We start from the raw sequence: 115,245 nt of genomic DNA, 5'->3' as shown, positions 1-115,245 counted from the left end.
CTCCATACTGTTTTCCATAGTGGCTGTACTAGTTTACATTCATACCAACAGAATGTAAGGGTTCCTTTTTCCTTGCATCTTTGCCAGAACTTATTTGTTTTGTTTGTTTTCTTGATAATAGCCATTCTGATTCAAGTGAGATGAGATCTCAGTGAAGTTTTGATTTGTATTTCCCATAACATCTACAGATGTTACGCATTTTTCATATAATTATTGGCCATTTGTACTTCTTCTTTTCAGAATTATCTATTCAGATCATTTCCAATTCATTGATTGAATTATTAGTTTCTTTTGCTGTTAAATTTTTTGAGTTCTTTATATATTCTAGCACATGAAGAGCTAGATAGCTAGCAAAGGTTTTCTCTCATTCTGTAGTTTCTCTCCTCCCTCTGTTGTTTCCTCTGCTGTGCAGAAACTTTTTAATTTGATGTAATCTAACCCTTTTTTCAATTCTTACCTGAGTTATGTAAGTCCTGTTCAGGAAATCACTGCTTAAACCAAATCTTGAATGCGTTTCCCCTATATTTTCCTCTAGTATATTCAGACAGTCAAGTCTTATTTTAAGGTCCTTGGTCCCTTTTGGGGTTTTCTGTACAGGTTAATAGATAGAAATCTAGTTTCAATCTTCTACATTCAGTTCTCCCAGTGCCATTTGCTAAAAAGTTGTCTCTTTTCCAACATGTTTCTGGCTTCTTTGCCAAGAGAATTATCATCAGATTGCTATAGGTGTCTGGTTTTATTCCTGGGTCCTCTGTTCTATTCCATTGATGCATATGTTTTTTAATGACAATACTATGCTGTTTTTGTTAGAGTGACTATTACATGTTTTGAAATCAGGTATTGTCATATCTCCAGCATTGTTCTTTGTGCTCAGGATTGCTCTGGGTCTTTAGGGTCTTTTGTGCTTACATATGAGTTTTTTTTTTTTTTAATTCTGTGAAGAATGTCATTGGTATTTTTATGGAGATTTCACTGAATCTGTTCATCACTTTTGGTAGAATGGACATTTTAACAATATCAGTTCTCCCAGTTCATAAACATGGGATTCCCCCCCCATCTTCTAGCATCTTAGGAGAAAAAAGATTTTGAAAGCTTCCACCATAAAGAAATTGCTAAATGATTGAGAAAATAGGTATGTTTAACTTGATTTAAGCATTACACCCTGTATACATGTATTGAAATACCACGTGGTACACCATTAATAATTTGTTTTTATATATGTCAAAAATAAATTTGATTTTGAAAGTAATAACTTCATATAAGACAGTCACAAAATATTCAAAAGATAATCAGAATGAACTCAAAACACCACCAAAAGCATTCAAATATGTACATAAAGATCTTCAGACAATCTTTGCAGATATAGTCTATCAAGTTCTAATATATTTATTTAAAAATTAGAATTGCAGCTGGGAAGGATAGCACATGCCTGTAATCCCACCAGCTCAGGAGGCTGAGGCAGGAGGATCACAAGTTCAAAGCCAACCTCAGCAACTTAGTGAGACCCTGTCTCAAAATAAAAAATAAAGAAAGGTTGGGGATGTGATGTAGTGGTTAAGCAACCCTAGGTTCAATCCCTAGTGCCCCACCAAAAAAGTCAGAATTGAAAAAAGTCAATCAATTCAATATGAATTGTTATAGTTTAGATCTGAAATATCCCATAAAGGTCTGTATGTTCCTCAGTGTAAACATGTTTAGTCACATGACTTCTGGGAAATGTTTGGATCTGAGGGCTCTGACCTCATCAATGGGCTAATATATTCGTAGATTCACAGCTGAATGGACCTTTGGGAACTGATGGAAACTGGAAGAGGTGGCATCTAGTGGAAGGAAGTAGGTCCTTGGGGATATCCTTTTGAGGACAATATCATCCCTGGCCCCTTTCTCTCACTCTCTGCTTACTAGCTGCCATGAGGTGAGCGATCTGCTTTGCCATGTCCTCCACGCCATGATTTTCTTTCTCATCACAAGCCTACAGTGATGGGATCAAGCAACTATGGACGAAAACCTCAGAAACTGAGCCAAAAGAAATCTTTCCTCCTTTATCCTAGTTTTTCTCATGTATTTTGTCACAGCAAAGAAAAGTTAATATGAGTGAAGCAAAACCAAGAACTCACCTCCCTTTGAGCAGAGTATAAAACATTACTTGTGCATGGGGAAAAAATGTGTTAAAGATACCTTTCCCCCAATACTTTTGGGTTAATGATTCTATTTTCAAAACAAACACATGCATTAAATCAGTGGTTTCAAATAGAGATGATGTTGGGGATGCAGCTCAGTGCTTGCCTAGCATGTACAAGACCCTGGGTTTGATCTCCAACATCACACACACACATACACAAAAGTCAAATGGGGGTGATTTCTGTCCCCACCCTCTACCCCCAAAATATTTGACAGTCTAGGGACATTTTGGTTGTCACATGGGGGAGAGTGCTACCACCCAAAGCTACAAATATTTTGTAATGCACAAGAGGCCACGACACAGTATCCAGGCCAAAATAAATCATTTTGATGAAAATCAGATGTTCCAAGAAATCCAGCACACTTTGTACAGTAATGGGGAGATGGTAAAATGTTATTATTCTCAAGCAGATTATTATGTTAGATTTTGATACATCTCCTCTGCAGCACTGTCTTACCAAGGCCTCCAATGCTTCTTGCTCATGAAATTCATGATGTCCTCAGCAGAGCAGATGACCGTCATATTCTAAAATATCCAGTTGATCCAAGTCTCTTTGGAATATAATGACAAAGGGTAGAAAACTTTAATATAACTTTAGGACAAGAATTAAATGTATACTTTTCTTATGAAATTAATGCAAATGTTTGATTCTTTTTCTGCTTGGAATGGAAAATAAATCATTTCCAAATCAGTGTTCCATGTGACAGAAGCTCTTGGAAAAACACAGAACACCTATAAGCTGCTCAACTAGAGCTACTAGTTGAGTTTACTGATTAAGGTCATCCTCCAAAATCTGATTTTTAGAGGGATAAGAAGAGTATATTAAAATGGAAGTATGATAAAGACACCCTGCCCCGACCTCATTGGGTCTTTAAGGGCAGCCCTAATTTCTTTCCACTTTTCCTACTCCCTCCCCAAATGAAAACTTTTCATTTTCTGTCTTTATTGGAGGGAACCCAGTTTTCCCTCTGTACTGGGTTGAATACTGTGTGCTCAAAATAGTTACCATCCCTTTAGTCAGTTCAAACTAGGACGGACTGATTGGAGTATAGCTCTCGTATTCTAATCATTTCACCTCTGAACATTCCTGCATTAGGAAGAGCTTTGCAGCACATCTCACGTCTAAACCACAGCACACACCCACCATGAGAGTTCCTGCCCCACAAACCAAAGAAACCATGTGGGGGCTGTGCCAATCCCCAGGAATCCCAATTACAAATTCAGGGAACAGAGATGTGAATATTAGATGAGTCTAGAGATCAGTAGATTTACTAGTGTCAATGCTAGGATTTTAGTTACCTGGCCCTCAAACATCCCCTATCTGCGGTTACCTGAGTTGATGCCACAAATTCCTTTGGCGGAGGTCTGAGGGAATAATGCTATATATACTTGCCGAGACGCCACAGGGTTCCTTTCCTTAGGGACACAACTCCTTTTTCTTTGAATGCGTTGTAGGCACATAAAATTGACTCAGATCCAGAGACTACACAGGAAACGTGACCTTTTTTATTGAGACAATTAGAGGCAACTACCTCCTGATCATCCATCATGGCTTTGAATGCAAAGCCTAGGTACTGCCCTGTTGATGACAGTCATCTGGGCCCCAGGGTGCAGTCTTCTATTCACTATCCTAATGATTCTACAAGTCACCATCTCCACCCCTCCAACCTAGTTGTCAAAGATAAACACGGCCTGACATTAAAGCCGTCAAAACAGACTTTGTAACTACTGACATTAGGGAAAAAGCTAAATTCCCTTCCAGTTTGTGTAGAGGTTGATTTAGGTGCTTTAAATGGAAAACAAGGTATGGGGGGAAGTGGAGGCACAGCAATCAGGGAAGAGAAAAAGTACCAAAGATAGTCATTGTACATGTGACAAGGACAGCAGTGTGTTGGCTGGCAGTTGTTGAAGTCAGGGTTCTATCCTTCTGAGCCTGGGAGACTGAGGCTTCATCCTTTTTGATAATTACATTTAAAAGGAATGGACAGAGAAGCTTCAGAGCTGCAGAAGATATATTTTCCTGGCAGCACTGAGCTTTCGGACAGCGTCTTGCTGCTAGCAGCCACACTGTTTGGTCAAGTCTCCGAGCAGGGGTTTGAACAGAGCTGTTATGTGCCTCAAGTTCTGCATTTCTCCATGTTCATTACGAGAATCAAGTCCATATGGTTTCTGGTCACCTAGCCTGTTCAGGGTTTTATTGTCCCTGTTGCCATCTGAGCCCAGAACAGATAGCATTACTTTGCATCAGCTCATAGGACAGCTGCCGCCACATGTAGAGATGTTGGTGTGCTCTGACTAGTTTGCTCCTTATTGTTTTGGATTTAGTCATCTACTTTGCCTTCCAGTCTCATACGGTACACCCACCAAAGCAAGCTCAGTTTTCCAAGTCTCTTCATCCTTTCTTACCTCACAAACCAGTTTTCAGCATTTATTTGTGGCACTTTATAGTCACACATGGGCCATTGCTTTTTCTCTGCTTGTACCAGTGTGTTCACACTATCTCCTGAGGTTCTTGCCGAGGTATTAAAAGATCCTGCATGCCAGAAGAGTGCTTCTTAATAAACCAACTCTTGTCCAACCTCATGTTCTGCACCACCTTATCAAATGCCTCCAGTCCTGTGCACGTTCTCCAAACTACCCTGGGTAGATGTAGCTAGGTCCTGCAGCTGCTGAGGGGCACGTTATTCCTAATGGTCAGAAAAGAAGGTAGAAGCAGATTCCAGAATAGATCTTAGATTCTTAAGACTACCCTGGAGAATTGAAGGAAGAAGTCTATTTTCTGAGAGCACCCTCAGTAGCTGAAGAAGAATGTTCTTTATTCATGAGAAAAATATTCTTTATTCATGAAGGGGAATACAGATGATTCTTTACAGCACCCACTAGAGTCAGAAACAGGCTATTCTATGGACCTGGTACAGGAAGCAGAGGGTTTGAAGCAGTTTTGAAGTGGTTTTCAAACTAGAGCTCTCTTCTGTTGGTACAGTGAAATAAAAGTTCTTTAGCGAACAGTTTCGTGGGAGAACGTGATGGTCCATCTTCTGACTCTGTGGCACCGTTGAACTTTTGGTTGCCTGCTTTATTTCTGTAGGTCACCAAGCCTTCAGGGAAGGCTCTCTTCAAAGCTGTCTTTTTATTTCTCATCAGGACTTCAAGGAAATCAACTGGTCCAGTGAACTTCACAACTTCCTTATGTTCAGTCCCTCAGTAGCTAGTGCTCTGGTCCACTGGATCTCAGCTTGGAGAACGTGCACAGGACTGGAGGCATTTGATAAGGTGGTGCAGACTTCCTTATTTTGGCTCAGGACCCTTACCTTTTGGCAGTGTCCCTCACTGTTAGCTGTGTCTTGCTGTCAGAACCTTGCTGCATTTTACTCCACTGCTCAATACCTGTTGACACTCAGCTTTGGAGTGAACTCAGAGCTACCACTGCTTCTGAGGTTTCTTTCCTTTGCCTACTAGACACCAGCACTTGGGTCAACTCTCAGACAAGTCCTAAACCGGATTCCTGATCCTTTCCCCACATCCTCAAACTGCACATCTTTGTCTTCTTTATCTACTTGATAATACTATTAGAAGATGGGTTCTGAGAAAATAATCACTGATAGTTCTACTCTTTTAGTAGCTCGGGGGATAAAAAACTCAAAACGTTGGAGTCCTTGCTCCTTCTCCCATACCTCATTCCCTTAAAATCTCTGCCTTCAAAACAACCAGAATTGCACTTCTTACCACAACCCTGACTCAAGGTAGCACCTCTTACCAAATCGAATGCAGTAGCCTCCTAATGAACCCCCCTTACTCCACCCTCTCAAATCCTGTTTATTTTCCACACAGCAGTTCAGTCATTCCTGTTCGGATGTGGCGAATGATTTCACACCTCTATGCGGCCTCCGATCTCACTCGTAGTTTATAACATGTCCATAGGCAGTTGCGGTATCTCTCTGACCCTCTTCTACTCGATTCCCCCTTCATTTTGCTCATCTCACTAGTCCCATTTTGTTCTCAAATATGCACATGCTTTGCCTCAGGGTCTTTGTACTTGTTGTTCCCTCTGCTTGTAATTCTGTTTTCCTGTGTGCTCTCGCATGGGACCAGGGTGCTTTCACCTGCAACACTGACTCCAAGAGTCTTGATGTGCCATTTTATTTCACCATCTAACACAAGATAGATTTTATCTAGGTAAGCAGCTTGTCTCACTCTACTATAATAAAAGCTCGGTGAGAGCAGAAATTTTTGTACATCATTTTTGAATAATGTAGACTCCCTAGTGCTTAGAACAATGCTTGATTTATATTAGGCACAGAATAAAACATCTGTGAACACATGAATGACAGTAAGAAGACTGTGGGTCTGAACATTAAAGGCTGTCGGGAATGGCCCTCTTAACATGAAGAAGAATTCTAAAGCCAGCGTACTCAGTGCCTACAGTCACACATTTTAGGTTGCATTTCTTTAACCAGCTAAATAAAATTTGCATTTTCATATTTGAAGACCAGAAGTCCCATTTGGGCTTTGCAGGAAGTTTACTCTCATCCTAGGAAGTAGGTCAGGATGACTTAGCTTTTATTCTTGAGTACTTTCAAATTTTCAACCATGCTGCATGTATTACCTACCTATTAAAGAATTAAAGCATAAAAATAGTATCTTTAAAAATTAACAGTATTATGCTAGAATTCAGGGTTTCCCACCAATTATAAAGCTTGACTAAGAATAACTCTAATCTTATTCAATTACAAACAATTTCACATATATTTATGTGAGTTTATAAATTAAGTCAGCAGAAAATGACTAAAAAAATCAACCATAAAATAATTACATAAAAATATAAATAGTATAATTGGACCAAAGAAATTACTAATCATTACATAAGCAAGAGAACTTGCACTCAATATCTTTTCCTCCAACTATGTGACAAAAATATATTAATAAATAGCAATTAGATAAGATGATCCAAAACAATGGTATCATTCTTAACAGTAAAATGATCATAGTACTGTGGTTAAAGACACTTAAAAGCATACAGTTCAGTGGGAGGGTGTGTGTTTGCACAAGGCCCCAGGTTGAATCTCAGTTACCACAAAAAAGAATGAATTACAAAACAATTTTCACACTGTATCCCATAAATAGGTGCAAATGTTGTATGTGCTAATGAAAAGTAAATTTAAAAGAAAGAATTATAAAATAGAAAAGGAAATATAATTGCAACCCAGGTGAGGGATTCATTTAGCTAGTATTTTAGAAGATTATACTGTGGTCAGAACAAAGAACTCAGAAAGTCCTATTACCATGAGTTTTGATGAAATATAACAATGAAATGAAGTGATACCCTGTTTTAAGGGAAAATAGTGTTTTACAAAAATCTGAAACTATCCTGGATTGAGTTATAGCAGCAATCTCAAAAATCAAAGTCTGAACCTAAAAGTAGCACTACCTCAACAATTACCAGGTCATTCCTGGAATGGGACCCAGGCTCTACACCTATGAGAGCACTGAGTTTACAGACAGGCCTTGATCAGTGCCATACATGATTTAAGCTACCTAATTAGCATTCATATTTTGGTTTCCAGTTATTGCAGGAGAAAACTGTGGTGCCTGATAGACATTTTACTAGCAAGTGTACCATGGAAAGATACACTGTAGGTGAAAGAATATATTATGATATTTTATTAATGCAAGAATTTGTTATGCAACTGCCATAGCAAGTCTCGCAATCAAGTAGTTTTGTATATGTTTTCTAGTTTTAAGATGCTTAAAACTTGATTTGCTTAATTTTTTTTTATTGTATACAAATGGGATACATGTTGTTTCTCTATTTGTACATAGAGTCAAGGCATACCATTTGTGTAATCATAAATTTACATAGGATAATGTTGTTTATTTTTTTTTCCTTCCCCCCACCCCTCCCACCCCTCTTTTCCCTCTATACAGTCCTTCTTTCCTTCATCCCTAACCCTAAACCTAACCCTAAACCTAATGCTAACCCCTCCCACCCCCCATTATATGTCCTCATCCGCTTATCAGGGAGATCATTCGTCCTTTAGTTTTTTGAGATTGGCTTATCTCACTTAGCATGATATTCTCCAATTTCATCCATTTGCCTACAAATGCCATAATTTTATCATTCTTCATTGTGGAGTAATATTCCATTGTATATATATATGCCACAGTTTCTTTATCCATTCATCAACTGAAGGGCATCTAGGTTGGCAAATTTTTTGATTTGCAAGAGTTGTTTAGGTGCCTGAGAAGAAAATCTATTCATTAAATTTAAAATATTGCCTAAATGTTTATAACAAATTTATTTTTAAAAATTCTAAGGAAGGCTGGGCATGGTGGTGCTCACCTATAATTCCAGGGGCTCAGGAGGCTGAAACAGGAGGATCTCCAGTTCAAAGCCGGCCTCAGCAAAAGTGAGGTACTAAGCAACTCAGTGACACCGTCTCCAAATAAAATATAAAACAGGGCTGGGGATGTGGCCCTGTGGTCTAGTGCCATGAGTTCAATCCCCAGTAACCACCCAACCCCAAAAAAAGATTCCTCTATATTTATACAAAATAGCTGAGATAAAACTATCAACAAATAAACTAGTTTATGTTTAAAGTCTAAATGTGAATTAAAACCAGCCCAGGTACCCATCAACAAAATTGATAAAGAAAATGTGGTACATAAACACATAGAGTTTTACTCAGTCATAAAGAAGAATGAAATTATGTCATTTGCTGGTGAATGGATGGAACTGAGAACATTATACTAAGTGACCAAATTATGCTATGTACATATATGAATATAAGCACAGTGAATTTTACCTTTATGTAAATCTATAAAGCACCAATTTAAAAATATACATATATACAGAAAGAAGACCAGTAAAATAAAGAAAGGAAAACAAGGGGAAGGAAGGGAGGGAAAGAGAAAGTACTGAGGACTGAAGTGGAGTAAATTATATTCCATGCATGTCAAAATAAACCTCAAAATTATGTGTAACTATAGTGCACTAATAAAAAAAAAAATTCCAACTTTTAAAAAAACACAACTACTGTCAATGTTCCTTCTATACTTGAACACTCCCCTTAATACTTAAAAAATAACAATTTTAGTGCCAGATTTTTTGCTTCAATTTTAATATGAGCCACTCATTCAGTTATCAACACTAAATAACAAAGAATTCATTTCAATACACAAAACAAAGTGTGTCTTAAATTTTCAGCTTCTCAAAGCTTATTATTAATAATATAAGCATATTCACTTTTCTTAAAGGGCAGCATTGAGAAATACATATAACACATAATGAATAAAAAAATAAGTAAACTTTTACTTTATAAGAATAGTTGATATAAAAATAATTCACCTGAGAATAAACTCTCATTTTATGTGATATGCTACTTCAAAACAAAATGAAAAATCCATGTTAGCGATATTAAAAATACATTAAGAATAAGCATTTCTAGTTCTAAAAAACTTAATGCCTATTTATATGTTACACGAAAATACAGGATGGTATTTTAACAAATTGGAAGCACAATCGGAATAAAATGTTGAGTGACCAACAAAACAGCAATAAAAAGAATGACCTCACTTACCCTAAGAATTGTGCCCCTAGGAAACACTGCTAGTACTACAAGCAAAGCATCTGACATATCACTGCTAGTTACAGAAGGATTGGTTTCCTACTAGATTATCACAACACCTCAGAGGGTCAAAACTGGTAGTCACCCTTCTATCGGAAGAACCTACTGCTGGCAACACTGCTGCTAAAATGTTCACTGAATTAAATTACCCTCAAAATGTTTTAATGATTAAAAAACAAAATATTAATTTAAGATAATTTTTCCTCATTTTAAAAGTAAAAAATGCTATTTGAGAAAACCCACAGCTTTTTGCTAAAAATGAACTGGGGAAAAAAACAAACAAAAAAAAAAACAAAGAGCCTGCAAAGTGAAATGTAAATTATACTCAAGAGTGCTTCTCACTGCTACCAAGTGATGGGCTCCTTAGTGCTCAGGCAGAGATCTGCCTTCTCAGTGATCACGAAAAGCTCAGCCTTTCCTCTACTTTAAAAAAAAATTTTTACATGTTGACAGACCTTTATTTTATTCATTTATATATATGTGGTGCTGAGAATCGAGCCCAGGGCCCTACATATACTAGGTACAACCTCAGCCCCCTTTCCTCTACTTTCAGAAGCTGATCATGGATGGAAAATATAAAGTAGGCAGGTGATACTATTTTTCCATCTTCTATTTAACAAATGTATTTACTGACTTACTGGTATTAATATGGAAAAATTTAGAGATTAGTAATTTAAAGACATTTTAAAATACGAATATGTGCAAAACCATGAACTGTGTACACTGTAAATAATGATAAACTTGTTATTTGACTTTGTCTCCTTTTCAAATTTCCAGTTCACTTACCCTTGCTTTTCAAAGAATTAGTTTAAATATCTCCCAAATCAGAGATTTTGTTACTATGAACAAAGGAACAGGACATTGCTACAAATAACTTAATTTCTGACCAAAATATATTCTCTCTAGGTACATAAAAACTAAAATAATAATAATAATAATATTAATATTAATAATAACAAGTTAATTCTAATGTCTCAGGAGCATTTATTCATATACAATAACAGTAACCGAACACAACAGAGAAGACTATGGGTAGCGTAATTTCAATTTTCATTTGCCAAGAAAAAAAGCTTTTACTTTGCATTGATCACATATTCACAAATGAGAAGTCAAAGTGACCAACTCTGTGGAGAAGCAGGTAATGCTCTGTTAGTCATGCTCTATTTTAAAATAACACATTTCTTTTTTAGGGTGGTCAGGTTTTTAAACCAAAACTACCTTTTCTAGCAACTACCTTAGAAAATGATATGTAATTTTGCTTCTTATATTGAATGTAAAAGTTCAACGCTACACAGTTACAAAATCACATTCCATAAGAAAGGCCTCTGGGTACTTATATGAGTATTAAATACTAGAAGGTTTCTCTTGAAATTTATGGCACCATTTAGCAATGACTTATTTAGAAAATACAATGTGCTATTAATTAATCTACAAATGTAAAGATTTTCTTTGAATTGTGTCTTGAATGTATGCATCGTGCAAGAGTCATTAGCCAGATGCAAAAGTGAGATTCTCAGGCAAATAATCCAAAATTATAGTTTGGTATCATGAGGCAGGCTACTGCCAACTAAATCTTACAAGAACAATTTAGCTGTGGGTTATAAAATCTAAGCAGGGGCTTGTAATATGGCTCAGTTAGATTAGTTAAAGGATCTCTGAGATAGCTGGTCAAGCTGATATTTGTAGGATTGTGTACAGCAACTGCCAAAGCAATAGAAGAAAGTATTGATCATGTACCTTATACTGAAAAAGGAACACTATTTTAAATCAGCTGCTAGAGCCTAAAATCACAGATATCTTATTACATAAAAGAGATAAAAGTTCACTAAGTCTTACCTACATTAAAGAATTAATAATCATTTCATTATAGGATCTGGCTATTTAAAGTAAATCAGTACCAAATCCTCTGTTATTGTTCTTTAATTCTCTGTAAGGCATTAATCACACTCCAAATATTATTTTTGCAAAGCTCATATTTTCACGCATATAGTTGGAATTTAATATCAACTATTATTATTTAAATTATTTTATACCTATGATACCTATAGTCATACGTGGGTTACGTAAGTATTTTAAGATTACATTACCCATACTTTACTTTAACACTGTCATATAAGACAGAGAACTCTGGTTCTTATTTAAAAAATTTACACACATTCCACCTCTAATCCTTAATTTAACCTCTAAGAGTTTATTTATATTCTACCATGTTTCAAACTGATTACTGTGAGTTATGAAATAAAGCTACATAATGTTCTACTTAAAACTCTGTAAAGAAGAGAGAGAAGTTCAAAAAGTAAAACTTACCAATAGAAATGGTTATCCAACAAATAGTGATACCCAAGAATAAAATTAGGGACCGGGGATGTAGCTCAGTGATAGAATATTTGCCTAGTATGTGAGAGGCCCTATGTTCAATCCCCAGCACCACAAAGTAACAACAACAAATGTGCTTTTTGCAAGGAAGACAATAAAAATTCTATCTTCCACTGGAGGTTGGGGAGAAGGTATGGATAATTTTTTCACCTCAGGGGTGTCTGTCATTCTAGCCACAATGAGTTAAAAAATCAGATTATTATATAGTAAGACTCTAGAAATGGTCTTCCTTTAATTATAATTAAAACAGCTCTGAAAGAGCAAAATAATAATAATAATAATAATAATAATTTAAATACCAACTTTTTTCTATTACCTGTGTCTAAAATTGCCAGTAGGAACAAGGTCTCCTTTCTTTGTTATGACTCATGACTGCCACCTAGTGGATGTTACTTCCCTCCATTTCTACAGGGAGGCTTTCTAGGGTTTACATCAGCTTTTATGGATGCCCACCTCCTCAGCTTCTTTTAGAAACTGAAAAGTAGAAGCAAGAAGCTTTCACACTGCCTTATGTCACTTTTCCATGTATTAGTTATTATTAGTTTTTTGAAATTTAGATTGGGACATTACACAGTTACGTAGTAAGATGGTATAAACTTTAAAACTGAAGATCCCTAGTCAAAATACAGTTATTTATCACATTTCTTTATAATCTATTTTTGGAAATGAAAAATATGACATACAAACTACAATTCAATATACTTCAGATACAAACATGCAAGCTGACTTAATTACACATGAATTTTATTTAAGGTAAAGCAAAACAACCAACACAGCAGTTCAACGGAGGAGCTTAGGAAAACCCCAATGCTTTCACATTTCTCTAGTTGCCATTCAAATAATAAACTTTCTAAACCAGAGTTAAAATGAAGTGAAGAAGAAATAAGCAAACAGACTGAGCAATACAAATTCAAAATACTACTCTGTCTTCCTGTGTTCTTTCCCACCAAAGTGTGCTGTTTAAAGTTCCACAGCTATTATCTTCTTCCTCTTGCTCTTTGGTGAGTTCTACAAAAACCTGAATGAAAGGAAATAAGTGAATGAAGTATCACACAGCTCTAAGACCTTTTAACAAAATGAGAAATGAGATAAGGTCACATCTAATTATATTAACCAGTATCAAAAGAGATTTATTGATATTAATATATTTAAACAAAATAAGTTATCTACATCAATTATGTGAAAAGACAAATGCTTGTTCAGAGGATTAATAAACTGTTGATAATATGTTAAGTAGCACAGTCATAAAAATAATGATAAATATTTAAATAATTTAAGATTTTCTAATATGAAATGCCTTTATCAAAGAGAAAAAACTGAACTATTCAAAATAAGCAAATGGAAATTAGCTTGACTTAACTATTCCATATTATATACATGTATCAAAACATCACATGGTTCCCCATAAAGGTATACAAATATGATCTGTCAATTAAAATTTTGAAAAAACTGAAAACAATAAGCAAATGAAGAACCTACAGTTACTTAAAATTATACGAAGTTTAAGATTATTCTACAATTTTCTAATATCAGAATTTTTCTTTCTTCAATCTAAACCTAAATAATTGCTATTAGATACTTTATACTTTAAAATATTTTTTAAAAAATTAACTTTAAAGTACCTGTTCCAATGTTGCTTGAGAAAAGCTGTATTCCTCAATGGCAAAAGTATGTTTAGCTTTTAAAATATAAAAATAGGATTTTAATTATTTATTTTTTAAAAGATAAAATAGAAATCACTACTAACATAGCTAAAGATCCATTTTAAAAACTCATGTAAACAACTCATTTAAAATTGAAGATCCCAAAATTTGCTATTTTCCTTTCAGTCTTACTTCCTTTCTCTTCCCCATGCCAATTCCTCTATAATCCTAAGCACTTCATGTTTATTATTTGTCTTATTTCACCTTTTCTAGTCTCCTGCTTCCCTCCCATATCCCCTTCTTCTTTATTCCTTTCTTTGATTATTTCCCATTCCCTGACTCCAGTACAGCTCTTTTTAAAAATATTTTATTTTGAGACAGGGTCTTACTCAGTTGCTTAGACCGGCTTTGAACTTAGGATCCTTCTGCCGCAGCCTCCCAAGCTGCTGGGATTATAGGTGCACCATCATGCCTGGCTCCATAAGCTTTTCTATATTTATTTCACATCCTTTTGCAATTTAATCTAATGCCATGAGAGCTATTATATTTGTTTCTTTAATTCTCCCAAAGTAGTTCAGGTGCTATTTTTTTTAATCATAAAGAAATCACCAGAAAAACAAAAACTTTACTTTTATACTCCAAGTCTAAAAAACGTTAATCCATAGATGTTACATGGGGTTATGTGGGGTATAAGGAAATCTTTTCTTTACTGAGCAGTCACATAAGAATAACCACAAAAATTCTATATTTATCATAAAAGATATTAATAATAACCCTTATTCACAGGTTATTTCACAGCTTGTAAATGCTATAAACTAACCTATATATGAACATTTGCCCAATCCAGGACATTGAACCTCTCTCTACTGCCACCAGCACATATTTATTATATTTACTGTACTTTCACTTATTTTTTAAATGCAAAATTTGACCCCCAGTATCACAAATAGAAAAAAAAAAAGATTTAAAAATAAAGATACCTAGTCAAAATACAGTTGTTTTTTAAAAAGAGTCCAAATTCTTTCAATAAGCTTCTTTAAAACTTTGGGGAATGCCCATTCTCCTGCACCATGAATTCTTCTGTTATCTCATCTCCTGCTGCTGCTACAGTACTAATGCCATTGCTACTTCCATGGCCCAGTAGGAAGTAAAGATTCAAGAAATACAATACCACTGGATGCTGGACAAAACCATGAGTGATAAGCTAGCTGATCATTTATACAGATGTGATAAATTATGCGGGTTGGTGTACACTGAAGATTCTAAAAGGTTTCCACCATGATATAGTTGTTCTACAAAATCCTTAAAGCATTTATGTGTATCGTATCTTTCCAGATAAGAATAAAAGACTATGCCCTTATTTGCCATAGTTTCAACAATAAACTGTCTCCAGTTCTAAACTTTTTAAATAAAATTCTTTCATAATTTGAAAGCTACCTTATAAAATTTTTAAAATACTACTTACCTTCTTCCAGCTTAGAAAAAGACTGTGAAAGAGACTGAACATCTTCCTTGGGAATTTTATAAGCCAGAATAGAAGAAAAACTGAAAACAAAGATGAAATATTAAAAAATTCTTAAATTACAACAACTGTGCTCTAATGTTCAAGTTTAAAATTTTTTTAAATTCAGAATTAAACTCTAATAATTTTCTTTGAAATTTATTTGATAAAAATTGTTTGAAATGATAAAATAACTCCATGCATAGTAAAATAATTATCATTACTACTAAATAACTTTAAAAAAGTTTAAATACTATTAAATATTGAAAGACATTACTCTAAATAAACATAAAACTCCATCAGACTTTATTAGTCCAGGATTGGTGATAATACAGACGTGTTAATGTAAGATACACAGAGAGATACAGATATAACCAATGACTAAAGATTTTTTTTGCTAATCCTTAATATAACCTTTTATGATTATTACACTATAAGGAAATATAACTACATTTAAAAAATTTTTTACCTTTCCTGACGGATTGCATTTGGGAAAATATACTGAATTTCTCTGTGAAGGCGGTCTATTTCTAGATTTTCTATCCAGTCCTTTAACTTAATTTCCAAAAAGTAGCCTTTTCCAAATTTACTCTTTAAATGTTGTACTGTCCCAATACATCTAAAGTAATTAAAAAAAAAAAAAAAGAAATAAAATGACTTGACAATTTCAAAGAATAATTGCTCACTTAAATCTTTATCATTTTTTGAATAAAATTATGCTGGAGTACTTTTACATTTACAGAAAATGAAAATTGCAAAGATAATAAATATAGCATCCCCTTATAGTCCTTATTCAGTTTCAGCTCCCCTAACAGTTTCATCTTATTTCCCATGGTACGTTTGTCAAAATCAAGAAATCAACATTATTACACTAGCATAAACTGAACTGCAGACTTCATTTGGATTTTACCAGTTTTCCACTAATGTCTGTTTTAGTTATGGGATTCTATTCCACAAGGCGCTTAGCTGTCATGTCTCCTTAGTCTTAGTGACAATTTCTTATTCTTGCCTTCTTTTTCATAACTGGGATGGTTTTGACAAATACTGGTCAGATGTTTTTTGTTAGAAAGTCCTTCAGTTTGGATTGCCTGATAATTTTCTCATAATTAGATTAGAATTTTGGGTTTGGGACATAATACCATACAGCTGAAGGATGCTTCACATCATATCATATCATATCAGGGGGTACATGATAACTGTACAAGATTGCTTAGTTAAGGAATATGTCAGGTTTCTCAACTGCAAAGTTATTATTTCCCCCTTTCCATATTTTATTTTTTAGAAGAGACTAGCTAAATCCAGCCTAAACTTGGGTGTGGGGTTAGGGGAATATTAGGCTTCCCTTTTTCAAGGGGTTAATATCTACACATATTGTATGGAATCATTCCATAAGTAAAATTTTCTTCTTTATTCACATTTATTTATTCAATTATTTATTTATGTAAGTATTAAATCAGATATTTTATACTGTGTTGTAATCCAATATAATGCCTAACAATTTGTTAAAGTAACAAATATCATACCTGAAAATAACATTTAAAGCTACTGAATAATTAAGCCAATTCCAAATGCAAGTAGCCAATCATTTTTTTTGGGGGGTGGGTGGGTAACATTTCCAAGTAATTCTATAGAAAACTGATTCAAGAATTCAAACAAACATTTTATATCATTTGAACTAATGCATCTGACTATAAGTTCTTGAAAGAATGACATTCAAAATCCACCGCCCAACTCTCTTTCCCCAAAAGGCATACTGTGTAAACATGTACCTTAACTGCCCAGACACCATAATAGCCACTCGGTCACAGACAGCTTCTGCCTCCTCCATATAATGAGTGGTCAGAATTGCAGCCCGCTTTTTGTTTTTAAATGCAGTTCGGATTGCTCGCCTATGAAACATAAATAAAATGCAAACAGGAATATCTGTTAATGAAAACAATGGGTGTTTTAATCTATCTGGTTACTTTGGTTACTTAAAACTTATCAAATATCAACTGCTGTTGCTATTATTTCCTGCCCAACTATGATCTATTCTAATTTATTTTCTCTTGGTTTTGAAAGCTTATCAGATGAAGAGAAGTCTCATGATTTCAAATGTTTATGTGGGATAAAAGTTTAATAAACAATTATAAAAACTGATGCCTTTTCATGTTTTAAGAAAAGTAACCATAGAACTCAAACTTATATTTTATAAACATGGAAATCAAGGTTCAGAGAAATATCCAGCTATTAGTTCTTTAAATTACCAGGCAGAGTTACAACATAAATTGAAGACAATCTATTATTAGAGCGATAACTCACATGTTAAGTGCTTAGGAAAAACCCTTCTACAAACTATTTATATAGCAGAACAGTTTAATAATTACTCATATACTAATTTCTGCCCTGGAATATATAAAGTATTTATCTTCATGAAAAATTATGTAGAATTTGAAAAGAATAAGGTGATCTCTGGAACTCTAAATATTTAATTTTAACCATTTTATTGTTTCCGAGGGTTTTAAATCAAGATGTACATGTAATGACTATAACTAAAAATTACAGTAAAAGAAACCACTTTTTCCCTTAACATCACGCAGTGCAGTGTCTCAAGCGTTGTGTGCCTCATACTCACCACATGTGCTGTTTGGCTTTAGGATCCATACCTGTGGATGGTTCATCTAGCAGAGTAATCAGAGGGTTCCCCAGCATACTCAGAGCAAAACATAACTAGATGGAAAGACAGGGAGAGGAGGGGGACTGCTAAGGCTTCACGGCGAGGAATTCTGTCAAGATAGCAATAGGCACTAAACTATCAATAAAACAGAAATATCTGTTGTTTCACTGAAGTACCTTTCGCTTAATTCCAGCAGGTAGTTTCTTTATAGTTTTCTGAAGATGTTCTTTTAAATCAAGGGCATTTGTTATTCTGAAAAATGGACAATATCAAATGAGTGTATCAAGATATGAACAAGTAAGTATAAAGTGTGTGTGATCACAGACACTGTTTTCTCTAAAACAGTTAACTCAGTTGAAGCTTGGTATAATGAAGAACAAAAATCTTCAATCTACATCATTTTAAACAAATTACTGTCTTGATAAAATGATTCACTTTAAATGAAAATGTTTTATGGCAGTTATAGGTACATTCATTCTATTAGAAAACAGGCCCTTTATTTTCATAGCTATAACAATTTTGTAAAGAAAACAAAACCAAGTAATTATAATTTTCTGTGGAAACAATGATCCACAGAAATGCTTGTTAAGGAATTTTAAAAATGTGAAATATAAATCTCCCCTAATGACAAAAGAAACCTAAGGTCATTTTACCGACTTATTATTTCTTTCATGTCACTTGCACTCATTCCTTTCACAGCTCCATAAATTTCAAAATGTTCTTGTAATGTAATATCTGGCCACAGGGGGTTTATCTGAGGACAGTAGCCCATACACTTAATGGAGTCATCATCTTCAGTTGCGTCTGAAGTATAATCTCCTAGAAATACCTACAGAAATACAAACCAATTTTTAGTAAGTATTCTTTGGTTGATATCTATTATGAAGAAAGTGGAAAGTAGAATATTTCAAATCCCTGCCTATGATCAAGAGTGATATAAGGTTAGATTTTTACTGATTTTTGATGACAGAAGGACATACATAACTAAGACAAAGGTTAGGTGACATGGCCAGAAAGGTTACTACACTGCACAGCCACGTAGGAAAGCAAGCCACAATCTTAACTAGGATGATCAGGGGGCCTCAATGGAAGGTGATATTTGTGCTAAGTGAATTTAGCTGTTTGAATTTATGGGAGATAAGGTATAGCCGAGATAGGAAATAGTTCAGGTAAAACCCCAAAGAAAAGAGTGTACCTGGTATTTTTCCAGGGCAACAATGAATTAGTGTAGCTGACGTAAAGTGAGCAAATGGGGGAGAACTAGGGACTGCGAGCAGGATAGTATTGTGAAGTTACTACTAAGTGGTGAGTGACTTGCTTATAATCAAAGACTAATCAATGGCAGAGTCAAGACTAGCTCCCTATCTCCTAAAATTAATAAAACTATCTTCCATTAATTAGGTAAATTATTCATGCATGAAATAATTATAAAAGCAAAATACCATATATGCATGTCTGCATCTATGTATGGAAATGTTCAGTAATTTCATCAAAATCCTAATTTGTCATTAATTAACTTATCTTAATTAAAAATTAAAATCCTACTTGACAAATTCCACACCCTTGATATCATACCTGGCCTGAAGTTGGTTCAATATCACCAACCAGAATATTAATAATTGTGCTTTTTCCTGCACCGTTTGGACCCAACAGTCCCAAGATCTCTCCTATAGGAATTGAAAAAGGAAAAAAAAATCATCACAGTCGAATGAAACTGAAAATGGAAATTACTCTTCTGGAAGAGATATTTAAGGAAAAATAATTAAATACCAACCTTTTTTCACAGAGAAAGAAATGTATTTAGCTGCCACTTTCTTTACTCTTCTTGAATGAAGAAAATCTTTCTTGTCATCATATTCTTTATGTAAATTGCTGACCATAATGGCTGGTTTCTAATAAAAAAGGATTCAAAAAGCAAGTTATAAAACAGGTATGTGTCATTCATTTCATTTCATGACAGGCCACACTCTCCCTTATACCCATAAAGAATAATTTGCTAATAAGTATGAATTATGTAGTGCACAAGTAAACTTCTATACATGACTAAAATCGTGGCTTATTCAAGTTAGTTGACAGAGCCAGGTATGGTGGCGCACACCTGTAATCCCAGTGTCTTGAAAGGCTAAAGCAGGAGGATGGCTGGTTCAAAGCCAGCCTCAGCAATAGCGAGGCACTAGGCAACTTGGTGAGACCCTAGTTCTAAGTAAAATACAAAACAGGGCTAGGGATGTGGTTCAGTGGTTGAGTGCCCCTGAGTTCAATCCCTCCATCCCCCCAAAAAATGTTAGTTGACAAAAATACCTTTTCCAAGAAAAACTTCTTTCAGACTGATTCATAGTCAAAGAAAAATATTTTTCAGATTAAATTCCATACACTGGTAACTTACATTTTGCATTTAATATGACTTAGGCATAAAGTCTAAATTACCTCCTCGCAACACTGGCAACTCATCAGCTCTTTGACCTTTAGCCTCTCAGCTTTGACATCTTCATCTTCATCCTCATTGCTTGGTGGTTCTGGAAACTTCCTATGTTTAGACTTTTTTGAAAGGTTCCTAAGAATAAAAATATAGTAAATTTTCAAATAAGATACTAAAAAATTTGGCACTACATTGAGAAAAGATTTTTTAAAAAAGCACACCAACATGAAATCTAGAATTATCTCTGAAAGTTGGAATTACAAGTGCATTTTTCATTGATGGCTAGCATTTAAATAATATTATCTAGATCAATTCATTATCCATTCAACATTATTATTTATGACTAGTACGTGTCAAGTATTCTTTACCAGGAGATGAAAAAACAGGGACCCTTCCCCTCAAAGAACTTAAGAGTTTAGGTATAAGTGTAATTGTCCAGAAAGGGTAGACAGAGAGGGCAGAAGTCAGAACCCACAGGAACACCACTCTTGCAGGTAGACAGAGAAAGAAGTGCTTACAAAGGAAATTTTGAGCAGGGAGAGAGGTAAAAAAAGGCAAACAGGTGATGCCAATATAAAAAACAAAGGAAAACAGAAAAATATGAGGGGGGGCGCGATGTCAATAATGTTAAAGGCTACAGACGAATATGTTGGGCCAACCAGAGAAGACAATGATAAAACCATTAGTTATCTTACTGGAAATTTAAAAAAAAGAAAAAGAAAATCAATGGAAAGGCAAGGGAGAAATCAGACTGTAGGAAGTTAGGAATGAATGAGAGGTCAATAACTGAAGATGGAAGGTTTCTGGCTATGTAAGGAAAGAGAGATAATAGTAAAGAGGTAGAGATGGATTCGTATTCAAATGAGATTTACAGGTTCTTTTATATGGGAGAAAGGTGACACGCACTCCCCAAATAAAGACTCAGAAGTAAAAGATACAGAAAGAGAAAAGAAAACTGATGGAATGACATTCATTAAATGTTTGGACTAAATGAAAACTTGAATAATAGGAGGGGTATTTCTTCTTCTGGGATAGAAAAGGCAAAAATGAGAGCAAATGGGCAATTTTATAATTTATAAATTTAAAGGATTTTATAACTAAGTGCTGTTTTCTGAGATAAATGGCAAGACTTCACCTGGGAAACAGGAAGTGAGGTTAGGTGATTGTGAAGAATACAAAGAAAGAAAGCCTGGGGTAACTGAAATGAGAGCGATTAGAAGGTATTAACTAGGAAAATGTGACTCATTACCAAACTCAGAATGGAGTTAAGCTGATGTGGAATAAGGATGGAGTACTACAAAGCTGTTCTTTTATTTTTCTTGAGCATATAATCGATTCACCAGCAATTATGATTTTTGTGGACAGATCAAACAGACACAGATGATGGGGGTGCTGAAAGGGGACTAAAGTGATGAACCAAGTGAGCAACACAGGAGAGGAGGAAGAGTGAAAACCAGGCTAGCTATACAGTGGGGAGAAGAGGAAAAACTCAAGGGCACAACGCCACTGGAGGCAACATCCAACAGGACTAATAAGATGAGAGGGGTGGGAAGATGAAAAGTGACTGGTAGTTGGACACTGAAGCTTAGGCTTTCACAGTGCAGTTACGAGCAATGACAGTCTGGCTGTGATGGAATTGAAGCAACAGTGACAGTGGCTGGTTTGAAGAAAATCAGAAACTGAGTGGGTAGGGTGTTAGAAAGTGTATCTAAGTGGATGCTGAACTCCTACTGAAGAGTTAGCAGGAGTAAGGGAGAAGAGGAAGGAGAGCCAGATACCACAGTCCTCAATGGATGGGAAACCATCCAATGATTAATAACCATTACACGGAATCAACACTGTCTAGTTTTTATGTACAATACTCGGCAAATAAATATGTGAGAACTGTAAAAAAGAAATTCAGAACTAATTTAGTACTAATAGATATATTTCAATAAATAATTCTTTAAATTTAAAATAACCTCTGGAAAGAAAATGTATGGACTTGGGTAAAATATTTACAAATGATAAGTTGGATAAGGAACTTGTATCTAGATAGACAGACGGAACTCAATAATAACTCAGTTTTTAAGATGTGCAAAGGATCTGAATAGACATTTCTCAGAAGATTTGTAAATGACAATAAACACATGAAAAGGTTCTCAACATCAAGAATCATAAGGGAGATGCAAATCAAAACCATAACGAGACAGTCTGGAGTAGACACTTACTAGAATGACTAAAATAAAAAAGACAATAAGTATTGGCAAGGATGTGGAGAAAACAGAACCTTCAAACATTCCTAGCAGTAACATACAAAGGCACTACCACATTGGAACAATCTAGCAATTCCTCAAAACACTAAACATTGAGTTACCACATGACCCAGCAATTTCATCCTATCCATCTAAGAGAAATGGAAATACATGTTCACACCATCACTTGTACACAAACATTCACCGCAACATTATTTACAAGAGCCAAAACAATGGAATTAACTCACTTGAAAACATAAAGTATGGTATAAACAAAATGCAATGTTACTCAACAAAAATAGGTAATAAAGTAAAGCTAAATGCTACATGACTAACTCTCCAAACACTATGCTAAGTGTAAAACTATATGCTTAATACTAACTTATTATCCAAATCCTAACAGTTTTATAAAGGTGCTTTCTGGAGAATCAGGACTTCTCAACATTAAAATAATGTGCCTACTATGATGAGAAGTAAGTAAATATGAAAGTTAATATATTTAATATACTTAAGAGAACCATTTGTCTTTTTTGGCTTAAGTTTTTCAAAATATATTTCATTATATTTCTTCTTAAAAATGTTTTAAAATGTAGTAGGCACAATGGGAAGGACATACACATCAATGCTAACTGTATACATTAAGGTCAATTTTGCAAAAATAAGTATAGAAAAGTTAAAAAAAAAACATGCTGAGTGAAAGAAGCAAGACCAAAAGAGACTAAATATATATATATTTATAGTATATAATTCCAGTTATATAAAATGTTTACATCAAGCAGACCTCACAGAGACAGAAAATAGCTTAGTGATAACCTAGGGCTAGAGGCATGGGAGGGGACTCAGGAAAGTAATCATTAATCTCTTAATTGGTATTAAGATTGTTTTTAGACTGCTGGAACTGTTTCAAAATTATCTTATGGTGATGTTTGCATAATTTAATAAACATACTCGAAATGTGAAAAACTTAAATACAAAAATTAACTGACCTGAAAAAGGGATCCTTTCTTACTGATCTGCCTCCATGCTTTTTCTCATAGTACTGTAAGAGGAAAATCCATAGTACACACTGCAGGTAAGGCTAAAAGAAGAACATGGAACAGCTGAGGACTGAATCTGATGGGAGTCATTTTTTTTTCCCTTGGCCAACAGAACCAAGACCACATGCACCAGGTTCCTTAACAACAACAACAACAACAACAACAACAACAACAAATCAATCACCTTATTGTGCTTCCCATGATCAAAATAATTAAAAAATAAGTTTTTTTTTTTTTTTAATTTGTTGGTTGGTGTTAGGGATTGAACCCAAGGACTTGCATATACTAGACACATAGCACTGAGTACACCCCAATCCTAAATTTTAACAAAGTAAAGCAGAATCGTTTTCAGTAAAATAATTCTTCACATATTTTTCTACCTCTGTAATGTTCATTTACTGTTGGTTTCACAAAATATAATCAAACACAAGCTTTGTTTTTGCTTCTAAGGGAGCCATTATTATAATTAAAGAGAATTAATAATGTGGAAAAGCTAAGTATATTAAAGTGGACACAGTAAATGAAGGCTATTACCATTTAAGTGCAGATTAGCTAGCATTAGCACACTTGACTTCCTATGCACCTTGTTTTTTATGCAAGAGGATAAAAAACTAAACATAGTTAATTTACAGAGATGGAAAGTAATACTTAGAAAATGGATTTCTAAATTTGGCGTTTATGTCAGGCATGATGGCATATGCCTGTAACCCCATATACCTGTAAACCAGGGGCTCAGGAGGCAGAGACAGGAGGATCGCAGTTCAAAGCCAGCCTCAGCAACTTAGCAAGGCCCTGAGTAACTGAGTGAGGCCCTGTCTCAAAATAAAAACCCAAAAGGGCTGGGAAGGTAGCTGAGTGGTAAAGGGCCCCTGGGTTAAAATCTCCAGTACAAAACAAAACAAAAAACAAAAGAAAAAACAGTTAAAACCAGACAACCAAGCCATTGTTAAGGTAACCGGCTGACACACAGAAACACTTTTGTTATTTCTTACCATTATAACAGCTACTAATAGTCTGTCCCATGGATTGTAAGTATTCTCATTTTTTTGTAAATTCTTCCAAGAAACCTAAGACACAATGTTTTTAAAAATGTATATTCTGCACATGTAATAATATTTGGACTAAAATTTAAAAAAACATATTTTGTTCAGCAAATCTTTAGTCTCTATAAACAAGTTAGCTATTCAAATTCATAGGCTATGCTCTGTACTTAAAAGCTTCCTTGACCCAAAATATTTCTGAGAGTAGGTATAAAGAAAATAAATTAAGCTGAAAAGAGGGGTAGTACTGTATAGAATTAACAGTAATTCTAAATCAAGAATTCATAATGTTTTTTCCTAATAAATGGAAAATTCTTTCAATTATTCAGACTTAATAAAACGAATTTGCTTTTGGAAAGAAAATCTCTTAACATTTATCTTCTCTCATCCCTCTATAATATACTACTTGATCCTTAAAAAACTCCTAAAAACAAATGCTGACTGAAACCAGGTCTTACTGGTCAAATTATGTACATAATTTTGAGCAGCAAAGAACATGTAAGAGCACAGTCCTCCTCCTCTGACAATTTACAGTTAGACATCTTTAAAGATTTCATACTTCATTTCAATTTGCTGCCTTAATAGCATTTAATCAAATAGTAGCAGTTAACCTGATGTATTTTACTATTTTCAGTAGAAGAGCTAAGATCTCAAAGATCAGGCAATATATATTTATATTTTTAAAGTATTAAAATATCTAACAGGCTTACCTTTATGAAAGATATCAGGCAACCTAGAAGCGGATAGATTGGAACGGCTATGCAAAAGGCATAATGAAAAATAGCTGTAACTGTGTATCCCATAAAGAAAGTTATCTCAGTGACTGCAATACAAGCTAATGCTGTCTGAAGAAAAAAAATGAGAAAACAAGTGACAAGGTGTTTAAATCTTTCATACAAACTTACTTGTAGATGGGTGCCTTAGTACATTAACTATGTTCTCAATCCTCTAATAAGTCATGGAGCCAGAGAAAGCATCAGTGTGCTGATACCAGTTGCTTGTAGCTGGTATCTTGGCCACACTAGTTGTCAAATGCTTTTAGTATCATCCTTTTGCGGAATGGATGATATGAAAGAAAAAGAAAAGTATACATACAGGCAAAAAGAAGCATCCAGTTCTCTACCTATAAATTCTGATCTTAAAACAGATGGGATTTTTTTAGTATTAATCATGAAAGAATTTATGACTTTTAAATAACTGCTATAAAAAATTGAAAAATATAAAATGTGACTTACCACTGAATAGATAAATGACCAAAATTCTTTGGTATTTATAATTTTCTTATAGGTGAAAGAAGCAACATAGGTAAACAGAATAACTGATGGAACATAACCAATGAGGCAAAAAACCTGCAAAGCAGAAATGTTTATGTTTATGTAAAACTATGAACAGCAAGTAATACATACGATGTAAAATACCATAATCATACTAAAATATTAAGTAATAATTACTCCTCAAATTTTCTTCAATCCCCAGAACTTAAAGTGTATAGCTTATATGAAGAGTTACCATCCATAATTTCTACTAAATCAATAAAAAACATGCTTTTAATTCATTGCTAACACATTCCTGAACAATCATTTAAACTGAATACCACTTATAGTTTTTTATACCAATTAAAATGCTGTCTCTTATTATTTTATTGAGGGAGCAAATATAGCTGGTTACAACTTTACCTCTCTCAATCAATTACTAGTTACTATTTAATACCACACTTAATAAATTAACATATTTTAAGAAAAACATTATTTTATATGGAAGAAATTCATATATAAGGCCAGCATCTTTGTTAAAAAAAAAAACTTTACTTCTAGTATCAAACTCACCTCACTGTTTCCCCTTTTTCCTAATAAAAACTGTTCAATAAAAAGGTCCATTATCAGTTATTTACATGTGAATGTGAATGGGAATTAGAGCTGTCCTTTGTATTTTAAGTCATATTCTAGATTATAGAATAAAAGAGCCTTCTCCTTGTAAAATTATGCTCTGGCATAAGAACAAACAAGGAAGACACTTTACAGAAGGAACACATTTAAATATTCCAGATTACACAAAGTATGTGGTCTGTGTTAAAGGCCACCACAATTTCAAGAAATCATTTTAAAATAGTAGTAATCATATGTTTTTAAAAATCACCTGCAGTAGTACAAATTAAACTGATTAAATGTATCATATACAATAATTAAACTGGATCCATTTTCTTTTTAAAAAACTGATTTCCACATTACCAACCAGATAACTGTCATGTGTTTAATTTTTTAAAATAACATTCTGTCTATAAGTAGCAAGAGAACAACTGATGTTAACTTACCACAGCAAGGAACTTTACAGCATAAAAATATAATTCATAATGAAATGCAAATAAGCTTCCTAGCATCAAAAAAAGAACAACAAAAAATAAGGGAATATCAACAACAGCTTGTCCGATCCAATATGCAGATGGCAAAAGACCTGAAAGTTTAAGTTGAGTATAAGCTTTGATCTAAAAGGAAAAAAAAAGGTTTAATTGTAATTTCATTTTACAAACAAAAACTAGCAAATTATTATAGAACTCCTAAATTTATATCAAGACAGAAAAGTCATATTCCACGCCTACAGGTAAGAAAAGTACCCCTGACATTAAATAGAGTCCATTTGGCCCTTAATTTGACTCATTATTTATGAAATATAATAATTTCAATGCATGAGATTTTTAAGAATAAGAATACTATAAAACAAAGCAAAAGAGGTCACATCATGGTACTTATGTCTGTGCAAACAGTAAGGAGCCAAAACAGCTGCTTCTGAAAATCTGTGGAAATGGCTGCAAATATTATGTGTAAACAGGCAAAGGATTCTCATTTTTAAAAACTAACCTTTAATAAAAACACTAACAAACTTGACAAATACCCTCTGGATTCACACAGAGGTTCAGATTAAGTGTTTAACTTAGTACACAGAAAATTTATTTGAGAATCTTACATTAAAATGGTGGAGTATGTAATTGTAACATACTATTACTAACACAAGTAAATGGCATTTTTAGGTATGAGAATAGTTTTCCTCTTACGCCCTTATTACTTACTTTGATTTTTTTAGGTCTTTCACAAATTCAAATACCTAACAATCTTATTCATTTGATTTCTATCATCTATAAAAATATCTATTCCTAATAATTAATATATCATATGAACAGGACAAAGAGCAAGACAGAGGAACCAAGAAATAAAACGATCAGTTAAAGAGGAAAAGGGGATGTAGCTGAGTGGTAGAGTGATTGCTTAGCATGTGTGAATCCATGGGTTCAAACCCCAGTGCACATATACACAAAAAGAGGAAAAAGGGGACGGGTAAAAGGACAAATTTAATGTTCAATAAATCATAGGAGCATCAGATATATGTAAATTACAATATGAGTATAAAAACAAGAAATATCAAATACAATTATTTTGTACAATTCTAACTTTTGTCATTCATATTCGTTGGTTGGAATATAAAAAGGTAAATTCACTTTGGAAAACAGTTTGGAAATTTCTAATGAAATTAAACATCAGAATACAACCTTATGGGCATTTATTTTAGAGAAATGAAAAACATGTTCACACGAAAACCTGCATGTAAATGTTCAAAGGAACTTTACTCATAAGAGTGAAAACTGGAACATTTCAGATGTGGAACACTAAGTAATATGAAAGCATGGACTATTGATGCATATGCATTTGGTAAACTTCAGAAAGCACTAGGGAGTTATGCTGAGTGAAAAATGCCAGTTCAAAATAAAAAACATACTTTGATTCCATTTATACATTCTTGAAATATCAAAATTATAAACATGGAGAAGAGACAAATGGTTGCCAGAGGGCACAAGGGTAATGCAGGGAGGTGGTCACATGTGACTAGAAAAGAGCAACAGGAGTAATCTCTGCACCTTGACTTAAACAATGTCATACTTGTGAAATTTTACTATAGATTTTCAGAATGTTATCACTGGAATAAAATGAATAAAGAGTACACAAGATCTCAGTGTATCATTTCTTACAAGTGAAAATGAATCTATAATTACTAAAAAATAGAAAATTTTAAAAACATTTAAATTGAGCTGAGTACACTGGTTCATGCCTATAATTCCAGCTATTCAGGAGGATGAGGATCCTAAGTTTCAGGAAGGCCTGGGTGAGACCGTCTCAAAATAAAATAAAAAGGGGTGGTGATAGGGTCATGGTAGAGTGTTTACCCTGCACATGCAAGGTCCTGGTTTCAATCCCCAGAATGAAATCATTGAAAAGAAAAAAAAAAAGTCAAGGATCAACTGTTCTCTTTCATATGTGAAAACCTAGAGAGGAAAAAGGAATAATAAAAGGGGGATCCGGTAAAACAGAAGGGAGAACAGTAGAGTAAAAGCAGGGAACCAAGGGAGAGGGAAGAGGGGAGGCAAAAGGGAAGAACTGGGGAATAACTTTGATCAAATTATGCCATGTGCATGTATGAATACATTACAATGCATTCCAATCTGACATCTAACCACAATGCACCAACTAAGTAATAGATGGAAGACCAACAGAGAAGAGGCAGGGAATCAAGGGGAAAGAGGAGAGGAGAAAAGAGGGGAGGGAAAAGTGATGATACTGGGGATTAAAATGGAGAAAACTATGTTATATGCACTTATGAATATGTCAAAATGAACTCCACACAATAGTGGTGTTATTATAACTACAATGTACTAAATAAAAATTCTTAAGAAATGCAACTGTCTGATAAATTTTAGCTTTGAGTAGACATGTTATAGATTTTATCTTTGTTAACTTTTCCATATTTTCTAAATAACAAACGTACATATCATAATATAACACTTGAATATTTTTTAAATTGCCTAAAGAATGTTATATTTATACTAAAGAAATTTATTTTTAATACAATTTTTATTAAAATGTACTAGAATACATTATTATTAAATTTTAAAGATGAGTCTAAACTTATTGGTCATCATAGTCTGCAAATTAATTTATATAAACTTGTTTTCAAATTAAGATCATCCATCAAGAGAATAAGAATTTTTATTAGAGAAGATACAATTTCAGCAAAAAGAGTAGAAAACTTCAAACAGCCAAAAAACTACACAAGATAGGTAGTTGCCTGGTGGACAAGAGAGAAAGGTGCAGAGAAGAAAGTGAAAGAATTCCAAAGAATTTCTGTATACTTAGCAGTTTTTCCTGGGTCACAGTGATGACAATCAATTTTCGCTTTTTTTCATTTAACAAGAATGAAATGCCTTGTGCATTCAACATATGCCACTAAAGGTATGAAGGGAAATCAGGGAGGTGTTCGAGTTAGGATCATGAAGATCAAAATCTGTTCTCATATTCACCATGTAAACAAGCTGAGTGAATCTGAGCAACTTCCATGAACATCCTGACCTTGATTTACTGACTTGTAAGTAAAATAAAACTTAGCTCAAAACATATAGAGGATGCAATTTTTAAAGCACATAGTGAGTACTTAAATAACAACTATTATCACAATTATTACCATAATAAATGTATTTATTCTTCATTTATTTATTCCTGAAATAATAATTCTACTTAAGATTTACAACCATACAAAAAGATTATTTTTGACAATTCTTATTGGAATACCATACCTGTAAATTTTTAAAAACTGAATCATTCATTACCTTATGATTCTCTGAATTTTCCATGGCAAAATAAGGTGGCATTGCAGTAACAATGATTCCAAGCAAAGCTGCTTGGAAATATAGCTCAATTTTAAAAACTATGTCAGTAATTTCCTGAAAGACACCCACAGAATAAAAAATGGCACTCAGAATCACGTTATACCACTTTAGAACATTCTAAAAGAATATAACAGAATAGCAAAACCTCTGAGAGACTGGATATCTATCCCAGGCTTAGGCTATGTAAGAACTGGGTAGTAAGTTTATTAACAGGTGGTGGACTAGTACTAACTCTGCCACTAATTAATTAATTAAATAGCTGTATGATTGTACACCCATTTTTTTTTTTATCTACAGCACAGAAAAATCTGGCATACAAATAAACTTTCACCATTTAATAAAAATAATAGGTGTGAAAAGAAATTAGCATGTCCACCGATAATCCTATGTGATGATTCTACATTGCGTCACAACCATAGAAACAAAAAGTATAATGAATTAAAATGCAGTCTGTAAAAAGAAAAAAGAAAAATATATAAGGATGATCTTTGGTGCTCTTCACTGGTTATGTGGAATATATGCTAACTGGGATCTTAAGTGCTCCTTTCCCCTTTGGGAAAAACTGAATCTAAACTCAGCTTTCTATAGAACTAGGAACTTCCCCCAAGCAGAGGAGACTCTATCTCCTACAGACCCCAATGCCCAAGTAGAGTTAACTAACTTTCCCAGACAGTTCAGTAAATAAAGTACAGATCACCCAGGACCAAAGGTGCTACATCATCCCCCAACCCCAACAAGGTCACTTTCCTGTCCTCGCTGTTTAAGAACATACCCTCATGAGGCAGAGAGGCAGCTTGCACCAGCGCAGGACCCACACTATGTCTAGCAGATACTGTGGCCCTGGCACACAATTCCTTGGATGATGGAGGTACAGGGCATAACTGTCTTATTGACCTGGCCTTCTGAATTTTGTCTTGTAGCAATAAAGCCACTTTCTTAATTCATGTCACGGGACACTGTAGAATTTGCCTCAAACTCATATATATGACAGTGGAAGGCCCGAACAGAACCCACAAACATGTGAACTAAGTAGTACAAGAAGGGGAAATTAGTAATACTACAGTTGGATTCAGTCACACAGAACCTGAGTAAAAGAAGAAAAGAATTTAGAACATTAGTAAGACATCTATGAAGAGTAACCTTTAAAAAGTTCTATTTCTTTCCCTCTGGTTTCAAAAATGGTATGGTTATATGACCATGTTTGATGAAAAAGGTGCAAGATCCTTTGTAATAGTTCTGAATACATATGTATGCAGTAACATCATAGAAACATATGGGAATTACAACTTCTGAATTGTGGTTGCTTCTATGGAGGGGAGAAGGAAATGAGATTGGGGTGGGAAAACATGGAATCTTAACTGTATATTCGAAGTTGTATTAATTAAAAACAAGCATGACAAGATATTAACATTTGAAACATGTGGGGTGTAGATACATGGCTATTCTTGTTTTGCAGGTTTGAAATATTTCACAATTAAAAAAAAAAAAAAAAACCCACAGGTGAGATTTACAACTTGGGAAATTCCATATCATGTAGGTGCTTGTGATTTACAAATATTTACTTCCTATTCAGAAATCTCTCCAGATTCAGATATTCAAAATGCTTACTAAAATCCTCCCAGGAAAATGTCAACAACAACAAGGAATTCAGTAGGTAAAAATGTGTTTATCCATTCCAACAAAACCAAAATTCTCTTCTTCCTGTATTCTCCAAATCACTAAATATTACTACCAAGTACCACATTACTAAAAACTGTACAAATGCAAGACTCTCCTTCTCACCTTTCAAATCCAACAATAAGCAACAGTGTTAGAAAGTTATGCCACTTGTTTGTAACATCCCTCTAGGACTAAACTCTAGAATCTGATGTCTTTAGCTTTCTTCTTCTACACCCCAACCTCCCTCATAGAAATCCCTCTTCACCCTGGTGTCAGTGATCTTTCTATAAATGCAAATTTGATATTTCTTTGTCTATATGTCTAAATATAACTATAACAAGAAAAGTAGCCAACGGCACAAGCCTGTAATCTCAGCAACTTTGGAGGCTGAGACAGGAGGACTCCAAGTTCAAGGCCAGCAACTTGGGAAGACCCTCAGCAACTTAGTGAGCTCTTGCCTCAAAATGAAAAATAAAAAGGGCTGGGGATGTTGCTCAGGGGTAAAGCATCCTGGGTTCAATCCCTGATACAAAAAGAAAAAACAAAAGAGTACCAAGTTAATCTTCAATATAATTTCCAATTTAAGATATCTAAGGATCACAGCAAATTAAAAGAAGTTTGGGGTGCAGATTACCTAGTCATGATCATCTACATAAGTGGATGTGTTATTTCAGACAAAGAATCTCCACCTTTACAAAAAAAAAAACAGAATGATCATACTTAAAAATGTGTCTTCTTCCACAATCCATGTTTTGCTTCCCTCTTGCCACAGTGTTAAGAGGTGCCTTGCCTCTGTCCACTCTTGCCTTCTTAGATCTAATTTTCCATTGTTTCAACCTTACTCTGTATTTTCCATCAGGATACAAATGAACACAAAGAAATGGAGGAGAGAAGGAAGAAAGAAAGAATTCCCTGATCCTCCACCTATTGTTTCACTGCCCCATGGCCCTGCTCTGCCTCTCAACCCTTCACAGCTCAACTGGAAAGCTTCTCCCCTTGCTCATCCTACTTCACGTCTCAGTCCTCTATAATTTGGATGACATTCCAACCTTTCACTCCTTAATGGAGGCGATCAATGATATCCTTGTTGATAAAGTCAACAGATCCTTCTTCTTGTCTTGCATCTACCTCATCTGACACGGTCACTCCATCTTCTGCTATCAATCTTGATTAATAGCCCTGGCACTGCCAGTATCCATTTCCAAGCCAAAGTATGGCCGTCATCCTCACCTGTTATATCTTAATAACCATCAATTCCTGACTTATTTTTCTCTTTTTGGTGGCACTGGGGATTGCACCCAGGGACACACAAATGTTAGGCAAGCACTCCACCACCAAGTTACATACCCCATTCTTATTTATTTGTTTGTTTTGAGACAGGGTTTTGCTAAGTTGCCCAGGCTAGTCTTGACCTTGGTGATGCTCACTCCTCAGCTTTACAAGTAGATGGAATTCCAGGCGTGCCTGGGTAAGTCCTAACATTTTCACTTTCCAGTTCATTCATCTTATATAACCAGTATTAGGATCTTAGTTCCAGTCACCATAATCTCTCTCAAGCCCATTAAATGGTCTCCCTCTCACTAGTCTTACCCCTCTGCTACATTCCCTGCAATACAGTTCAGGTAGTTTCTTCAATCATTAATCCCTTAAACAATTAATCTTCTTTGCCTAAAGCCCTTTTAGTAGCTTCTATGATTCATGTCAGAATGGAGTATAAATTCAAGACAACACTCCAGGCCATTCTTAGCCTAGGACCTGCTGAAACCTTGTTTCATGCCTGATCAATCGTTCTCTCTAAATTGATGTCCCTTAGGACATATGCTGCATTTCTTGTATACTTTCCCTTTCACACTTCTGGGTCTTTGGACTTCCTATTACCTCTGTCTAGAACACCATTCCCATTTCAGGTCTCAGGTACCAGTTGTTCTTCAAATCTTCCCTAACCACTTCACTACCTGACCCCTATCCTATAATCACAACTCGGTTGTGCTTAATATTCCTCCCATAAATGTTATGAAAAACTCTGTCTTTAACTGTGATATTGTGAACTACGTTTGTTCTCTTCCCTTGGTTCCTGATGCAGAGCTTCTAAAACCCTTAAAGATAGGGGCACTATGAGAATATTGTGTTTTAATGTTTAACTTTTTGCCCCAGTTCCTGACACAAAGCTCTTAAATCCCTTGGAACTTCCTGGGTGACAGGAGAATCTTTTGTTCTAATAAGCCAAGTCTTGGTGGGCTCTTGATAAACCTCAGAACTGGAACTGATTGCCAGGGGCATGGACCATGTGATCAGAGGGTTGGAATTTTCAGCCCTGCTTCCCATCTTTACTCAAGTTTTAAGACTAGGAGATGTCACAGGATAAATTTCTACAAATTTTTGTCTGCTATAATTGCTTGGTTTTTAATATATATTTTACACACACACAATATACTTAAGAAATTTTATCTATATATGTGATTGCTTACTTGAAAGAATGGGGTGCTCCAGATCTGGATGGTTTCAGTCACATTTAAATGATAAAGATAGTAGTTGCTAATGATATTCATCAATACAGGTAGAGAATAAACCATAGTACTGTTGAAAACAGCTGTAAAAACATAGTCCTATAATTAAAAAAGAGAGTTATTACATACTTTAAGTAGATAAATTATTGCTGCATGTCAAGCTTTTCTCACCAACTAACCTAATTCTAATTAACTGTACCAAATGGCTAATTCAACAAAAATACTCAATGCCAGATACAGATAATCCAGTTAGGAACGGGCAGATATTTTGATATTTTGATAAAAATAAAATAAAACTCCTACACCTTTTCATATTGGTCAGTCATCAAGGCATAAAATATATCATAAACAGCTAGTTATTTCTAAAAGTACATTCTAATTTTCAACTACTAAGGTCAATTAAGCAAATAATTAATTTTACAAGAAATACTTTAATGCTTCATAACTCTTAAATAGGTAACATGTTGTATTCTTACCTTTTCTGAATACCCCACATTTAAAGCTGCACTGTGAGGAGCAGCAGACACATAGTCACTGTCATTAAACATAGTCACCTTTATGTTCTGGTAGGTGAAAAAGTCAGTAAGATCACTGATCTCTGAGTCTGGTATTAGAAAACAAGCAAATAAAAAAGAATCAGTTTAAAGAAGAAACAATATTTTATAATATTGACTTTTTATAATATTGGAGAGATCCCTATCTTTTTAGAGAATTATTTCATCTTTATCAGCTAAGATATGATTAAGAACCTTGACTCTGGAGTCAGTTACCCTGGATTCAAATCCCACTTGTACCACTTGCACTACTTGTCTTTAAAGCAATTTACCAAATGCTCTGGATCTTAGCTTCCTCTTTTTAAAGTAAGAATAATAAGTATATCAAACTCTCATGTCCAGTGGTCATGAGAGTTAAAGGACTGAAAATAAGCATAGGGTTTAGAATAGAACCTGGTATACAGTAACTGCAAATTTGATCTGCAGTTGCTGCTACAATTTTAATAACAATGAAAAGCTAACTATAATGCTAAAAGCTATAATGCTATAATGCTAAAGTGAAATTTGGTTAAACAGTGAAAATAAAAATCTACTTGGCAATTTTAGGCAACAAGGTAACCTGATGAGGTTATAAAGGTATAGGATTTTTGTGTGTGCTCTAGGTAGACAAGTTTTTTAAGTGCCAATTGACTTAATGATGTCAAAATATTCAGACACATAATCAGGTCTCTATCTACATTCTCTAGATAGCCTGGAACCAAGGGAAGATTTTAGTCCTGTTTTGGGGGGTTTAAATCCATGTTGACATGTCTGATGAATTCAAGTAGCACCTGCTCTATCATCACAAAAACCAGGATCCAAGTAAGGACAAATGTGACTTTGAGAGAAATCCAAATCACACAAAGCAAAATACTATCTGTAAATGAATAGTGTGATAAGGTGGATCAGATTCAGCAGTAAACCACAGCATCATAATGAATGGTGCTTTTAGGTATAAAGTGACTACCTTTCTCCTAACCTAGTACCTTAATGGACGTTTTATCTGAAGCATGTCAGCAGGACCACCTATGCTGCAAAGACAGCTATGCTATAACAGAAGTAGCTTTCAGTAGCTCCACCTGTGCTCTGCAAGGAGGTGAGAAATCATCCAATATAGACACAGTGCCCAGTGATTCCTAAAGGAAAAGGGGTTTTATTTTGGATCAGCAATAGGACCTAGGAAAATATGGGATATATAGGCAAGAAACTCTCAAAATACTAAATAATGATGATAATAGTAATAATGGATGAATGGAAGAAACAAACCTTGAAAAAACTATAATTTCTACACATCAGTGAGAATGAACTCAAAGCAGAAAGCTAAGTGAAAATTCACAATTCCCCAAACTAAAAAAATCATAGTATGAGGCTGCATGTAATACAGATTTTAACTATAGAAAATTTATACTAAACCTGAAAACAGGAATTCTCAATGAAAGAAAAAAGTTGCAAAACATAACGTTTTCTATTTAAGAATAACTGTCTATCCTAAATGTGTCTTCCTAAGAAAAAATTTGAAGGTTATGTAATATACTTAGCATCAAATTTTACCAATACATGATTTAAAAAGTAATTTATAGTCTTTTCAAGAACCTTAGGACTATAAGCTGTCTAGGTACATAGGAGGTGTTGTAGGAACAATGATCATGCACGAATGAAATTTTGTATTAGGTTTTCATATTTTGAAGATCAAAATCCTATGTCAGTTTCTTATTTATCTGCCCAAGTCCACGTTTAAAAAAAAAACTTTTCATCTGAGTATGAAAGAATACCAACAGCAAATTCAAAAAAATCAACCACAAATTTAATATATCCAATTATACATATTTATATCTACGTTTATTTTTCTTAGTTTTAACCAATTCTTCAAATAGTCCCTGAAGAATTGCTTAACTATTTCTAGGTAGATATGTATGTGCATAAGCAGCACAATACTGTAACTCTTCCTAAAGAAAATTTCACAACTTCTCACCTTTATTTAGTTCATCATGAACACTGAGGTAAAACATGATGCTAAGGACAATGTTGCGACTATTTTAAAAAGAAATTTAACGATCTCAAGAGTACAGAATATTTTTAAAACTTTCAATTACACTTAAAATTTCATTTCTGTAATACATCACTCAGCATCGATAATGTACTTCATTTCAAGTGGATTCTGTGCAAATCATGCCTGTACCTTAATTATATTTCTAAAATCCAAATCTCAACTGTTCCACCCCTCAATCCCGTGCCCTGGCCAACACACATTCACAGACCTTCACACACTCTCACCAGTGGAATTCTGAAGAAGAAGACTTGTTTTGTATTTATGAGGTTTATCTCCAGGTTTAAGGAAATATAAGTCAGGAACAAGTTTGATGGGAACCACAGCATTTTTAAAAGAGTGATGTACAAAAAACATAAAAAGCTGAACTGCAAAAAAAATTAAGAGCAGAAGCAACCTGAAAGGGGGGAGAAAAAAAAACAGGTTAAGGTATATCTGTTAAAATCTATTTTCTACTATTAAGGTAAACCTATTAAAATCTTCTTTCATATTTGTATTGATTTAAACCCCAGATGGTTAAAAGGTAATCATTAAAAAAAAAAAGCCAAGAAAAAAAGAAGAAATGAACCTTTAAAAAAAATTCTACTACCAAAAATGACCTCATGATAATATTGTAGAGAAAGCTAATACTGAATGACATAAGTTACAAAAGTAGAGACAGAGAGGGGAAAATAAGTTATAAAAGTGTATTTTAGACCACAGTCACCCTTAAATTATTATAGGGTATGTAAACCTCTAGTTGTAATTGTTAAAAGAATCAGACATTGCCACAAACATTTGTCTCTATACTCCTGAAGGAACTACTTCCTTCCCTCTCTATTTGAGTCATTTACTTTTCATATATTGACAAAAATATTTAGATATAGAAGTAATGTACAATGAAATTTTGATATCTTTGTTTGCATTCTAATCACAATTCAATCACATTAACTACTACCATCTCTCTCAGGTGGCAAAGCAAGATACAATCCACTGTAACACCCTCCTACCTGGAAGACAGTTCCTTGTCTACAAAGCATCTCTCTACCTTATGAAAGTGTCACTAGTGGCTGGAGAGCTCAGATCACCACACTTGATTTAGTTATTTATAATTTTCAGATACCCCATAGTTATTTTTAAAAAATCAAATCCTTAAGTTGTTTTAATTATACCTAAATCGGCATGTCCCAAAGCATACTGCACTTAAATGCAGCCCTAGGACAATAGATATTTTAGGTAAGAGGAAAATTCATGATCAAATATTATTTGGAAATTCCAGATTAAACAAAATTAAAGAAAAGTTTTTTTTAACCATAGAGCCTCTCATGTGTTCTTATAGGTTGATGAACTATTAACTGAGAGAATACCAGGCGCAATATTTCCTAAATGTACTTGACCACAGAACATTGTTTAATTTTGAAATGAATGTTTGTGTCACCTTGAATTTATGTGCTGAAGCTCTAGCCCCTAATCTGAAGGTATTTGAAGAAAGGAACTCTGGAAGGTAATTTAGATTAGATGAAGTCATGAGGGGGTGTGTCCTTTATGATGAATTAGTGCCCTATAAAAAAGACACCAGAGAGTGCATGATAATGTGCTCATTTGCATATTCTCTCCCCATAACCACTAAACAAAAAGAAGTCATGTGAGCACACAGTCAAATGGTGGCCTCCTACAAGACAAGAAGAAAGTCTTCACCACACTGGCACTCTGGTCTCAGACTTCCAGCCTCCAGAACTGTGAAGAAAAATAAACTGCTGGTTTTTAAGCCACCCAGTCTATGGTTTGTGATTATAATAATCTGAGCTAAAACCCTTACTGTTTTCCAAGGGGTATTCATGAAAGTGTTGTTCAACTTAATAAACTGAAATGTGTTGATTTAAATAAACATTTTCTTTCAATAATAGAAACAGGAATAAATCAGATACTTGACTGACATTTGGTAAAGAATAAATTCAGTCAAAAAGGCAAATGAGGTCAGCATATTTCAAACACATAATAATCTTATTATTGATGAGTAAGTTTTATTCCTACTACATTTTTAGATCTAAGAAGATAAGAGTACAGTCTATGAAAGTAGTTGATATTATTCCAAATAAGCCAATTTCTAGAACCCTTGAGAGAGAGTACTGGGAGAGGTTAAAATTAAGCTGAGAAGATCTCATTTTGATCCCAGATCTACCAGTTATATAGCCTTCTTTACACTCCAGTTTCTTTATCTGATAAATAATTTTTTTTCCTAATGGTCTCAGTAGTATACGCCTGTAGCCCTAGCACTTAGGAGGTTGAGGTGGAGGATCACCTGGACCCAGGAGTTTAAGATTTGTCTCACACACACATGAAAGTTTCCTATTATTCACAAAATGAGTATAAAAATTAACCAATGAATGAAAAGAAATAAAAAATAAATAAAATTGAAGATACAATGATAGCCATTCAAAGATTATATAATTACATAATATTATTTGTTAATTCTTTATTTTATAGATGTGACAATAAATGTTAGTGTTAAAAAAAGTAAAATTTTAGGAGTATTTGAACAAATTACTATAAGTATGATTTTCTTTTCTGACATTGTAAAATTATGATTTTAATCTTTCAAAACTATGCCTATTGCTTACAAATGTCAACAGAAAAATTTAATATGGTAAATCCACTTCATAGCCTTAAAAAGACAACTTCTCAGGCAGAAGAATGATAATTATACTTACACTGATCTCAGTGATTTACTCTCACGTTTCAAGGTAAGGAAATGAAACTTTGCTATTGTAGACACTTGCTGTTTCCAAAGGCTCATGGTGCTCACTAAGGAAGCTTTGGTTTCAGAAAGAATAAGCAAACTCTGTTCCATTTCATCAAAAGATTTTGAATCCATTTCTTCTTCTGGTGGTTGCTGTGTAAATACACTATAATCTATTTGTCAAACAAAAAGAAAATTTGGGTATATTCCTTTAAAAAGATGAAAACTTTTTTGAAGCATGTCAATTTAAGAAGCACACATCTGGCAGTGAAATGAAACACTCTTATACTTTGGCTCTATCTATTAAAGCTAAAATATGTACATATCTTATTACCAAAAGTCCCCTTTAGATATAAACCCAACAGAGGTAACCAAAACACATGCAGAAGAAGACTTTTACGAATGTCCTATCCAGAATACCCTAAAACTATCACAGACTGGTGTGAAACAACAAAAGAAAGTAAACAACAGTAAGCCATGTGACATAGCTAACTCTTAACAGGTGTGACACTGAGTAGATGAACCAGTTTAAGAGTTGATTTCAGCTTCTGAACTACTCTGATTTGTGTGGTTCAAAATTAGACTGTATGCATGTTCATTCCTAAGATCGTAGATATTTGTTATGTGAACTTTTCCTTTTCTGACCATAACTTAACATCAGGCCCTCATCAAACACTTGACTTCTCTCTCTTCTCTCTGACAGTCCTCTCCTGGCTTGGCTTTACTTCTCTATTAAATTTAGTTTCATATTCAGATGATAGCCAAAATCTGCCCTTCAACTTCATCTTCAGTCTTTGGAGAGTTATGAGTCAAATGTGTACTTCAAGAAGCTCTATGTAATCACAGCTGATAATAATGTGATCTGACGAACATAATAAACTCAGTAATGGGAATGAAGTACGTCATTTGGATTTACTTTTGATATTTATTTACTTGCAATTGCATTTATACATTCTAAATACATTTGAACAAAAAATTATTTATGTAGTTTATGTTGGAATCCTACCATTAAGTATAACTGCATACTAATTTAATGACAAGACTAAAATGCTACATAACTGATGATTGTTCATTTTCAATTCAAAAACACGAGCCACTGATGACTAATGCAAATATTAAAGAATGGATACTAGCTTGAAACTACTGTGGGCCAATATATACAATTTTAAAATTTAAATAAAAACACAAAAAAGAAGTTAGATTACATCATGCTAATTTTTATATAGTTGTTCAGCATACTAGCATTTATAATATTAATCAAAAACTTTTGAAGGCTTTGTTTCATTTTTAGTTATTTAATTCCACTAAGGCCATAAGACTTTCAGTAAAAAGTTTTATCTGAACTTTTCTACAATTTGTGAAGATAAATTAAAAGAATGCCAACTTTATCATTTCAAATGTTCAAAAGAAGGAAAAACTACAAAATCACATGTGATAACATGCAGATTCACTCTTCTTAGTCTACGACATAAAAACAAGAGGAAAATGAAAGATTCCAAAATGCATTATTTTCCCATAAACATGTACAATTATCACAAGTTAACTAAAAAGAAAAATAAATTTTAAACAAAGACATTGCTTCTCCAGTGACCACATCTGAAAGTGAGCGGCTGGTATCATCAATAACATGAACCAAGGAGCAATTTGAGTTAGCAATGCTGACAAATTATTGTTACCATATGATAATTATAACCTTTTAAATCTGACTACCTAAACCAGGACTAATAAAATCCTAGTGATACTCTTTTCACGAAGTTTTGGGCTGAGTGCAGCACGACAGGAGCTAAGTACACCGGCACAGCCATACCTCTACTCCTGACTTCGGTCTCAGGGGCTGTCTTCATTAGGACCTACCACATACGCACAACGTAAGAGCCTCAACACTTTACGCTTGTGAGCCAATGTTCCCTCCACTCTGATGACACCACTATCACCACTCCCCTAGCCACCACCCGTAAAGTTCCCTTGACGTTAAACTACACAGCTCCATCTCTGCTCCTTACCACACCCAGAAACTGTCAGGGTCACTACTGTCTTCCATACTACCAGATCCCTCACTGTCTTCCATGTTCCCAAAACTAAACTTTCTTATTTTTCACAGTAACTGACAAATAACTGTCCTCCTATTACCCAAACACCCTGTTTTACTAGGCCTGTGCATCTGCATTCTTTTGTAAAGAAAGAAACAACAATCATGGCTCCTTCTCAGTCAGCCCTTCTTGGCCCCTTTGTCACAGCTCGGCATCAGGACTTGCCCCTTTACTCTGATCTAAACTGTCTTCCTTAGCGATTCCATCCAATTTCATAGCACCATCTCTAAGTAATTTCAAATGTATATCTGTAATTCTATTCCAGATACATCCAAACTACAGCCAAAATTCATCCTGGATTCCTTCTTTCCACAAACTGATGGCAATCCCAAACCCAGATCCCAACTTAAAAGCTTAAGAATTACTCTCTTTTTCTGATTTTGGAACCAGGGGTAGAACTCGGGGGCAGTCGGCACCAAGCCACACCCCTGGCCCTATTTTGTATTTTATTTAGAAACAGGGTCTCACTGAGTTGCTTATCGCCTTGCTTTTGCTGAGGTTGGCTTTAAACTCGAGATCCTCCTGCCTCAGCCTCCCGAGTTGCTGGGATTACAAGTGTGCACCACCATGCCCAGCAAGAATTATTCTTGATTCTTCCCTTTCCTGAATCCCTAACATTCAATCCATCAGTTAATATATCACTGTTAAAACCAATATAACTCATCTGTTCTTTCCCTATTTCACTAACACCCTAACTGAAGCTAAAATTAACTGTTAGTTTCCTAATTGGTTTTTCTGAGTCCACTTTTTTTCTTTCTTTCTCCAAAACACTCATTGTGGGAAGTTATCCATGTTTAGCAGAATCAGTTTTGGCTGAGCCATGGGATACAGAGGTCTGACACCCAGGAACTGGCAGTCATGAGAGACTTTCAGATAGCCAGGGAGCAGGTGGCCCTGTACTGAGTTGGCTCACCACTGAGAAAATGCTAATTGTCTAAGCAAATGACTTCCTAACTCCACCCCATCCTGTTCCTCACAGGAGAAGCCCCTCCCTGTCTTGACCCCTTTACCTATGTGACTATAAATAAAGGTGAAGATGGGCTCCTCCATCTTGTTGGAGGCCAGACCTTTTATTGCCGGATCCGTCACATCCCCTTCCATTTGAAAAGAGTATTACTGGCTCTTGGGTTTAATGATTAGATAAGTTTACTAGTAATTAATTTATAGCCAGCACTATCTTCCGACAGAAATCCCTTCCCTCCTCCACACTGGGCGTGGCTGAACCCCCCTACAACTCACTATTCCACAATTGGAATAAATTTTAAAATACAAATTAGATCGAGGTATTCCTTTGCTTTAAAACTCTCTGATAGCTCAAAAACACATCAAGTAAACTTTAGAGCAATACCTCTGATGAACACAAATGCAAAAACTTCTTAATAAAATACTGGCACATCACATAAAAACATTAAAAAGACAGTGCACAATAATCAAGTGGGGTTCATTCCAGGGATGCAAGGTTGGTTCAACATGAGGAAATCAATAAGTGTAATTCACCACATCAACAGACATAGACAAGAATCATAAGATTATCTCAATAGATGCAGAAAAGGCATTTGACAATTTGACAAAATATCATTCATTCATGTTCAAATCACTAGAAAACTAGGGATAGTAGAAACATACCTCAACATCACACTAAATGGAGAAAATGTGAAAGCATTCCCTCTAAAACTGAAATAAAACAGGGATGCCCTCTTTCACCACTTCTATTTAACATGTACTTAAAACTCTAACCATGGCAATTAGGCAAAAGAAAAAAATTAAAGGAGTACAAACTGAAAAAGAAGAGCTCAAACTACCCCTATTGGTTGACGACATGATTCTATATTTAGAAGTCATAAAAATCTCAACCAGAAAATTGCTAGAACTCATAAATGAATTCAGCAAAGTAGCAGATATAACATAAACAGCCATAAATCAACTGAGTTCCTATACACCAATGATGAATCAGCTGAAAGAGAAATTAGGAAAATTATTCCATTCACAGTAACCTCAAAAAGAAAAAAATTAAATACTTGGGAATCAATGTAACAAAAGAGGTGAAAGACCTCTATAGTGAAAACTATAGAACACTGAAAAAGAAATTGAAGATCTTAGAAGATGCAAATATCTCCCATGTTCTTGGATAGGAAGAATTAATTTTGTCAAAATGGCCATACTAAAAAGAAAATGGCCATACTATCAAAAGCACTATATAGATTTAGTGCAATTCTCATTAAAATTCCTATGATGTTCTTCATGGAAATAGAAAAAGCAGCTATGAAATTCATTTGGAAAAATAAGAGACCCAGAATAGCCAAAGCAATCCTTAGAGAGAAGACAAAAGCAAGAGGCATCACAATACCAGATATTAAATTATACTACAGAGCTACAGTAACAAAAACAGCATGATATTGGTACCAAAACAGACATGAAGACCAATGGAACAGAATACAAGACATGGAGACAAACCCACATAAATACAGTTATCTCATACTAGACAAAGGCACCAGAAACATACATTGGAGGAAAGATAGCCTCTTCAACAAATGGTGTTGGGAAAACTGCAAATCCATATGTAACAGAATGAAATTGAACCCCTATCTCTCCCTCTGCATGAAACTCAACTTAATGTGGATCAAGGACCTAGGCATTAGACCAGAGACCTGGCACCTACTAGAAGAAAATGTAGGCCCAACTCTCCATCATGTCAGCTTAGGAACCAACTTCCTCCACAAGACTCCTAAAGTGCAAGAAATAAAATCAAGAATCAATAAATGAAAAGGCATCAAACTAAAAAGCTGCTTCAAAGCAAAGAAACAATCAAGAAAGAAAATGGACAGTCTTCAGAATGGGAGAAAATCTTTTCTACCTGCACCTCAGATAGAGCATTAATGTCCAGAATATATATAGAACTCAAAATAACTTAACACCAAAATAATAATAATGAAAATCCTATCAATAAATGAGCAAAAGAATTGCATACTTCACAGAATAGTCAACAAATATATGAGCAATGTTCAACTTCCCTAGCATTTAGAGAAAAGCAAATTAAAACTACATTGAGATTTTATCTCACTCCAGTCAGATTGCCATTATCAAGAATACAAGTAACAAAAAATGTTGGTGAGGATGGGGGGAAAAGGTTCACTTTATGCATTGTTGGTGGGATTTCAAATTGGTGTAAATACTCTTGAAAGCAGTATAGAGATTCCTCAGAAAACTTTCAAGGGAACCACCATTTGACCCAGTGATCCCACTCCTCAGTATACACCCAAAAGATTTAAAAAACAGTATACCACAGTGACACAGTCACATCAGTGTTTACAGCAGCTCAATTCACAATAGCTAAGCTATGGAACCAACCTAGGTTCCCTTCAACAGATGAATGGACGATAAAAATGTGGTATATATACAAATGGACTATTACTCAGCCATAAAAAGAATGACTTGATGACGTCTGCAGGTAAATGGATAGATATGGAGACTACCATGCTAAGTGAAATAAGCCAATTCCAAAAAAACAAAGGCTGAATGTTCTCTCTGATATACAGATGCTACCACACAATAATGGGGGGTGGTGAACAGAAGTTCAGTGTATTAAACAAAGGGACATAAAGAGAAGGGAAAGGGATGGGAATAGAAAAGACAGTGGAATGAATCTGACATAACTTTCCTATGTTCTATTCATATATGAACACATGACCAATGTAACTCCATATCACATACAACCACAAGAATGCGATCCTAATTAGAATAAGCCATACTCCAAGTATGTATGTCAAAATACACTCTGTCATGTATATCTAAAAAGAAAAAAAAAAAAAAAAACTCTATGATAGCTTCACAATGTACTAAGAAAACAAACAGTATTCTTTTCCAGATGTTCAAAGGCAAAAATATGATTTGGTTCTCTGCGTCAGTGTGACTTCACTGTGTGTCACCCTCCATGGCTGCAGCCACTGTGGCTTTTTTTGTCCCTCAAAGACATTCATTACTGAATTAACATCTCTGCAATAGCAATTTTCTTTATCTGCAAAGTTTGATCCAAAAATTTTTGCATACCTGATTTTTCATGATATACAGTCCTTGGTTCAACTATCTTCTCAACTAAGTCCTCCCAATATAATCTAAGTTCACTGCAACCCAAGAACATCTCACTACTTTCCTCTTAACTACAATTATAAATGAATACCTGTTATTTACCTTTTTTTCTGTCTCTCCTTCCCTAAAATAATATAAACTTCACATGCTTATGTAATTATTTGCTTTATTAACAATCTATTTGGTTCACTGTCTGAAATGCTTTTTTAGTTCTGTTTTTACCTGCTTGGTCAATTTCTGCTTCAACTTCTAGCTTTAAGAATACATCTTCCAAAGTCGTCATGGATACACCATAAGAAATAACACCCAAATTTGAATGAATGTCTAGGGCAGAAAACAAACCTAAAAGAAAACAAATGACAGAATGGTGTACACTTAAGTATACTATCATGAATTATTCTAAAATATCATTTAAATGTAGATCATGACTAAGTTTATTCAGCTACCACAGTGGTTCTCAAACTTTTAGGTATTAGGTCACTTAAATTGCTAAGAACCCCAAGGAAATTTTGTTTATGGGATTATAGCCATTACATATTTATCATATTGTTAGTTCAAATGAAGAATTATTTTATACTATTAAAAATTAAAACTGAGAATGTTAACTATATTAAAAATTGAAATAGACTAGAAAACAAATCATTTAGATATTATTTTTAAAATAATAAAATTACTGTTAACATAATTTTATTTTAAAAACCATATTTTTCAGAAAAAAAAAATCAATGAGAAGAAGACACTGTTTTCTCCCTTTGTTGTATGTCATAACAAAGGCAGATGGGTTCTTATATTTGTTTCTACATTCAATCTTCTGTGGTAGCACATGTCAGGCAGTCTCTGGAAAACTATATGGACAATCTGAGGGTCAAAAAGGAAAATAACACCTTGGCATGATTAGAAAAAAGGGCTGACCATACAAACTGCCTTAAGAAGTCTTTGGCCCATCCCCCTGGAATTCCCAGAACAGACTTTGAAATACTGTGACAATTTATCAAAGAAAATCAAGAGGCAACAAAGTGAAGGACATGAGTCCCAGAACCAATCAGTCTTGGGTTCACAATTAACCTCCACCACTTTCCACCTGGGTTACTTTGGGCAAGTTCAACAAATCTCTCTGTGCTTTAGTTTCCTTGTTTATAAAATGGAAGCAACAGCAGTATTTGTCTCATGAACTTGTTGAAATATTGAAATGATGAAATAAATTGTAAAAGGCACATCCTGGCATCTGGCAGACAAGCTCTATATAAATGTTATTAAAGAATATGAATTAGGTAGGTTTAAGAGGACAGAATGACAGGCAAAGTGCATTGAAGTGGCATATTTTCATCAACACCATTAGTGATTTTTTTTTTTTTTGTTTAGAAAAAAATCAAACTATTATAGAAAATGGTTTTTCTAATGATGAAATGAATACTATGGGAATTTTGTACAACATACATACCTTTACCAGTAATATACTTTTGGCTACAAAATGTCTCTTAGAGTAAGAAGACTGAGTTTGAGTTCTTTATGATAAAGTTGAAAAATAATGCCTTCACTAAAATAATTAAGGCTAATTATTAATTAAATAATTACCATATCATTCATTTTGAAATTAGAAAATGATTTGAGAACACATACAAAGAAATTCACATACATACACACATACATACACGCATGCATGCCTTATTCCCACCCAGAAGACCGACAAGCAAACTTTGAGTAATTCATTTTTTTCTTGACAACAAAGTAAAACATAATTATTTTTATATTTTTGTTACATTAAGTATTTTAAGTTAACATCAGTTATGGTTTTCCACATACTGTTTGTAAAACACAAACACATATATTAACATGTAGTATTCAAAGACTTCAAAAATAATATAACTGTAGTCACCTGGGAACACAGAAATATTATACAGAGATTAAATAAAAACAGGAAATCAAGAAAAAAAAAAAAAACTATTCCTAATACAAAATCCCTGTTCAACAACTAAGAAATCAAGAGCAATACCTGAAAATTTGTCCATGTCTTTGAAAGGCAAGCTATACACAAGCTGTTGGTCATTCTGTTGTAGTAAAGTAGCCCCAGGTATATGCTGTCTAACCAATGAAGTAAGAGACTCCGTGGCACAATATCTGTCTATGTACATGCTAGAGAAAACCAAATGTCATAATTTTTATGACTGCTCAATAAACAACTGAAAGTAAATTCTGAAGACTTTAAATTTAGCATTATAAAAGATGATTAAGGCACACCATAGCAATCTCTAAAAATAATAACAGTAGATGAAGAGCAAAAATAAATAATAATGTCAATAAAGAATGAATGGTACCTCAGGCGATAGCCGATCCCCCATTTACTTTTAAGGAAAATTGAAGAACCAACACATTTCAACATTCCCTGTGATATGACAGCTTTCCTATCTGCAAATAGAGATTTATATTTCAATTTCTAAGTTAATAACAGGAATAACAGTTGGCATTTATATTTTATAGATCATTATGAAGACAACTAAATATTATCTCATTGATCATAACCACCATCTTATGAAGAGAGTACTAGATTATTACCACCTATTTTTCAGATGAAAATATTGAGGCAATAAGAAAATACACTGCTTATGTACTTCACATAACTATTCCATAACAAAGCCAGGAATTGTACCCAGGTAGTCAGACTCCAGAGTCCTCCAAATAGCTCAGACTCTCTCACAAAGGTTTACTAATATAGGAGAGTTCATGGGTTTCCTTTATAACCAAATGCACAAAAAAGCAACAGCAATAACAAAAACAAAGTGTTAGTTTGTTGGACTTTTCAAAGGAATTGGAAGAGATGAACACTAAATCTAACTTATTCAATGATACTACAAGCTGAAAGAGGTTGATTTAGAATTTCAAACTCCTGAATCTTGTCATAGATACTAAAAATCATATGCTAAGCCAGGCATATGTTTGCCTGCATGTTTACTATAATAAATTACTCAAGAGGCAGGAGTATTACAAGCTCAAGGCCAACCTTAGCAACTTAGCAAGATCCTATTTCAAATTAAAAAATAAAAAAGGGCTGGGGTGTAGCTCAATGGTAAAGCACCCTAGATTCAATTCCTAGTACCAAAAAGAAAACAACAAAAAAATTTAGACAGTATTTCACATGTGCGGCTACCACTCAATGCACTGTGTGGCTTACTGGAAGGGACTGTGCCTGCTTATCCTCCAAGATTTGCCCCATGTAACTTACCCTTTGCTAATTTCACTTTATATCCTTTTCCTATAATAAATTATAGTCCTAAGTAAGATAATAGGCTGAGTCTACTGAGTCCTGTGAGTTCTCCTGGAAAAATCACAGAACTGAGTGGTCTGAGAAATGCCCAACACAGAAACACATAAAGTTTTAAAAACTTTTCTGTATACAATGTATACCGCCATATTATAGCCTCTCTATTTGTTCCTCAGGATTTAATATTTCTATGACCATCTCTCTTTTGGTCCATGACCTTATCCTTTAAAAATGCAGCAAAAACTCACCAGCAAGAATGTCAGCTTCATCCATGAAGTGAGTACTAAACACTGTCACCCGATTGGCTTTTCTGTATTTTAAAAGATTCCAAACAATATGACGGGAACAAGGGTCCATTCCAGCTGTTGGTTCATCCAGCAGTAGTATCTATGTGACAAGAGATGAACAACAGCAAGAAACTAAACTATTTAAAATTTACAGACAATGAAACACTTCTCCATTTCAAGTTATTTTCAATCAGAAATACATTAGGTCAGTTTTTCACTCATTTCTAGGTTTGTGTAATTTTAAAAAATTATGAGTTCCTTGACATACAAGTCTAGTCTCTATAACATGTAAGACATTACTATTTACTCAGGTAAACCAAACAAAAACATTTAAGTATACTGCTATTATCCTTAACAATTAAATCTGTAGATATAACAAATTGCTTTTTAGAAAGTATGACAGAGAATAGCACAAAACCAACACATGCAAAATCAAAGCAGCAGCATAGTGACAAACTGACCTTCTCCTTTGCTCTTATCCTATTTAAATTTTAATATTAATGCTTAGACATATATAATAAAAGCAATAAAGAATAGTGAAGCAAAACTGTTATATAGCCACTATTCAAGTTTAAGAAATGCTATTTTGGCCATATTTTCTTCAGGTGTTTTTTTTGAGACAGAGTCTTACTACATTGCCTGGGTCAGTCTTGAACTTCTGGGCTAAGTGATCCTCCTGCCTTAGTTTCTCAAGTAACTGGGACCAAAGGCATGAGCCACGGAGCCCAGGCAGTTCCTTTTTTTAAAGAAATAAAACACTGCAGACAGAAATAAGAGTCCATCCTTTCTATTCTCCAGTTCAAAGGCATTTAATATCATTCTCATACACCCATGAGAATGTACAGTGTTCCAGGTGTGTTTAAACCTTATACGAGGTATGATATATCTTTCCACAACCTGTTTTTTATCTAACATAATTTAAAGCAATCTCATTGGTGAAACTAATATTTATTTACCTTTGGATTCCCAAGAACAGCAATTCCTAAAGACAGTTTTCTTTTTTGGCCACCACTTAATTTTTTAGCTTGGTTATCTTTGATAGGCTGCATGTCTAAATCTAGTAAAACCTTTTGCACCTATGAAAATAAAGTGTGAATAATGTTATTTTTAAAATCACATCATTTACATAATTACTAACATTAGTTTGTATGTATTTTAAGTTTTGAAAGTAATGTTTTTTAAATTGTTAAGTATTTGAGTATTTTTTAAATAATTTTAACATCAACTTTTACAATATTTATTATGGAATTTCATTTGGACAAATATTTATTAACAATTTTGAAAACAACAAGTACTACCAAAAGTGCTATACAGATTCAATGCAATTCTAATTAAAATCCCAATGACATACCTCAAAGAAATAGAGAAAGCAATCATAAAATTCATTTGGAAGAATAAAAGACCCAGAATAGCAAAAGCAATCCTTAACAGGAAGAGTAAAACAGGAGGTATCACAATACCAGACCTTCAACTATACTACACGGCAATAATAACAAAAACAGCATGGTATTGGCACCAAAATACACAGGTAGACCAATGATACAGAATAGAGGACAAAGAAACAAATCCATATAAATACAGTTATCTCATACTAGACAAAGGTGCCAAAAACATACAATGGAGAAAAGATAGCCTCTTCAACAAATGTTGCTGGGAAAACTGCAAATTCATAGGCAGCAAAATGAAATTAAACCCCTATCTTTCACCCTGCACAAAACTCAACTCAAAATGGATCAAGGACCTAGGATTTAGACCAAGACCCTGCACAAAAGAGAAGAAAAAGTAGGCCCAAATCTTCATCATGTTGGCTTAGGATCAGATTTTCTTAACAAGACTCCCAAAGCACAAGAAATAAAAGCAGGATAAATGCGATAGATTCAAACTAAAAAGCTTTTTCTTAGCAAAGGAAACAATCAACAATGTGAAGAGAGAGCCTACAGAGTGGGAGAAAATACTTACCACACACACTTCAGACAGAGCACTAATGTCCAAAATTTATAGAGAACTCAAAAACTTTACACCAAGAATACAAATAACCCAATCAATAAATGGGCTAAGGAACTAAGCAGACACTTCACAGATTTACAAGCAATCAACAGATATATGAAAAAATGTTCAACATCTCTAGTAATAAGAGAAATGCAAATCAAAACTACCCTAAGATTTCATCTCACCCCAATTCGAATGTCTACTATCAAGAACACAAGCAACAATAGGTGTTAGCAAGGATGTGGGGGAAAAGGTACACTCATACATTGCTGGTGGGACTGCAAATTGGTACAACCACTCCAGAAAGCAGTATATAGGTTCCTCAGAAAACCTGGAATGGAACCATCATTTGACCCAGCTATCCCACTCCTTGGTCTATACCCAAAGGACTTAAAATCAGCATACTACAGAGATACAGCCACATCAATGTTTATAGCAGCTCACTTCACAATAGCTAGATTGTGAGCCAACCTACATGCCCTTCAATAGATAAATGGATAAAGAAACTGTGGTATTTACATACAATGGAATATTATTCAGCCATAAAGAATAATAATATTATGGCATTTGCAGACAAATGGATGGACTTGGAGGATGTCATACTAAGTAAGATAAGCCAATCAGAAAAAAACAAAGGCCAAATGTTTTCTCTGATAAGCAGATAGAGGGATGGGAGGAAGGGAGAGGGAAGAATGGAGGAAGGATGGATTATGTAGAGGAAAATGAGGGGTGGGAAACAGGCAGGGGGAAGGAAAGATGTTGGAAGAGACAAACATCATTACCCTATGTACAAGTATGATTACACAGTGTGACTCTACTTCGTGTACAACCAGAGAAATAAAAAGTTGTACCCATATGTGTATAATAATCAAAAAATCAATCAATAAATAAATGAAAACAACAAATAACAAAGATTCTTGAGAGAAAGATCTTGTTTTACTTGTAACAGGGAAGGAAAAAGAAGAGATCAGTGCAGAGGCACTGGGTGTGTGGGGTTTGGGGATATGAATGTGGAGAAGACAAGTGAAGAGAGGCACAGAGATGAGGGAAGGGAGAACAAGTGTCCTCAAAATGAAATGAGGACTGTTTCACATGTGTTAAAACATTTACTCCAAATTCTGTCTAATTCTTTGTAGTAACTTTCTGTCTACTAGTTAAGAATTTTTTTTTCTAAAACAGGTTTTGTATTTAGATTTTTCAAGCATAGTTTAATTGCATCAGCTATTATAAAAGGTTATTAATTTATAGGAAACAGTGAATATTTATACATAAATAACATACTTCTTGTATTATATTGTTGGCTGGTATTCCTTTGATTGAAGCCAAAATAGATAAATTTTCTTCAACTGTCAAAACATCAAAGTGTATGTCTAACTGTGGACAAATGCCAATCATTTTTCTTGCTTCAAACATTTCATCTATTTCTGAGACTCTGTGTCCATAAATAGATGCAAATCCTAAAAGCAAAATATACATTTAAATTTATCTTAAAGACATGAAGTATTAAAAATGCATATGTTTTGATATATCCTAATAACTTAGGTACATGGTCTCAACAGATAAGAATGAATATAAATCTGCAAGGTACAACACACCCTTATTTCCATATTACTATAATATGCTTCCACTTATATTTTCCTTCACTTCCAGGTCATATTACATAGTTGAAAGAGCAAGAAAATACAAGCTGAACACAAAATATACATATCTATTGATGACTAGTTGTATTCCAGTAATGATTTTCCTTCATTTCCACATACTGTGTATTCCAGATACCATGCAATAGTAAAGAGAGAAAAGAACTAAAAGTTTTATACTATGTGGTCTTGAACAGATTGTTTAATGTCTCTGAATCCCAGTTTTTTTTTCCCTCTATAAACTGAATATTAACATATCCTAGTTAAGAACTGCTAAATCAGTGTGATAATGTATGGAGAACTATAACAAAAATCATGTATCCTTAAATGAATCTAAGATATTACAACTAACATTGAAAAGTGGTACAATCAAGAATTAAACCAAACTAATTTTTTAAAAGTTAAACTATAGTAAAAGGTTAAAGTACAGATTAAACATACTTTGGCCCTTTTGTAAAGTAATGTGTATACTTCATGCCAGACTACTGGTTATTATGGAAACATGGTCCCACCTCTAATGTTGATCGTACCATCAGAGATCAAAACTATACCTTTGAGATTCTGTTCTTAAATTTTTTACTTTAGAAGATGGTGTTGTTATATATATTCTTTCCTTTTAAACTGATACTGCATATTTAGAAATTTGTGTTTATTTTCTCAGCCTGAAGCAGTCTGTAGGTCTGACTTAATTTTCAATTGGTTATCAAATTATCCTCCCTTGAAAATAAAGAATACACATATATGCACTATAAAAATGTGATGAAAATAGGAACAAAATTAGATCCTTTTGACTTTATTAAACATGGTGGACTCATTTATAATTTCTATTGAAAGACAAATGTATGTTATAAAGAGAAAACAATTACACAAAACGGAAGTGGGTTCCAAATAACTGACAAGAATCACTTAGTCTACACTTAAAGGGTGAATAATTACTATACATTGTGATGTCTTGGTTAAATACAATGAAGAAAGAAACTTTTTTTTTTTTTTAAATCGGGAAACTCTCACCATCAGAAGGGGGACATAATCCACAGAGAATATTCATCAAGGTACTCTTTCCTGTTCCACTATGGCCAAGAAGTGCAGTAATCTGACCCTCATAGATGTCAAATGACAAATCTAGGTTAGGAAGAAAGAAGACTCAAATGTGATTTTTATTTCTGTTCAACTATGCAAGATAATTCATAATACTTGAATAATCTTGAAGTAAAGCAATAAAGACATATTTAAAGTTACCAGCATATTTTATAGTAAGTTAAATAGCTTCTTTGTTATAATCAAGGGTATAAACAGTAAGAAAAGTAAATAAAAACAAACATTGTTTTGTTCATATAGTAAACACAAATATTGAGGAGTTTTTTGTGTACTGACTTTTGAAAATTCCCAAGGGAATTAAACAAAAATTTATTCCTAGAGGTATTATACACATTGAATACACTGGCAAAAAAACACTAGAAAATAACCAAAAGTACAGAAGTGACAAAGTAAAACTTGAAAGGTCCAATTTAGTGAACAGGTATCGCTGTGAGGAGGTATAGATGACTGCAGGAAAACAAAGACAGAGATCTAAAATGATGAAGCAGAAATGAGTCAGTCAGCAAAACAGGCTAAGGCTGAAACCCAGAACAAAGAGGAAAAGGGCTCACATCCCAAATCAGTAACCCCACTTAAAAAGGAGGGGGAAAGACAGGCAAAGTACACTGTATCTAAAAGTGCAGTGCAGGAACTGAGGGTGTGGGAAGAGAGTCATGACAAGACCATAAATATGATTACTCAGAGGAGCAGAAGAGATGCTGACAAGCTACATACACACACTAACTTGAAATGAAACAGCTTAATAAAATATCCTGTTGAGGTATAATAATTCATAGAAAATTAAAACCAAAGTCAGGTTAATACTATGTTTACATATAAATAAACCCAGATGAGTTCTACCATCCAGATAAACACAAGGTCCATTTTCTGACCATCTTCTTTGTGTAAGAAAAAGAAAAAAAGTAAATCAACAAGGTATCTTGATATAGTTACAAATCCTTGGAAATCATGGTACATACTGAGTTAGGAAGAAAAATATACATGAGGCGTGCATAGAGGAATAAGCACCGTGTTTACAGGGTTCAGTACCTGTTTGGAAGACTCCCTTCTATCCCTCAGTCAGGTAATGGTTTTAAACAGTATTTCTTCTAGCACCACAATATCCTGCACACTAGTCTAGAATCTATCATTCTGAATACTGAAGACAGTAGGCTCATGGTGTCCTTTATCCCAGTAAATCTAACTTTGTAATTCAAAAATGAATAGTGAGTCTCCCTTTAGAGACATTAGGGTGAGGCCTCCCAGCCAATGGCTCGGTTTTCCAACCATTCTTGGGTTTCTAAATACACTAACACTCTGACCTCACACTTAGTTCCCTTCATGGAGCTCCGATATAAAAGAGAGACCAGTGAGGCCCAAATGGTTTATAGGACAAATGCTATAATCTTCTCTTTAGTTAATACATATAAAACTGTAATCCTCTGATCATAAGGAATGAAATTCACTCTTTTTATAACAGCTGGTAGTTTTATTTTTAACAAAGCTACTAAGACGTCAACTCATATGCTGTGGAGAATTAAAGTACTATTATTAGGGTTCAATCCCTAAGCAAAAGGGCAAGAGTTACAACCACATACCTACTGGCACAAAAACTTCTTTGAATATATACATCGTAAAATTCCCTTCAATCTAGGATCAGAAAAAAATCTGCCACATCTCATTATCCATGAAAGACTGGAAACAGGCTTCAGTACACAGCAAATTCTTTCCTTATTCCTGGGTAAAGATATAATAAAGGTCCCTATTTGGGGGTTCTTCCCTGTACTGGGTAATCTGAAAATCCAATATCACCTATTAGTACCACAATTTATATTGTTAATTCAAATTGCTTGAAGGGTAAACCTGTCTACCTCAGTCCTTGCTTCCAGTAATGGCAGAACAGGCAGTTTAAACCAATTCTCCTTCTAAGAAAAGAAAAGCTGATCAGTTTTAAAATAAAATCATCTGATTGAAGGCCTTGGAAGGCTACAGCGTAAAAGACTGTGGGGTAAAGGTATGAGGAAGGAGCAAGGCTTAGATGTCTTCCAATTCTAGTAGATAACAGACTGAGCAGAGTTTTGAAGAGACACAGTGCCGAGGGAACAAAACGTGGAACTCTGGAATGCCAAGCATGAGAGACTTCAGAAAAGCCGAGGCTTCAGGTTGGCCCTCAAATGACCACACGTAGGAGAGAGGGTAAGTGAGCAGCAGCCCGGCCTTCACAGACCCACGCCAGGCTTCAGATCACTCCAACCCTGACTTGGTGGAGATGGAGTGAGGTCTCTGGCACCTCCAGAGCTGCAGACCAGATGCAAAGACAGACACTTTCTAGAGGAAGACCACATCATACAAAGAGAAAACGACCTGGATACCTACAATTACACATAAGCCAGGTGTAGCATTCAGCCAAAAATAACCAGGAGAATTCAAGGTAAGGCCAAAATCCAATAAAATAGGCAAGTCATAGAAAGAGATCTACTGGATATGCAGATATTGGCATATTACAAAGATTTTAAAGTAACTATGCTACCACATTCACAAGAGAATGTTAGGAAAGACCAGAAACTACAAAACACACACACACACAGTGGAAAGACAAAAACCAGAAGAGATAAGTGGAATTAAAATTTTTGAAAGAGACAGTTAATCAGCAGATTAGACCCAACTAAGGAAAAATTTAGTGATTGACAAGAGTCAGAAAATATATCTAAAGCACAGAGAAAAAGAGTAAGCAAATTAGACTGGAGAATAAAAGAAATGGAATAAATAAGAAGTTGTTACATGTAATGACAAGTCTAAAGTCAGAAGTAAAAGAGGGAAGAATATGGGAAAAGAAATGGCTAGGAATTTTCTAAAACAAGATATCAAGTCACAGACTGGAGACACTAAACAACCAAAGCAGAATAAATGTTAAAAAACAAACAACAAACAACAATGAAAAACAGAAGCCATGTTGTAATGGACTGGGAAAATGTACATGCCAACAACAGAGTAGTAGTAAAACTGACAGCTCTCTGCAACCAAAACAATACAAACAAGAAAATGACAAAATCATATTTTTAAGTGCTGAATGAAAGTAACTGCCAAGCTTAAAATTATACATTCACAAAAATATCCTTCAAAATTGAAGGTAAATAAGATATTTTCCAAAAAATTTAGGCAATGTATCACTGGCACATCTGCAATAAAGGAAATACTAAAAATGTCTTCATGCAGAAGAAAAATTACCCTAAGTGGAAGATCAGCTGCAGAAAATAATGAAGATAAGTGATATGGTAAATATATAGGTAAATTGAAATGAAATGTCTTTTTAAAAATAGTATTATTTTTATTTTAAAATAAATGTAAGGATTAAAATACATGAAAACAATATTAAATTAGTTGGAACAAACATAAAAGTAAGGTTCTGGTCTTATCTGGAAAAAAGTAAAGCACTACTTTGTAAGTCAAAGATATATAACACTTCATTAATTATTAAAAAATGAAAGTATGTATAACTAAGAAGTAAACAGGGACGGTACGAAGCAGAATAACAAAAAAATGTTCCAGTGCTTCTGGCACAGCTAGCCTGTTGAAGGATGAGAGATTCTGGGGAAGAGAGGGAAATAACCCCACCTACAGCCACTGAGGCTAATATGAAACCACTATCCAGGCCACAAAGTGACTATAGAACTTCTCTGTCAAACCAGAGACTCCTTAGGGCATACCAAAATAGTGACTGCCTAAGCCACTCATTAAGCTTTGGGATAGTTTATAATGCACAATTAGCAGAACAAAACTACAGTGAGATTCCATCTCACTCCAGTAAGAATGGCAATCATCAAGAATACAAGTAACAATAAATGTTGGTGAGGATGTTAGGGAAAAGGTACACTCATATATTGGTGGTGGGACTGTAAATTGGTTCAACCACTCTGGAAAGCAGTATGAAGATTTCCCAGAAAGCTTGGAATGAAACCAACATTGGACCTAGTTCTCCCACTCCTTGGTAAATATCCAAAGGACTTAAAATCAGGATGCTACAGTGACACAGCAGCTCAATTCACAACAGTTAAGCTCTGGAACCAACCTAGGTGCTCTTTGACAGATGAATGGATAAAGAAAACGTGGCTTACGTACACACAATAGAATACTACTAAGCCATAAAAAAAGACTTGATGACATCTGCTGGTAAATGGACATCTGCTGAGACTCTCATGCTAAGTGAAATAAGACAATCTCCCCCTAAAAAAACAAAAGTCAAATGTTCTCTTTGATATGCAATGTCAACACAGAACAAGGATGGGGGTGGGGGGGAGAAAAGAAGTTAAATGGATTAGACAAAGGGGAATGAAGATGCAGGAGGAGGATGGGAACAGGAAAGACAGTGGAATGTACGACAGAACTTTCCTATGTGCATATATGAACACACCACCAGTGAAACTTCATATCATGTACAACCACAAGAATGGAATCCTAATCAGAGTAAGTTATATCCCATGTATATGTAATATGACAAAATACACTCTACTGTCATGAATACCTAAAAGAATAAATAAATAAAAAGCAGAAAAAATTAAACACAAAGAAAGCTATAACATAAAAACAACTGAAATGAAAAGCAAATTATGATGGAGCAAATCACAATGACAAAAACTGACTCCTAAAAAAATTAATAAAATTAATAAACATACTGCAAGACATATCCAAAAAAATTAAAAATGACAAAATATACAGTGAAAAAGGGATCATGATTAAGAGCATTAAAAATATTTTTAAAAAGATTATTCAGCCATAAAGACTAATAATATTATGGCATTTGCAAATAAATGGATGGAATTGGAGAATATCATGCTAAGTGAAACAAGCCAATTTCAAAAAACCAAAGGCAGAATGTTTTCCCTGATAAGTGAAGAATGGTATACAATGGGGGTGGGGGGAGTGAGAAAAGAATGGGGGAACTTCAGATTATGTAGAAGGAAATGAGAGGGAGGGGAGGTAAGAAAAATGGTGGAATGAGACAGACATCATTACCCCATGTACATGTATGATTACACGAATGGTATGAATCTACATCGTGCACAACCAGAGAAATGAAGTGATATACCCCATTTGTGTACAATGAATCAAAATGCAGTATGTAAAAAATTAGAAAATAAATAATAAAAGATTATTAAAAACCTTAACCAATTTTAGCAATTTAAATAAAATCATAAAATTCCTTGAAAATAAATTTATTAAAATAGACACAGTGGTAGAAATTCACAGATGATGCTGAAATTTACTTGAGAATGCAAAGAACCCAAGATACAATATTAAAAGTTATCAAGACTAAACATAAGGCTTCAGTAGTTAAAACAATGTAGGAACAGGGATAAATATAAATCAGTGCAAGACAATGAAGTTCAGAAGCTAAAATACACATGTATTATTATTTGACTAATTGTGTAAAACAACATTACAGACATGTTGTTGACGTCCAAGAAACTGCATATGGCAAGTTTTGACACGCTATCACCACTATCAAGATATTGAATATATCTATCTCCCACAAAAAGTTTATGGAGCCCTCTTTAACATTTCTTCTCCTCTGCCTCTTCCACCCACTTGCACCCATCTCCAGCAATCACTGATTTGCTTTTCTTTCACTGTGGATTGTTTCTCTAAAATTTTATATAAATGGAATTATACAGCACATGGTCTTTATATCTGGCTTCTTTCACTTAACATAAATATTGTAAGATGTGTGTCATAGCATGTATTAACAGTCCATTCCTAGTACTTCATTATATTCATATACTACATTTGGTTTATTCAGTCATCTGCTGACAAACATTTGGGCTATATCTAATTTTTGGTTATTACAAATCAATTTGCAATGAACATTCATGTGTAAGCATTTCTTTGTGGACATACGCTTTCATTTCTTTTGGCTAACTACCTAGAAGTGGAATGACTATGTTTAACTTTCCACCAAACTGCCCAACTATTTTTTAAACCAGTTATACAATTTTATATTCCCTTCCAGCAATGTCTGAGTGTGTCAGTTCTTCCACATCCTCAGCAACACATGGTGTGATCAGGCGTTTTAACTTTAAACATTTTAATAGTTATGCTGGTATCTCATTGTGACTTAATGTGCATAGTCCTAATGAGTAATGATACTGAACATCATTTCCTTATGCTTATTTGTTATTCTTTTTCTTGACCAGCAAAAAGTCTATTCAAATATTCTGTCCATAACTAGGTTGCTTGTTTTCTTCTTATAGAGTCCTGAGACACCTTTATATCCTCTGGATACAACTTACTGAAACATGATTTGCAAATTATTTATTCCAGGTCTGTGGTTTGTTTTCTCATTCCCTTAACAGTGTCTTACCAAGAGCAAGATTTTAATTTTTATTGACCAAATACTAGGAAAGCTACTTACTTCTCAAAGCCTCCACGTTTTCACTTTTCTTTCTGTATGTCTTCTGAATACCACTTATTCTGAAAAACATAATTTTCTATTTAAAGTATTTAAAAAATTTTATGTGTGTTTATACATATACTTTCATTACTGCTGTCTTATTTTAAAATGTATTTTATAAAATTTGAATTGGAGGGCTGGGGATATAGCTCAGTTGGTACAGCATTAGCCTCACATGCACAAGGCCTTGGGTTCAATCCCCAGCACCTCAAAAAAAAAAAAAAAAAAAAAAATTGAACTGGGCTGGGCATAGTGGTGCAGCCTCCAATGACTTGGGACTGGACGGTGGAGGTCAGCCTCAGCAACTTAAGGCAAGACCTAGTCTCAAAATAAAATACATAAATAAATAAAAGGGCTGTGGATGTGGCTTAGTAGTTAAGGAACCCAGATACCACAAAGAAAAGAAAACTGAATTGGATGTATATTTCTAGCAATACAATATATTTAGTTATCTCCATATTTAAATAATAATTATTTAAATTTTGTGGTTTTTTTTTTTTTTTTTTTTTTGGGCCTGCAGGAATATTTTATGTTTGTGTGTCCAAAAGAAGAATTTGCAGTTTTGTGCCAAAAGTTGAAAAGGAAAAAGAAAGGCTGTCGTATTTACTAGGAATAATAGTAACATAACTTCCTTCTAAAACAATAAGCCAAAGAAAGTTGACAACTATAAAATTATTTTAAAGAAGCTACAAAGTACAGTATTTATCTCCATTTTAAAAAATGATTCATTCTTCATGCTAAGTCAACTTCTAAAATTAAGTGAAACATCTGATTCAAGCAATTTTTCATCTCTGGTTAAAGACTTGTTACTTTAGCTAAGTGGGATAAATCAGATGCCATTTCAGGAACTCATATCAAACTATCTATAAATGTGATTGTCTCACTCCATTTGAAACTTTTTCAAGAATTACTGTTTTTTAAATCAGTTTAAATTTCACCTTTGAGAAGGCTGACCACTGACTCCACCATCTTAAGTATTTTGACTCTTGTTTTTATACGTTTCTTAAATTTAAAGAAGCATATTATACTTCACTTTTTTTTTCAATTTGTTACTTTTCTTTCTCCTTATTTTTTATAAGAAGTTGGTATGGACTAATATGACAAAGACCAATAATGAATTTCTTTGGTTATTAAATAAGAGTAATATTCTTAATAATGTCACAGAACACTGAAGGTCTATGAAATTAATAGGTAACAATTTAATATGTCACATTAGACAATGTAGCATAAATCGAATTACAGAATTTTTACTCCACTTTAGTCTACATAATGGGAAGAGTTTTAAACACCTTACTCATATAAACACTGGGTTTTATTGCTTTTAAAACTTTTCAATAGCCAGGCATGATGGCACACACCTTTAATCCCAGCAGCTGGGGAGGCTGAGACAGGAGGGTTGCAAGTTCAAAGTGAGTCTCAGCAACTTAGCAAGGCCCTAAGAAACTCAGCAAGATCCTGTCTCTAAATAAAATATAAAAAGGGGCTGGGGATGTGGCTCAGTGATTAAGCAGCCCTAGGTTCAATCCCCAGTACCAAAAAGTTTTCCACTGAAACATAAAAATTCAAACCTAGCAACAACCTCATTCTACATGGCTATAAAGCAAATAAGAACTAAAAGGAAAAGTAGCTCTTATTAACTATGTTTTAAAAACATGAAATGGGGCTAGGGTTGTGGATGAGTGGTGGAGCGCTTGCCTAGCATGTGTGAGGCACTAGGTTCGATCCTAAGCACCACAAAAATAAAAAATTAAATAAAATAAAGGTATTGTGTCCATCTATAACTAAAAATATTTTTTTAAATATCATGAAACATCTACCAAATCTAAGATACTACATATACAAACATATTTAAAAGGATTTCAATGAGGCAGCTTCCATCAGCAATTTAGACCTAAACTGCCAAACACTGAATCATACCTTATGGCTTCTTTGCCTATAAATTCTGAAGAAACAGGCTCAACAATTTCACTAAAACTAATATTCCCATTAATGTTGCCCTCTGACAATTCCTTATAATTTCTTTTGCTCTTTGACCAATACGATGGTTTTAGAAAATACAAAGATGATCTCCGTAAGCCAAATTCTCCTGAAAAAATTTTAAAAAAAGAATTACAAAAAGTTATTTCTGAAAACACTTTTAAATAATAAAAACAGTAAATGAACTGTTAATTTATCTAATTTTAATTTTAACAGCCACATGGGGCTAGCAGTCAACACATAAGACAGATTGAACCTTTGTTAGCAAAAAGGGAAAAAAAAAAAAACCACTAAATATCTTAAAAGTAAAATCCAATAACCAACTACATACCTGGAATGACTTGATCAAGATAGACAGCCAGGAGGACATAAAATGTACTATTAAGTGCTAGCATGATAAGAGTAATAATTAGAGGATAAGGGCCTTCGGTCAAATTAGAAAATAAAGCACCTTCATGAAAATCTTCTAAATGCATGACCTGAAAAACAGAAACAACTTTATTGTTAAAAAATAAATAAATAAAAAAAGAAAAAACAAGTTTAAGCTAATACTACTCAGCACCACTCATTATATCTAAAATGACTTGGCCTTTTTACAGATTAACTAAATTAGTAATAAGACTTTATAAGGAAAATGAGACTTCACCAAAATATAAATTCATCATAATAATGTTGTCAATTTTTTTTTCTTAGTGCTATGCTTCATGAACTTGGATGTATCAGCTCCTGAGGCATATATTCTAATGTAAGGACTATCAAATGAAATAAAGGTAAAGGGTGATGTTAACAGTAACCAGGGAAAACAAAAGAGTAATTTTCATAAGAAGTCAAATAAATTATCAGAGGATAAATTAAGGAATCTCTCTAATACTGAAAAGGGAGAAGGTATTTTGATGAACCAATACAATGATCAAAGTATTCTAGCAGATACATGGGATAGAGTAGAAAGAGAAATGTATTAGAGGTTGAGGTCTCATTTACTGAAAGGCCCTGCCACCCACAATGAAATCATAAATATACAATTCCATTTTCCTAAGAAAACAAGGACTCAGTGGACTTTTAAAATAGTGGACTTTTAACAATAGGTCCTAATTAAAATTTAACTCAGTATTTATAAATAATCTTTTTTTAGTCTTGCAAACCAGAACATTCTATCCCAACATGAGTAATATCTTATACTAAGAAATTATATATTTTTGTACAATAACCAAATTTATGTTCTATTATATAAAGTCATTTCTTATAAGACCTTTTTTCCACTTAGAACCTGACTACATCTATAAGGATAATAAAAATCAAATTTATAAATTCAGCATTATTTATAGGAATGACAATTCCATGAATTCATCAGGTCTTCTTATTTCACTACTACATTCATGTCAAATTTGTTTTGCTTCATGCATGATTTTCTGCCAAGCATTGTACCATTTATATATGGTAGCAACAGAGCAATCTAAATTACTTGAAACTTAAACCAGTGACTTCTACCTGAGTAATTACACAAAAATAAATTCTTAAGATATAAACAAAGCAAAAAGAACTTACAAAAAGAACATTTAACTGAAAACTTAAAACTGAAAAAATATAAATAAAACTAGATTAAAAAATATACTCAGTACTCAAATATCATTTTTCAAGTTGAATTTTAAAGTAATTTTATTTTGCAAATGAAGATAATACTCATAGTAGTATAAGATACTGGTTGGAACTGGAGAGAAAAGAGGTATTTGTGAATGCAAGATTATAACCTACCTGTGCAATACCAATCAAAAAAGTACACTGACAGAAAGGACTTAAAAGCCACACTAATGATTTTGGAAAACTTTCCATGAGGACTATCAAAAGACCAACAAATCCGAAAGCCACAGTGATAAAAAATTCAACTATTCCCACATGTTTTGATTTTTTAAAAAGAGGTGTCAGCATCAAAGCAAAAAATATCTAGAAAATATAAATATTAAGTTTAGTTAATGTATTGTTCATATATATACCAATATAAAAACAAAATTAAATTTGCTTGTGAAAGGAACAGTCCCATTATCATTGGAAAATACAATTCTCATTTATTAAAGCTATGGTAAGATATTTTATACAACTAGTAACACACATTTTAAAATTTTAAATTGACAAATATTAAAGACTGTATTTATGTATATTATAGGAAAATGTGACCACATCTACACTATAGAAATCATAAAATAAAATCATAAAGAAACATGTAAAATATGCAAACAAAATAATAAATAAGCTCTTATAATATAAGACAATGTGGTAATATAAACAATATAATTAAACAATGTGGTAATATAAAACCGGGAACTTATATAAGAAAGTACATGAGTATTTTTTAATTTTTTTTTTTTATTTTTTAGTTGTAGATGGACACAATACCTTTGTTTTTATTTATGTGGTGTTGAGGATCGAACCCAGCACCTCATGCATGCTAGGAAGTAAGTACTATTACCACTAAGCCACAGTTGCAGCCCCTGTAATATCATTTTAAAGAATAGAGGTGATAGTCACAATACTTAAAAACTGGTACAGATCAGTTTATGAACTGACCAGAGTAGAAGCTGGAACCACTTAAACAGCAGCTGGACATTATGCCCAGTATTCATTCAATTTACCAAATGAATGTTAATTCTGCTAAAGACTTATATTTATAAAAACATCTTTTTTGTTTGGTTTGGTTTGGTTGGTACTAGGGATTGAACCCAAAAAGACTCTACCACTGTGCTAGATCCCTAGCTGTTTTTAATTTTTTATTTTGAGACAGAGACTCACTTAGTTGCAGAGGCTGGCCTCAAACTTAACAATCCTCACACCTCACCCTTCCAAGTCACTGGGATTACAGGTATGAACCACCACATCCAGCTACAAAAACATCCTTGAATAATCATAGCACAATCTAACTTTGTTTCATGAAGACAAAGTGCAGTTAAAAAAAAAAAAAAAGTGCAGTACTGGACAATCTTAATCACACACGATTACATAAAGATTAGAACAGATAATATCAGAGGAACCGTGAAATATATAAAAACAAGTTATCTTTAAATCTGAGACAATTCTCTAACCTTCCTAAAAAATAGAAGTACAATAATGCCACATCATTCGTTATTAAGTAATTTATCAGTAACTTAGTAATAACATTTCTTGCTATGAGAAATTGACTATAAGTAAACCAAAAAAAGACTTTGCTATATTATTAAATATTATGAACATTTCTTTCATTTCAAGTTAAAGCACTTACAGATGATAATCCATATAGGAAAAAAAGGAGAAATATCACAATGCTGCTACTTTGAGGGAACAACGAAGAGGCTGTTGCAATGACTGCCATAAGAAGGGACATAAGAAAAATCAAACTTGTATACAGAAGAACCCAGGAAAGCCTAAAATGAGAATACAAATACATTTATGGTAAATGAATAGGTTGTAATGGTTAAAACAATCATCTGAAACAAAACTTCAGATTTAGTCATTCTTAAAATTAAGTCAATTTATCTCCACGTATGTTAATATATTGAAAATTAAAATTCGCAGCTAAAAAAACTATATTAGTTACAGGTAAAAATGTACTCTAACATAGAGGTAAAAGGCTATCGCTTACAAAACCAAAAAGCTTTAAAAATTAATGGCAATTCACATTAATTTAAATCTTATACTATCAAAAGTTCAACAGGGCACAATGCTCTGATTTTCTTACAAGAATTTGAGTCCATATAATGTTTTTCTTTATGGAATATGCTATAATTAAACCTCTAGTGTTTTTTTTTTTTTTTTTTGAAGAGGCAAGGGGTGCCAGGGATTGAGCTCAGGGGCATCAACCACTAAGCCACATTCCCCCTATTTTTTGTATTTTATTTAGAGACAGGGTTTCATTGAGTTGCTTAGCGCCTTGCTTTTGCTGAGGCGGTTTTTGAACTCAAGATCCTGCTGCCTCAGCATCCCAAGTCACTGGGATTACAAGCATGTACTACCACACCCAGCCTCTAGTAGTTTTATTACTATAAATAATAAAATTTCCTTACCAATCAATGATGTAATTAACTATAGTTATAAAATGTATGATCAACAAGAAAAAATGAATCACTATTTTTACTCAAGATTTCTCTTCAAACAGGGCTCAATGGAATTACTAAAGTATTTGATTTCATTTTATCTTTATTTTCCCAGTTAGCAAATTATGATTTAACTTAGGATACAAAAATCATTGAATAACAGCTAAGAAAAACAGTTAAGTGAACAAACTGAATCCATTGCTTGTGTTACAGAGGCAAAACTTAGGTACTCAAAGAGACTGATTTGCCTAAACTCATCCAGCTGTTTCCCCACAAAATACTTTCGTATTCCAACACATCTTAAAAACCAATCCCTTCTAAAATAACAAGACAAAGAAAATGTTATACACAATGATTCCACTATGTAAAGTGTTATAATTATTTATTAGATTAGGCCCAGTGGAATAAAATTTTGTAAAATAGATTACATAACAACTTACACACACAGTATTAACCTTCACCCCAAATGAACTTACAACAAATTTTCTTACTACATAAATGAGAAGAGTAAAGAAAACATACCTAGATATATTTATAAATATGCATGCTTCTAAAAAATTACCATGGCACAAAAATGGTGAGATTAAAGTTCACTGATGGAAACTTCTTCATGTTTCTTTATAAATTATATGTATATTCCTCATCTTAATTCACTCAAATAACTGAAGTTTTCCAAGGGGAAAAAGGAAGTCCATGTACTACATATATATCCTTTAAGCATTTAAATTTTCAGTAACATGTACATCCTAAGATACTAGGGGAGGCCCATGACAAGCAATTAATTTCTAATTTCTAACACCTACCTTCTATGCAATGAAATACAGAGTAAAAAACACGGAGCATGCCTCATGAATTTGAACAAAATGTAAAATAAAATGTAAATGTGTTGTCAACATAAGCTTTCCATAATTCCTATTCCCTATCTGAAAACAAACCAATTAGTTGCTGAAGGTTATTGACTAGGCTGAAATTGTATGATAAATACAATCATTGTAAGAAAACAGGATTAGTAGCTCATCAATAAAATAATTCTGAAGATCTGTATGATATTTAATACAACTGTTAATTATATCAAATAATAAACTTTTAATAACATACCAAAAGGCAGCATCATGAAGTCCCATTATCTTTAAAAATTCCTTTAACTTTTTTTCTTTTTCTGCTACGATATGAATTGCCAAAAAGTATCCAAAAGGTGAAAATGCTATAACTAGGTATATTAAAATTATGCCTCGAGAAAAGGTAACTATTTCTATAATAGCAGTTTCTCCCATGATAACAGCTTTAGTTGACTCCAGCTCCTTCCAAAGAGAAACATTGGTCTTCAACTACAATTAGAAAATGTAAATGCATTAATTTAGTTCTGACAGTTGTCTCTAATAAAATGTGACAATTATAAGTCCAAATTTAGTCAATAACCTGATATAAATAAAATCCTCAAAAAGCTATTAAAACAAGTGACTACAATATCAAGACACAAAGTAGAATACTGCTTTCAATTCATTCTGGAAGTATATGATAAAGTTTAAAGTTTAAAATTGATGAATTTTAATTAAGTAATTTGTCAAAGAAAATAAATTCATGCAACTATCATCTTAAGCAATCATATTCACTTTAACAAAAATATACATCTTCAAAATTAAGGCTCTTTGGAAAAATTATTAGTGCCAGCATTCCTAATACGAATTTTAAAAAGTTTCTTTTTAACATAATGCCTTTTCATCGCTTTAAACTACACATATGAAGTACCTATGAATGGAATAATAAAAATACTTTTGTCACATGATACTTCTAACATTCGAGTGAGATTTGTCTTGCCAATTGATCTTGTGTGGTCTAGGCTGTGGATAGTTAAAGCATTTGGCCAGGACACAAGTAAGTGCTATAATACCATTAATGTGAAACTCCCATATTTCACTATCTTTACTGTAAACATCTGTTACTATCAAATTGGTATAATACTACAAGTCCCTAACGCATTTACACCACATTGTAAAAGTTTACAAAGAAATTCTACATATATCATATCATTTGGTTCTTACAACCACCCTGTCAAGTATTATTGTGTTATCATTTTACTACACAGCAGTCTAACAGGACTACTGTTTAAGTCTTGATTCCAATTCTATTCCTATTCATACACATTCTAAACAGACATTGTAGTGGAGAACTGCTGACATGCATTTTTGAAGTCATAATATTTATAGTACAAATTTCAACTAGAAGCAAACAAAAAAACCAGATCCATAATGAACATAAGGGAAAGAGATGTGATTAATTCTAACACTTTGAATTTTTTTTGGCTTGTTTGTTTTCAGTGCAAGGCATTGAACTTAGGGCTTTAGATATGCTAGGCAAGCACTCTATCACTGAGTTACACATAACAGTTCAATTTCTAATAAAAAGAATTTCATCATACTGCTATCTAACCCAGACACAAAATTTAAGATTTTTAAAAATAAATTTCAGGGTTAGTTCTTCTGCTAAAATGTAAAACACTAAATCAGGTCCAAGTATGTCTTTAGAATAATTTAAACATTTATTATACACAATACTAGCAGAAGCAAAGTACAGTATTAAAGCTCAGATTTAGGAGTCAAAAAGCCACAGCTTTGCCGGTGGCAGTGGCACATGCCTATAATCCCAGCTACTCGAGAGACTGAGGCAAAAGGATTGCATATTCAAGACCAGCCTCAAGAATTTAGGCCCTTAGCAAGTTAGGAAGACCCAGTCAGAAAATAAAAAAATAAAATAAAAAGGTCTAAGGATGCAGCTCAGTGGTCAAGTATTCCTGGGTTCAATTCCCAGTACCAAAAATAATCCCATAATATGAACCTCTACTTTGCTACTGAGTTTTGAAAGTTACTTAATATCCCTATATTTCAATTTCACATTAAAATCAAGATAATAGCATGAATCTCACAGGGTTGTTAAACATTAAATGGGATAACATTAAAACATAATTTAGAAACAGTGTTAAATAAGTGACAAATCTTTGTTAAATAAAAAATAAAATCTATGATTATGACTAATATAATATAGTCACTTTCTTTAAGTTATTTGTATTCCAGGGGGAAAGCCTAAAAGCATTTCAGAAATATTACTTATGATCAATATACATATAATATGAACATATAGTATGCTGAATCCTTTGCTTAAAAATATCACATTAATGTAGCTTCAAAAAGTATTAAATCAGAAATATAACTTCCACCATCCGTATCTTTTTTCTTAAAGGAGTTGTTCACAAGTAACATATTTGGCAGCAATCTGATCAAATCCAATTGTAAAGAATTATGGAGTAATTAAAATATGATTTGGTTTTCTGCTGTTACCATATTCACCTGTATAATGGCAGCATCTATGGATGCCTGTAAAACTGTGAACCCAGAGGACCAGTACTGAGCAGCCTCACACGATTTTGAACAGCCAGCTACAGGGAAAAAATGTGAGACGTAAGACTGTGTTCAACACGTGTAAGTGCTTTCTTCTAAAGATGACACGTGGAGGGTTACCAAAGAAACAATCAATCTCTACAACAACCAAAACAATATACTACTGCCCTTCAAAGGCAAATCATATCCATAAGATTTAGGACTGTTTATTTGAAATGTTGAAATTAAACAGTTGCATGTGTTAGGATACTGAAGGGTAAATGAATAAAAATGTGAAGAGAGACATTAAATGTAAACATAGCTAAAATAGGTCTTTTTTAAAATTTTAAGGCAGTCATTCTACAATGACTTTGTATCAAAGCACCACCAGATACACAGCCAATTCCAGATTTAAAAAAAACAGAAATAAGAATTTTCCAGAAACGCTTTTTGGAATCAAGTTACAAATTCAGTACTCGGCATAGTGACTTTAACTATGCTCAATGAACATTTATGGTTGACAATATTTCTTCACAGGTTCAAACAACTGAAAATTGTTTTTCATTGTTTAAGTAAAACATTAGCGGGAAACCTTAAGGATTTGTACCATAAGTAAAAACAATGATATGGAGAAACGAATGCAGACTTACAAGGTCATATAACTCAAGATACAATTTTGCTTTATGCTACTATAATTGATAACTATATCAAAATGAAAATTATAAATATATTTCATATTACATATATGTAAGGAAAAAAGATATTTGGGTGTGTATGTGTGTATAAATATATATATGTATATTTATGCTAAAATTGAGTGTTTCTATATGTACAAATAGTACAGCTAAAAATACCAATGCTGGAGTTCATCGAATTGTGCATATACACTGTAAGCAGTAAGAACATGCATTCCTTGTATGACAATGATTATTTAGGGCTACTTACCTCTTGAATCCATATAAATAGAAGATACTGGAATCATATCAGGAAAAAAACGAAGTTCATAGGACATGAAATCTTTGAAAACCACACCTACAAAGTTGCTGGGCTTAGAAAGACTGGATGCTAGCATTTCTTTTTCATTTGCATATTCTTCTGTAATTATGACTACAAAACATTAACAATATAGTTAACTCACAAGTTAAAATAGTTTACTATGTAGCATATCGATTTTATAATTATATTTGATAAATGGAATATTTTATAAGCACTTTTGTTTTATTGTCCAACTTCTTAGAAAATGAAGATGGTACTAACAACACTAAATAACAAAGAGTTAAAAAATGGTAAAAATGTATAGGCACCAAGTTGTCCTATGATTACATAAATTGTGTCAGTATAATATGTAAGTTATGAATATAAAACATAGGAAAATATGCAGAATCATATTTCATCAAGATTATTTCTTAGGAAATTGTACTAAACTGCACTGTAATACTGAACATCATCTACACTCTTTTTAAAACCTACTGACCAAGAGACTTACTTTTCAGACTCTGAAATTTAAAAATTTCCAGTAGCAATGAAATTATAAAAATACAGTTCATTTATCTACCTGAAATTAAAACCAACAAATAATTCCTTGATAAATGAAAGGATATTTTTAACTTAAATACTTCTTCTCATGAAATGAACTCTTTAATCCTCCTCAAAAGTGAGGTATGTATTTTGGTTACTATGATGTAACTCTTCTTTGAATAAAAATTGCCACTTAAACCCAATATTTCTTATTCCTTTCCCAGAAGATAATGGAGAAAATACTGTAACCATTCTTTCCCATCAGGTAAGACAAATTTTAAATGTTTTCTTGCAGTTTTGTTTACAAGCAATTTCATTTCAGAAGGTCTAAAATATGTGGTGAAATGGAAAGAACATAGAATTGGTACATAACATCATCATTCATTAGCTGTGTGAACACAGGTAAGTGATTTAATAACTCTCCAAACTTTAATATTCTCATCCACCGTATCCAGTTAATCACAGCAGGTTGCTGTGAAGACCAAGTGAAGTAACAAACATCAAAATGCTTTGAAAATTATTATTACTTAAATGTTAATTAACATAATTTTCTAGACTTATAAACTAGATACAAAACTCCAGAACTGACTTCAGTAAAGAGGATGCTAGTTCAACACCCTATCAGTATGTTATCACATATGTACATATAACTCATTTTCAGATAGTTCTGTTGTTAAAAGACAGAACTTTAAAAAAGGTATGTATATTTTCACCCATGCTTGTGAATAATGGTAGCCCAGCAAATACATAATATGTCAACAAGATATATGTTTGATAAAAATATTCAATAGTAATAATCTGCAAAGGAAACTAGGTAGAAAATGTTACCTGGTTCCTTACTAACCAAAATCATCCATTCAGTGACACACTACTCAATATGTGATAATTCATACTAGAAGTTAATTACAACTATTTTATATGGAATAAAAAATGCTAAATTGTTATTTTCTACAGTTCAGCATTTCATTCTTTCATTATTACAGTATAAACATTTAGTATCACCATTTTCCTCACTTTCTCCAGTTCTCGTTCTAGGTTCCCTCAAAGTTACTTAAAACTCACTAAAACCTAGCACAGTGGTGCAAGCCTTTAATCACAGTGACTTAGGAGCATGAGGCAAGAGGATCTCATGTTGAAGTTCAGCCTCAGCAACTTAGCAAGGCCCTAAGCAACTTAGTGAGACTCTGTCTCAAAATAAAAAACAAAAAGGGCTGGGGATGTGGCTTGGTGTTAAGCATCTCTGGTTTCAATCCCTGATACAAAAAAAAACTCACTAGGACATCATTGTTTACACTATTTTCTCATCCACTTCTTTATGAGATATAAAACAGACCTAAGTACTTAGCCATAGTCATAGTCTCCAAAATTAAGTACTTATTCAGTTTATACCAAAAACAGGTGTGACGATCTGAAAATACTACTGCTTTATGTATTTTTAGCTTCTCAATTATGAGTCAGAATCAATGGAAAATATTACTTTAATCTTTTATGCCATACAAATATTCTTAAATTATTTTTATAAATGGTCTAAGAATTAAATTTAAAATATGAAAATACATAAAATATGCATCACCAATAATATAATGTTTCCCAAGAAACATAAGGCAGAATTATTTTTGTAACATTACACTTTGTTGGGAATATACATCTCTAAGAGTTTAAAGAATGTTAGTTACTCAGTAAAGCAAGCCAATACACACTGAAGCAGTTTTATGTCACAGAATACATATATAAGATCACAATACCATCAGGAAGGTGGTCAGCAGACACTCTCTGCATGATGCTGCTTGTGATATTAGTCACTGGAGTATATCCAAGAATTAGATTAGAAAGGATAGATTTGTCCATAGGATTAAGTTCTATATCAGGCACTTCTTCATATTTCTTATTTGGATGCATCATGCTTATTAATATTAACCAAAATAAAAAAAATAATGGAAAAAGAATTTCCTATAATAAAAGAAACAAAGCAATTACAAAATATAATACTGGAAGAAAAATCATCAAGATTTCTATGCATATAATATAACCAAGAAAAAACATGAAGAATTGGAAATCCTTTCTTCTGTACAAAAAGTAAGAGCAATTCTATACCAGAAGAATTACTGTATTAAGATCTAAACAAATCCAGTAGGCATAGTAGGTAAATTTTCTTTTATATTCAGTTTTGCTGAAATATTTTAAGAATCAAGTCACATAATAAATTAAAGTGATATAAATAGTAACATTTAAACATCTTAGATCACGGATATAAAATATAAATTATTTACTCATGATTTTAAGTACTTACCAAACAGCCCTATTTATAGGAATAAAAATGTCTTTGATTCTGAATTATAAATCATACTTTAATAAAACCTAAATTTATACTACTAAACCTGCACTCACATTTCATGGTCAGCTTTAATGGGAATGAACTATCATTTCACCTTTCTGTTTAACTGTTCCACTGGATTCAGGAGAAGATATTTCTACCCTTTGAAATTATTGCTAACTGGTTAGTTAGAGTTCTTTCTTTCAGCACAAGTTACGCACGCTGAAGTACAAAGCTGTGACATAACTTTAGCATTTTTGGGCAATTCAATCCAGAATATATGTATTCCCCAGAGTGGGGAATAAAATTGTGGAATAATATTCTACAAAGTTATCTGTGAAAAGGTAGTTTGTGAATGTTGAGAAATGCACTTGGGTTCAGAATTAAGTATTTATGTTTGAAATCAAATTGAATAATAATGTTTAATATTAAGGAGCACTAGGTAATTCAGTTTTTCTCTTATGACTTTTGCTTTGCAAGCAAATGAAGAGAGCAAAAGAAATAAATTATAATAAAAATGTATCCAGCAAAATTATCTCTTAAAAATAGAATATATAAAAACAAAATAAACTGCAACAAGACATAAGAAAGAATATTTTAACTTACCTGAACACTACTTTTTTTAGTCCTACATTTAATTAGGTAATTCTTCAATAGAAGTGTTCTGGTCTGTCTCCAAACCCCTACCTCCCTAATTGCAGTGGCCATGTTTTCTGGACTAGCCTATTAACAGGGAAAACAAACAAAAAAGCGAATCTTAGAACCACACAGTAAAGCTCAAGTCATTTTTAATGGCAAAAACAGATAGTGTTTCAGTCACAATAAGATGAAATTAGGCATACTTTAAGTTGTCTCTCCTATTTGAACAGAATACATGAAGCAGCAATTTTGAGGATGGTCAAAAGCAAATCATAGTACATGAAACAAGGGGAAAGCCCAGAAATTGAAACAGCACCAAACCAGCAGGAGTTTACCACTTTTTCCCCTTAGAACCCCTCAAAATGGCACTACGACATAGAGCTCCAGAAGGAGGAATGGGAAAAGTTAACCTCAACTACCAAAGAGAAAGCAGAAATACCGAGGTCTTTTTTCTTTTCTGCCTTTGCATGTGTCCCATCCCCAAGTAATTCCACGGTAGCAGTGCCAGACTGCAGTAATGAAAGCTAATGTGCTAAAATTGAAGCAGTGGATCGATCGTTCCTCTCCACTCAGTGCAACTATGGCTCCCAGAGAGCTGGGGCAATTCCCATTCTTTTCTAGATGTAGTAGTTACAGTTGCAGAAATGTGTGGCACAATAAGGCTTTATGGCTGCAGGATGCAAAGAGAAGCTACAAAGGAAAAAAATAGAAGGGAGGTCACATAAAAAGAGAAACTAAACAAAGCACCCAAAACAGTTGTGTATTACCTCCTTGATTAACTCCCAAGTTGGGTGTATGTGGTTCTCATCCTAAATGTGTTAACAGTCTGGAGGAACTGAACTGACACAGATCAGGCACAGAGGTCAGATCCAAACCACACTGCAAAAGTTTCCAAAAACCAAACTGAAATAACAACCAGAGTTCAAAGAATGTGGGTGGAGACTTAATACCTGAACCCACCTGGGTTGACAGCTACTAAGAGAAACTATCAACATTCTCCACAGTGAGACAGTCAGAGAACTCCACCCAATGGGGGCGGAAGGGAGAAAAAAAAAAAAAAAAACAGGACCGCTTTAAGATTAAGAAAGTCAAATCTCTCAGGGCCAACCTAGTTCTCAGTTTTACAGGGTTAAGACACATCAAAAAACTAGGAATTAAAAAGTAGGCCAGTCTTCAAGGACACTGAATTAACACCAGGAGTCAGAAGGTTGGGAGGTCAGGAGGTCAGCTCAGCCTTCTGAGACTATGTGATCAGTAGAACAGACTAAGTCACTAAAATCAAAAGCACTGAGACAGGACAATGGTCTGTCTGTCCTGTTCTGAAAATAATATTAGGGACTTAACCAGATGACAAGGTACAACTTCAGGTGATAAGGGGCAAATGCAAGCATAAATAGTCACTAAAAAAAGGTACAGTCATACATTGTTGGTTGGATTAAAACTTGGTAAATCTATAGAGATTTCTCTAAAGACTGGGAAAGGAACAACCATATGACCCAGCTACTCCGCTCCTCGTTATTTATCCCAAATCAGCATACTATAGTGATACATGCATACCAACACTACAGCAGCACAATAAACAAAAGTCAAGTTATGGAACTTGTGTAGGTGTCTGTTATTAGACAAATGGATGAAGAAACATGGTATATATACACAATGAATTCAACTCAGTCATAAAGAAAAATGAAATTATGTCATTTTCTGGTAAATGGATGGAACTGAAGAAAGTCAGACTCAGAAAGTCTAGGGCCAGAGTTTTCTCTCATATATGGAAGCTAGAGGAAAAAAAAAAGGGGGATTAAAAAAAAAGTTGGGGGAACCCAAAACTAGAAGGGAGATTAAGAGGTTTGGAGAGAGGAAGGGAGGAAAAGGGGAAGAAATGGGGAATCATGTTGACTAAATTATGTTATGTGTATGTATAAAGGTATCACAATGTATTCCAATTTTATGTATAACTATAATACACAAATTTAAAAAATGAATAAAGAGAAAGATAACCAACAGAGCAGAGGAAGGGGACCAAGGGAAAGGAGGAGGGGAGGCAATGAAGACGTACAAGACTGAAATGGAGCACAGTATGTTACATGCATTTACGAATGTCACATTGAACCCCACTTTTATGTATAATGAGCTAATGAAACTATAAAGTACTAATAAAATCAAAACAAAAAAAAAAAGGATAAAGAGCCTTGTTCCCATCCCAGGTGTGCGTTTTTCTGATTTTTCTGATAAACAGTACAAGAACACATTGTGCCAAAGGCAATAGGATTAAAACCAAGAGTTCAAGCAAATTTAAAATTTCCTGGCAAATGATGCAAGTATATAAGAACAACTATAAGAAAAATAACAGATGCCAATGTCAAAATGATGCGGATTTTGAAATAGCTGATAAAAACTATATAAGTAACTAACAAGTGCTTCAGTAAGCAATGGTAAGTACTCTTGAAAAATAGAAAATCTCAAGAAAGAAATAAAACACAAAGCAGAACCAATAGAAATTTTAGAACAGAAAACACAATAACAAATAATAAAACTCATGGGGTGGGTTCAAAAGCAGAATGGAGATTAAAAAAATATCAGTGAACTTAAAAACTGATCAATAAAAAAACTCCCACTTGGAAGTCGGATGCCATGGCACACGCTGTAATCCCAGCCACTCAGGAGGGTGAGGCAGGGCAAGCTGAAGGCCAGCCTGGGCAACCCTGTCTCAAAATTAAATTAAAGAAGAGCTGGAGAAGTAGTTAAGTGGTATAGCACTTGCCTAGCAAGCAAGTTCAATTCTCCATTCCTCAAAAAGAGAGAGACAAGTGAAGGGAAACAGGGAAAGCAAAGGAGGGTAGGGGAGTGATCTGGGAGAAGGGAGGGCCCAATCTGAACATCAAAGAGAATAAAAGATTTTTTAAAAATTAACAAACCATCAGAGAACAATGAGACAACAAAAAAAAAAAAATCTAAATTTCATATGATCAGTTACAGAAGGACAGAAAAAATAATAATGCTAAAAAAAAATTAAAGAATTAATGTCTGAAAATGTCCCAAATTTGGCAAGAGATATAAAACTGCAGGTTTCAAGGAGTTTGGTGAATCTCAAAAAGGTCAACTGGAGAAAATCCATGTACATACGTGTTATACTCAAACTGCTCAAAATTAAAGACAAGCGCAAGTCTTGAGAGCAGTCAGAGAATGATGCAGCATAACTATAAAAGAATAATGATTTGAATGAGAGTAGATTTCCCATAAGAAATTATAGAAAACTGAAATACACACTCAGACAGCTTGGCAGTTCCTTAAAAAGTTAAACAGGGAATTACCCTGAGACCACAAGTTCAGTCCTAGGTAAATATTCGAAAGAACTGAAAACAGGAATTCAAAGCAGTACATATTCACACATGTTCATAGGAGCACAATACATATTAGCCAAAAGGTAGAAATGGTCCAAATACTTATCAACAGATAATTGGATGAATTGTGATATATAAGTTGGGCATGGTAGCACATGCCTGTAATCCCAACAACTTGGGAGGCTGAGGCAGGAGGATGACAATTGAGAGGCTAACCTCAGCAACTTAGCAAGGCCATGAGAAAATTAGAGAGACCCTATCTCAAAATAAAAAATAGAAAGGACTGGCAATGTGGTTCAGTGTTAGAGTCCTTGGGTTCAATCCTCAATAGCAAAAAAGAAAAAATAAAAACTTGTGACACATATACATGATTAAATATTATTCAGTCACCAAGGAATGAAGTACTGATATATGCTGTAATGTAAATGAACCTCCAAAATATTATATTAAGAGGTCAGATGCAAAAAAAATCAAATATTATGATTCCATTTCTATGAAATTTCTAGAACATAAAAATCCACAGAAACAAAATGCAGACTGGTGGTTGCCAGCAGCTGGGGGAAGAAGAAAACAGGGAGAAATGACTCAATGGGTGAGGGGTTTTACACGAGTGGTAAAAATAAATTTCACCTCAAAAAAACATTTTAAAAAAACAAAACTTTATGATCTAAATCCCTATCCTATCAAGGACCAGTGTCCCTTTTCTGGGGTGTGTTTAGCCTGTCTGAAGGCCCTTGGAACTTTTTGCCCATGGACCTCTTTTGGAGCTATCTCAATTCATCACAGGTTGATTCAGAAGAGAGTGGCTAGAGTCCTAACTATAATCTCCATGGTCCCTATTCTAAGTTGCCCGCCCCAGTAATCCAGCATCTCCGCATACCACAGGTGTTATAAGGGCACCATGGGGGAGAAACAAAAAGGTCCTGTAAAACCTTCTTCCACAGCAATTTCTACTTCTTTGTTTTATATTAACCTACCTAATGGACGTCACTGATGATTCCTCTCCAAAACAGGGACAATCTGTTCCAATCTTGTTGGCTCGCTCTACCTAGATAAAAAAGCAAGCAACTTTTTAGAGACAGCTTTTCGTCTCTAAAAAAGTAAATATTACAATCAAATTTGGCTTCTTTATGTGCACAAAAGACTAGAAAGATACTTTTTAAATTAACGATGGAATTATAGATAACTATTGCTGTCTTTGTACATTTTTCTATTTTTCAACATATACCATGTAATAAAAATGTGACTCAAGAACTAGACATTATAAAAATATTAAATGAGGAAATTAAAAATAAAACAAAAGCAGTCAGCAGTCAAGAATGGACTGATAATCACCTCTAGGCCAAAAAAAAAAAAAAACAGAAGGAAGAAAATCCACATTCAAACATGATTTGCTACAAAACACAGAAACACTAATCAATACAGCATGAACATTCTCAAGTTGACTGCCAAAACATATTGATTTAGTAGATACTACTGAATTATTCATTCAAATTGAATGCTAAATGCTTAAATTTTCATGTTTAGGTAACAGATCCCTCATAGAATAGGTGATGGAGTCACAATATTTTTCCTTCTTTGAGAACTGTCCCAGAACTTGAGGATGAGTTGCCGATGGTCTTGTCTGGAATTAAACTGGACTCCCCATACACCACCCCAAAACACACACCACCCACTGCTCCCTCTCCACTTCCACCACTACTCTTGAGCTACAATGGTTAGTTTCCTCTGGCAAGATGGAAAATTAGTTACATTGATAAGAATACTGAAGAAAACATACATTCTGCTACTAAACTTTTTCCTGAGGGGCAATACTATGCTCAAAATATGATTTTTCTTCCTTTGAGCATGTGAAATGCCCTATTATCTCCCCAGTACATTTTCATTTTCACTAAGCTTTCTAGAATCAGATTCTACTTCTTGCAACCAAAAGCATCTTAACCAATATAAGAGGCACCAAAGTCAACAAATACGGGAACTAATGGTAATGCTTGAAATGGTACAGTATAATGGTTAAGAATATGACTTTTGGCCAGGACCAGTGGTACACACCTGTAATACCAGAGATTCAGGAAGTTAAGGTAGCAGTATTGCAAATTTGAGGCCAATCTTGGCAATTTAGTGATATCCTGTCTCAAAATGAAAAAAATTTGAGAAAAGGGTTGGCAGTGTAGCTCAGTGGTAGAGAATCCTGGATTCCATCCCAACAGTGAAAAGAAAAAGAAAAAAGAAGAGAAAGAGAAAGGAAAGAAAGAAAGAGAGAGAGAGAAAGAAAGAAAAAGAAAGAAAGAGAGAGAGAAAGAGAGAGAGAGAGAGAGAGAAAGAAAGAAAGAAAGAAAGAAAGAAAGAAAGAAAGAAAGAAAGAAAGAAAGAAAGAAAGAAAAGAGTGTATGATTTCTGGAGCCAAACTGACTAAACATGAATCCTGCCTCTACCACTTAATAGCTGTGAGACCTTGGACAAGTTATTTAACTTTTTTGTGCCTCAGTTTTCTCATCTGTAACATAGAGTAATAACAGTACCCACTTCTCTGGGTTGTTAAAATGACTAAAAGAACATGTAAAACCCAAAATGATGCCTGGAAGAAGGCAAGTAATTATACATATTGATCACTACTGTACATTAAAACAGTATAACTAATATCTACAAAGGAGTAATAGAGTATCACATTCATAAAAAAAAAAGAGCAAAGCAATTAAGGAAAAATTAAAGAACTTGGAAATAAAATAACAAAAGAAATTTGAAAATACATAGTTTTGATTTTTAAAAAACTAAGACATTCCCATCATTAGTTCTGGCCTGTTAAAAGCAACATTTAAAAAAAAAAATCCATCACTTACTTGATGTTACCATATTTCTGTCAAATATTTTTAGTTAATAAATCACAACACAGCACTGAAGAGACACTAAATATTTTTAGAATAAACAATCCCATTTTGTTACATAGTAGGTAAGATATTGAAATTTTAATTTATATTTACATGTACAGACCTAATTTTTAAAAACTGTTTACTTCTATGAGGAAAAAATCAAGATTATATAGCCCATAAAACCAAGAAACTGAGTTATCCTTATGTTCAGATTCATCTTCGTAAGAGATGTGGTCAATAGCCTTCTTACCATCCTTAAAAAAGCCTCAGAAAGGCTCTTAGCTCAAAATATGTTCTCTACCTTCAAAAGATGACTGTCACTTCTGGTCCACCCAAGCAGAGTTGATTACCATTCCTTTGTTCTACCTCTATATACAGTACATAAAATTGCAGTTACCATACTGTATCCCCATGTAAGTATTCACTTACATGTCTTAATCTTGAACTTGTCTATAAGCTCCTTAATGAAAAAGACTGTCTTGTTTGTATTTGCTTCTCTATCACCAAAGGTAATATTGTAACCAACATTTTCTCATTAAACATTTCTTTATCAAGACTTCCTCAGAGTCCTTGTAGCTCAAGGGCCTGCAAATTAAGATAGAGGAGGGGACAGGGATTAAACCCAGCCCACAACCTGGTTTGTACAACCCATGAGTTAACAGTGTTTCTACCATTTAAACAGTTGGAAAAAGTCAGAGAATAACACTACCTGGTGACAGGCGAATGTGATATGAAATACAAATTTCAGTATCTATAAATACAACCTTATTGGAATATACCATGATCCTTCATTTATGTATTATCTATGGCTATTTGTGCTACAAGAGCAGAAGTAAATTACTAAGACAGACACAATACAGTCTGCAAAAGCTAAAATTTGTACTACCTCATTCTTAACCAAAAAAGTTTGCTACTTCCTATTGTAGTTTAAAGAAGAGAGAAGGAGAAGAAATGAGAAGAGTGGCATATTCATTTAACATTTAATAAGAGACTTGTGTATTGAACATTTTAGGGCAAAAAAAGTGATACACTGTCATGACTTTGCAGACAGATAATATTTAGAAAAGAGTGAAACAGAATTTCCAGGCAGAGAAAAAAACATGGAAAATCTAGATTTCCCAAAGGGATTGACTTATGTAAAGAACAGAGATACCTGCAATATGGCAGAGGCATAAGGCAAAATGAAATGGGGCAAATGGAACTGGTGTTTGCCCTTGATGACATTATAAAGACAGACACTGGAAATAGATTGTAATTGGGGATGCAAAATGAGACGCCCTTATTTTGTGCACCCACAGCTAGTACCCTCTATGTCTTCTGTTGTACTTTTACACCTAAGGGTAATGGTTTAATTTCCTTGAAATCATATTTCACTCATCCATTCACTAGCCTAAGCTTCAAACCTCCTAAACTTCTATAGGTGGCATTATTCTCAGATTGTAACTTTGACCCCTACTACATTGAGAAAACAGAAGCAATCAAAAGCAATTTTCTAAAATCTCTCACTATTATTTCTATCCACTTAACCTACATCTGTACCTGAAGGAATATCGTACATCTTAACAATGTGTCATCTCACCCTAAAGTGAAGACTTTTCATTAGAACTCTAAACCAAAAGTTTAAATGCAATCTGGTATTAGCAACTTTTCAATTAAGATTTATTTCTTGGAAGGAGAGGTTAAGAAGCTATCTGGCACATGACTTGAAAGAAATTCCTACCCAGTTACATTACTGGCTTCTCAATTTATAAAATAAGCCATTTAACTTAACAGGCCTGCTACACTACTAGCTTCTCAATTTACAAAATAAGTCCTTTAACTTAACAGGAGGTAAGCTATAAATGCTTTCTTCTCTAATGTTTTAAAATTTACAGAAGGTAGTGTGAAAATAAGACTGTTGATAAGATTTAATGTAAATTTTACGTGTTCCTTTTTGAAGGAAATTAACAATGCAATGGTCATCTCATAACTTTTCTTATATATTATATAACAACATAATGTATTTCATATTTTTATAATTTTTATATTTTCTTATATAAGTTCCTAAAAGCTTGTGCTTAAAACTATTTTTAATACTATTAATTCACCCACTCATAGAGATTATGATCTAGTAGAATATTATGAAACTCTTATATAATCACTCAAACTCAAGGACAGAGATTATAAATTAATTGTATTTATCTTGGTATTCTTGACACGAAGAACAGTATGTGGAATAGAAATGACACCACAAGTTTGTAACTTACTAATAAGTTTGGTCTCACCCTGAATGTACAACTTCCTCCTATTAGATCCCCTTGGAAGTCTTACACCTTCAACAGCACATGCACTTAAACTGCAAACATTCAAAGATTAACACCGCTTTAATCTGATTTTAATGCAAAAATACTCCCAAAGTCCTAGCTGCCCTAATAATGTTCTTTCCTATAGTGTTTTCCCTAAAAATAAATAATACTGATCTCTGGACAGATATAAAATACAGTAAATAAATAAAGCACCAGAATTAGGAGTCAGGCATCCCTAAATTAGATGGAGCTGAGGCTCCCCCACCTTTTTTACTAGCTAGGACCTCAAGCAGTTTCTTGCAGACCGATTTCCCCCATCTGCGCCACTGGTATAAACACCTCCAACCTCACAGAGCTGCTGTCAGGACCAAGCCGGGTAACCCTGAGCCTGTCCGGTAGCTGGAGTGCAACAAATACTCCTTTGCTCCCCTTAGAAAGTCCTCACCTGCAAGGAAACGCGTTTGGTTTCTACAGAATTGCTTTCCAAAGCGCGAGCGCAAGCCCGGGGCGCCCCGGGGAAGCCCTGCCTGCGCGGCGGCGCGTCCCCAGCCCGGCCCGGCCCGCAGCCGCTGGCCCTGCCGTCGGCCGAGACGCGTCGCGCCCGCAGCCGTCCCATGCGTTTCGGGGTCCCGGGGCTCACCCCACCCGCACCGTGCAGGGCAGCAGCGCATTTTCTCACGCAAACTCCTCTCCGCACGCGCGCCCCCCGCCCCGCCAGGAACCGCGAGGGCTGGTTACCGGCGCCCGGGAGCGACGCCGACTTCGACATTTCTGCTGCTCCCCGAAGGCGGTCCGAGGAGGGACACGGCCGCGGCCCGCCAACTGCGGCGTCGCGGTGGTCCCGGGATCCCACCCGGCGTCCGCACGCCCGCGTCCCGGGAGCTCCACGGACCCGCCACGCAGGCCAGCCGCGCTCGCTCGGACCTGCGGGAGGGCCGCGGCGTCCCTCCGCTGGCCGCCCCTGCCCGCCGCACCCCGCTCCTCGGACCCCGAGCCCAGCCCTCACCCCGCCGGCCCTCCGCACTGCGCCCCCCGGACCCCGCGTGCCGCTCTCCCCGACAGGCCTACAGCGCCGGGGCCCTCGGCCCACTCCTCACCTCAGGGCCGCAGCCGCAGCGCCCTCAGGCCCCGACACGCTCGGTCCGTGGAGACCGCGCGAGTGACGGAGCTCGGAAATGTGTGAGAGGGCGCGGCCGCGGCTGCGAGAGCGCGCCCCCCGCCGCTCGGCCCCGCGCGCCCCGGCGCAGGCCGGGCGGGCCGCGCGCCCGCGTGGGGCTCTCGCGGCGCCCAAGCCACGCCCCGCCTCCGGCTGGACGCACCTGAGGGCGGGGTTCGAAGGGGGCGAGCCGGGGCCGACGGGCGCGCTCCCGGCGTACGCAGGGCACCTGGGGGCGGGGCCCAGAGGGGCGGGGCCAGCGGGGCGCGCCGCCGCCGCCGCTAGTGCCCGCACCCGTTCGCAGGTGCAGGATCCCCGCGGGCCCGGCCTCCTGATTAGCTCTCTGGAGGTCCGCGCCTGTGCCGAGCGCTGGCGGATCTCCGCCCGCAAAAACAACGCGCTCCAAGTCAGGGCTTGGATTTGAGTCGCAGCCCAGCCGCCTCCTAGCGGGTGACCTTGGTCCTCCGCCCTCACATCCTCCTCCCTGATCAACTCTAGTGTAGGGATCCTTTCTTATCTCTGACCTTTTCTTCAGGGACTGTGCTTTTGTGTCCCTTGAAGCCGCTCCTGCCTTCCGCCTGGGCATCCTCATTTCCATAGCTCCTGCCTTCCCGGGAGTAACGTAGGGCATGCGGACACTGAGGATGCGTTTAGTACCTGAAGGGCCCTCATCAACGTCTGGGAATGTTGCAGATTTTGATTTTCCCAAAGGACCCGAGTGTGGCATCTGTCGGAGATTGCATCCCACGCTTATTTTTGCTAAAAATGCAGTCTGCTGATTGGAGTTTCATTACCTAAAGTGGCTTGAATGGTGGTCAAAGTTTTTGCGGGGAAAAGGAAAGTTTAGAACATCAGCATTACATATTTTCTATTTTCTTGCCCATACTTCATTGTAGTTATTTTCCAAGACTTCAAATGCAGTGAATCTCTGTCTACGTATGTGTTATCTTCCTTTTTCTGCTTCTTAAGTCTAAACCAAATCTCAACGTTCATTCTGCTTTCCAAATTTATATATATATCAAGGAGTCAAGATTATTTCACTTATCTTACCCAATATGTATTAAATAGAAAATTCAAAGAGGCCAAGATAAATGATGACATATTTTTCTCAAAATATGATATATTCTGTCTCTCTTCGAAACATCTAAGACATTTTTGTTACAAATTCAGAAGAATGCATTCTCAATGGCCTAGGATATTTGGGCAAGTAAATAAACATAGGTCAAAGATAAAATAAGTAAAAAATGTAACTGAATTCCCCCAACTCTCCAATGGTACTTCTCACTAGTAGGCTTAACTTGGTCTAAATTCTGAAATCTACTCATCATTTCAACCACTGTTCCAGACAGTGGTTCCCTGAGTTACTTATTCCCTCAGAGACTTAGGAGTGACTTCGGATGGCAATTTTAGTCTGATTTTCATTGCTGCTACTAATATTTTTATTGCTACTATTGTTTAGATTGCAACAAAAAGAATTTCAAGTATTTGATCCCTTGTGTTTCTCCAAACAGAAAAATTAGTCAAGGAGATTGATATCTGAAGAATGTAAAGCCAAATTTGATCTTTAAAACTCAGCCACCCAACAAGTGTTTATCAAGTGTCTAGTATTCTTGCTTAAAAATAACTCCAACTTTCCATGTGAACCAAAAAAAGCGTTTTTAAAAAGATAAAGCAATAACTTTTCTTTTTTAATTTTTTAATTTGTTCTAATTAGTTGTACCTGTCAGTAAAATGCATTTATACATTTTGATAGCTCATACATAAATGAAGTGTAATCTCTCACTTTTCTGATTATTGTAGGATCACAGTCATATATGTACATGGTAATAATGTCTCTTTCACTCTACTATCATTCCTACCCCCATACCCCTTCCCCTCCCTTCGCTTCCCTCTACCGAATATAAAGTAACTCTATTCTTCCCTATCCACCCCCCTCATTGTGATTTAACGTCCACATACCAGAGAAAACATTCTGCCATTGGTTTTTGGGTTTGGCTTATTTCACTTAGCATGAATGATTCTCTAATTGTGCCTGTTTAACTAACAAATGCCAGAATTTCATTCTTCTTTAAAGCTGAGTATATATACATTTTCTTTATCCATTCATCTGTTGAAGGGCATCTGTGCTGGCTCCTTTTTTTAGTTGAGCTGCTATAAACATTGATGTGGCTGTGTCACCATAGTATGCTGATTTTAAGCCCTTTGGGTACAAACTGAAAAGTGGGATAACTGGGTCAAAAGGTGTTTCTATTCCAAGTTTTCTGAGGACTCTCCATACTGCCTTCCATAATGGTTGCACCATTTTACATTCCCACCAGCAATGTATGAGTGTACCTTTTCCCCACATCCTCACCAACATTTATTGTTGCTTGTATTCTTTATAATTGCCATTCTGATTGGAGTGAGATGAAATCTTAGAGTTGTTTGAATTTGCATTTCTCTAATTTCTAGAGATGTTGAGCATTTTTTCATATATTTGTTGATTGATTGTATATCTTCTTCTGTGAAGTGTCTGTTCAATTCCTTAGCCCATTTATTGATTGTGTTATTTGGTTTTTTGGTGTTAAGTTTTTTGAGTTCTTTATATATCCTAGAGATTAGTGCTTTTTCTGAGGTGCATATGCTATGGTAATAAAGACAACTTGGTATTGGCACATAGACCGATGGTACAGAATAGAAGACACAGAGACAAACCTACATAAATACAGGTATCTCGTAGTAGACAAAGGTGCCTAAATCATTCACTGGAGAAAAGATAGCTTATTCAACAAATGGTGCTGGGAAAAATGGGAAGTCACATCTAACAAAATGAAATTAAGGGCTGGGAAGATAGTTCAGTTGGTAGAGTGCTTGCCTTGCAAACACAAAGCCCTGGGTTCGATCCCCAGCACCGCAAAAAAAAAAAAAAAAAAAAAAAAAAAAAGAAATTAAACCTTTATCTCTCGCCTGCACAACTCAACTTACAGTGAATCAAAGACCTGGGCACTAGAAGAAAGTCCCTGTGACTACTAGAAAAAAACAGTAGGCCCAAATCTTCACCATGTCAGCCTAGGATCTGACTTCCTTAACAAGACCCCTAAGGCATAAGAAGTTAAATCAAGAATCAATAAACGAGATGGACTCAAACTAAAAAGTTTCTTCTCAGCAAAAGAAACAATAATGTGAAGAGAGAGCCTACAGATTGGGAGAACATCTTTACCACATGCACCACAGATAAAGCATTAATCTCTAGGATACATGAAGAACTCAATATTTTTTCTGAGCGATCAAATGATAGTAATTAACAGCATCAAGCTGAGCAGTCCCAGCACTCAGGAGGTTGAGGCAAGACCATTTCTTGAGTCTAGGAGTTCTCTCTCATTCATTCTATCTTCTTAAACTTCACCTTGCTTCAAGATGAAATGACCAAAATATAATTCTTCTCTAAATTATCATCCCTGATCAAATGATCTCACTCTCTTCTCATCTACTCACATGCTACCATCCTGTTTATATCGCTTTACTTATGTGCTATCTCTCCAATTAAATTGTAAATAACCTGAGCTTTTCCATATACAAATTTAATTCCCAGGACTTATGCATCACAGTATACAGTAAGCACTGATAATACTATTAATGAGATAAAGTATATACAAGAAAGAGTATGCAAATATTACCAGTATTATCCCCACAAAATTTCACTACTCACTCCACAAAATCTACCTAGTCATAGAAGATGTTAAATTCTTCTTATTGTCAACATTATGACAGTAATCAGGTTGTAAGAATAGTAAAGAAAAAATACAAAAGACCTTTTAATTTAAAAATACTACCAAATAATACATGGGCCATGTCATATTTTATTGTCTCTTTGAAAAGATATCAGACTTGTGTTATCAGACTGCTGATATCTTGTAAACAAGTTAGACACATACTCTCCATCTAAATTTCCATACCTACCAGGTTTAGTGCTAAATAAGCAGCTGGAGAGAAGATGTTCCTTTCTGGTTTTCTGTATCTAGGAAATAGAAACACGCCTTCCTGCTTGGTTGTCATGGTGGCAACCCAAATCCCCACATCTCATTAGTAAATCTTTTAGACAAATAAATAGCATGGGAATACATAGATCATAGAAGTTGTAGCTTGAGATTTAACAAGTTGCCTCACTGTGCAAAATTAACAGTGAACTGGAATTTTGACAGAATTTAATATGGAGAAAGAGAATAAATCTTGTTACCTTAAACACCAAACTGCAACCTTAACTCCCACAGGTAAACAATGGATTCTACTTTTTTTTTTTTTCTTGCTAAACACCAAATGAATTTGCTAGGCCATTTTTGCCAAAATTAAGGGCAAAGTTACTAAGTCATTATAGTAACTTTTTTCTCATGTTCTTGGTACATTATTTCCCATGACTAAAATATACTGAAAATTATGTACTCCAAATGTGGCAGGATTAAACATTATTATTATTTGTTTTTAAACACCATTTCTATAAGCAAAGAAAAGTGCCAAGAAAAGTCATGTTTCTAAATTCAGGGCTTCATTAAAGTAGGTATAATTTCAAAGAATTTCAAATTGGTACCTTGGTCTAGACAGAGGCAACATAAAGAACTACAGACTTGGTTGACAAAGTAAAAAGGGAATCAAGCACCTTTAACACTAGAATTCCAAACTACCACAAAAGCAAATGTGGCTGAAATCGTAATTAAATAGCTTAGGGAATGTTTAATGATGAGTGAAGGTTTGGTGGGGTGGAGAAGGGAATGACTTCTGATCATAACTCTAGTTTGATTGTCATTGCTATTACAAATATTATTATTATTACCATTGTTTATATTGCAACAAAAAGACTTTCAAGTATATGATCCCTTGTGTTTCTCCAAACAGAAAAATTAGTCGAGGAGGCTGATATTTGAAAAATGTAAAGCCAAATTTAATATTTAAAACTCAAACACCCCCTGGGCTCTGTAATCCCAGGGGCTCAGGAGGATTGTAAGTTCAAAGCCAGCCTCAGCAATTTAGCAAGGCCTTAAGCAACTTGGTGAGACCCTGTCTCTAAATAAAAAATAAAAGGGGACTGGGGTTGTGGCTAGGTGGTTAAGCACCCCTGGGATCAATTTCCAGTACCAAAAAATAAATAAATAAACAAGTCAACCACCCAACAAATATCTATCAAGTATCTGATATTCTTGCTTAGTAAGAACTCTGACTTTCCAGGTAAACAGAGAAAGAAAAAACAAAAAAAAAAAAAAAAAGGAAAAGAAATCAATGATTATTCTGAGAACCCAAACAATAGTATCTAAAAGCAACAAGCTGGGCATGGTAGCACACGCCAGTAGTTCCAACATCCAGGAGGCTGAGACAGGAAGATCTCTTGAACCCATAAGTTTGAGACTAGCCTGAACAATATAGCAAGACTCCATCTCAAAACAAAAACAAAGCATCAAACAATGGAGATTATATTTGTTTGTTAAATTATATGGTACAATTTGTGAAATGCTGTAGAGAAAACAGTGAAAGCAAGATTTGCTTCAAGAGGAAAAGTTGAGGAGATGGGCTTAATTAGAGTGGACAATAGATAAGAAGGCAGAGAGAAGTAAGCCTGCATGGGTTTTTATCAACACGAAGTTAACAGTTTACCTAAGAGCATAAGATAAAGGATAAGGAAAGACATGACTCAATTTCTGTTTTCTTTCCTACTTTGGAAAAAGAAAATGAACTTTAAATTAGTAAAGGTAAAACAACATAGAAAGTGAACCGAAACTCGAGACAGATGAGGAGGTAGTAAGGGAAAACATATCTGTTTCAAATAAGTTCGTGTTTCCAGGCACAAATTACACCACCCAGCTGTCTGAAGGTACACAGGTAACCTAAGACCCATGGCTGGTAAGTCTGAGAAACTGTAAAAATGAAAAAGACAATGGATCACTTGCTTTTAAAAAATGGTTAAAAGACACTGAAAACTTTAGAAGAGAAAATTAAAATTCTAGAATACATCATTAGTTCGGTGGTCACTAGGAACCAAACTAAAATATGCCAAGATAGGAAAAATTCTAGTTTCTCCACGTTGAAAACATGTGCAGACGTTTTAGTGTCTGCCAAGATTAGTGGAATTAATAATTCATCACCAGCAGCAGGCAATTACACCTGTAACTTCCATTTGAAAATACTATCTTCACCTTGCCTCTTTCTTCTCATTCCTTGCCATTGTTTGCCTTAAAGCTCACTATTTCCCTAGAATAGGCAGAAAATTGATCAAACCAAAATGTCCATATCCTAATCCTAGGAACCGCACAATTGTCACCTAAGGTAACCTAAGAGCCACTGCTGGTAAGTTCTGAGAAACTATAAAAAATGAAAAAGACAATAAATCACTTACTTTAAAAAAAATGTGAAGATGTTGTCTTATGTGGGAAAATACAATTAACTTTACAGCAGGAATTAAGGTGGCTGACCTTAAAATAGGGTGATTAGCCATAATTTTCCTGGTGGACCCAATATAATCATAGGGTCCCTAAAAGTGGAAGGGGAATGTGGAAAAAAAAAAAAAGCTGATTCAGTTTACCTTCTTGGAAACTAATGAACTAACGTTAATTAGAGGATTGGGGCATTGAGAAGAAAGGGCACAACCTTGAACTTCAAGTAATCCTTGTTTTTCAGGTTATCCCTCAGGAGGAGAAGCCCAGGATGGTTCATTGTAAGAGCTCAACCCACCACTGTTGGTGATCAAGATGAGAAGGGAACACAGATTCCTCTAGAAGCTGGAAAAGAAACAGTCCCTCCCAGATAGTCTCCAGTAAAGAACAGAGTCCACTAATGCCTTGACTTGACCCCAGAGAGACCTGTGTTGGACTTCTTTCGAAATTGTAAGGTAGAAATATTATGCTGTTTTAAACCACTAAAATTGTGAAAAAAAACTTTTTAGGCAGCAATAGAAAGTGAATACACTTCTTTATTTAATTTCATTCTCTATATTGGAGCACTATGATTTTTTTTTTAGCATCCAAATGTCACTTATTTTCTTCTCTTTCCCTAGGTAAGCGACATGATACCATGGACAGGACTACGAACGATTATTTATATATTTGGATTTAGAAACTAACTGATATGACTCCAATTTCACATGTCCTTCAGCTCCTTAATTGTTAGTTTCCTAGTTCGTAAAAAAGCCTTGTAAAATATCTGCCCCTTCTGACTGGGTTGCTTCAAAGAATTAAGGAAATGAAGTGAAGAAATAAAATCCAGGTATTCAGCACAGAATAGGTGCTACACACTGCTCTGTATGTTTTATATGTAGTCTTTTATTTTATCTCTTTAACAACAATGTGAGTTATGGACTATTCTTATTTTTCTGGCACTGAGGTAAAGACTTGGTTAAGGTAGAGACTTTCAGAGTTAAGTACTCTGAAAACTAACTAAAAAGTATTAGAGATTACTAATCAATGGGCATCATACAGGGAACCAATATACAATGAAGAAAAGCATTTTTCTACCAAGTTGTTCCTGGAAATATCTTTCTTTTTTCACTTAAGCATTGCTGATACTTTCAATATTTGTACTTTGTACGTTTTCTTTATTCTCTTCATTCATCTGTCCATTCATTCTGTAAATCTTGGTGAAGTACCTATGATATGTCAGATACCATTCTAAGCGTTTGGGATGGAATAGTGGATGAAGCAAACATGGCACCAGCTGTTAAGTCAGCGTAGACAGTCACTGAGGGCTCTAAGACAGGCGGGCAGTGGCAATGGAATGTGGTCACTAGTATCATAGGATAGTGAACTGTAGGAAGACATTAGTGGCTCATCTAATGCAGATCTGAGAGGGGCAGGTCAGGCCAAGGAACGATGTCCAGAGGAACTCACAAGATCTGAAGGCTAAGCAGGAGTTAGGTGAATAGAAGGAAAGAACATTCTAGAAGAATACTAATGGTGTTGGTATTTCAGCCTGGTCCTCATATACACTGCTTTTTCTTAGTTCTCCGTCTCCAAACTCAAGTATATCTTGCTTCAAAATTCATTCTCGAAAAAAAAAAAAAATCTGATGTTAAGTTCCTGATATGAAACTCCCAAATACTTTTTAATTACTGTCTCTTACCCATAACCCATTTATTATCTGATCCCATGTTCTTTTAATACACTAATCCATCAATGTTGTTGCTTTAGACCATTTTAATTCCCTTCTAGTTAGAATGTAGACCTCCATTATTAGTAAACTGTAATATAAATAACAAGTGAAAAGAAAACATGTAAATATTTTCTATAGAATTCATTCTTGTGGTTACCTTCTTTTGCCACTAGATGGTACTTGTATGCCTGGGAGACACAAAGGCTGATGCAGTTTATCTTTCTAGAAACGAATTCACCAATCAGATCAGGACACTAAGAAAAAACTGCCCAATCTGAACTTTTTAAAGTGATCCTAGGTATCAAGTTTATCCTTAAAAATTAACATAGCACTATCCTTTCTCTTTGGATAAATACCACAGCAAGAACTTTAAATCAAATTACCTTTAAATTCCTGCCTGCCTGTACCACCCCACTCCCACCCATGCTAAATTTTCATTTATTTTAATTTTCAGTAACACCATCTTTCTATAATCCTAACCTGGAAAATGGGAATAGGACGGCTGGCTCTTTTCTGGAGGATTTCTGTCCTCCCAGCTCCTTATCTAAGCTAATGATCTCCCTCTACTCCTTCCCCTCCAGCATCTCTTCCCTTGTTACTTCAGAAATTCCAATCTTTGTGTGTGTTTTTTTTTTTTTTTTTTTTAAACAGGGGATTGAACCCAGGGGCAGTTGACCACTGAGTCACATCACCAGTCCTTTTATTTTTTATTTTGAGACAGGATCTCATTAAGTTTCCTAGGGTGTTACTAAGTTGCTGAGGCTGGCTTTGAACTTGTGATCCTCCTACCTCTGCCTCTGAGCCTCTGGGATAACAGCACCACCATGTCAACCCAATCATCCTTCAAGGCTCATTTCAAATAGCAGTTCCACCCCTAAGTTTTCATTGACTTTACTACCACAGAAAAGTCTTTCATTCTTTTAATAATTTTAATAATTTGTTTGACAATAAATGTAACATGCATTATTCTCAAAAACTATATATATATGCATCTCTGTAGCACTTAAAGACTTTCTCCCTTATCATTTATGAACCTTGTTCAATATTTGTACTATACAGTGTTTGCCTCTTGTGTGCAGAGACTATTTTAGTCATCAATATATCCTGAAATATTTTACACTGTATTATTTATTGAACTGATTTTAATCATAATATCCATAAAACTACGGCCAAAAACTCTAAGAAGCAAAGAATTGAGAAGATGATTCTTGGTGATATTCTCTTGTATAATTTGGATGAAATTCAATTTGCTAGACCTGTGAAACAAAATTATCTTTCTGCATAAGACGACAATCATGGCATGCAACTGCTGCTTCCTCCAGTATGTATCTATAGTGGACATAGTACAAGTATTTTAAAATACAAAGCTGAACTTGATGTAGAGATACCACAAATGAAGAAGAAACAAATTCAAAGTCACAGTAGTATGGGACAGAGGTTGTGATTTTTAACCCCATTTAGGAGCAAAAGATGTGGTCCTAAAGCCACTTCTGAGGAGCTGGCACTAACATTCATGCATGAAGTAGGACCCTACAGAGACTTTAACTTTTGGAAGCCTCAGGAAATTGCTGAGAAGCTGATTTTTTAACCCAATAGTCTAAGTCAAATGGGAATGGAGGTAATTGTTGCCATGAAAATTGAAAATGTCAACCTATAGAAGTTCAATTTTATATTATCATTCAAAAATAGAATCCCAAGATTAAAAACAGAGAAACTTCCAAGTCCCTGCAGAAGCAAATATAAAAATCCTTAATAAGGATATTTGTACAACTCAGGGCACATATGAATACCACAGAGTAAATCACTTTCATTAAAGAAATAAAATTTGCATACCATATAAGGAAACAATTCATCACAAGGCAGAGTAAGCAGACACAACAAACAGAAAAATCTGTGTCCCCCACATCTATCTTTTAATAACTTGAGTTAATAAAAGAATCTGAAAATGACTACCAAAGAAAAACTCATAAAATTATTAAAAACAAAAAAGGAAATAAAATTAAAGGACAAGATAAAGTGAAAAAATTGATGCATTTGAAAAAGAGTATTGATTCATCAGTAGCTTTGACAAATGTTTATTGAATATCCATAAAGTTTTATAAGTGTTCTAGGCACTAGAAATAAAACTATGATTAAGACATACAAATTTCCTACTATCATACAGTTTATATTCTATTGAAAATAAAATTAAAACTTGACAGATCGACTAGATACAATGGAAGAGATAACTGACAAACTGGAAAACATATCTGAGGAAATCACCCATAGTATAGCACAGATGATTTAAAAATGGAGAGTAGAAAAGTGAAGTGATCTTATTTCCTTAAGGATTTAATAAGAAGATCCAATGCATATGTATTAGGCAAGGTCCATGAAATAGAAGAAATAATGGAGGCGAGGCACTCTTCAAGGAGAAAATGGAAGGGAATTCCTCAGAAATAAAGACACAACCAATGGAAAAATGCAATATATCCCTTACAGGATAAACATTTTTATAAAGAGATCAAGATCTAGATATTTCTAGTGAAAACTAAAGAGAACTAAAAACAAGGAAAATGCTACAACTGAAAAACAAAGAATACCCATGAGGAAACAAAAATAAGACTAATAAGAGAAATCCTGCCAGGAAAAATAAAAATTGAAATAATGTTAAAGGAGTTCTGAAAATTCTATTCTCAGCTAAACTGTCTTTCAGAGGATGAAAGAAGACATTTGCAGACAAAGAACAACAGAGTTGAACAGAGTTGTAGGTGGATAGAACACTGACAGATATACTTTAGAGAGGAATGGAGCTGGGTGTAATTGCAATGCCAGTAATTCCAGTACCAGGGATTCTAAGAAAGGAAAATCCAAGGTTCAAGGTCAGCTTGGACAACTTCGGGAGACCTTGTCTCAAAATAAAGAATGGAAAAAAAAGACTGGGAATGTAACTTGGTGGTAAAGTTTGGTTCATTTCCTAGTACCAAAAAATAAAAAGCAAAGGAGGGTGTTGAATCCAATGGGAAAGAAACAAGGTATGAGGAGAAATGAAGAAACTGATTAAAACATTGGGAAAACTGAGTAACTACTGACATATAAATCATACATTATGGCCAATAAAGTTAAAATACTGTAACATGAAAGAAGTCAGAGTTCATACATATTAGGTTACTAAATTCTATTTTTTTAGGGAATACTATGGTTATTAATTTTAGATATATTGTAAAAGAAAGTGTGCATGTTAAAAATTTTAAGAGTAATCATTTTGCATGTGGATTGCTGAATCATTTAAAAATATTTGATTCTGAAGTGGAAAAATGAAAGAAAGGTGATTAAGAGATACATAGTCTAGGCATGTTGGTGCAGGCCTGTGATCCCAGCTACTTGGGAGACTATGACAGGAGAATGGCAAGTTTGAGGCCATTCAGGGTCTCACTAAGACTGGAGCTGTAGTTCAGTAGTAGAGCACCTTGGGTTCAACACCCAATAACACACACACACATGCATGTCCACACACACACACATAGAAAATAGAAAAGGAAAGAGAGAGAGACATAGATTTGTTAAATACAAACCAAGCAGATCACATAGGTAATTGAATGCACAGAGAAGCAAGATGAAGAACCAGGTAAGCACTAAACACTGTGAGACAGAGGGGGCACTAGATATTCTTGAGGACCCACTTTGGCCCTGTGTGACCTCAAAAAAGTTGGATAATATCCCTGAGTGCTCAGTGAGGTACCAGTGTTGAATTACTACCATAGGCAGGTATACCAGTCCCTGAGCCTTTCTGGGAGAGAAAATACAAATTGGTTCTAGAACCTTCTGTCAGCTGAACCTTCTTAGCTCACCCCCAACTCCAGTCATTATAACCACAATATTAGCAGGAAAATGATATAGAAGAATAGATAAATGAAAACTTGGTGATTTTCTTCTATCCGGTAATTTGATTCTTTAATATGAGGTGTACCCTTTCCTAGGTATATTATTAATATTCTCTTTCCCCTTGTTTTAAATAAACAGTGTGATTTTGGCATCTTACTGTGAGTTGTGAACTTGTCTAGGCCTCCCCACTGAAGTAGATTAGGAAGCTACCATTGCATCAAGGTAATTTCCGGCTGATATACCATGAAAAGGTAGAGAGATAGGACTTGTAAATGTGTAAACGAAGAAGGAAAAAAATTATTCGAATGGAAAGCAAGAAAGGCCTAAAAACAACTTTCAAAAATGACATTTTTAAAATAAGTCAGACTTGAAGAGTACATTTTATTTTATTTCAGGGGTGGACAACTGATTGTTCTCTAACTGCCTCCTCACATAAATTTGCTATTGACTGTGTGCAATACTAGGTTAGAAAGGTTTCTAAACTTTAGGAAAAAACAGTATTTCACCCATCAGTTATGTCTGCCCAAAGTCACTGGAAATGAGGGGAAATATTAGAAACATGTATTTGTCTTTCTTTTTTAACTTTTTTATTTGTTCTTTTTAGTTATACGTGACAGTAGACTGTATTTCAACATGTTATACATACATGGAGTGTAACTTCCCATTCTTGTGGTTGTACCTGATGTGGAGGTATTTATCTTTCTTGATCCAAATTTTCGAAGCTTAAAAAAATCACTACCAATTCCCAGGGCTATCAAAAAGTCAGCCATGCTTTCTTTTATATATGTATATTTAAAGTTGGTGCCTTTGAACCTAAAAATTCTAATAATTTTATATATCTGGAAAAAAGATACTTTATATGCCACTAGTTCAAATATGAATATTTACAATATAGTCAACCACATCAAAATCACAAGATACTTTTTTTTTGTTACTTATATAGGAAAAAAGTTACAAATCACTAGCAAGAAATTTCAGAAAAAGAAATTTCAACTGAACTCCACAAATGGTCATTCAGCTTTTATTGTGATGTGTACAAGGCACTCTGCTAGAGGTTACAAAATTGAAACACTATCCCCGCCCTCAAGAAACTTAAATAATAGGGAGATATCTATGTGTGTGTTCAGCCGACTATAAAACAGTATGGCATCAGCAAATCCTACCTCTGGCTGGACATCAGGATTATGCAAGCAGCTCTCATTTGCATATATATTGCTATTGACAGTCAGAAGCTATCTGAGATGGGAAAAAGAATCTCTAGGTTATAATTTGGAAATCTAGAGATTTTAAAGGGCTCCCACCTGATTTCTGATTCTTAGCCAGATTTGAAAACCACTGCGATAAATATATTATTAATACTCAGTAGAAAGGGGCTTGTGTTACTTTCTAGCAGTTTTTTCATAACTCTAATTTTGAAGGAAAGGGGTATGACATGAGCACATTTTCTTGGAGAATAAACTTAACAAGGATCAACTGGCAATATAGGATAACATAGGAAGAGCCCTGTCACACCGGAGGACTGTATGAATGCATTTGATGCAGAGGAAACGGTGGTACCTAACATAACATCCAAGATATTGTGTGTGGGGTGTGTGTGGGGGTTAGAGAACACAGGATAGTAACCTTTATAATTGTGCAATGAGACCAGGCCTGATCCTTTCATTTTCTCTCTATTTTGCTTCAGGGCTGATACAGAAGGGTTGTTAAATTTGAAACTTCCATTTAAAAAAAAAAAAAAAAACAGACCATATCTGTGTGCATTTGTTTCCTAGATTGCCAAACATTTTGAAGTCACTGCAGTATTTTTTTTGCCATATTTTTAATGTAATTTTCTAGAAAGATAGTGTAATAGTCAGATGGTTGGTGTTTTAAATAGGACTTACCGTGTTATTGATTTTGGTGTATGTGTCGATTTTTATTTTCTTTAAAAATTTTTTTTATTTTTCAAATTTATTTTTATTGTTGTTTGATATTGTTGTTAAAATGACTTAGTCATTCTTTCATTAAACCAAGAGAGAGGGGACACTATAAATATAAAAGAAACATTTTAATGCTCTATGTTCTGATACACATGATGTAGCATATTATTTAGGAAAAACTAATAGACCAAATAGACTTATTGACCCCAAAATGTGCAGTAATTCAAACACAACTGATATTTATTTCTTACTCATATGGCAGACAGTTCAAAGGAATGTCATAGGTGTTATTGCCTAATTGGGAGGTAGATGTTAACGAGGCACAAAGACAGGAGAGGCCCCCTTTTAGCTATGGGGGTCCTGCAGTAACTGTTATCACCTAGGCTTACATGCTTTTTGTGAGTAGTAGCTATGGGCTCTTCCTGGACCTCAGAGACGTGTTGTTCCTGGCTGTGTAACTCTTTCCAGCATTATCTCCAGAGTGAAGAAATGACTCAGATTTTAATAACAGTGGCCATGTTCTTTTCCTTAAATATTAAAGAGAAATCTTCCTTTCAAAGTGTCTAAACCTGGCATTTGATAGAGTTGTAATTTATTTTTTATTGATTTTTTTTTTGTGGTACTGGGGACTGAATCCAGGCCCTCACACATGCTGGGCAAGTATTCCACCACTGAACTATGTCCCCAGCCCAGGGATTTTTAATTGACAAAAACTTTTTTTACTCTATTGCTATTTGTCTTAAAATGTGGGGGGGTATTAATATTCCCACCAATTGTCCATTTTATCTAAATTGCCTAATGCACTACTACAGACTTGTGCAACATATTGCCAGATAATTATCTTAAAATTCAGTAAATCTCTAGCTACATGCATTTATTTCTTGAATTCTAGTTCAGCTAACTAGTCATTCTGTTAACATTTTTAGTGAAAAATAATTGGATTTATTTATGGATTTTTCTGCATAGATTTTTGGAGTATTGAGTTTTGCCTTTGTATTCAACTATTTTAGCAATAGTCTAGGAATGATGTGCTTTCTAAGCGCTCATATGTTTAAAACTTATTCCTTTGCCTTCACATATGATTCATACTTTAGCTTGGCACAGAATTCTTGGGTAATATCTTTTCCCCTGACAACTCTGTAGACACACACACACCCACACACACTAACTCACACACACAGAGTTCTTATTTTCTGAGCCATTTGGGAGTCAGTTGTATATATCATACCCTTTTGCCCCCTAAATACGGTGGTTATTTTCTAAGGACAATAGTAGTCTTGTCAACCAAGAATAAAATCAGACTGGTCGAGAGAATAAAGAAAATCATTTATTTGGGAGACACTGATGTAAGTAGCCTTGAATGGTGCTCTAAGGCTCAGAGAAAATGGCAGTTGTATTTAAAAATAAAAGCACAGGAGAGTTGGTCGTGAAAGCTTCCACTTGTCAAGGACAAGTTAAGCTGTCCTATAAGAAAGAATAGGGTGAGGACTCAGCCTCTGGGTAGGGAAAGGGGTCCATTGTATAGGTGATCAGCACAGGTTAGCCAACAATGTTCCAGCAGAACAGAGGACATGTCAAAAGTTCAGCTTACAGGTGGACTTGGGTGTCACCCTTAGAAGAGGGACTGTAACCTACCTCGTCATGGAGTGCCCCCTTTATCTTTCCAGAAACCGAGCCAAGTGAAGGGAATGCAGAGAGCAAGCCTGGGCCAGGATGTTCAGATTCATACTATCTTGAAGGGCATGCACAGGGGGAATGATGGCAAGCTAATGTCATCTTTGGACAGTTGCTCCTTGGAGTCCTGGTCGGACAAGCAAATTAAGTAAGCTAATGATGATGTCACTGCTTCTGCAGCCTAATGTGTATAACTTTCCTCTCAGTGGTGACAGGTGGAACTGAGGGCTCTGTGTCACTTGCCCAGCCGGTCACCACTGAACAAAGCACCTGCAGGGAGAAGAGGCGCTGTTGGCAAAGCTCAGTGAGGGATGGAGGTACTTCTGTTCCTTCAGTCTGTTGCCGCTGGACCCTCCCCAGAAGCATTTCTCAGTTAAACCTTGTGCCTCATACGTTAATCTCCAGGTATTTTCTTTGTCTCTTGGCAACCTAGCCCACTGCCCTGGCACAGCTGGGCTGTGGATGTGACAATGTGTGTAGAACCTTATCTAAAATGTAAGGCCTCCTGACTCTGCCTAAGTGCCCTGAGCCAATACTACCCCATTTGGTTTCCTTTCCCGACAGTCTCCAACACATATAATTATTAATTTGCTAATTTTCAATCTCTTTTATAAGAATGTGGTTCCATAATGGCAGGAACAACTTCTTTCTTGATAATCGCTATTCTGCTCAGGGTGTAGAATATTACTTTCATTTACAGAATGGGGGTAGAAAAACCTTTTCTGTAAAGGGTTAGAGATACTGTATTTAAGGTTTTGTAGGCCAAAAGGTAAAATCGAGAATATTATATAGAAACTTATATAGCAAGAGAGAAAACAAATTTCCACATTTTTAAGATTGTTGGACTTCAATATGTAATGACAATTGAATACTTTTTTGTGTATTTCTTTCTTTCTTTCTTTTTTTTTTTTTGCAATTCTGCTGAGCTAGTTTATGGGGGAGCTAAAGAGAAGTGGGTAACAAGGGTTGGAACAGCAGAAAATAGTCCAAAAGAGGTTGTTCTTCAGGAGAGAAGATAAGCAGGAGGAATGTAAGAGAGAAGCTGTTGAGGGCAGTCCCACCAACACCTCCAGGCCAAACCAGGTACTGACGGGCTCTCCTGAGACCAAGCCGATTTCAGGATGCATTGAGTCCGTGGAAGTCTGGGGAGGGGAGTTAGGAAAGAGTTAAAACATGTAAATGAAAGAGAAGAGGCGGATGAGGACATATAATGGGGGGTGGGAGGGGCTAGCATTAGGTTTAGGGTTAGGTTTAGAGTTAGGCTAAGGAGAGCGGCAAGAATGAAGGAAAGAAGGACTGTGTAGAGGGAAAAGAGGGGTGGGAGGGGTGGGGGGAGGGGAAAAATAAAATAAACATCATTACCCTATGTAAATGTAAAAAAATAAAAATAAAAAAAAAGATGTCACCTAAGCTGCATGTTCTGAACAGAGCTGCAGGTAACCATGGAGGCAGAGAGGCACGCTTGCAGAATCCCAACATCCTCCGAGCTTTATGAAAAATAAAATTGCAAGCTATTCAATGTCTACCTTCCCATGTGTAGGTCTAGTTCTAAGCATCTGAACTTTCTGCTAATTACTGTCACATTAATTAAAAAATAAATCCCCTTTAATTTCAAAAAAAAAAAAAAAAAAAAGAAGAGGCAAAAGGCGTAAAGATTAGACCTGACCTCTAGAGCCACCACGCAACTCTGCTGTTGAAGCCAGTAAGCAGCCACAGAGAATACATGCTGCATTCCAATCAAATTTTATTCCTGGACACTAAAATCTGAATTTTGTATAATTTTCATGTGCCACAAAACATTTTTTTCTTCACCACTAGAAATGCAAACATCATTCTTAGTGGGCTGTGCAAAAGGATCTGGGCTGGATTCAACCCTCAGACTATCCACCTAATAGATGCTCACATGGGAGGAAGGCGTAAAGGAAGTGCTAGAGGAATTTTTTTTCTAAACTTGTGAAATTGTGACTTATATACAAATAGAAACTGAATATGTGAAAAATTTTGTTGAGTTATTTAAGTAATGGGGGAAGCATTAAGATGTTGTTAAGTTGGAGTTCAAGGGCAGAGGCAAGGTGCACAAAAAATGGTGCTGAAGGACAAGACGGTGAGATGTATCGTGTCCCTGTTACCATGACAACTCTCACTACTGAGGACTTATTGCCCATGGCAACTCCTGCCATGGGTTCAGTATTCTAAAATAATCAATGGGGGTAAAGGGGACAGTATTCTAATTAGGCATTCTCAAGTACCAATGGGGAAAATTGGATAGCATTCTAATCAGGTATCATAAGGTAACCAATGGGAGCAAGTGGGGTAAAGTCTTCAATCAGTTCCACATAGGAAGAGACTGCCTCACAGCTCAGCATGTAAAATAAGAACTCCTAGACCTCAGGACCTTGAGGGCCCCTTCCCCAGCCCTCCACTCTACCTTATGAAGTGCTACTTTCACCTTTACCTTCGATAAATGTGTGCTTTGCCTGTTGCGTCTGTGTGTCTTGCTCAGTTCTTTGTTAGGGACACCAAGGACCTGGACCCCAATTAGACACCCCAACAATAACAATATTACAAATGGTTCAAAGAAAACTATAAATATGCCCCCCTGCACACACATACACGCAGGGACACTGAAGTAAATTTACTAATGAATGCAAAGTTGGCCAACATCCACAGGGTAATGATCGGTTTTATTCAAGAGATAATACTCACCTGCCTTACCTCAACTTTTTTACAACTTTTTTATAAAACATTTCAAAGACATGGAGAGGCTGAGGACCCTCCTTTCATAGCAACATTAGTAAAACTGGGAACACTCACCAGGACTCTCAGTTATAAAATAAAACTTGATGAAATCACAGCATGTACTGGTTTCAAAATATCCAACCTTATTGCTGCTTTACAGGGAACGCTAATAATAATAATAGTAATAATTATTATTATTACTATTATTATTATTATTTGCATCCAGTTAGTTTATAAAAGGTCATAACATCTCATTAATATGAAAACCACAGAAACATTCCAGCACCTCTACTACAAGAATACTTTCTGGGTAGACCTTAGAAGATGAAAAGACCTTCTATATTTTTGGGTAAGCAGAACAGATATTATTGAAATGTTCATACTACCAAAAGCAATATACAGATTCAATGTAATTTCCTTCAAAATACCATGACATTCTTCACAAAACTAGAAAAAAATCCTAAAACCCATTTGGAAGATTAAGAGACTCAGAATAGCCAAAGCAATCCTGAGCAAGAAGAGTGATGCTGGAGGCATCCCAATGCCTAATCTCTAGCTCTACAGAGCTAGAGTAACAAACCAGCATGATATGGACACCAAAAGAGGCACAAAGACCACTGGGATAGAGTAGAAGACACAGAGACAAATCCTCATGCCTACAGCCATGTGATACTTGACAAAGGTGTCAAAAGCAGATGTTGGAGAAAAGATAGACTTTTAAACAAATGTGCTGGGAAAGTGGATATCCATATGTATAAGATGAAACTAGTTCCTTATCTCTTACCCTGCACAAAAGTCAAATGAAAATGGATTAAAGATTGAGGAATTAGACCAGAAACTTTGCAACTGCTAAAACATAGGGTCAATACTCCATAATACTGTTGCAAGCACCAACTTCCTTAACAAGACCTCTAAAGCTCAAGAAACAAAACCAATAATCAACAAGTGAGATGGCCATCAAACTTAAAAGCTTATGCATAGCAAAGGAAACAATTAAAAGCATGGAGAATCTATAGGATGGAAGAAAATCTTTGCCAGCTGCTCCGCTAACAGGGGATTAATATCCAGAATATATAAAGAACTCAAAAAACTTAATACTCCCAAATAACCTAATCGATAAACGAACAAAAGAACTAAACAGAAATCTCTCAAAAGACGAAACATAAGTGGCCAATGAATATATGAAAAGCATTCAATATCTCTAGCAATCTGGGAAATGCAAATCAAAACTACACTAAGACTTCACCTCACTCTAGTCAGAAAGGCAATTATCAAGAACACAAATAATAACAAATGCTGGCAAGTATGTGGGGAAAAAGATACACTCATACATTGTTGGTGGAACTCTGGAAAGCAGTATGGAGATTCCTCAAGAAGCACTAGGGGGCTGGGGAGATAGCTCAGTTGGTAGAGTGCTTGCCTTGCAAGCATAAGGCCCTGGGTTCAATCCCCAGCACCGCAAAGGAAAAAAAAAATTAGGAATGGAACCACCACATGACCCAACTTTTGTACTTCTTGATATTTATCTAAAAAAACTAAAATCAGCATACTATAATGATACAATCACTTCAATGTTTATAGCAGCACAATTCACAATAGCCAAGTTATGGAATCAGCCTGGATGACCATCAGTAGATGAATGGATTAATAAAACGTGGTATATATACACAATGGAGTTTTACTTAGCCACAAAGAAGAATGAAATTATGGCATCTGCTAGTAAATAGATATAAATGGAGACCATCAGGCTACTTGAAGTAAGCCAGACTTAGAAAATCAAGGGTCAACTGTTTTCTCTTATATGCAGAGGCTAGAGTAAACCAAGGGGAAGAAGGTAGATGGGGAGGGGTTTTGATATCATAAAGAGACAGGGAATAGCAGAGGTAGGGAAGAGAGACTGGAAAAGGGAGGAAATGGGGAGTGAATTTAACGAAATAGCGTTATGTGCACAATTAATTAATACACAGGGAACGTCACCTTTATGTGTGTGTGGAAAGCACCAACCAAGGATGGATAAATGAATGAGCGAGGGGAGGATCCCTGGGGTGGAGAGGATTATGGGAGGGAAGGGAAAGGGACTGAAATGAAGAGGATCAGACTCCGTGCACGTATGATTTTGTCAAAATGGATCCAGCTCTTACATGTAACTATAATGCTCAACTGTGCTTCCTGGGTGAGCCCAGCAAACTTTACGCAGGGTCAGAAGTAATCAAATGTCAAGATTCAGATTTACATAGTAAATCACAACACATACTGGTGATGTAATCCTGGGGACATAAAAATTAACATCTCTCATTCTCAGTTTATCTGTAGAATGATGATGATAATAGTAACTACTTTACAGGGCTTGTTATAATAATTAAATGAGATAATTCAAGACATAAGCTTCGCATATAGGCTGGCACAAAGTAATCACCCAATATTGTTATTATTTGTCCTTTAGTTCAGGGCTTGCTACCCTTTCATTTGTCTAAGGCTTGTCAACATACATATTGGTTTGGACAGTCTTGATAAAGCTAATTACTATTTTTGTGTCACAGTTGTAGAGTATTAGAAAGAATTCCCTCTTGGGGGTGAGGATGATGTAGGACAGAAGAAATAAAAATTAGTCACGAAGGAGACACCAAGGAAGAACAAGGGGAAAATTTTTTAATTCAGAAGTTCCGCATACTTCTCCAAGCCTGTCACACCCCAAGCCAGTCTCTCTTCTAGTCCTATAACTGAATTCCTGGGAAATCTGTAAATCTACCTGGGCACTGTTAATTAACCCCCAAATAAAAAGACTAAGCAGACATAGATATACTATCTTGTGGAACCTGTAATTTAGGGAACCTTCCAGTGCTATCTATTGATCAGATAATGAAGACCACATCAGCCTGAGGATCCTGAGACTGACCAGACCACCAGAAACAGTCTTGAGATCACTGCACCGATATCATTCCTACATATCTTTCCATAACCACCCCTCACCAAGTTTCCTTTAAAAGAAGAACTGAAAGTCCCAAATCCACATCTCTTAGTCTTGAGATGGCCCGCATTCTCCCCCGAATGAGTACTCCTTGCTTTACCCCCAAAGCAGGCTCTCTCCTGAGATTGCCCTCATTCTTCCCTGACTTTGCATTTATTTTCCTAAATAAACTTCTCTCTATGGGGGACTGGCAAGTGCTGAAATTCTTTTTTGTCACATATGCCAAGAAACCCACTGGTCCTGAGTCAAGTTCCCCTTTCTCTCTGGGAACTCCCTGGACCCTTATTTGGAGATACCTCTTTTCCCTTGACAGGGAGATACCAGTACATTCGCTTTCCTGCATCCTGGGTAATGTGTAGTGACATGGAATTGCCATTGCTTGTCTAGGGTATCCTCTGTTGCTGTCAATCAGAGGGATACATTTTGGTCAACAGCAAGAGGAGGAGCACCATCTACCTGAACTTCTAAAGAATCAACATGTTCTTTGAATTGCACACAAGTCTTTGCTAAAATTATCCATTGAAAGTATGCGAAAATGATCTCCCAATGTGCATTCGGTTTTCTTAGATCCAAATATAAAGAAATATCATTTCTTGTAAGACTTGGCATTTTTCAGACTACAATGTGTCAGGGACCAAGAAGTTCTCATTCTGAGAACATTCTGACCTTTACAATAAGCAGTAGTGCCCCTCCCCCACTCCTGGCTGATAATTCTGACAGTATGGAGCCTATGGCGCCATCCCTGCTTCTCTTCCGGGACTTCACCTTCCCGCCGGCGCAAACTTCACCTTCCCGCCAGCGTGAACTTGCAGCCTATCAGGAGCCCAATAGAAGAACACAGCCAACCAGGCTGCACCTCGTCATACCCCTCATTCCCTCAGCATAAATACCCGTGAGAACAATAAAAATTTGCAGCTTGATCAGAATTCCTGTCTTGCTGCCTCTCCCTGCTTCTCTTGTCCCTTCATTCCTTCTCTCTTAGGTTTGCCGTCCGCGTTGATGTCCCGCGGGTCGGGACAACAATGAATACAAAGGAAGAATTAAATTTTAAACTAATTTCATTTTAAATAAATTATGCACAGCTGATCACACCTTCTCTGAGTATAAACTGAGATATGAAGGAAATTAGAATTGTATACCTGCACATCTAAACTGAACAAAAAAAAATGGAGACTTTTTTTTTTTTAGAACCACAGAGGTATTTTTTCCTGAAATATAACATTTTTCCATATGAAGAATTGGCACTTTTATTCCATACCCTACCCGCTCATCACTGCCTAAATTATCATTCCAGTTCCTCGACTCAGGGGTTTGTTGGTTTGTTTTTTTTTTTCTTTCTTTCTATTTATGGTAGATGAAAACCAGCATAGAGGCCATAAAAATAACATTAAGATGCAAACTCAAAGCCCATAAGAAAAACATTGTGGTCTGAGGACATTTCTGCCTGGATTTTCCATAAAACGAACGTCTGTTAAGACTGACGTTTGACATATCTTTTGTTTGACATTGGACTGCCCTCTTCTGCCCATTTGGTCAGTACAGGTGATTTTAATTTTCTCCTTTCTTTGTTCTATTATCAACTCTGCAGGCCCCTCTGCCATAGGGATTCACTCAGCTTTCAGAGGACCCAGGAAGACAGAATGGGCTTTGAAATGTCAAAATGGGGAAAACAGCCTGAGAATGTTGTGAGGCAAGACAGACTGACGTGAAAGATATTTTCATCTCTGCGCACTTGGTGCCAACTCAGGGCAGAGTTAGGAAAACAGTGCGTGATGTGCTGTAAAGTAATACTGAATGGAACAGGTGAGTCAAGAATGAAGTAAGAATGGAAAAGTGAGTCAGACCCAAAGTCACACCATTGTGAATTTGTCCTCAAGATAATTGTCAATGGCATTGATTGGCTAATCTCTGTTACTATCTAATAGTAAAAGAATTTATGCTATAAATATCTGCATTTTGTACTGTGCTCTTTGTACAAAACTTGGTGGGGAAGTGGAATCCAGTTTTAAATTTCAATCTATCTTAAAAGTCACATATTTCTATGGCAAACCGAGGAATAGCAAACTATTGTGCATGAAACAACAATTTAGGGTGCTTATTAAGGAAAAGAGTGTTTGTTAGCAAGACTCTTATTAAAAATCCTGATGAAGTTACTAAGGGAGAGTGTATTTTCTGTTTCTATGGCAATTTTTCTGTATTACTTTTTTCTAATGAACATCATTCTGTCCAAAATAAGTGGGTACTTTAAATCGAAGGGAACCTATGAACTGGGAGCTGAGTAACAGAGCAGCTGCTCAGTCTGCCAAAGCCCTGGGTTCAGTACCCAGTGTCTTAAAAAAAATTGAAAGGAGCCCATGTCGTTTGATTATTGGTACTGTTATTACATGGTTCTCCGAAGGTTTGGGGACTATCTCAAGTTTTTAATTCTTACCTTTTCATTTTCATAAATATAACAATAGAGGTGATAAAATGTTTGAAAGTTGTTTTTTTTTTTTTTTTTTTTTTTTTTTTTTTTTTTTACCCTATATGAGTTTGCTTTTTATTTTGTTTTGTTTTGGGAGACTTGAGTGAAGATTTTTATTTCTGTGATATGTAACTAACACCGGGCGCATCTAGATACAGTGGTACATTCAGGGGGTGATGCCATAAAAGCTGAATATTTTGATGAAACAAAATTTTAACCGTGATGCACAGCTACTTGGGCGGTAGAGGCAGGAGGATCCCCAGTTCCAGCCCAGCCTCCACAACTTTAGGAGATTCTGTCTCAAAACAAAAGAAGAGAAAGGACTGAGGTTATAGCTCAGTGGTAGAGTGCTCCTGGGTTCAATCCCTAGTACCACACACTCAGAGAAAGAATGTGTGTGTGGGGGGAGAGAGAGAGGGAGAGAGAGGGAAAGAGAGAGAGAGAGAAACAATATGTAGGTGAGGGTACCAGGCAGGAGGACTCTGTTTTAATCAGCTTCTTCTCTGCTGTGACTAAAAGATCTGACAGAATAATTTTAGGGAAGGAAAATCTATTTGAGGGCTCACAGTTTCAGAGGTCTTAGGCCACAGAGGGCTGGCTCCGTTCCTCAGGGCTCTAGGTGAGGCAGAACATCATGGCAGAAGAGTAGGGCAGAAAGAAGTGGCTCACATGGCAATCAGAAAACAGAGAGAGACTCCATTGGCCAGATACTAATATATCAAGCTGCGCCCCAATTCCCACCTCCTCCAGCCACATCCTACCTCCTCAGTTACCACTCAGTTAATCGTATCAGGGATTAATTCACTGATTGGGTGCAGACTCTCACAACCCAATCATTTCTCCTCTGAACCTTTGTGCACTCTCTCACAGGTGAGCTTTTGGGGGACACCTCACATCCAAACCCTAAGGTACCTTAGATACCATTGGAGTGGTTTATATTGATAACACCTTGCTTAAAAAAAAACTTTCTTAAAAGTAATTTATCAACAGGTATCAACTTTTAAAATGTTTACGTTAGCCTATTTAGGCTGCCAACAAAATAGCATAGACTCGGGGGGCTTAAACAACACACACATTTCTCGCACTTCTGGAGGCTGGAAGCCTAAGGTCTGGGTGCAGCTGATTTGATTCCTGGTGAGGGATTTCTTCCTGTCTGGTAGGTTGGTGCCTACTGGCTGTGTCTTCACTGGGCATTGGTGGGAAGGAGAGGGAGAAATGCACTTCTCACCTGATAAGTCTACAGTCTTATTAGATGAGGACCCCACCCTTTTGACCTAATCTAATGATCCCATCTCCAGATACAGTCACACTGGGGGTTAAATCTCCAGTAAATGATTTGGTGGGGGAGAGGCTACACATTTCAGTTCATAGGAATGTTCAGAGCCTTTGATCCATCATTCAGCTTCTAAAAATTTATCCCACGTGTGTGGCAGGTGAGCCGTGAAGGGAAGTAACTGTAGTGTAGCTCCAGACGGAAGCTCGTGGGTATTCATCGTCGTGATCATGTGGTGATTGTTATTATTTTGGGAGCTTGGAGCCTTGCTATGTTACCCAGGCTGTCCTCCAACTCCTGAGCTTAATGGATCCTCCTGTCTCAGCCTCCCAAGTAGTCCACACAGTGGACACATGTGTGCCACTGTCCCCAGTCACATTTTGTATCTATAACTTAAAGTAGGGAAGCAAACACAGTGTTCAAAACATACTCATAATTGAGTGCATTATGATATAACAGAGACAGAAAAGTAGATAACCAATAAAAGTGTTCTTTTTCAGTTTTTTATTTTACCAGGGGAAACCGACATATGGTATTTTTTAAATGTAAATAAAATGATTTATGTACTGTGATATCAACTAGGCAAAACAAATGCATACATTTGACGCCTAGAGAAAAGCTGTAAGGAATCTATAATAAAATATTAATATTGATTATGCCCATGTAGCAGAATTATACATTTTTTCAATTATTCTATGAAAAGCAGAGAGTATGGTGAAAATACAACAATTTTTTTTCTAAGTGAACTAATATGTAAAAGTGGGGTAAAGCCAAGATAAGAGAGAGAAATGTTTATTATTAGGAAACCTACTGGGTATCGTAAGGATAAGATGAAATAAAGAATTTCGTAATGAAATCTCAGGTAAATAAATTTAGGCTTCCTTTTACTTTTTAACTTTTTTTTCCCTATAAGCCACAAAGGGGCGTCCTCCTTTAATATGCCCAGAGATCGACATTAGAGTTAGAAAATTAAGGAGAAATGCTTCTCTTTCTGATTTATTTCCTCATAATGGATTAGTCGAATGACGATATGTACATCTAACCTAAGGTAGGGTTCTTTCAGAAGGGCCTGCTGAATGAAGCACAGAAATAGCCACTTTTAGTTTTGTATCCATCATTTTATGATTTGCCTTATTTCCAACAGAGGGATCCTCAAGTGATCTAGATAACCCAGTTCAATTTCAGGCATTGGTGGAAATAACAATGAACAGGATCTTATGCCATTACAGAAAGCTCCTTCCTGCTCTCTCCCTTTAATTTTTATGAAAAAAATTCACTCACATTAGAAAAAATTCTGCCTGTTACTTAAATATGACTTGTGTTATTGTGAACTGGTTTTTCTTTCAGATTACACCCTTCCTTCTCATCCCTTCTTGTCTTTCTGTATAAATGCATTTAGAAAGTGACTTATCAACATTTGCAGGTATAAGAGATATTTACAAGTATCTCGTTTTAAGCTATAACTTTATAAGATTTAATAATCAGTCTTCCTACTTTATTATTTAGTTACAAATCTTCGAGTAATGAAGTATGTATGTTGGCTCATTCCTAAGTAGACCTATAACAGAGAGCTAATATGAGAGGGCCCTAAACTGAAGTGTTTGTAATTGTAATTTACCTTTCCATATATATATATAAAATTTTTTTAATTGTAGATGGACACAATACCTTTATTTAATTTATTTTTTTATGTGGTGCTGAGAATTGAACCCAGTTCCTCACACATGCTAGGCACACAATCTACCACTGAGACACATCCCCAGCCCTATCTTTCTGTATATTTAACCTCTATATAGTCAGTTAACTATTTTTCCCCTGCCGTTGAATATCGAATCAAGTCAATTCCAAAAATGTCAATGACTTTAGTAGTTTATCATTGGATCCAGGATTAACATAGCTAATTCAGGATTTTCCATCGCATTTTCTCTAACTTCTGTTTTATGGTTCAAGGTACAGCATTGCAGAGGTTAGGGGAAATCATATGTTACACAGCTGTGGGAAGGTTCAGGTCTGTTTTCAACCTCAGGGGTCTGCTGTCATCCATTGAGACTGAGAGGGTGTCATCCATGTCACTTGGTGTCATGATTCTGCCATATGCCCCTGTTGTCATCTGTTGAGACTTACTCATTAATCAACAGGTCTGTCACCGACTTCCGGTTCATGAAGATCACCCTGTGCTCTTGTCATTCCTTATAGGTTGGTGGACCTTCCTCCTTGCACCATTTCAATGCCTTTCCCCCAGAATAGGATGTGTCCAAGTTCCATGTTGGAGTCAAGGGAGACCTGGACACTCTCTGCTCAGATTCCATGACATCAATAAGCTTGGATAATCTGTATTTGCTGGGTGGGAAATAGTCCGGGAGTCGACTTGCCACATCTTGAACTTCACCTGGAAGTGATGTGAGTCCTTTCTGCTCTCAAGATGTCCCAGCCCAGAACACTATCATTCATAATCTACTCAGGAGCAAGTTATGGGGAAGACAGGAGAAAGCACCCTTCGAGGGCTCCCTCAAGTCTAGCCACACCTCCTCCCTCTTTCAAAAAGACTCCTCCCACACTTTGGAGTGGGAGGTGATCAGTTGAGGGCGGAGGACAACATATTCTGACTATTCTTTTCTCTATTTCTATTTATTATTTATTCCATTTTCAAATTCAGATGCATTTGGAACTCCAGATGCTATCTGCTTTTGGAAAAACAAGGTCTGAAAACTAAAATTCTAGGTTTTCAAAAACATTTTCTTGGGTGGTGAAACTGCAGCTCGGTGGTAGAACACCTTGACTAACGCATGCGCAAGACGCTTTGTTTTCCTTAGCACTACAAAAAATGAAATAAAATAAAATAAAATAAAATAAAATAAAAAAGGAAAAACTTACCTGTGTATTTCAAGAACTTATTTTAGAGACCAAATGCCATGAATTTGACTTCTCCATCTCTATACTCAGCACACTTAGTTTCATACTGTAACTGACAGAGGATGGAAATAGCCTTAGTAAATAAAGTTTTGTCTTGGTACCCAAGACCTCAGCTTATTTATTCAACCTACAACCTATATTTATTGAGCACCTGGTAAGTGCCAGGTACTGTCCTAAACACTGACACACATACTTCAAAGGACAGAAATGCAACTGGTTTATATAACACAGTGTTTTAAAATTCCCTGAAACATGTTTAATCAGTGGTGACCTAGATAATAGTTGTACTAGATTAGTTCATCAGTGGGTGAAAACTGGACAAATGTACTCTGGGGAGGTAGGCAAGGATTGTGGGTGTTTCACCTCCTTGAACCATGAACTAGGTACAAAGGAAGAATCCCACTAGATTTCCAGATTGACATCGGGTAAATTAGACAGTGTGATAAATCTAAATCAGGCAAAGCCAAAGATTAATGAACTAATAAAAAATATTTTCAACTAGTCACAAACTAGGGAAGTTTGAAATATAGAGAAGAAAGGTGAAATTTGCATAATTCTCCAAGTTTGGATTTCAGCATCCACCAAAACATCTCTTACCTTGTGTCTGTGGACTTGAGCTGAGGGTTAACCTCTTTTGAAAACAGTGATAAGCAATGCTATTTCAGGAACAAATTAAGGAATACCTAGCGCTGTTAGGAATTAAGATACTAAGTTCTAAAGCATATGGATTTCTCTTTATGCTTTCTTTGGTTATTATTTATTTGCATGGCCTCGACTGTTATTATCTCAATCAAGACATATGCAGTCAGTAATCCCAATGACTTGGGCGACTGAAGCAGGAAGATCGCAAGTTCAAGGCCCATATGAGCTACTTAGTGAGACTTTTACTCAAAAAATAGAAAGGGTTAGCAGATGCCTGTCAAAACATGAGTGGATCAAGAAAATGCAATACAGATACACAATGGAGCTTTACTCAGCCATAAAGAAGAGTGAAATTATGGCATGTGCCTATAAACCGATGGAATTGGAGTAAAAGAAGCCAGATTCAGAAAATCGAGGATCAAATTTTTTCTCACACATGTGGAAGCTAGAACAAAACGAGGGGACAAAAGGTGTTTGGAGGGTCAGACATCATAAAGAGAGAAGGAAGATCTGTGGAATAGAAGGAGATTGAGAGGGAGGGAGGAAGGACGGGAAAGGGGAGGAAATGTAGAGTGAATTTAGCAGAATCGTGCTTCATGCATGAATAAGTACACCACAGTGAGTTCCACCTTTATGTGTGTCTATAAAGCACCAACCAAAACTACATACATAAATGTGTGAGAGGAAGTCAAGTAGAATAGAGGAAGGACAACAGAGGCGGAGAGGAGGGAAAGTCTGGGGCACCGAGGACTGAAATGGCCATCAAATTCCAAGCATGTATGGCTTTGTCAAAATGAACCCAACCATTATGTGTAACTATAATGCATGCATAACAGAAAAATGAATAGTCATTCAATTTAAAAAAATAGAAAGGGTCGGGGATGTAGTTCAGCAACAGAATGTTTGTCTAGGATGTCTGAGGCCCTGGGTTTGGTCCCCAGTACCGTGGTGGGGGAAAAAAAGACCATCCAAAATCTGGACATGTCTTCCAAATACTAGCGATGCATTACTAACCATTTTCCCCCAGTTTTTTTTTTTTTTTTTTTTTTTTTTTTTTCTGTTTGTTTTGCAGTGCTGGGGATCTGACCCAGGGCTTTGCACATGCCAGGCAAGTGTTCCACCACTGAGTTATGTCTCTGGCTCCCCCTGAGTGTTTTGAAACCTCAAACTCATATCTCAAACAGGAATTGCCTTCCTACTCAGTGATATCTCTCTCTCTCTCTCCCCTTCTCTCTCTCTCTCTCTCTCCCCTTCTCTCTCTCTCTCTCCCCTTCTCTCTCTCTCTCTCCCCTTCTCTCTCTCTCTCTCCCCTTCTCTCTCTCTCTCTCCCCTTCTCTCTCTCTCCCCTTCTCTCTCTCTCTCCCCTTCTCTCTCTCTCTCTCCCCTTCTCTCTCTCTCTCTCTCTCTCTCTCTCCCCTTCTCTCTCTCTCTTTCTTTCCCCTTCTCTCTCTCTTTCCCCTTCTCTCTCTCTCTCTTTCCCCTTCTCTCTCTCTCTCCCCTTCTCTCTCTCTCTCTTTCCCCTTCTCTCTCTCTCTCTTTCCCCTTCTCTCTCTCTCTCCCCTTCTCTCTCTCTCTCTCTCTCTCTCTCTCTCTCTCTCTCCCTCTCTCCCCTTCTCTCTCTCTCTCTCTCTCTCTCTCTCTCCCCCCTTCGCTCTCTCTCTCTCTCTCTCTCCAGCATCACCCAACTACCATCCCTGGCCAAATCACCTGAATTCAAAACCATAGTAGAAGGGCTAACTGAAACTGATTTTAAAAAATCACACACAATGTAGGTGTTCATGTATTAGATCCACACTACTCTCCTATATTATGTATGTAATATGTATATTGAATAAAATATATATTAATTGCCATTAGATACATACTAGCTTACCCTGGTATAAATCAATTTCAGAAAACAAGTATAAAAGCTTTGTAGAAATCCATCATCTGGCTTTTATCTGAGTTCCATACATAACGAGACTGCTATATAAATAGTTGCATTAAAAAAACACTTGTTTTATATAAACACATACCCACACTTCCTCTAAAAATACATGAATTTCCCTGCTGAAAAATACAGGAATTTCTTTCCTAGAGTTTTGGATGGGGTTGATTATAATTTCACATGATATTAACATAGACACAAGAAAACAATTTACAAATAAAGTCTGAAATTGATATGAACACTTTGCATAGAAATTACATTTTGCGCTTAGTCATGCTACCCTCTGCTGCAGGAAGTAGGTTAAGGGTACTGGGAAACCAAAAGGGCTGAGATTAGTGGAAACCAGACAAGTTTCCTGGCACACCTGTGCTGAATGCAGAGAGACCAACAGACTCCATGGTTCAGTCAGGAAGAAGGAATCAGAAGCCATACTAGCCTCAAACTTGGACACAGCCTA

The 115,245-nt window shown here is 35.3% G+C and overlaps 1 protein-coding gene across 4 annotated transcripts; it reads right to left on the bottom strand.

Annotated features, from left to right (window-relative positions):
- Positions 1-12,906: 12,906 nt before the first annotated feature.
- Positions 12,907-84,450, bottom strand: Abca5 (ATP binding cassette subfamily A member 5). Of its 4 annotated transcripts, XM_047544258.1 has the most exons (41): positions 84,238-84,449; positions 81,285-81,440; positions 78,963-79,033; positions 74,612-74,728; positions 73,437-73,641; positions 71,119-71,280; positions 70,144-70,232; positions 67,898-68,127; positions 65,989-66,130; positions 64,491-64,679; positions 63,070-63,217; positions 62,679-62,847; positions 60,723-60,781; positions 54,248-54,358; positions 52,881-53,056; positions 50,567-50,686; positions 49,572-49,710; positions 48,380-48,470; positions 48,058-48,197; positions 46,287-46,406; positions 39,860-40,061; positions 37,397-37,566; positions 35,066-35,193; positions 34,551-34,688; positions 30,364-30,477; positions 27,025-27,195; positions 25,949-26,062; positions 25,424-25,558; positions 24,666-24,740; positions 23,623-23,714; positions 20,411-20,537; positions 19,758-19,875; positions 19,559-19,650; positions 18,637-18,812; positions 18,160-18,235; positions 17,942-18,036; positions 17,097-17,216; positions 15,797-15,946; positions 15,292-15,371; positions 13,806-13,861; positions 12,907-13,201 (listed from the first exon to the last, which is right to left on the bottom strand). In XM_047544258.1, the coding sequence occupies exons 4-41, from the start codon at positions 74,711-74,713 to the stop codon at positions 13,094-13,096; spliced, it is 4,929 nt and encodes a 1,642-aa protein (XP_047400214.1). In that variant the 5' UTR covers positions 74,714-74,728; positions 78,963-79,033; positions 81,285-81,440; positions 84,238-84,449; the 3' UTR covers positions 12,907-13,093. The 4 variants fall into 4 exon arrangements, 3 of the variants coding, with proteins under 3 accessions (XP_047400214.1, XP_047400213.1, XP_047400215.1); XM_047544257.1 differs by lacking the exon at positions 81,285-81,440; XR_007107670.1 differs by lacking the exons at positions 12,907-13,201; positions 13,806-13,861; positions 15,292-15,371; positions 81,285-81,440 and having other exon boundaries at positions 15,812-15,946; positions 17,973-18,036; positions 84,238-84,450.
- Between the last annotated feature and the right edge of the window lie 30,795 nt (positions 84,451-115,245).

Source organism: Sciurus carolinensis, chromosome 3 (genome assembly GCF_902686445.1).
Source record: "Sciurus carolinensis chromosome 3, mSciCar1.2, whole genome shotgun sequence".
NCBI classification, from domain to species: domain Eukaryota; kingdom Metazoa; phylum Chordata; class Mammalia; order Rodentia; family Sciuridae; genus Sciurus; species Sciurus carolinensis.
Note: the sequence above shows the minus strand (reverse complement) of the source record. Positions and strands in the feature narration are given on the sequence as shown.

What these genes read in the sequence shown, in the direction of transcription:
- Abca5 (XM_047544258.1), bottom strand. Translation starts at nt 74,713, where the DNA reads ATGGCCACTGCAATTAGGGAGGTAGGGGTTTGGAGACAGACCAGAACA. An exon ending in CTTCATGATGCTGCCTTTTG is followed by an intron (nt 66,131 to 67,897) that starts GTATGTTATTAA and finishes TTCTCATTTTAG; the next exon opens with GCTTTCCTGGGTTCTTCTGT. An exon ending in ATGTGGGGTATTCAGAAAAG is followed by an intron (nt 34,689 to 35,065) that starts GTAAGAATACAA and finishes TTTTAATTATAG; the next exon opens with GACTATGTTTTTACAGCTGT.